Below are 121,896 nucleotides of genomic sequence, written 5' to 3'. Positions count from 1 at the left end.
GTAAGAGAATGGTGATTATTCTATTTCTAAAGGGTTGCTAAAGCCCGTTCAAAACCTTCTCTTTTCCTTTCTAACAGCCACTGACATAATCAAGAGACCCAGTAGTAACAGAACCACTAGATTATATAACTAGACCAAGGAACTTGACAAATAAAAAATATAAAAAACATTAAAATATATTAAAAACATGAACAACTTTGCCACTTGAAATTTAAGAAAATTTGGCCTTGTGTAAATCATTTTATCTACTTTTCAATCTAGACCACTTAGTGGAAGGTAAGGAACACCTAAAGGAATGGTTAGCTATTGTCTTGTTACGATCCTAACATAACAGTTCCAAATCCAGGATTTATAAATTTCCATGGTAAAATAGCTCCTGTCTACAAAATCAAGCTATTTACAATCTTAGTTGGCAAAAAGTAGATGAGATATTAGAAGCACAAATTTAACAAATGCTATTTTATTATTTACTAAAATACATAGTGATTATAAGGGTACACATCACAAGTTACAAAAAAGAAAAAAGTACAGGGAAAAGTAGAAACAAATGCATTAAACAACAAGGTACCCATTCACATAGAGTCCATTTAGAATAAAACAGTTCTTTAATAAAGCTAGACAAGAACAAGAGTAGGTACATTGCTGTATAAAATAATGCCAGTTACCTAGAAGTATACCACCACCAAAAAGTAAAAATGTGCTGGCAGTGCATCTAAATGTGCCCTACAGTAGGATATAGCATTTACAGGTCCAGTGTTCCACAACAGAACCATTGGTTCTAGGCAGGAATCTGGGAGAGACTTGACTGCCTGTCTTGCTGGAAGAGCAAAGCCCCAGGACCAATTAGCTTCCCTACCTTCCATAAAGCTTTGTTCAGGTGACTTTGGAATGTGGTGTCAAATACCACACTGATTTCTGCTGCAAGTTCCCTCAGAACAGACACTGTGGACTCATCATTGGCATTCAGAATCCGCACAAAGAATTTATTCCACAATTCACCATCTTTTAGCCTAAAAATATATAAAACCATTTCCATCAAGATTAGGCATATAAAAGTTAAAATTCTTTCTGTGTTTAACTCAGAGGTACATTTATGCATCAAAATGATTTAAGGTAATATCTAGAACTTTAGGGTTAGAGATCACTCAAGCAGTCCTTTTAAAGTCCAAGGTGAAATTAAAAAAAAAAAAAAAAAGGCCATAGTAGGAAAAGATATAATACAATGCACATAAAGGGAAAAAAGTCTCTCATCTAAATCTATACATTTCCTGTGTACTAAGATGCAGCACTTCTTTTCTACAAATAGGACAAAAATGAATTTTGTCTCCTTTACTCTAACTTTCCTAAAATAAAGTCTAGGTCATTAGAAAGACTACGGCACCTCTGCCCCTGCCCAGTGGTTTATTATCTTCACAGTCCTCTGAGAATCCTAGGCTTGACTAAAGTAACTACTGCTTAAGTCTATGATATTTGTACTTAAAAAAAAAAAAAAAAAATCAGGGATGCTTCAATTACTGTATAAGGCCAAACTATTACAAAACCCCAGTTGACCCCACCTGCTTGTTTGTGTTAGACCCACCTAGGATCAGAAACTGGAGATACTTGAATCTAGCCTACCTTATATTACGTGTCTTACATTATATTTCAAGCCTATTTTTAAAGTACATGTTAGAGACAAATAAGACTGGCCAAATTCTGAATCAAATTAAAAAAAAAAAACAATGCTATTCAATCGTTGGGACGGGGAAATGGAGGAGAAGCAGTGTTAAATCTTCAACACAATTTTTTTTTTTCTTTTTAAACCAAAGAACAGTGCTGGTTGGTGTGGCTCAGTGGATTCAGAGCCGGCCTGCAAACTGAAAAGTTGCTGGTTCAATTCCCGTACATGCCTGGATTGCGGGCCAGGTCCCCAGTTGGGGGCATGCAAGAGGCAACCGAATGGTATGTTGCACATCGATGTTGCTCTCCTTCCCTTTCTCCCTCCCTTCCCCCGCCTAAAATAAATAAATAAATAAATAAAATCTTAAAAAAAAACCCAAGAGATAGATTGGTAAACTTGTTCTGGAAAGTTATGAACTCTGATAAACTAAAGTGGAACATGGGATATTTAATAAATTGAATGAGCAGGCTTGAGGGAGTACTAAAGTTCTGAGACCAAGCACTCTTATTAAGAGAGCATTTCCTTCTTCACCAAGGAAATTCAGTTCTCTGCTTTGGTTCTACCCAGTCATTAAATAAATAATTCCCTACAATTAGTATATAATTTAGAAATTTAACTCTCTTCAAGAGACGCTTAACCTTTGACAATAGCTATGAAAAAGGGGTATAAGACTATGACCGGTGCTGGCTGCAATGGCTCACTGGACTGAGTGCCAGCCTATGAACTGGAAGGTCTCAGGTTCAATCCCCAGTCAGGGCACATGCCTGTGTTGTGGGCCGAGTCCCCGGTTGGAGCTATGTGTGTGGTGGCCAACTGATGTTTCTGCTGCACATGTTTCTCGCCTTGTCTTTCTCCCTCCCTTCTCATCTCTCTAGAAATAAATAAAATCTTAAAAAAAAAAAAAAAGACTAAGCCCTAATGGTTAAGACAATTATTCTCATGAAATAGTTCTACTAACACTTTTAAATTAAGAGGCTTGAGTACTACAATTGCAACCTGTATGATACATCTAGGTCCAGAATGATGACCTGAAGTCTGAATAGTTTCTTATTTTTAATTACCAATTCCTTTGTCTTGCACTAGGTGCTCCACTGATATTCTTAACTAGAACTGGTTGAAACTAATGGAATCATAGCACTGGGACTAAGAAAACTAAGGCTGCCAAAGCAGAGAGCACCCAAGAGAAAATTATTTGAGCAGGCAGACCCTAAAATCTCTAATACTTACTCAGAAATATTTTGGCTAAGTTTCCAGAGGGACCCATCCCAGAAGACCTGTAGGTGTTCCTTGAACAACAGTAAATGTGCTAAATCTGCTATACCAAACAGATCTACCTGAAATCACAAAAAGCACCATCAGCTAAAATAATTCTCTGCTACTATTACAGCAATTTATTTATGTAGGGAGTTAAACGATACTATAGTGATTAAGTTTATTTATGACATATTATTTTAGGAGACTGTTCCTTACCCTTACAGTAGTGATCAGTGGAGCCAACTCTAGGAATCATCCTTAAGAACAAAAGGTTAACAAAGATATCTGGACTGTCAAAATAAAATTTGTGGATCTACTGAATTTGTGTGGACTCCAGCTGTGATCTAAATGTGGTCCATATGATTAATTCAGGTTCATCATGCTACACATTCAATCAGCAAATTCCATATGTCAGAAAGGATTTGTGCATATAACAAAACACTTTATATTTGTCCTAATGTTCTTTTTGTATCACATTATTTGACTTAACATTCACACCAATTCTGATGTATACAGAGCAGACTGTATTTTACCGAGAGGATCACAGAAAATGACTTATAAAAGACTACACTTAGGTTACTGAGTTAGTCATGGGTCTGCACGTGTATGTGTATATTCTTTAACGTTGAAACCAAAAACGGTACATTTTGCTTGACTTGATGATATCTGAAAACTAGGCCATCTATTCCAGGAGAGACAATATCAGTAAACAGTAGCTTTCATAGCATATCTAGAAAAGAAAGAGATTAATATACCCTCTCCATATTTGCTCAGTCTTGTTGTACACTTACCTGGTAGGGAGAAGAACAGTTAGCCAGGATCTTTTGTCCTTCCAGGATCTGTACAGTCCGAAAGCCGCTAAGGGTAAAAACATCTAGCTGTGCTCTAAGGTCAATGCTGTAGGAAAAGTCCACTATGTTCAAAGCTTGATTGTTCTTTTCACAATCATAGGGATCGTAGATTCTAAGCCCAGATTGAAGAGAAAGAGATAATAAAAATAGGCCATGAAAGAAGCTGCATAGCTGGTCTTTAAAAAAAAAAAGAAAAGAGGCTCTGCAGGTGTGTCTTAGCTATGACAACAGCTCCCTCCTGTGGTTAGTTTTTAAAATGCACCTGTAAGAGTAGTGGCAGTGTCCATCCACACAAGTGCGGAATTTCAAGATTATAGTCTAGTGACACAAAGTACTTACTGTATAACTAAACCATAGTGCATAATCACCACAGAATATTTATCAAGTTCCCATACTGGAAGTACAGTGCAGACTTCTGCCTTACACCGTACATATTAATACATGTAAAAGCAATGATTATATACACTGATAAGAATAATGATAGAGGAAATTAAGCTTTTATAGGTGTCATAGCCTTTCCTGTTTACTATTATAGATTAGGCTTTCCACGTTTGTTTTCATTCAGATTCTTCCCTCCCAGTGTTTAACAGAAAACCACATAATGCTGTTTTTTGGTAAAGTGCTACCTATATTGTAAAACTATCCTGTTTGTAATATCAAATTCTACCTTGCTCTTATTTCCTAAACAAAAACAAAAAAATATATACAGCTTTGTAACACTAATTCACTAGTAATTAATTTTATTTTCCCTGGGTTTATCTATTCCATGCAATAAAGCTATTATACTCAAAAGAGATGTAGGAACTATTTATGTGAGAGAAAATAACGGATTATTTTTGTGTTCCTTTCTCTCTCTGTTCTTCTCAGTTCCCTCAAATCCGTGATTGACATTGGTGGCAGGTCCTCTATTCCTAAATACAGGCTTTGACTAATCCAATCATATACTTCTACAGAATAGAATGATCTATTTTACTTTAAAATTGACATTTGTCCCATTTTTCCTTGGCATAAGTTGCAATTGACCATCACAAAACTATAATTCTCAGATATTTTTAAAATTTGGGAGAGGTAGAAAAAAATGTTCCTTAGGTTAATAAAAAGAAGCAGGAAAGTCTCTTTGCTCTTTAATTGGTCACTCACTGTTATCACAAGCAAGGCATTCCACTTTTTTGGATCTTATTTTCTTCACAGAAAATACATATAGAAACTGCATTAAATGACTTTGAAAGGTTCTTTTAATTCCTCTTGAATCTATATGAAATTTCCTATCAAATTTGGTAAGTTGTGACAAAAAGGCAATATCCCCTAAACACTATGTTATTTTTCTGGAGTCTTCTGGTGACTGACAGAAGGGATATCTAAATACATAGCACACAAATGCTCAAATCTTTAAAAGGCTTAGAATATCCCTTTGCTTAAAATTTCCATTGACCTGAGAACTCTAGCACTATCCTCTGAACCTTCAGTGGGTGAAACACAGTGAAACTAGAAACTGTACACAGTTGGAAACACACAGGAGGATTTCTGGTGGTCACAATGGTGGGGGAATGTAACTTGTATTTATTTGGGTGAGGTGGGAGCAGTTTTGTGGGAACAGAGATACAAAGCATCCCAAAATGCTTGGAACAGACCTGCACAAAGAATTATCTCATCTAAAACACCTCTGGGTGCCCTGGATGTGGGATGCCGCTGCACTACGCCTGGGGAAGACTGGAGGACTCTGCTGTCTCAGGAAAGAGGGTGGGTGCTTCAGTTCTTTTGGTTATGATTGCAGAAATACATTGAGGGTTCCTTTGAGTTTGAGTCAAAGTCAGTCTTCTCTTACAGATTAAGTAATCGGGAGAAATGTAAAAAATGACTGCAGCTTTGAGTTTACATCAAGGACCTCAGAGAAAGTTAACTGCATACCAAAAGGTTGGGGCAGATAAAGCATCTTTAAACCGGACTGCTTTACTCAAATGCCATGAGACCAGTAGTCACTACAGGAGTGTGCTGGTCCTCCAGTCCATTCCACAAAACAAAACCTGTGGTGCCTTCTCTGTCCATGCCTTAATTTATTCTTTTTAAAAATAATTATTTTATTGTTTTTTATTAAATCTATTGGGCTGACATGGGTTTGTAAAACCATACAGGTTTCAAGTGTGCAACTCTAAAACATCCTCTGCACACTGCATCGTGCGCCTGTCGCCCAGTCTCTTTCCACCCCCTCTCTCCCCATTTTGCCCAGCTTCATCCACTCCAGCCCCTTTCCCTCCGGCGATCACACTGTTGTCTGTGTCTATGTTACATATGTGTCTTTTCTTTTTTTTGCCTTAATCCCTTCACCTTCTTTCATCTAGCCCCTCAATCCCCACCCCCCTTTGACAGCTGTCAGTCTGCTTCTATTTTGTTCCTCAGTTTACTTTGTTTATTATATTCCATATATAAGTAAGATCATATGGTATTTGTTCTCTCTGATTATTTTACTTAGCATAATAATCCCCAGGTCCATCCATGCTGTTGCAAAAGGTAAAATTCCCTTCTTTGGGAATTTTATGGCCAAGTAGTATTCCACTGTGTAAATGTACATACCTTAGTGTGTTCTATACTTTCTCAGTTCTTAAGTATTTGGGCTTTATTTCTTATTTCCTGCTCTGTGCTTTCCTTTTGAACCTGATGACTAAGCTGGGTTTAATTTGAACACTAAGCCCCTTTTCTTGGTGTAGTCTGCATTTGCACTCTGGTTTTACCCATTCCTCTCAGCAATTACCTTACGTTGGTCCCACTTAAGCTTTGGTCTTTGAAACGAAGCAGTGCCTCAGTTTTGCTAGCATACTCACTAGATCTGTACTGGCCCCACTCAAAGACATTTCAGACAATCTACTTCACATTTCCCCAAACATTCATATTTTATATTCCTTCTTGACAAGAACCATCACAATACTGAGTGGCTAATTCTTTTTTTTTTTTTTTTAATTAATGTATTTCCAAAGTGTTTTTTCTTTGAATTCTTTTAAACTATTTAGTGACTATTGCCTTTTAGGTAGCAAATAATTATCTTAACATTCTGTGTTGGTCAATGTGCCATTTATCAAAAGGCAAAAGAAAATGGCAACTATCCATGTTTTAAGAGAAAGCTAACAGAAACATTAAAAGAATGTAAAGGACCAACCTGTTTCTAAAAATCAGACTCCTTGGACTCAAGTCACCATGGACTATTTCTGCTTTGTGTAGTTTCTCCACTATTGTCAAAAGGTTATAAACAATTAATACTGTTATTTCACGGGTAATAAATTCACTGTGTTGAAAAAGATCCTGGAGATAGAAAGACAAAAAAACTCAGTTTTTCGTAAGTTAAGAGTAACTGTACTTTTACTCCATACCTTGCTTACTGCTGCTTTATACTCTCCCTTGTTGTTCTCTACTAGGATGTAGGCTCCTTTGTAGGCTGACCCTTTGCCCCAGTTTTAACAACACTGCCCTTCTGTAAGATTGTGAGGATTTAATGAAATAATGGATGAAGAGCATCAAGGATGAACCTGGCCCATAAAAGGTGCTCAATCAATGGTAGTTTTAAACACTTTATTCCAACCATTGTAGGGAATTCATATTACAATCAAAACATGCAGCAAAACCTTCTTAAGACCATCCCAAAGAATAAAATGTTATATTGTGTTTGGGTTCTAAAAATAATCCAGTAGGGGGTTAGTATAGCTAAAACTAAGAGTGGCAAAAACAGACCTTTCAATCTCTGGTTCCCATTCATTACAAAAAAAAAAGGAGCTTGAAAGTTGCCATTCTGTCTTAACGGGTAAAAAGCTCAGTAACTCTTCTAGGACCCATAAGCACAGATCCACACTTTTGTAAGCTTTTACCCTATAGGAGCTTTTACCCAGGTTCTCACAGTAAGTATTGGAAAACATATCTTTTGAGCTCTAGCAGGAGAAGGAGAAAAGAAACCATTTTGAAATAGTCCAGGGCACTCTGTTCCTCAAGGGAAACTAGTTAACCAGGGCCTACCCACCCTGGGGAAGGGAAATCCCCAGCTCCAGCGTCACAGCTATTCCGGTCCACACCCAGGCACGCGGGGATGAGAAACACTTCCGAAGTTCCCAGGCCAGAGGCACTGGCTCACCAAAAACGAATATAAATCACAGACTCGACCATGCTTCCCTCCCCTCTTACCTCATCACTACATTACTAAGGGTCTATACAACTCTCTAATTTTGTATATGTTTGAACATTGACATAATAAAAAGTTAAAAGAGGTTCTTGGTCAAAATAACTTGGGAAAGGAAAATGATCGATGTTTTTCATTTATAATGAATTGGTCTAAATTCTTTTGCTAAATGAAGCACAAACCTCTCTACCTGACAACCTGAAATTATGTTCTTTTATTATTACAAACCTGAAGGGTGAAGCAGTTTGTATACTGGTGCCAAACAATACAGCCATCTTGGTACTGATAATAGCTGCACAAATAATCCCACTCGTCATTTAGACGTTCCTTTAACTTGAGGTTGATATAAAAGTCCCATGGGACAGCTTGAGACGATACCTGTAAGAAATTAAGTTCTAAAAATAAGAGCAATTAGAGCCTATGGTTATGATTAGCAGATTAAAAACATTCCCTCCAGCCTTTCCAATACCCCAACAGAAATAATAGTAAAGGGATGTTTTAAAAGGCATAACTCTATAATAAAGGACACAGCGGCAATAAATTCTGGAAGCTGGAAAGAGAACAATAAGAGATAACAATTCACCTGGCAGACTCAAGGAAAGCTGATTTTAGCAACAGAGAAAGCTGAGAGCAACCAAATCTATGGTATAAGACCATCTCTCTATGGTATAAAACTGGTGGCACCAATTAACCATAGAAGAGTGAAGGCAGAGCTAAAACAGGAGTGGTTGAACTCTGTTAAAGAGGAAGTTAGATCCCAGATGCTCCCTCCTCCTCTTGTAACCCAGCCTAGCAACTGCTTCTCCCCAATTCCAGAATACCAGAAGTTTATTCCTAGAGTATAAAACAGCAGGGCTCTGGACTAGAGAACACCAGGCACTCTTGAGGGCGGGGCTACCACATGGAAAAAGAAACAAGTTTATATATCAAACATAAAGATACACCTTCCTTCCCCTCCACTCTCCAGACTAATTTCCCCACTCATCTTTCAGGAAGCTAGCCGCCAGGGTTATATGCCCCAAGCAGGAAATTAGAGAAGTTTTCTCTGAAGGATCTGATCAGTTCAAGAGAAAAGATCTAAAGATTGGGGGTTTTCTAATAAAATGACCAAGCAAGACCATCCTAAAGTGAGCCCCACAGCTGTCAAGGTCCCTTCCAGATACACAGAGCATTCAATTAGCTTCCAGAGTTCTGCACTTAAGTATGAATATAGAGAGCCAAAGATGTGAAAACCAGAGATCAAAAGAGACAAAAGGAAACAGACAATAAGGGAAAATTAAAGCATCATTAACATACTCGGAAACATAAGGAATATTCCACCTTTGAAATTAAGAGAATGCCACAAAGAAGAAAAATCTGGAAATAAAAGAGCTCTTGCAAATTAAAAACATGACAAAGAAGTAAAACACCCAGAAAACAGACTGAAAATAAAGTTGACAAAACATTTCAAAAAGTAAAAGACAGAGATAGAAAATAGGAGAAAAAAAGATAAGATTTTTAAAGATCTGTCCAGGAGACTCCAAATCCTAATAAATGGAATTCTGAAATGAGAGAACGGAGAAGACCGAGGGGAAGAAAAATTTATTCTTTCAAGAAAATTTCTCAGAACTGAAGGAGTTCAGATTGAAATGGCCATCGAGTGCCTAGCATATGGGTAACAAAAGACTTACCAAAACATGTAATTGTGAAATTCTGGAAGACTGGGAACCAAAAATAAGATACTATAAGAATGCAGAGAGGGGAAAAATAATCTCACACAGAGAATGGCAAGACTTACTAATCAAGTAACGATGTGGAATACGGAATTTTCTGAATGAAAGGTTTCAAAAAACTTTATAGCTCATGCATCCCTTCTCAGGAAGCTACTAAAATATGAGGACTTAAACCAAGAAAGAATAAAAAAATGAAATACAAATATACCTGGGCATCCAATATAAGAAAGAGGCAATGTGGATCCCTAGGAGGTGGGGAGTGAAAATTTCAAAATAATACTCTGTGTGTGTGTGCAAGTAAAGGCTAGAATGTACTGGAGCAAGTCAGAAAATTTCAGATTTCCTCAAAAGGTAAAATTATAGAATAGTTAGTATGTATGGACACATTAAGAGACTTACACAATAGCTTCTTATTTTTGATATCTGAAACTGGCACGTAATGGTGAGTGATTTCCTGAAGCATCAGTATCTTTCCTATAAGAAGCTTATAGACTATTGGAAGGATTTGATGGTACCACGGGCCACAGTTACTGCTTCAATTCACATTATTGACAAGGTAGTTGTAATGACAAGAAATCAGTCCTACCTTTATTATGGTTAATTCTGCAGAGTTTCTTGGTGTCACCCAGAATAATTTGTAATCTTCACATACTAGGTATTCTTGTTTAATGCAATAATCCTCATTACCTGTTGGGAAGGTTTGATTTTATTTAAAAACCACTGGAATATGTATATGCCCCTAGTTTTTACTTCCTGGTTTAAGGGCTAACAGCACCTTATATTTGCCAATTAGTAGCAGCTAGAATACTTTTCAAAATCACTTGTTAAACACTGAAAGAAGACAGAATTCCTATTGTTACTGGGACAAGAACTTATCAATGTGCCAACTTCTATGATTCTGTTTCTTAAAACCTAGAAATATTTATTGGGCAAAAGCATTAAGCTCAAGTACAAGTAATTACTTTGGACACTGTCATATACAAAAGGACATGCATTCAATGGTACTTACCTAACTCAATTTCCTTCTCTATTTCCAATTTAGGCATTGATCTATCTTCTACAAAAAACTCTGCAGAAGCACTCAGCTCTGGCTGGGATTTTAGTAGTTGTCTGCGATACTGTGAACACCAGGGTGACTGAATGGGGTATTCTGTGGGGGGAGGGGAAGAGTTGTTTAAAAAAAGGAAATCACCCAGAAATGAGTATTATAACAGGGGGGAAAAAACAAGATTGCACGATTAATACTGCTAACCTAACAACACTCATCTATCTCAGGGTCTTTATGATATTATGTTCAGTTAATACTAATATTTTCTAGAAATTTCACAATTACGGGAAATTTTCTAGAAAAGCATAGCTCGGTTTGCTGAGATAATTAAGTGTTCACTAGACATGGATGCAGATGTTTGCTTACAAGTCAGTGGTATATATGTACTTACCTGAAGCCTCGTTAGTAAGCTCCAGTTTCTCAGGAATTTGAAGACCTTTGATGGAGGAGGTGCTTATAACTGAGGAAGAAGATCCAGAGAACCCAGAGGAGTGTGTGGCCTCACCGCTGTCTTCAATAATTGGGCTAAAATAATTATAAATGAGTCAATCCTCACAGGGAAAATATATGTCAACTTATCTGTTATAGTTTTATTTGATATTTAATAGTCTCATTGTCAAAGACCATTATTTTCCTGAAACAGAAATAGATTCATAATCAGAATCTAGGTAACTTTATCTACCCTGATTGATAAGCAATACCTAGCATTAAATTTCTAAATTTATGCTTTGTTTAACTAATCTATAGTAAATGCCTCTTCTATATCTTTTCTAAACTATTGAGAAAACTGACGAAGACACTAACTTTCTTCCTGTTTATCCCTTCTCTGGACTTTTTACTCTGCAGTAAGAAAGGGTCAAGAAAGAAAAAGGGACACACCAACATCACTCGAGGTGAACACATGCTAACAAATGCCACAAGAAGTTTGTTGGAGAAAAGTTTGAAAATGCAGTTTAAAAACACAAATGGGCAAACTTAAGAATATTCTTCAAGCTGGAATAAGTTTAAATTAACTGACTTAAATATGGCTAGATCAAAAGGCTTAGTCTCTGGCTCTCTATATGATTCCCTCAGACCTCTTTTTTGTTATCAAAAGATACTTTAAAAAAATACATCACTAGTTGCCTTATTGAAATTAGTATTAAGTTATTCTACCATTATTTTAAACTTATATTAAAGGAAAAATAAATGCCTCCTCTCTCCCCACCATAACCCTCCTGGGCCTCTTAATCTCATAAGGATCAAAATGTACTTTTCTAAGCCTCATATTCAAATCAATTACGATATTCCATTGACATTTTACCTGGGGGAGCCCTACTGACATGTAAGGCGCTTAGCACAGTACTTGGCAGGTAGTAAGAGCTTGATAATTAATTGCTATAACTGATAAGCACACACAATAAGAGAGCACTTCAACAATTTGGTTTGTGCAACTCATAATCACCAATCACCTCAGCTTCTTGATGCTGAGAGCTGGATTGTAGATAGTGCCACAGGCGGTCTGTTGGTCCTCAGAGGTCTTCCCATCTAGATCCTCTTCCTGCAACAGTCTCTCAGGATCAGAAGGGAGATCCTTCAAGGATATTATTTCATGAAAAGGAGTTGATACAAATTGAGCTGCTCTTGCAAAGTCACAAGTGTCTTCTGGATTAGGACAAATTGTTACATTCCTGAAACCTGTGATAATAGCATCCTCACTCAAGGGTTCAATTCCTGTAAATTCATCCTGAAATAAAAACCACGTAGTTTAGCTGAAATATTTCAATAAGCCTATGGATGCCCTATCTTTTTTACTTAGACATACATTAACTAAATGATTTTTAACACAGGGTACAGAAGTAGCATATCAAAATCTCTAAGAAACACAATTTTAAAAAGTACATCATAATATTTGAGGAAAAAGGTTTTTGAATCATGAAAACAGCAAATTACATTTCATCAAAAACGCACTGTGAGGATTCTCTATACAAAGGAAAAATACTGAACAATGTTTTTTTCCCAACCAATTTCACCTAAGCACTTGAGGACTAATACCATTTTTCCTTTGTTTTGGCCTAGAAAATGTTCTGATAATCTACTATCCTAGTTTTAAGTTATTTTATATGCCAAATATTTAAGTTTTATTTTATTTCTTAAAGGTAATTCACAATCACGGTAGAAAATATGGAAAATATATACATAAAGTATAAAAATAACATTTTAAATATCCTTTTTTCAGGCCTGGTACCTTGGATCGATGCGCGGTCCATGGCAATCTTTCCGGGGAAGGAATGAAGGTTGTTTTCCTGAAAGATGGCTAGATGGGACCTTAAGGCACAATGGAAAACCAGGACTTGGAAAAGACAGGTGTTTACAGGCAAGGCTGAATGCCAGGTATGTGGTTCTGCTTCTGGGCCTTGAAGGGCAGACTGAAGGTCACCCTAAATGTTCCTTGCGTAACTTCCAGCAAAGCAGAACTAAAGATCACAAGTGATCATTTGCTGCTCTTGTTGTGTTTATGCAAATGAACAGGATAAATTAAAAATGAACTTAATGCAGTCCCTTTAAGGACAAGGAGGGTTAATTCCAGGGAGAAAAATCGCAATTCAAGGAAAATCACAATGCTCAGTGGTGGACTGTAAAGTAGTACAGCTAACCATCTTTAAGGTTTCTTTTCGTTTTAAATTTGTTTTCATTTGAAAGTTAAACTATGTATGTGGCATTATCAAGGACGTTTAATTTACAGGCAAGAAGAATGTCAAGTGCCTTGCAACTGGATGTCTTTCCGATAAGACAGTCCTACAGATTTAGAGACTTGTCTGTGGGTTATGTTACATAAATTAACATGTGTTTTCTGTTTTCAAAGGGCATAAGTCTATGATCTCATTGCCTGAGTGATTGTCTGTACGTATAGGCCTCACTTAATCCTGTCTGCAGTGCTGCCTCCTGAGACTCAATGGCTTGGCTGAACTAAGTTGGCTGGGTTGGTGAAGAACGGGGTGGTCTGTGGGCTTCACTTTAAAACTGGTTTCTCTTTCCTGTCCTAAAGGCTTGGACAGAAAGAGCCCAGAGGCCTGAGAGGGGGGAAACCTAAAATATTTCCCTCAGCCCAAACTAAGTATAATAGGCAAAAGGGTTTTGGACAGGTGAGATGTACCTGGCATACCTTCCTCCAAAGAAGCCCTTCTTTTCCCTAATGTGGGACATTGAAAAATTAATACCTGCCTTTTGTCATCTAGTGGTTATGGATTGAATGATGTCCTTTAACCCTGTTGCCAAATCTGTTGCTCCCAGAATACAACAAGGATGCCAGCCTGTTAAATCAAGCATGCCATTGTCCGGGGACAGCCAGCTGACCTGGAGTCTGCACGATCCTTCCCCATGTGGGAAGGCCACCCTCCCCTCCACACCCCCACTCTTATTGGGGATTTTTGGACCCAAGGGTAGGTAGGACGACGACCATGTCCAGCTTGAAGCAGCTAGAGGAGCTCGAGACCTTCGTCCATTGTCCTTTATAAGATTATAAAGGGTCTTAAGTCTGAGAGGGAGGGATTGTTATTTTTTATTGTTAAAATAATTAATTAATTAATTTTAGAAAGAAGAAGAAGAAGAATATATGAAAGGGTGAGGCAGGAGAGCTTGTATGTACGACCCATGGGCATGGACTGGGGGGGAATTGTTGGGGGAGGTGGGGTGCTGGGCGGAGGGGAGCAAAGGGGAAAAAATTGGAACTATTGTAACAATATAATCAATAAAATATACTTAAAAAAATAAATATCCTTTTTTCTTTAAAAGTAGTACATATAGTCCTGGCTAGGTAGCTCAGTTGGTTAGAGCATCACCCTGATATGCCAAGGTTGCAGATTCGATCCCTAGTCAGAACACATGCAAGAGTCAGCCAATGAGTACATAAATAAGTGGAACAGCAAACTGATGTTTTTTCCTTTCTCCCTTCCTTTCCCCTTCTTTCTAAAATCAATAAATAAAAATTAAAAAAAAAAATATATATACATGGTTAAAAAAATCAACTAATTTAAAAGGATTATAGTAAAATGTCTCCCTCCTGCACTTGACTCCATCTCCACTTCAATTACCCCTCCCAGAAGCGACTACTGTTTGCCAGATATCTATCTGGTACAATACATGAACAAGCATATTCTATTCATTTAAAAAAGGGTATTTTAAAACAAGTGACATACTTGCTAGTACAGTTGACTCTTGAACAACACAGGAGTTAAGGGAGCCAACTCCCTCTCCCTCCACAGTCAAAACTCTTTAGATAACCTTTGACTCCCCCAAAACTTATAAGTCATCCTTTGGTATTGTGAGGGATTGGATTCAGGAGTCCCCCGCTGGAAGCTCAAGTCCCTTACGTAAAATGGCATAGTACAATGCATATACTTGACTCTCCTCATTCGCAGATTCCCAACCACAGATGAAACTTACTATTGGGTTGGTTGAATCCGTGGATGTAAAACATGGGAATGTGGCAGATGAACTGTACATTGGAAAAAAATCCAGGTATAAGTAGACCCGTGCAGTTCAGACCCATGTTGTTAAAGGGTCAATTGTATATATTATTCTTTCTCATTATATTTTTAGCATATTTTCTGTGCTATTAAAAATTATTTTAAAATAATATGATTCATCAGAAGTGAACCAACTTTTTTATGTCATTCCCTGTTTTTTATTATTATAAAACTATTTTAAACATGCTTGTACATTTAAATCTTTAGGACTATCTTAATTTCTTAGGAATAATTCCTAAAAGTAGAATTATCAGGTCAAAAGGTTATGAAAGCTAAGGATCTTTATACATATTGCCTGGCTGCCCTCAGAGAGATTTGTACTGTGTTAAACACTTCGCTGCAGTACACAGAAGTGCCTACTTCCTTTAACCCTTGTGGATACTAGATATTAATTTTCTAGATTACCAATTTGACAATACTTTAAATTTCTGACAACATTAAGTAGAGGTAAGAGGTACATCTAGGAGAAACACTAATGTGGCTAAAAATTATAAAATTAAAGTAAAATAATTTCTATAGTCTAAGAATACATTTTATGCAAATACTACTTACGGCACTTTAGACATTTGAAATATGATTTTTTTAGGAGGAAAATTCTGATAGGTACCTATTAACAAAATTAAAGTAAAAGGTTTAAAACCAAAAAACTAGATTGACTCGACTAATAATTCAGCACATCCATGAACAGTTGAACATAGAACCACTATCTCCAAATCCAGCCTATCATTATGTTCTCTGGTTGTATTCTCGAAACACAGCATACAATTAATTATTCTTCTACAATGTTACCTTTTCATAGCAGTCAGTGGACTATCAGAATTATCTGGGAAAGTATTCAAAACAAAAAAACATGTTTTTTTAAAATTAACCAATGTCACTCCAATAAATTCAATAAAAATTATTTTTTAAAAATGCTTGTTTGGACATCATCCCTGGAAATGCCAATTCAGTATAGCTAGAATGCGGCCTGAGCACCTATAGTCTTAAATGGCTTCCTAGGCTCTTCTGGGTTGCTGTAAGTTTTCTAACCTTGATCTAGCTGGAGGTTGCATTGATATTCACACCCGTAAAAACTCATCTAGCTGTACAATTAACATTTGTACAGTTTACTGGATGTAAAATACAATGCCTGTCCAGAAAAAGTTTAGCCATTGTTAATAGAACAAGAACAGTTTACATGACAGCGATGTAACCTGGCAGTCAAGGAGAGTGGACAGGAATGCACATGCATGAACAATGACGACCTCACTGTGCTAGTTAGTGGGGGTGGTAGATGATGTTGAGTGAGCATGTGTGCTGTGTGGGCATCGCGTTAAAAATGACTAAGTAGAGCAACGAATCTGCATCAAATTTTGCATAACGCTTGAACATTCCTCCGCAGAAACTATTTGGATGATTCAGAAGGTCACAGCTATGGGCAACTGGTGATTGGCAGCTTCATCACGACAGCATGCCCACTCCTGCACCGTGTCTTATGTGGAGTTTTTGGTGAAACATCAAATCACACCCTGCCCCCGACAGCCCGAATTTGGCACCCTGCAACTTCTAGCTTTTCCCAAAACTAAAATCACCTTTGAAAGGGATGAGACTCAGGAAAATATGACAGAGCAGCTGAGGGTGACTGGGAGAACTGTGTGAGGTCCCAAGGTGCCTATTTTGAAGGGCACTGAGGTGTCATTGTGATATGTATAATGTTTCTTGAATCTTCTTCAATTAATGTCTCTATTTTTCATATTTCATGGCTGGAAACCTTCTGGAGAGACCTCGCATTCTATTTTCTTTCACCTCACAACAGGTTTCCAGATGCTGGTTTGAAGAGAGGGATGATGTCTTCCTTAAAACTTCAAGACTTTAATGTTTATGCGAGGCCCTTTTTCCCTAAGTATTATCATGTCACTACTCCATAGTGGTTAAAACAGAACATTACTAAAGTCAAATGGTTGGTCCATATAACTCTTCCACTACCACAAAAAAGCAGTGTATATAAAAAGAACAAAGATTCTTTGCTATGTTAAAAAAAAGTGCTACGAGTTTTTAACACAGTGACTTTTTTCCCCACTGAAAAAAACTGATAAAACTCATATACCAAAAAATTTACCTTTTTAAAGTGAACATTTCAGTGGTTTTTAGTATATTAACAAGGTTGAAAATCATCACCACTATCTAACTTCAGAAACATGTTCACCCCTCCAACCCCCCAAAACCCCATACTCATTAGCAGGAAATCCCTAGTCTAGTTTTGTGTCTTTATCGATTTGCCTATTCTGGACATTTCATATACCTGTAAATGGAGTCATTATAATATGTGGTTTTGTTGTTTAGTTTCATTCACTTAACAAAGTGTTTTCAAGGTTCATCCAAGTTGTAAGATGTATCAGTACCTCTTTCACTTTTATGCCTGAATAATATTCCACTGTATTGATAAACAATACTTTATTTATCTGTGCATCAGTTGATGGAGATTGGGTTGTTCCCACTTTTTGGCTATTATAAATAATGCTATGCATATTCATGTACAAGTTTTTTATGTGAACATATGTTTTTAATTCTCTTGGATATAAACCTATGAGGAAATTTCTGGTCATATGGACATCTATGTTTAACATTTTGAGGAACTGCCACTGTTTCCCAAAGTGGCTGCACCATTTTACACTCCCACCAGCAATGCATAAGGGTTCTAATTTCTCAACATCCTCACCAACACTTGTTATTTTGTCTTTTTTAACATAGTCATCCTAGTGTCTGTGAAGCGGTATTTCACTGTCCTTTTGATTTGCATTCTGAGATGACTACTTATGTTGAGCATCTTTCCATGTGCTTATTTCAAGTCAATAATTTTCATTTGAACCCTAAACTATTTCGAGAATTGAATGAAACAATCCACTAGCACATTTATATTAACTTAGGAATACTGCTCCTCCTTACGCAAACATCTGGAGATACATCCTCATTTGAGGCGATGCTATCTGAAGTTTTGAGAACTGCAAGGGGTCTTCGTTGGACTGAAAATCGCGAGGGATCGGCAGGAGGACTGGAAAAAGACACATTCCATTTAGCAATTTTTTTTTCTGTTGACATGGATAACAGTAACCTCTCATTTATAAAAATAGAAAACTATTAAGTGTCAAAACAAATCATAAAACCTCAAACCTGATATTCTTTTTTTCTGAAAGAAGAAACTCATCAAAAATGGAGAAAGGTATACTGGGACCTATAGAAAAAGAAGACTAGATTTAAACTCTTATGAGTAAGTGCTCTATTTTTCAAGACAGCTAAATCAATGAATATTTTGCATTGTTTGAAAGCAGAAAGGCAACCCATTTGCTTTTTATAATGAATAATTTCAAATGTATAAAAGTAAAGACCATTTAATGATAATTATCTAAACATGGATGGTCTTGCTTATCTTAATTCCCCATCACTGCTCTCCAAACTCAACCCAACTCCAGATTATTTTGATGTAAATTCAAGACATTATATAATTTCATCAATAAATATTTCAGTATGTATTTCTATAGAGAGGCTCTTTTTAAAAAGCGTAATCTCAAAACGTGATCATACCTATAGGATTAACAATTTTTGAATATTAAATATCCAGTCAGCCAAGTTTCACATTTTACCAGAATTTTTATAAAGTTTGAACTGGGAATGTAGAGTAAGATTCATGTACCGTGACTGGTTAAATGTCTCATAAATTGCTTTTATTCCAATAGAATTCCTTTAAAGTAATTTTTTGTTGAAGAAACTGGGTTGTTTACCCTATAAAGCTGAAATTTTTTTTTCCAATTACACCCTTCTGTGTTGTTTAACCTGTTTCTCCATGCTTTTGTTTCCTGTAATTTGGTGGTTAGAGTTGGAGGTTTAATCAGATTCAATTTAATGTTTTTTAAAACTACTTATGGTGGATATTCATATTTTTATCACTTTTAACATGTTTCTAAGTGGAAAAGAGAACAAATTTAAATATAAAATAACCTTAGTTTTAAACTTTTTTTTTTGTTCCAAAAATCACTTTCCAGTCTAAGCTGCTGGATACTATAGATATACTTAGCTTAGTGTACACAAAAGATTATTTGGTAGTTAGTATAAATTTAAATTTACTTTTAAACCAAATATTTCAATACACTGAGGAATCTTATAAAAATACTCTTTGAAATGGTCTATCTGTACCTTGACTCCTATGCTTATAACTGAATTCCATGATTCAAAGATACAGTAATAACCTTAGCCCCCCTCTCCGCCTTCTTTCAACTCCCTTTACAGTAACTAAGAAACATATTTACCACTTGTTACGTGATGCATGGGTTACCAGCAAGTTCTTCATGACATTGTCAAATACAACTTACCTTTAGAATGAGGTTGTTCTTGCCAAATGTTTTCTGCAAGTGAAGTTTCCCTATAAAGAAACTTGTTTTAAAAGATGTGCTTAGTACCCGCAGAATTATTTAATTCTTATGAGTCCATGAGGTTTTTTTATTAAATATAATCTTCACTCTAAGATAAAGAAATTATTCTAGCCCTGGCTGGTGTGGCTCAGTGGATTGAGTGCTGGCTTGTAAACTGAAAGGTCACCAATTCAATTCCTGATCAGGGAACATGCCTGGGTTGCAGGCTGGGTCCCTGGTTGGGGGTGTGTGAGGGGCAACTGATCAATGTTTCTCTCTATCTCTGTCTCCCTCCTTTCCCCTCTCTCTAAAAATAAATCCATAAAATCTTAAAAAAAGAAAAAGAAAATATTCTAGTATTGTAAATCCAAATTCTTTAATAAGATGGAACCTTCGGTCATTGTTGTAGAAGAATGTTTGATAATAGCTGTTAAGTTAAATTAACATATAAGTAGATTACAAAATGGTAAATTCTTATTTTATAAAGCAAAACAAAAATAGAGGGCATAAGCAGAGATACTGTATACCAATGCTAATAGTGATTATATCTTGGTGGCAGAAATGTGTGGTTTTCCCTTTAAAAAAATTTTATTTATTTATTTATTTTTAGAGAGAGGAGGAGGGAAGGAGAAACAGAGGGAGAGAAACACCAATGTGGAAGAAAAACATTGACTGGTTGCCTCTTGCATGCGCGCAACTGGGGACCTGGCCTGCAGCCCAGGCCTGTGCCCTGACTGGGAAGGGAACTGGTGACCCCTTGACTTGTGGGACGACACTCAACCCACTGAGCCACCTCAGTCAAGGCTGGTTTTGCCTTTTAAATAATTATTTATGTTTGATTGCTTCTATAAAAAACATGTATTTTTTTAATGGAAATAAGTCAGTACCCTGCCCTCCCTCATCAGCATCAAAGTTTCTATTGTGATAGAGACTTGCAAAAATCATGTCTTGATACTATAGAAGTAAACGAGAGTTCAACCTATTAGAGAGTCAAAGGATGGTTCTAAATGCCCTCCCACAAGCATCATCCTTTCCACTAATGTGGTCCTACCTGGCACAAGAATTCACTGGACAAACAGAATTGGACAGAGTCATTCCTGGTATTTCCCGAGCCTCAGAAGCAATATGCAGGTCAGCTGTGTCCTCTATAGGCATCTTTTCTTCTTGCTATGTGCATTAAATAAACAAAATCAATTTATCCCCCCTATCTAGAAAACGTTACCTATTTTCAATCTTTAGTTCCAAAATTAACTTTTTCATACTTTTCCCCTGGATACTTACTAGCAAGATAAAATGTCTGTTCCCCAAAAGTTCTTGCCAATAATTTATGTTCCTAGTATAAACTGGTACTATTGTAACCAACTGAGCAGTGCCAACCATATACTGATTTTCTTTAGTTAGCCTCATTTTAATGGAAAATGGCTAGAATAAAGAGCTAAAGTTAGAGGTAACAAAACAATGGTTTAGAATATAACTAAGAAGTCAATAAATTATGCTGCAAATTCCATTTGAAGTTACCTGTTATATTACTTTCCTGTTCAATTTTGCTGCTATTAATGAATAGTTAAGAAACTATAGAAAACTCAAAAAGGGGGATGAGAGAGCTTTTACCTTCTATCTTTTACATTGCTTAAATTAGTTTCAATAAGCTTTAATTTTATGTATTAAAAAGAAAGAGAAATAACCTGATCACCCGTTCTTTCTTGCTGAGTAGTTTGAATTTCTTTTAGCTTCTTCTCCATCTCTTCAATTTGTTTCTGCATTTCTGCTCTCTTCTCTGCACTGGTTAATAGCTCAGCTAGAAACAATAAAGTTGGCTGAGGCATTTACTTCTCACGGCAATTTATTCTGTCAAAAACTGTCTTTGGGACTCCTGTCCTCAACATATATGTGAATACTGCAGATGAGAATTGTTTAAGTGGTACAGAATCCCCAACTTGAGGTCTCTTATTTATTCAGTCAATAAAAAATAGAATATGTACTACATGCCAAGCACAACTCTGAGCATTTAAGTTTCAGTGATGCAGAATACAAAATCCTTGGTCATGTGATGCTAACATTCAATTTGGGGTAGGCAAACATATACACACAAATTAGCAAGAAAAATCGGTGTTAAAAATAGGTGATGTAAGCATGTGTGACTGGGTAGGGAGATGGAGGTCAGGGGCTATATAAGATCAGTGATGAGTGAAAATCACTCTAAGAAAGAGATTATAAAGCTGCATTCTGAATGAAGAGGGGTCAGTCATATACAGAGCTAAGGAAAGATCACAGGCCAAGGGACTAGCTGGCACAAAGGCCCTAATGTAGGAACAAGATCATCGTAGTCAAGGATCCAAATGAAGGCCAGCATGGTATGTAACATAGTAAGAGGGAGAAAAGTAACAGATGAAGTTGGAGAGGTAGGCAGAGGCCAGGTCATGTGGGGGTAAGGAGTTTACATTACATTCTAAGACCATGAAAAACACTGGAGAATTTGAAGTAAAGAAGTGATATGATCTGATTTTTTAAAAAGATCACTTACTGTAAGCAAAAGAGACTGTGATAATGCCAAAAAGTGTTGAAAGTCTAGTTGCAGTAGTCTAGCTAAAAGATTGATTTGGATTAAGGCAGTAATGAGAATGGTGATAAAGGAAAGATCTGTAAAAATTTGGGGAGGTAAAGTTGATGGGCTTATTCACTAGCTGTGGGGAACAGTAAGAAAATAGTGATGAAACATGACTTCCGTGTTTTTGTGGCTTAAACAACCAGGGTGCCTAGTGATACCTTTTATTGAGATGGGGAAGCCTGCTGGAACATGTGTGTATGTTGGGGTGTAATTTGTGACAGAAATGAATAAGTCAATTTTGGCTACGTCGAGTTTGAAATTTTTATTAGGATAGCCAATAGATATGAGTCTGGAGTTCAGGTGAAATGTCAGGGGTGAAGATATAAATTTGGGAGTCCACAGCTTATAAACAGTCTTTAATTAATTACCTAGATAGCTGTAGAAAGAAAAGATAATTGGAATATTCCTGAGCTCTATCCAGGGCCTCAGGAAGAGGTCCTAAATGAGAACAGCAGTAAAGGAAACTGAGAAGTAATATACATCAACAAGGAAGCCAAGAGAAGGATTTCATAAAGGAGTGTTTCATCAACTATGTCAAATGAAGCCAAGATCAGGACTGAGAAAAAACCAGTGAATTTGGCTAAAAGGAGTTTTCTGGTGACCATGATCAGACTATTTCACTTGGACAGAGTGATGCTTGAGGAGATAATAGGCAGTGAAGATGATTACAATTCTCAAGAAATTTTGCTGTGAAGGGAGAAAAATGGGACAGTAGCTGGAGAAGAATGAGGATAATGGACGACATTAAAAAATAAAAAGAAATAGAGACATTAAAAGTATCTTTGTATTAATAGTAAGAATGATTTAGAAAAAAATGCTGGAGGGGGGAGAAAAAAGAGCCACTCCTTTGATAGGAACAGAAAAATGTTAACTTTAACAGACAGAATGTTAAGAGTGCATAGATACAGATTATACATATGTTAGATGTAGTGAAAAAAATGGAGTTACCATTATAGTCCTTCTACTTTCCCAGTGAAGCATGAAGCAAGATCATAGCTAAGGAGAGGAAGGGATGTAGAAGATTTGAAAATAAGAAAAAAATTAAATTAGTTGTTTAGCAGAAAGAAGAAACTCACCTACCAGGAAACTGCAGTAAGACTGCTAGGCACTGGTGAATACCAACTTGATATCTGTGGTCATGACTTTAAAGTGGGACCAGTGCATACAGCTGCATTTTCTCTAGCTATATTTCAGCTACTTGGATGCAGATACAAACTGTGAGCAGAGAGGTTAATTTAACCAGGGTTTAGGTTTTGCCAGGTGAATACAATATAGCGATAGAGGGATAAACAGGTGAAGAATGTTTACAAGGGAGTGAACATAATCACAAATCACTGACTCTGAGCAGGGATGAAAGGAAATCAGGACATAAGGATGATAACGAATAGTAAAAAATAAAATTGGCAGGGATTGGATCAGTGATCTCAATAAGGCTAAAGAATTCCAGGAGTGGAGTCCTAAAGCAAGTAAGCTAGAAGAGAAAGTGGTAGTGAAAGAAAAGAAACTTCAAGAGTTATTAGGTGATAAGGTCAGCAGTAAGACCATGGGAGGAGGCAGTGAGTAGGGCTGAGGAAGAGATCACAGAACTGGATGGTGTAGGGGTGGAAAGGAAGATACAGAGCTAGGTGCTGAGTCAATTAATGAATGATGGGAAGTGAAAAAAACTCTGAGGTGACGACACTGAGGCTCAGGAGGTAGAAAAAAAATTGAAGGACATAAATGTGAAAGAAACTAGGTTTTGAAGGAGAGAAAAGATGATATGGAAGTAGCAATGGAAAGAACAACAACCTTGTTTCTCTCTAGGCCCTGCCCATGGCTTCCTCATTTCTAGTATCCCTACCTGACAGTAAGTAACGAGCGACAGTCTTTGAAGCCAGTTTTTAATAGTAACAAGAAACCACTTCATTATAGGCATGAGGATTTATAAGAATGCAAACTATACACAACAGGGAAATTACATGTTCATGAACTAGATTCAGAGACCAGCTTAGGAAATGAGTATTAAAAAATCCAGAGGTCTTTTTATCTATTCAAATTCCATCTAACCCTAACACAGGTCCTTCTTTGGCTAGCTGAGAATAAAAAGTACTTTCATCTTACTTCCATATACCTGATGTAAGCTAGATCTTTCCCTTAAGGAAACAGTAGTTCCTTCTTTTTTGTTTTTAATGCTGTTTTCTTGTCTTTATATAAAATTTTTGAGGTATAATTGATATATAATGTTAAGTTTCAGCTGTACAACATAATTATTCTATATTTATATATATTGCAAAATGATCACCACAATAAGTCTAGGTACCATCTGACACCATATACAGTTGCAAAAAATTTTTCTTGTGATGAGAACTTTAAAGATTATTCGTCTTAGCAACTTTCAAATACTCAATACAGCATTATATAGTCACCAGGCTGTTCATTACATCCCATGACTTACTGTATAACTGGAAGTTTGTACCTTTTGACTCCTTTCACTCATTTTGCCTACCTTCCATCCTCCAATTCTGACAACCCCCAAGATGTTCTCTGTATCTGAGTTTGCTTGTTTTAAGATTCCACATGTGAGATCATATAGTATTTGTCTGTCTCTATCTTATTTCACTTAGTGTAATACTCTCAGGGTCCAGCCATGTTGTCACAAATGGCAAGATTTCAATGGCTGAATAATATTCCATTTTCTTTATCCATTCATCAATCAATGGACACTCAGGTTGAAGGAAACACTAGTTTTTTATGGAAGTACCTAGTTCCTTTCCCAGCTCAATTTGGCTACTCTCCTAGCCTACTTCCTTGTTATGGTAATTCCCATTTTAAAATTTTATTTGATTGATTTTAGAGAAAGACAGATGGAGGGAGAGGAGTGGAGACAGAAAGAGACAGAAAAAGACATCAATTTGTTGTTCCAGTTATTTATGCATTCATTCATTGATTCTTGCATGGGTCCTGACTGGAGGTTGAACCTGCAACCTTGGCATATGGGGACGACACTTGAACCTACTGAGTCACCCAGTCAGGGACCTGGGTAGCCATTTCCTAAAAGCTTTACTCAACTGTCTCCTTCTTTCTAAACATTCCTCTTCTCCTATCTAGATACAGAGGTTCCGTTTTTCAATACCTTATTTGAGCCCAGAGCACCTTTGTCAGTCTTGGAAGGCACTAGTTGATATAACAAATGAAGGCAGTTCCAAACTTACTAGTAACGGTTTGCTTTATAGAAGTTTGCTTCTAACTTGTCACCTGGAACTCAGAAATAATTTTTCCTTAAGTAAGTTATAAGTAATGGTTAAGTTTCCCAGCTAGCCTTATATACAAGGTCTGTCCTGAAAAACCCTAGCCATTGTTAATAGAACAAGAATGATTTGCATGACATTGATGTAACCTGGCAGCCATGAAGGGTGGACTAGAATGTGCATGAATGAACAATGATGACTTCACTGTACTCGTCAGTGGGGGCAGCAGATGCTGTTGAGTGAGCATGTGTACTGTGTGGCTGTCTCCTTAAAAATAACTGAGCAAGTAGAGCAACAAATCTGCATCAAATTTTGTATTAGGCTTCAACATTCCTTGGGAGAAACTATCTGGATGACTCAGAAGGCTGCAGTTATGGGAAACTGGTGATTGGCAGCTTCATCACAAACACATGCCCACTCCCGCACCGTGTCTCATGCAGAGTTCTTTGCCAAAATATCACCCAGGTAGGTAACTCAGCCCTGCTATAGCCCAGATTTTGCGCTCTGTGACTTCTGGCTTTTTTCAAAACTAAAATCACCTTTGAAAGGGAAGAGAAGTCAGACCGTTGATAAGATTCAGGAAAATACAATGGAACAGCTGGTGGTGAATGGGAGAACTGTGTTAGGTCCCAAGGTGCCTACTTTGAAGGGAACTGAGGTGTCATTGTCTTACGTATAATTTGTACCTTGTATCTTGTATCTTCTTCAATAAATGTCTTTATTTTTCATATGACATGACTGGATACCTTCTGGACAAACCTTATATGCCATATCCTGTTAAGTGAGCTGAGCTACATTAGTAGGTTATTCTGGATATCTGTATGGAAACATTTCTTTACTCATTCTTGGTATAGATCCTAGTCAAAATACATAGATGGATGAAATTTATTTTTGGACCCTGCCCCACCTCCTTTTCTGTACTGTCCTTCATCTCCTAATGCCTTAAGCTCCAAATACTATTCTTCAACAATTTTCAGCCCATTCTGTACTCAAAACTCCAAAATTCTCAATTTATAGTGTAATTATCCTTAATTAAGAAAGAAGATAATGTCTATTAAAAAACCAATACAAATAAGTATCATCTAAGTGATTGCATTGTGACTGGGTATGTTAACCTAAATAAGCCCTGGGAGAAATTCCAGGTAGAGTATCAAAAGTCAAGTGAAATATTTCATACAATATGAGGGAAGTACTTAATGGGGGGGGAGCATGGCATGCAGATGTATGCATGTCAGGGATCATAGCTGTCTACCTACTGCACTGGTAAACAGGAATTGTTCCTACAGTTCAGAGCTTCTCCTTAACTTTTGAACAGACTTAGTTGCTTAGGTTTTCCACCCAGGGGTCCCATGGAAAGCAGCAAGGAGAGTTCAGCTTAAAAAGAGAGAAACAGCAGAAATCATAGAAGCATCACATAAATATACAAGCAATTTTCCACAGAGTTAATCTATTAACTCAGCCTTCCTACAACTAAGCTATTTTGGCAAATTTGAACTAGATCAATACCCATACCTTCCCTTTTCTCTTTTAATTTCTTGCGGAAAACTTCAGCCCGTATCTCTTCAAACGAGAACTCTCCCACTCCTGCATAAATCTTCTCCTTGCAGTACATCATCTTCTCTTTCTTCTCCTCAGATACTTGCTGATGGCTTTGAACTCTTTGCAGGAGATCACCTTCTTCCTTTCCAGGCTTTCTTGTGCTTAGAATATGGTTTATACTGGGTTCAATTTTACATGGAGTCCTAAAAAAAGCAAAATAATCATTATTCACCATACAAGCCAAATGAGTTGTTTTTGACACATTTTAATAACACACAGGGACAATGTCAGCAGCAAGACTATATATGACTGATTTCAAAAAGCAAAAACAAATAACGTTAAGAAGAGAGCCTAAAACTAATTTACATGAGTCATTGACAATTATGTTCTAAGCACTATTTGGTTATGATGAGGAAGGAAATTAACCATAATACAATTTCTTAATCAAGTTGAGTATGTAAGTGGGAATTAACCTATGCAATATAGCCCATTTCCCATGTTTTAGCACCCAAAAGAATTAGTCAGGAATATAGCAATTAGGGAACTGATGGTATGAAGTTCAAGGTTTCAGCTAAAGGACAATGAGTGGTAATATAGGTTTGATAAGAATGAAGCATTAAGTACCTCAATCAGGATAGGGCAGAGGCTCTGAATCCTGGCTATGGATGAGAATGACTTATATACCTTTTTACAACTAAAGATACTTGGTCCTTACCCCAGGTCTATCGAATCAGAGCCTTTAATGGTAGGGTCCAAGCACCTACCATTAAAGTTAAAAAGGCTTCCTCAGACTTGCTTAACCTGACAAAGGACATCTATGAAAAACCTACACAAACATCAAACTTAATGGTAAAAGATGAAATGCTTCCCCAGTTAAGACCAGGAACAATAAAAGGATGTCCATTCTTGTCATTTCTATTTAACAATGTATTAGAAGTTCTAGCCAAGGCAATGAGGCAAGAAAAATAAATAAAAGCCATCCAGATGGGAAAGGGAAAAAGTAAAGTGACTTCTATTTGCTAATGACTTAATCTTATATATAGAAAATCCTAAGAATCCACTTAAAAACGATTGGAACTAATTAGTGAGTTCATCAAATAAGCAATATATAAAAATCAACTGTATTTCATATACCTTCAATGAACAATATGAAAATGACATTAAGGAAACAATTCTATTTATAACAACATCAAAAAGAATAAAATACTTTAGAATAATTTTTTTAAAAGGCAAAACTATAACGACAATATAAAAAGACCAGTGATTGCAGGGATTCAGGAGAGGGATGGATAAGTAAGGTAGATGGGATTTTTAGGTCAGTGAAACTATTCTGTATGATGTGGTAATAATGGATGTATGGCACTCATTTGTCAAAACCCAGAGAAAGGTAGAACACATTAGAGTGAATCCTAGTGTAAACTATGAACTTTGATTAATAATAACTTACCAATACTGGATTGTTAATTCATAAAATATATCACACTAATATAAGATGTTAATAAGAGAGACAGTTGAATGCATGTAGGGGTGGAGGAAGTACGTGGGAACTCTCTGTACTTTCTGTACAATTTTTCTGTAAACCTAAAACTGCTCTAAAAAATAAAATCTAGTGATTTTTAAAAAGAATGCAAAACTTCTATCCTGAAATCTATAAAGTACCGTTGAAAAAAGTGAAAGAACATATAACTAGGCCCTGGCTGGGTAGCTTAATTGACTAGAGCATTGTCCCAATATGCCAGTATTGTGGGTTGACTCCCTAGTCAGGACTCATACAAGAATCAACCTATGAATGCATAAATAAATAGAAGAAAATTGATGTTTCTCTCTCTATCTCCCTTCCCCTTTTTCTTTAAAATCAATAAATTAAAAAATTTTGTTTAATAAAAAAATATATATAACTAAATGGAAAGATATCCCATGTTCATGGATCAGATTTGATATTGATAAGATAGCAATATTCACTAAATTGATCTACAGATTCAACACAATCTGTATCAAAATTCCAGCTGGCTATTTTGCAGACATTGACAAGCTGATGCTAAAATTCATATGGAATTTCAAGGGGACTACATACATGGTTAAAACAATCTTTAAAAAGAAAAAAGATGGAGGACTCACACTTTTAGATTTCAAAAGTTACCATAAATCTACAGCAATCAAGACTACTTGGTATTGGCATAAGGACAGACATAGATCAATGGAATAGAATTAAGAGTCCAGAAATAAACCCATACATTATGGTCAATTGATTTTCAACAGGATACCACGGCTATTCAATGGGGAAAGAAGTGTTTTCAACAAATAGTATTGAAACAACTAGTATCTACATGCAGAAGAATGAGGTTGGACTTCTTCCTTATACCACACACAAACATTAGCTAAAAATGTATCACATACATGTAAGAGCTAAAACTATAAAACTCTTGGAAGAAAACATAGGAGTAAATCTTCATGACTTTGGATTAGGCAAAGCCTTCATAGATACAATACCAAAAGCACAAGAAACAAAAGAAGGGACTTTTATCCAGAATCTATAAACTCTTACAGCTCAACAATAAGAAGAGAAATAATCCAAATGAAAAACAGAGAAAGGATTTGGCCCTGGCCAGTGTGGCTCAGTTGGTTGGAGTGGTCATCCCATAAACGGAAAGGATGCAGGTACAATTATTGATCAGGGCAGATGCCTGGGTTGCAGGTTCAGTCCCTGGTCAGGGCGCATATGACACGTGAGTGATCAATGTTTCTCTTCCTCTCTCTCTCCCTTCTTCTCTCTCTAAAATCAATAAACATATCCTCTGGTGAGGATTAAAAAAAAAAAAAAAATCACACTGTTAAGAGAACAAAAAAGAAAAATAGACAAAGGATTTGACTAGGTATTCCTCCAAATAAGATACAGAAATGGCCAATAAGCCCATGAAAAAATGCTCAACATCCCTAGTCATTAGGAAAATGCAAATCAAAATCCCTAATGAGATACCACTTCACAATGGCAAAACAACAAAACAAAAACATAATAAGAAGTGTTGGTAAGAATGTGGAGAAATCGGAATCCTCATTATGGCATTGTAGAAATATAAAATGGAGCAGCCTCTTTGGAAAACAGTTTAACAGTTCCTCAAAATGTTAAACATGAAGTTACTAAAGAACTCTGTAACTCCCTTGTTACTCCCTTGTGTGGGTGTACTTGTACACCCAAAAGAAATGAAAACATATGTCTACGCAAAAACATATACACAAATGTTCACAAAAGCATTATTCATAATAGCCAAAAAGTAGAAAGAAAGAAGCCAAATGACCAAAGAGTGGCTACTTTAGACAAGCTCAGTAACTTGCAAACAGTATAGTGTAAGAGAACGAGATATTAGCAGAGACCAAATCATAAATGAGCTTATAATTTATGTTAAGGACCTTGGGTTTCATCCCATAGGTTCTGGGGAGCAAGCAAGGGACTATGATCAGGAAATGACATGACCAGATTTGTATTGCAGCTGTGATAGCATAAGGAATAAATGGGATGACTAAAAGTGGAGGCAGAGAGTTTAGTTAGGCTGCAGTAATCCCAGCAAAAAATGACAGAGACACAGAAACCATAAAGAGGCACTGGATCCATGATACTCCAGAGGTGGCCAAGTGTGATTTGGTATATACCTTCTTCCACTTCTTGCCCCGGGATGAAAAGGCTGCGAGCACCAGCCCGGCCACACTGGGAAGGTGGGAGGGAGGGGAGGTGAAGCTGTTCACCTCCTACAAAAATAACAAACTCTTCATTGTGCTGATGCAAATTCAGGGTTTGCTCTTTTGGAAGGAGTTTTTCCTCTCATCTTCCCCTCCTTTGCCAGGACTCACCCTACATATGTCTTCCACCCCTCCATTCTCTTGCCCTGGGGGCCATCTGGTCCCTGTGAATATGCTGAGTGTGGCTGCACCCCCATAGGCCTCATCCTTTATTTTCTTCTGTGAGATAAAATGCTACTCCAGCCTTTGTCTTCTTTCACCCAAGGGCATCTGGGCCCTGAGATATTATGTGCTTTATTATTTCAAGAAAGGTAAAAATGCAACTGAAATGCAAAAAGGATTTGTGCTGTGTATGGAGAAGGTGCTGTGACTGACTGAATGTGTCAAACGTGGTTTGAGTTTTGTGCTAGAGATTTTTTGCAGGATGATGCTCTACGGTCAGGTAGACCAGTTGAAGTTGATAGCAATCAAATAAAAATATTAATTGAGAACAATGAACATTATACCATGCTGGAGATAGCTGACATATTCAAATTACCCAAATCAATAAAGTTATTGGTGTAAATGAAAAAACGTGTGCTTTATTTGATGAGAAAACACCATACATACTTTTTGGCCAACCCAATATAATGGTTGCTGCTATGTGTTGTTAAAAGATAATTGGTCAGCCTGGCTGGTGTGGCTCAATGGATTGAGTGTTGGCCTGTGAACCGAAAGGTTACCGGTTCAAGTCCCTGTCCGGACACATGCCTGGGTTGCAGGCTAGGTCCCCAGTTGGGGGCATGCAAGAGTCAAAAGATTGATGTGTCTCTCCAATATCAATGTTTCTCTCCCTCTCTTTCTCCCTCCCTCTCTGAAAGTAAATAAATAAAATCTTGGAAAAAAATTAAAAAAGAAAAACACATAAGGGGCAAAATAGGGGAAAGTATTTGCAACTCCTATAATGAATTTTAGCTGGTTTTCTTAATCTATGAAAAGTCCCTGGGACACACTAAGAAAAAAACAAACTAAAGAAAAATGTTACATACAGGTCAAATAAGACAGCCATGGAAAAGAGTTGAAATAAAAATAAAGTTGAACATTTTCTATACCATATTTATTCTCAAATAATTGTTTCTACAAAGTCATTTGAAACGTTAAGAAAATCTAACATCCATAAGTGTGCACTGCCAATTTCTTCAGGTAATCCTTTGTAAGGGTTCTTATGATTCTCTTAAAAATAACCACCCTTAATTCCAGCCAAGATGGAGGCCTAGACGGACATGCTGTGTCTCCTACCACAACTAAGAGGAATACAACTACCTCAAAATTAGAGACAACCATAAGTTCCAGAAAACTGAGCTGCATGGAAGTCCAACAAAGATATAAAGAAGAACTACTCATCCAGACAGGTAGGAGGGGCAGAGAGGACCCGGTGTGGCGGCGGCAGCAGCAGCAGCAGCAGCAGCAGCAGCAGCAGCAGCAGCATCAGGCCAACGGAAAGTGCAGTCACACTTTAAAAAAAAATCGGGAGGGACACCTGGGGAGCGCTCCCAGCTCCTCACTGGCCCTCGAAGCTCAGGGTTCCAGCGCCGGGGAAAATCAAGCCTCATTGCTTCTGACTGTGCAAACCACTGGGGGTTGGGGCAGAGGAAGAAACTGCCAGTCTCTCAGCAGAGTCTGCTTGTTTAAAGGGTCCCCATGGTCCTAGAATATCCGCAGACCTACCCACTCTGGGAATGACGGCCAGGGCAAAAGCAAGAGGGGCACCAGTCCCATACAAAAGTGGGAGAAGTGCCTGGAAAAAGGGCAAGTGCTGAGCAAGCAGCACTATTCCCTCTCAGACCCCTCCTCCACATATAGCGCCACAACATGGTGAAACAGGTCGCCAGTACTGACACATACCTAAGGCTCTGCCCCTTACAACATAACACACGTGACAGCTCTACCTAAGACACAAAAGCAAACAAACACAGGAGCCTGTCAAAATGAGGAGACAGAGAAGTATGGCCCAAAAGAGGGAACGGATCAAGGTTCCAGTGGGAGAACTGAGCGACGAGGAGATAGCCAACCTAATAGACGTAGAGTTCAAAACACTGGTGATAAAGATGCTCACAGCTTGACAGATATACTTAAGTATGGCACACGCATTAGGGAAGAATGAAGGCTATGCTAAGTGAACTAAGGAAAATCCACACAAAATCAATTGTGAAGGGAAAGAAATTGGTGTTCAAATCAATCATTTGGAACATAAGGAAGCAAAAAACAGTCAACCATACAGAATGAGGAAACAAGAACTGGAAAAATGAGGAGGCTTAGGAACCTCTGGGACAACTTTAAGTGTACCAACATCTGATTTTAGGGGTGCCAGAAGAAGAGAAAGAGCAAGAAATTGAATGCTTATGTGAAAAAATAATGAAGGAAAACTTCCCTAATTTGGTGAAGAAAATAGACATACAAGTCCAGGAAGCAGAGTCCTAAACAAGCTAGACCCAAAGAGGACCACACCAAGACACATCATAATCAAAATGCCAAAGTTTAAAGATAAAGAGAGAATCTTAAAAACAGCAAGAGAAAAGCAGAGAGTTACCTACAAAGGGGTTCCTATAAGACTATCAGCTGATTTCTCAAAAGAAACTTTGCAGGCAAGAAGGGACTGGCAAGAAGTATTCAATGTGATGAAAAGCAAGGACCTACAACCAAGATTACTCTATCCAGTAAAGCTATCATTTAGAATGGAAGGGCAGATAAGTGCTTCTCAGACAAAGTAAAGCTAAAGGAGTTCATCATCACCAAGCCATTATTATATCAAATGTCAAAGGGATTTATTTAAGAAAAAGGTCAAAATTATAAACATTTAAATGACAACAAATCTACAACTATCAATAACAGAAATCTAAAAAATAAAAACAAAATCCAACTAAGCAAACCAGAATAGGAGCAGAATCATAGGTATGGTGATCATCTGGAGGGTTATCAACTGGGAGGGGGAAGGGGGAGAAATGGGAAAAAGGTGCAGGGATTAGGAAGCATAATTGGTTGGTACAAAATAGATAGGGGGAAGTTAAGAATAATATAGGAAAGGGTGAAGCCAAAGAACTTATATGCATGACCCATGGACATGAACTAAGGGAGGTGGAATTGCTGGAGGGAAGGGGAGTACTGGGCAGAGGGGAGCAAAGGGAAAAATAAATTGGTACTGTCATAATCAATAAAATACAGTAGTCGCTCTCTATACTGCGGTTCACTTATCGCAGCCTCTCTGTACTGCAGGATTTTTAAAATTATTATATTTAATTATTTATCGTGGATTTTCCACTATATTGCAGGATTTTGCGGTACTGTATACGTATTTATATGCGTAGTATTTATGATTTTAATGATTTTTGCCTAAAAATTTTTAAAAAATATAATAAATGATTCTAACATTAAAAGAATATAAAATCGAAATAAAATACTGCACACTGTTTACAGTATGTATTTTTTTTGTAGATGAACACATACATTATGCTGAAAATGAGATGTACGCTCGAGCTCGTTTGCCTACGTGAGATTGTACACAGCACACGAGTGGCTGATTGATGGAAGGCGACCAACCAGAGTACTGTCTTGTGTATCCTGGGCGCTGATTGGCTCAGTAACCGTAGCATCAGTCTGTCTGCTATGCCGCACTGTGCGCATACGTTCAGCATCTCGCTTTGTCCACTTCACTCCTACCTCCGGTCGCTGTGCATAGTTTTGCTCTGCGGTGTTGTGTTTTGTGAAATTTTCCTTAAAGACTGAATTTATTGCAAGCCCTACGATGCCACCCAAACGTTCTGCATCTTCTAAGGATTCTGGCAGTGAACCCAAGCACCAGAGGAAGATGCTTACCATAAAAGAGAAGGTGGAACTTCTCAACATGTTGAAGGAAGGGAGAAGCTATGCGTCTGTTGGCCACCATTACGGGATCAATGAGTCTACGGTTTACTATATAAAGAAGCACGAGAAGAATATCGGGTCTACGGCATCAGTGACTTTCAACAAAACAGCAAAGAGGGTGGTTACTTCCTGCAATAAGATCATTGTGAAGATGGAGTCTGCGTTAGCTGTGTGGATAAACGATTGCAGAAAAAAGAATATCTTGCTGGATACAAACACCATCCGGATGAAGGCCAAGCAACTGTATGATCGTTTAGCAGCAAAAAGGGATGATCATGACGGTGATGAGAATGAAGAAGAGGATGACAATGATGACACGGAAGCAGGACCTTCGAGAGCTTCTCCAACCAGACCACCCCCATTCAGTGCTAGCAAGGGCTGGTTTGACAAAGTTCAGAAATGTTTTGGACTCAAGAGAATTTCTCTGCATGGAGAGGCTGCCTCTGCGGATAAAGCTGGAGCCAAGGGGTATGTGAACAACACGTTCAAAGACATCATCAAGGAAGGAGGCTACAAGCCTGAACAAGTTTTCAACATGGATGAAATGGGCTTATTCTGGAAACGGATGCCATCTCGCACTTTCATTATGAAGGAAGAAGCAAAAGCCCCTGGTTTTAAGGCCCCAAAAGATAACTTTAATCATGTGTGGGAATACTGTGGGCTTTATGATAAAGCCAGGGCTTATTTATAAGTCCAAGTACCCAAGGGCCCTAAAAAACAAAAATAAGAATGTGTTGCCTGTGTATTGGATGCACAACCCTAAGGCTTGGATCACGAAACTCCTCACAACTGACTGGTTTCATCAATATTTTATCCCGGAGGTTAAGGTTTATCTGGCAGAGAAAGGCCTTGATTTCAAAGTGCTCCTGATAATGGGCGATGCTGGAGGCCATGCTGTCGACCTGACGTATGATGGCGTCCAGATAAGACTTCTTGCCGCCGAACACCACATCGCTCATTCAGCCGATGGATCAAGGCATTATTCATGCTTTTAAGGTGCTCTACACCCGAAACGCCCTGCAAGACCTCGTTGAAGCTATGGACTTGGATGAAGACCTCTCACTAAAGGCGTACTGGGGTGAGTACACAATTGCATCGTGCCTCCAAAATATTCAAAAGGCCATAAAGGAGATGAAGAGTGAGACTTTGAATGCCAGCTAGAAAAAACTGTGGCCAGAAGTGGTCCATGATTACAAGGGATTCTCTCCTGATGAAATCCATCACTCTGTGGTGGATAAGGCCGTGAAGCTGGCAAAAATACTGGGAGGAGAGGGCTCCAGTGACATGACTACTGAAGACGTAAATACCCTGATCGATGTGCACTCTCAGCTGTTGACGGATGAAGACCTTGAGGAGCTAAGTCAGCAAGTGAAGAAGAGGATGAGGAACAAGACGAACAATGGGTTGAAGAAGAGGAGGAGGTTGGCCTAACACTTGATCGTCTTGCAACCGTGGTCAGAATGGCCAAAGAACTTCAACGAGTGGCTGAAGAATGGGACCCTCATATGGTTCATTCGTTGCAGTTTGCAAATTCAATCGACAGTGCCATGTCAGTTTACAAAAACATTCTCAATCAGGAGAAGAAGCAGAGCCAGTAACTTCTCATAACTATGTTCATCACTCGAATGAAGAGTTTGGTTATGCCTACGCCTTTAGCGGAAGTAGAAGTTACGGACGAGGCTGAAGATACTACTGTACCACCTGAAGAAGCGCCTGATGAAGTGGTGCCTTCAGAAGAGTTGTAATGCTCTTCTTTGTTGTGCAGTACATTCATCTCATCTTCATCACCTTCATCATCATCAGTACTGCACAGCTAATTCATCAACTTTATCATTCAAGTAGTATATTTCACTGATGAGTACCCATATAAAATTTTACAGTACTATATACGTACGTTGTTAAAGTTATGTAGGTTTAAGAGTGTAGACTATGTTTAAGAACATAAGTAGTGTTTATAAAAGTGTGGAAAAGGTTAATAAGGGACTGGGAAAGGTTAATAAGGGACTGGGAACTGTTTATAAGTGTGTCGGAAGGGTTTATAAAGCCTTAAAATATAATAAATACTAAAATAAATATAAGGTTCCAACTTTGCGGATTTTCACCTATCATGAGGGGGGGTCTAGAACGTAATACTCATGATAAGTGAGGGAACACTGTATACTTAAAAATAAAAAATAACTAAAATGCCATACATGTACATAACCACCATTGCAATAAGTAAAGCTAATACCAAAAGAGACGTTAAATGCTTTTAGTTGCCATTCATGTTGCTCTTGTCACACAAAAATCACAGCGTGGAATATTATGAGCCAATAAATTATATTAATTCATAAAAAAAGAAAGAAAGAAAGAAAAGAATAACCTCCCTTATGTTGAGTTCTTATCAGACAGAAGTTTTTCTTTAAGTCTTATCCATTTTTACATTGCTATACTACCTAGCATATAGTGGAGGGTTATAAATTAGTTATAAGGAAACTTGCACTGGGATACAGAACATGATCTAATATTAGAATTCCACAATGTTACGTACTAGACTAAATCTCAGACTGCCTGATTATCTAGTCATCACCTATCATACTCTAACAAACAGAAATGCTAAGGACTAGGAAGAAAAAGACATCTGGAAGGAAAGAGCAGGATCAGAGGAAAAACTATCGTAATTTCGAATTCCTGTCAATAACAAAGATAGAACATCTCATCTAAATCACAGTGATTATCTTTGACTTACAGAAATGTACATATAAACCTATTAAGTTTATTTCCCAATTAGAATATTACCGAATTGTCTTTTAGCCCTAACATACTCAAAGGAATACAGACATAGGCAAACACAAAACTCTGTCTGGTTACTTTCATACCCACAAAGAAGAAAATGCCTTTGGGAACCAGGATAGGTGCCTCTACCCACACTTAATAATTCCCACCTGGGAAAATGTGGAAATCAAACTCACATAACAGGCTGTTGTGCAGTCTCCTCCACATACGGAGTAAAACTGGGAAGTGTAGAGGGTACGGCTGTCATGGAAGCAGTATTGCCATGAGGCTGGTGATGAAGAAGAAAACTAAAATTACCATAGTTTTACATTCTGAAACAATAAATGTACATCATGCCTACTTATTAAAAAAGAATAATATTAAAATACTAAAAATACTCCTCTTACTTTAAATCTGAAGTTTTTGTTATGTTGGCACATACAATAGATTAAGAGTCCTTACCCTGTATTCCAAAGGCCTGCCTGTGTTCCAAGGGCCTGCTTGGAGCTCATTTTCTTTGGCCCTGGGCACAGGGGGTGCTATCCATGGCTGGACTGTAGTCTTAGACAGCTCTGCTATAGCAGCCTCATCAGCGTTTTCATCAAAAATACTAATTCTAGAATTACTTTGTACTGGTTGAGGAAATGGATTTTGGAGTCCTCTGTTCTGGTTTGGAACTAGGAGACAAATATTAAAACCATGTTAAGTCTTGAATTATCCAACTTAGATGCCAGATAAAGTTACTTCTACTACTATGGAATCAAAGAGATTTTTAAAAATAATTAGTAACTTTTAATCCAATTCTGTGTTACTTATACTCTCCCTTCTTTCCCTCATCTGCAATCTTTTATTCATAGATATAAAAAACCCCAAATAATACATCTTCCTTCAGTCATCATTCTAAGAATGTCTAGTTTTATCTGAGCCTAACCTAACCTAAATCTTCATTTTTCAGTTTAAAATTTTGTCAATGGAACCAGCTGAGAGGTACAGAATCTAGAGAAGACAAACTAAAATTAGCCCATTTATTAGGGCTGTCCTCTGTTGTGGGGCTGCTTATCACAATCAAACTTCATCATTACCTAAATGAAATGTTCTTTAGGACCATATACTCCCTTATACTCTAATTCTAGGATCTCCAAGGAACATTATAAATATTGATAAGTTGAAACCAAGGAAGGGATAAGATTTAAAAATATATATTTTCATTTACATGCCTAACTGCTATAAATTTAGTTAGTAAAAGTTTATTGTTCTCTGTACCTTTTGCTGAATATTGCTGTGAACCTAAAATGTCCCTCAAAAATAGTGAATTAAAAAAAGCTTACTGTTGTTTATCTTTAGGTGTACAAAGAAAGCCTAACTTTTGGCCCCAAAAGGCTGAAGACTATGTCAATACATTGTCTGAGGCTTTGGTAGGTATAAACTTTACTTTCACAATACAGATCTTTTTTCAACTAACAACATTTAAACAGAAATTCTTGATGATTCCTATATTTGGTTTTTCTTAATTAAGACACAAAATTGCTGACACGTTTTGGTTTTTGTACACACTGTGATCTCAGCTCTCCTTTTTGCTACCTAGTACTCAGAAAACTAGGATAATGTCTACATATATATTTATACATTATCTCTTTCCATAATTTGCCTATCACTTGAGACTAAGAGTTTCCCATAGTAACATTTAACAAACTTACCCTTGAGAGCACCTCCTATACGGCTGATTGGGGCTCTTGCAGTCTTTTTCCCTTTGCTTTTTAGTTCTGCCAGTGTACTTCGTTGTGGTACAGAGGATCCAAAAACTTCCTCTTCTTCTTCTTTCTCAAGTGCCAACAGTGTTTGCCGAGTCACTCGAGCTTGGAATTGTCTAAAGGAAAAGAATGAGCAATTAACTTTTGATGAGATGAACATTACTCACCAGATTCAATTTGTTAAAACAGGGAAAAGGGTATGATGGGGTAAGAAATAAATAGAAATAGCCCAAAGACACCCCCCCCTCCCAACTGGTGTGGCTCAGTGGATTGAGTGCTGGCCTGAGAACTAGAAGGTTGCTGGATTGATTCCCAGTCAGAGCACATGCCTGGGTTGGGGGCTGGGTCTCCAACTGGGGGTGTGCAAGGGGCAATCAATCAATGTATCTTTCACACATTGATGTTTCTCTCCCTTTCTTGCCCTCTCTCTGAAAAGGAATAAAATCTTTTAAAAAAGAAAGAAATAGCCCAAATAAACTATTTATTTTCTCAGGAACAAAGAAAGCCACCTTGGGATCAGAGAAGGTTTTAGCTAGAATGCTTAAGCTCCCCCCTTTAAATGCCCAAGTCTGACCAATTAAAAATACTCTGAAGATCACCATTAGGTTGGACTGAGGATAAGATCAGGGTGACCAATATTACAGAATTTATGAACATCAGAGTTTTATTATAAAACTTTTTAAACTTATAAAATAGTTGATAAAGAGTAAATAAGCACCCAAATACCCTTCATGTAGATTTATCAGTTGTTAACTTCCTGCCATATTATTTTATCACTGTCTTTATGTGTCTTTCTCTCTCCATACACTGCCCCCCAACTTACCATTCTTCCTGAATCATGTGAAATAAAGGTGCATCCAACATAACATTTTACTTTAGCAAAGCTGGCAGAAATTTGAAGACTAAACTTGTCCTACTGCCCAAGTTTTAAGTATTAACAAAAGGGTAAAAACAAACAAACAAATAAAAACAAAAAATAAACTGCAAGTGCTGGCCAACATGGAGTAAGCCTATGACAGCATCCCCCGGAAACCCCACCCAACTCTCATTAGAATTAAAATCTCTAGAGATAATACAAAAAAGCAACTAGGCCTTGGAAAAGTAAACAAAAGCAAGTGGGCTGTGGAGAGGAGTCAAACTTGAAAAAACAACCCAAAGAGGGTTGTTTCCTCCCTCCCCCACTTCTATTTTTTTCCCTTCTTCTATTTTCTCTTGTGGCTTTTTTCTTTTCTTTTTTAATCCCCACCTGAGGACATTTTTTCATTTCTTTTAGAGAAAGTGGAAGGGAGAGAGATGCATCAGTTAGTTGCCTCCTGAATGCACCCGGATTGAGGATCAAACCCACAACCTAGTTATGTGTCCTGACCAGGAATCAAATCTGCAACCTTTCAGTTACAGGACGATGCTCAAACCATCTGAGACCACCAGCCAGGGCTCTCCTGTGGGTTTGAATTGTTGCAACAGTGGTGTGGAAAACTAAAACTCCTAGAGAAATGTCACCTTTCTGGCCAAAGGACTGGGAAAGCAGGATTCTGAGGGCCAGTGGGAATGGGAGAAATATGGGAGAGGGTGAGCTGAAGAAGAGAATCTCCTAATTCTGTACATGAATTGGCACAAACCCTGGACTCTTTCCTCAGCTATTCATGCTTAGGGCAGCACCAAGGCAGCACAAAAAAAGGCTGTGAGGACTGAACTGTAATAGAAACCACTGCCCAAGTCCTAGAAAAACCCGTGAACAACACACACAGGCTAAACCCAAAGGTCTTGAAAATTGAACTGACACTAAAAGCACTACCCACATAAGATGAGAAAGAACTTAACATATAAATATTGGTTACCTACTGAGACAAAATCATCAATCAAGTCTCCACAGAATATCAACCAACAAGAACCAGAGGCTAATAACATACTATCAGTATAAATGTCCAAGATATAATCCAAAATACCTGACACACAAAGAACCAGGAGAATGTAATTCTCAAAGGAAAAGATAACCAAGAGATAGCAACATCAAGATGACCCAGGTGTGGGAGTTTTCAGAGATTTTAAAGCAGCTATTATAACTACGCTCCATGAGATAAAGGTAGAAACATTTGAAATGAGTAGAAAGATAAAAGTTCTTAGCAGAGACAGATACTATATATGAATAAAATGGAAATTTTAAACCTGAAAAACACAGAATCTAAAATAAAAAATTTACTGGATGGACTTAATATCAAAACAAAGAGAGATGGTGGTGGAAGAGTAAACAAATCTGAAGACAAATCAGTAACAACTGGCCTCTCTGAAGAACAGAAAGAAAGAAGGCTTAAAAAATTTTAAAACAGGAAGGGAACTTCAGGGACCTGTATGTAGAGCAGTATCAAAAATATAGGTGCAAAAAAAATTTTTTTTAAAATCACAGCTGAAAACTTCAAATTTTGTGAAAGGTATGCACTTACAAATTCAAAAAGCCCATTAAACCCCAAATGGATTAAATGCAAAGGTAATCACATCTCGACACCACAATCAAATTGCTAAAAACCAATGTTAAAGAAAAATTAATACCTGCCTTTTGTCATCTAGTGGTTATGGATTGAATGATGTCCTTTAACCCTGTTGCCAAATCTGTTGCCCCCAGAATACAACAAGGATGCCAGCCTGTTAAATCAAGCACGCCGTTGTCCGGGGACAGCCAACTGACCTGGAGTCTGCACGACCCCTCCCCATGCGGGAAGGCCACCCTCCCCTCCACACCCCCACTCTTTATTAGGGATTTCTGGACCCAAGGGTAGGTAGGACGATGACCATGTCCAGCTTGAAGCAGCTAGAGGAGCTCAAGATCTTCGCCCATTGTCCTTTATAAGATTACAAAGGGTCTTAAGTCTGAGAGGGAGGGATTGTTATTTTTTATTGTTAAAATAATTAATCATTTATTTATTTAAAAAAAAAGAAGAAGAATATATGAAAGGGTGAAGCGGGAGAGCTTGTATGTATAACCCATGGGCATGGACTTGGGGGGGGGTGGTTGCTGACGGAGGGGGCGGGTGCTGGGTAGAGGGGAGCAAAGGGGAAAAATTGGAACTATTGTAACAATATAATCAATAAAACATACTTAAAAAAAAAAAAAGAAAAATCTTACATAAAGCCAGAGAAAAATCAAGACAGTATAGTCAAAGGAATTAGAAGAGATTAAAAGAACAAAGTTAGAGAATTCGTATTACCTGATTTCCAGACTTACTATAAAGCTACAGTAATTAGATAGTGTAGCATACACTAATGACTACACAGGTCAATAGAACAAAAGAGAGTAACAGAAATACACCTACACAAAAATGATCAAACTGAAACTGATTTCTGACAAACGTGCAAAAGCAATTTAATGGAGAAAGTCTTGTCAACAAGTGGTACAGGAACAGAGGCTCATACACAAAAAAAAGAACCTTGGCCCAAACCCTCTACAAAAACTAACCCAAAATGGATCACAGCTCTATATGTAAAAAAGTGAAACTACAAAAATTCAAGATGAAAACAATGGAGAAAATCTTTGTGACCTTTGGCTAGACAAAATACTCAGATATACCAAAAGCACAACCACAAGAAATAATTGTTAAACTTCTTCAAAATTAAAAACTTTTACTTATTTCCAGACTTCTGGCCAAGATGGAGGCCCAGACAGACATGCTGCATCTTCCTCCACAACTAAGAAGGAATACATACAACTACCTCAAAATTAGAGACAACCAGAAGTTCTAGAAAATCAAGCTTCATGGAAGTCCAACAAACAAAGATATAAAGAAGAAACACTCATCCAGACAGGTAGGAGGGGCAGAGCTAGGGCAGAGAGGACACGGTGTGGTGGTGGCAGTGGCGGTGGCAGCAGTGTTGGCAGCGGCAGTAGCAGGTCAATGGAAAATGCAGTCACATTTTTAAAAAAATCAGGAGGGACACCTGGGGAGCACTCCCAGCCTCAGACCAGACCGCACAGTTCACAGTCCCAGCACTGGGGAAAATCAAGCCTCATTGCTTCTGACTGTGCAAACAAGTGGGGGTTGGGGCAGAGGAAGAAACTGCCAGTCTCTCAGCAGAGTCTGCTTGTTTAAAGTGCCCCCACGGTCCTAGAACATCAGCAAACCCACCCACTCTGGGAATGACGGCCAGGGCAACAGCTAGAGAGCACCAGTCCCATATGGAAGTGGGAGAAATGCCTGAAAAAGAGGCGAGTGCTGAGCAAGCAGCATTATTCCCTCTCAGATCCCTCCTCCACATACAGCGTCATGGCATGGTGTAACGGATCGCCCATACTGACAAATACCTAAGGCTCTGCTCCTTACATCGTAACAGGTGTAACAGCTCTACCTAAGACACAAAAGCAAACAAACACAGGAGCCTGTCAAGATGAGGAGACAGAGAAGTATGGCCCAAAAGAGGGAACGAATCAAGGTTCCAGTGGAAGAACTGAGCAACGAGGAGAGAGCCAACCTAACAGATGTAGAGTTCAAAACACTGGTGATAAAGATGCTCACAGCTTGACAGATGTGCTTAAGTACGGCAAATGCATAAGGAAAGAAATGAAGGCTATGCTAAATGAAATGAAGGAAAATCCACACAAAACCAATGGTAAAGGAAAGGAAACCAGGGTTCAATTCAATGATTTGGAACATAAGGAAGAAAAAAACAGTCAATCAGTGCAGAATGAGGAAACAAGAACTGAAAAAAATAAGGAGGCTTAGGAACCTCTGGGACAACTTTAAACATGCCAACATCCAAATCATAGGAGTGCCAGAAGGAGAAGAGGAAGAACAAGAAATTGAAAGCTTCTGTGAAAAAACAGTGAAGGAAAGCTTTCTAAATTTGACTAAGGAAATAGACATACAAGTCCAGGAAACACAGAGAGTCCCAAACAAGCTAGACCCAAAGAGGACCACAACAAGACACATCATCACTAAAATGCCAAAGGTTAAAAATAAAGAGAATCTTAAAAGCAGGAAGAGAAAAGCAGAGAGTTACCTACAAAGGGGTTCCTATAAGACTGTCAGCTGATTTCTCAAAAGAAACTTTGCAGGCAAGAAGGGAATGGCAAGAAGTATTCAATGTGATGACAAGCAAGGACCTACAACCAAGATTATTCTGTCCAGCAAAGCTATCATTTAGAATGGAAGGGCAGATAAGTGCTTCCCAGACAAGGTAAAGCTAAAGGAGTTCATCATCACCAAGCCATTATTATATCAAATGTCAAAGGGACTTATTTAAGAAAAAGAAGATCAAAATTATGAACATTAAAATGACAACAAACACACAACTATCAAAAACTGAATCTAAAAAACAAAAACAAACTAAGCAAACAACCAGAACAAGAGCAGAATCATAGATATAGAGATCATTTGGAGGGTTATCAGCTGGGAGGGGCAAGGGGAAGGATGGGGGAAAAGGTGCAGGGATTAAGAAGCATAATTGGTAGGTACAAAAAAAGACAGGAGAATATTAAGAATAGTAATGGAAATGGAGAGGCCAAAGTACTTATATGCACAACCCAATGACATGAACTAAGGAGAGGAATTGGTGGAGGGAAGGGGGTTGCCGGGTGGAGTGGCGGTAAAAGGGGAAAAATTGGGACAACTATCATAGAATAATCAGTAAAATATACTTAAAAAACAAAACAAAACTGAATAGCAACTGAGTAAACCAGCCAATCCATGGCGAGCAGTTTATTAGATGCAAAAATGACCATTTATAGCCACAGTTTTAAAGAGTTTAAACAAGCTTCAGAGAAGCAGCTTACCGGTGCTGGGACTGCAGTCTTTCCAGTGGTTCGGCCTTCTGTTGAATCCCTTCCTGAAATATCATATCTGCTTTCTTAAAGTTTTCTCTGGCTTCAAATTCTTCAGCCCATGAAATATAGAACTGAGCAAGTGAAATGCCAATCCCTTGGTTGTGTAAGTAACTGTACATATCCAAAGGCTCATTGCATAAATTCCCCTGTAACAAATTAAAAGCACTGACAGTTAACCAATTTCTATTTACTTACTATCTATTGTAAGCCAGACAATCAACTAGAGATACACTATCTGTAGTTCCTGCATTGAAAAAAATATATCTATTATAATATAATGTTGTAAGGACTATACTGAGAGGACATAAGAAGCAGACAAAAGAGAAGAAAAATAAGATTAATTTGTGAGCAAAAGGAGGGGGGAGGAAACACTTCAAGAAGGAATGATATTTGAGTGTGGCCTTGAAGGAGGAATAGACTTACAAGAGATACAGAATGGGAAAGGAAGGGCGCTCTAGACAAAGACAATAGTTTGCAGGGGTGTAGGCAAGATAGGAGTTTGGGAAAAAGGTGTGACAGGTCTTGAATGTCAAGCTTATCAACTTTGAATTTACCTGATAGTCAATGTATGTGATGGGGTGGGAGAGCTATAAGAATAAAAACAAAAATAAGAACAAAAAATTTTTTTAAATAAAATAAAAAGACATAGTCAAATCTGTATTTTAGAAGGGACCTTATAAAACCAGATATAATGTGGATGAATCTCTTAGCAAGAAGGAGTGGGGGGGTGGGGAGGCGATGCAGGTGGAAATCACTAAAATCCCACACCGCTAACAGTTTGATGTGCTTTCTTCAGTCTTATACAGGATAAGATGATTTTTATAATTTTATAAAGTTTTAATAATAAAAATTGTTTTTATGCCAATTAGTGCATCACTCATTTTTCCATGCTGCTGCTTACTCTTCACTATTATTTTTAAATAGATCAATGTTCCATGTGTAGATCTTACATCAATTAACTATTCCCCTGTTTTTGGATTAAGAACTTTTAATTTTGCCCAATTATAAATAATTCTATAATAAATATCTTCATGCATACAACCATTCACATTTTACATTACCCTTTTAAGAAAAATTTCTAGAACTATGTTAAAAAGTTAAAAATTGCTTTTAAGAGTTATGCAAATTAAAATGTTAGTAGTAATTCCCAAATACTAACTTCACAGAAAATACTTAACTTTAAAACTTCCTAATTTCATATAAAATTGGCATTTCAGTATTCTAATTAGTTCGTCTACTATCTGGTAGGCTAACATTTTCACCTATTTATTCATTAGATGTATTTTCTCTCACACCTACCTTTTCCTAATTGTCTAGCCTAAGTAAGTTCTTTTTGCATGTATAACCACACGAATCAACACTTTCCCTCTTTCTTTTTTGTTCATTTACAATTAATTGCTTAACACCTGTCTTCCCCAATAAAGTAAGCTCTGAAAATGCAGAAAACATGGCTATTTACTATATCCCAGTCCCTAGCCAGGGTCTGGTAGAAAAAGGCTGAATAAATGAAATGCTCCATTTATTTCTCTCACAAAAACAGTATTTTATGGTGTAATTTTGAAATAATTCAGTAAATGGCTCTTTTCTGGTTACCCAAATTAGTGATGTTTTCCCATATGTGAGAGTGTTTCAAGCAAAGTTATAACTCTGAATGTGTTATCGGTATAAGATCCAGTCCTAACATTAATTTCACTTTAACAACCTTCTCAATAGCTCTAGTGCAGCATGGAGCAGCCAATAAAGGTTGGCTCTCCTATAGTTATTCCAGAGTGCTAAATGAGATCACTTAAGAAAACATAAATAAAGGGACAACATGGTTAGAGTAATAGATCCAAAAGTTAAACAAATCTTTTTGGTAACCACTAAAAAGCCAAACTAAAACAATCTTACCCTTTTAACTAAAAATACTGGATATTTATAAGAACAAACATTTCCTTAGCTAGACTGTAATTATCCTTTATAAAAATAACTGACTGAAGACATCTCGGTGTAAATCAAAATAGTGAGAAAACCATCTGTTACTTCTCCTGACTACGATTTAAAAAAAACCAGCAAAATAGTTTAATATGCACTTTATTACCATGTACAAAGTTAAGATTACCACTGATCATTTTAGGGCTGACCACTTGAATTTGAGGGTTGTCTGTATCAGTGCTTTTCAGATAACCTCAGGGGCCAGTTTTGGGGGTGTGTGTGTGTATATAAAAATCCCCATTCCATTGTGGACTGATATTTTTTAAAAAGACAATAAAAACAGAAGTTACTAGATAAATGATAATGCAGTTGGATGCTGTGACAATGTCAAATGGTTAACAAAATTTCTAAGTGGTTATTCTAAATTTTTATGCTTATCTTGAATGGTCTACAGACCATTCTTTCAGGAACACTAGTCTAGACTATGATTTTTTACTTTACGAAAATGTCATTGCTCTTCAGTAGCAACACCAGGTTAGCATAAATGAACAAAAAATTTATTCCAATTAATTATTTCTCTTAATAGCTCAAACAAAATATAACCATAGAATCCTGGAATAAAGTCATTTTAGATGTTTACCTAGTCTAACCTTTTAATAAATCACATATAAGAGGAGTACATAAGACACTTCTGCTCAAGATGGCAGGGTAGGTAAATACAGTACATACTCATCTCCTCCAACAACCACATCAAAATTACAGCTAAATGACCATAGACATGGACAATGGGATGAGGACTGACTGTGGGGGGGCAGTGGAGAGCAACGGGAAAATATAGGACAACTGTAATAGAATAACTATTTAAAAAAAAAAAACGATAAAATTACAACGAAACTACAGAACAACCATCATTCAAACCACCTGAAATCTGGCTGAATGGAAGTCCTACAACTAGGAAATTAGAGAAGAAGCAACACAGAGACTGGTAGGAGCAGCAAAAACATGGAACCGGCTAGTCCCACACCCATATGTGGCAGATAAAAATTGGGAGGGAGAGTGACATCAGAGGAATGGCAGCGTGAGAGACCTCTTTGGTCTCTCCCCTTGAAGTTTCAACAATCTGAACAGCTATAACTCAACAATGGAGTCACTGCACAAATACACCTAAGAGATCTGCGCATTGAAACACCTAAAGGTGGGCTAGTGGAGCAAAGAGGGGATGAGAAAAGGAAGAGGAGCTGATATGAGGCAGGGATGTAGCCTGGCAGCTGAGAGCTCACCCTGGGGTTCTGCTCAGAGAAGGGAGGAAGCTGGTTATGGCAGACAACCCCTTCTGCCAGGAGGAGCAAAGAGACACGGTGGGCACTCCTGCAAGAGTAAGGACCTAGTTACCTCAATCCAAAGAGGTCTTCTCCAAGGTACATCGTATTAAAACTGTCAAAAATGAATGACAAAGAAAGAATTCTCAAGGCAGTCAGGGAAACAAAGAAAGTAAACTATAAAGGACACATCATTAAGTTATCATCGAACTTCTCAGCAGGAACTCTACAAGCCAGAAGAGAGTAGAAACAGAAATTCAAATCACTACCCTGGCCAGGTGGTTCAGTTAGTTGGAGTGTTGACTTGTACACTAAAAGGTTGCTGGTTTTATCCCCAGCCAGGGTGCATACAGGAGGCATCGATATTTCTCGCTCTCTTTCTCCCTTGCTCTCGCTCTAAAATCAATAAAAAAACAGCCCTGGTTGTTATGGCTCAGTGGATTGAGCACCGGACTGCAAACCAAAGGGTCACCAGTTTGATTCCCAGTCAGGGCACATGCCTGGGTTGTAGACCAGGCCCCCAGTTGGGGGTGTGTGAGAGGCAACCAATCAGTGCATCTCTCACACACACCTGTTTCTCTCCCTCTCTTTCTCCCTCCCTTCCCATCTCTCTAGAAATAAATAAAAAAAATTTTTTAAAAAAACAAAAACACCTTTTAAATTGTGAATCCTTTAAAAAAATAAATAAAATAAAATATATCCCCAGTGAGGATTAAAAAAGAAAAAATATTCAAAATACTGAAAAGGAGAAATTATCAGCCAAGAATAATATATCCAGCAGTTATCCTTTAAATATAAAGGAGACATAAAGGCTTTTTCAGACATACAGAAGCCAAGGGAATTTAGCACCAGAAAACCTCCATCGCAGGAAATACTCATGGAGGTTATTCTACCTGAAGCAAAGAGCAAAATGGCACAAATCCACAAGTAAGATCACAAACTTACAGCATCAACAGGGATAATTTGTGACAACAAAAACATAAAAGATGGAGAAAAGGTCTAAATTTGCAAAGGAGGACGGAAATCAGACGCATTCACAAGAAAAAGGACTACTGTGTATATGAAACTTTCTTTTTCATAAGTCTAATGGTAATCACACAAAATACCCCAAAACTGAGACACATAGCATATAAAGAGTAAACAAGTATGGAATACCACCAATAAATAAATAAATAAATAAATAACAACAGACAGAAACACAAAGGAAAAAAACCAATGGAAGCTTCCTGGTACACATCCGACTCGGGATTGATGTTTCTCCCCCATCCTCCCTTCCCTTCTCTCTAAAATCAAATCATGTCCTTGGGTGAGGATTAAAAAAAAATCACCATACATTGAAGCTGAGGGAAACGGAGGGCTTCTGGAGTCCCAGGTAGCTCCTCCTAGAGGGCCCACACACAGACTTACTCAGACTCACTCCCTCTGAGCTCCAGCACTGAAGCAGCAGCTTGAAAGGCACTAGAAACGTACAGGGAATTGAACTGTAAGGCATCAAGGCGAGACCTGGGAGGTGCAGCTTTCTCCAAGACAGAAGTGCTGACAGAGGCCATTGCTTCTTTGATGAGCCCATCCCACACAAAGCGGGCAGCAGGCACCATATCTGAGTCTCCATCAGCCTGGCTCACACTGTTTGCCCCGCCCTGGTGATTCCTTAACACCCTGCTGCACCCAACTTTTGGGTCTACCCAAGCTGTTTCCAGTGGCTTTTCCATAATATTTGCCCCTCTTGGCTCATGCCTTAGATTTTCCTAAAAGCTCTCAAACAAGCAGCATCAGGCCTCAGCGTGCTCTATACCTCTTGCTAGTGGCCCTAGGCCCAGCACTAGCAGCAGCCTGCCTAGGTTCATAGCTTGACCTCGCCTGGGCATCTCCAAGCCCAGCACAAGTAGTACCATCTGCAGATGGCTTTGTGGCTCATGCTGGTGGCCACAGGCAAAACATAGTTGGCAGCTGACCTTGGCCTATACCTCCCAGGAGGCCCCAGAGCCTGCACATCTAATAGGCAGCTTCATACTATGTCAAAGCAAGAACACCCAACCACCTCCACAAGAACACACTCAAGGGAAGACTCAGTGGGCACCAGAGCTGTGCTGAAGTAAGTCCTACTTTGTGGGGTGGACCCCCACACAGTTAATCTTCCACAGTGATTAGAGGTCAGCAAAAAGAATTTTAAAAGCAGCAAGGGAAAGCAGTTAGTTATCTACAAAGGAGCTCCCATAAGACTGTCAATTGATTTCTCAACAGAAACTTTGCAGGCCAGGGGGAACTGGCATGAAATATTCAAAGTGATAAAAACCAAGGATACACAACCAAGATTACTCTATCCAGCAAAGCTATTATTTAGAATCGAAGGACAGCTAAAGACCTTCCCAGACAAGAAGAAGCGAAAGCAGTTCATTACTACCAAACAAGCATTTTAAGAAATGTTAATGGGACTTCTTTACAAAGAAAAAGACGAAAAATATGAATAATAAAAAGGAATACATATCAATCAACAATTATTTTAAATGCAAATGGATTCAATGCTCCAATCAAAAGATACAGAGTGGGGCCCTGACAAGTGTGGCTGAGTTGGGTGGATATTGTTCCACCAAGTGAAGGGTCACTGGTTCAATTCCCAGTTTGGGCACATGCCTAGGGTCAGAATGTTTCTCCTAGTCAGGGCATGTGCGAGAGGCAACTGATCAATGATTGTCTCTCTCAGTTCTTCCTCTCTTTCTCCCTCTTTTCCCCTCTAAAAATAAATAAATAAAATTTTTTTTAAAAAAAGAAGACATACAGTGGGTGAAAGCATAAGAAAACAACAGCCTTACCTATGCTGTCTAAAAGAGACTCACTTCATATTTAAAGACACACATAGACTGAAAGTAAATAGCTGGAAAAACTTATTTCATGCAGAAGAAAATGATAAAAAAAACACACCAAAAAAAAAAAAAAAAATGGGGTAGCGATACTTATATCAGACAAAATCGTCGGCAGCCGTCCGTCTCGAGAGACGATGGTGTAGCTTCTTAAGAGTCTATCTGCACCGCCGAGAATGGTTGTGCAGTCCGACTCGGGAGTGACACGGTATCTGTCTCCTCCCGTGTTGAATCGACCTCTTACGATGACGCTGGAGTGTCCTCTCCAGCGAAGCTGAAGCTACAGAGCCCGGGCAGGGTGATATGGAGGGTCTGCTGTTGCCCATGCAGCAGACCCCCCCTCTCTTCGCAGCTGAAGGGTCCAAGGGAAAGACGGAGTCAATACAGCTTGGCTTCAGGTGCGCCGCAGGAGTTGCCGGTGTTGACTACAACGTCAAACCGCCTTAGGGACTCCGGCTCCGGATTTTCTGTCGGGGTTTACTCCCTTAGCCTTTCCCCTGAAGAGGTATGCCGCAAGGCAGCGGAGGTTTTTTGGAGTCAGAGTTTTCCTTCTCTGATGTGCCCTGACTGGAAGATCGAACCAGCGACACTTAGCTCTCAGGCCGACGCTCAATCCACTGAGCCAAACCAGCCAGGGTAGTCAGACAAAATCAACTTTAAAATAAAGACTATTAGACCCTTTAAACACGCTGTTTGATCTGTTTGTAATGCCATCGCTGTCCTTGTCTGCCTGACTAGCTCCTCTTCTAAGAATCAGCTTAAAAGTCATTTTCTTTTGTCTTGTCCTGTGCCTGATGGGAATTACAGGTGACCTTGTGTGTGTGTCTTCCTTACCATCTGGGCTTTAGTGTATAGTCACAGAAGTAACAGTGAACACTTACAGAGTGCTCTTCCAAGTGCTTCACATGTACTAGCTCACTTTGATCCTCTATTTACTCCCATTCTACAGATGAGAAAACTGAGAGACAGAGTGTTAAGTAAATAATAAGTGTCACAGAAGACCTATGGAGTATGGCTCCAGAGCCCACCATGCTGGGTCCTTATCCTATTTCACGCTCATGTCATAATAGTGCCATCATTGTATAGCTCAGAGATTTCTACATGTATCCAACTGATGGAGATTTTGTTCTATGTATCTTTAAATTCCAGGACTGTACACAATGTCTGCCATGATATATGCTCAATAAAAATGTGAAAAATAAAATAAAATAAAGACTATCATAAGAAACAATGGACATTACATAATAACAAAGGAACCAAGACAAGAAAAGGATATACTTGTAAACATTTATGTCTTCTAGACATAAAATCAACAAGGAAGCAACACTTAATATGACACACCAGTTAAGATATTTTCAGAGCATTTCTCTCCAAGGCAGCAGAATATACATTCTTCTCAACTGTACATGGAACAATTTCTATGATAGACCACATGTTAGGACACAAAACAAGTCTCAAAAAATAATTTAAGATTAAAATCATATGAAGCATCTTTTCTGTCCACAATGGTATGAAACTAGAAATCAACTACAAGAAAAAAAAATGAAACACACACAAACACACGGAGGCTAAATAACGTGTTACTAGACAAAGCATGTGTTAAAAATGAGATCAAGGATGAAACCAAAAGGTACTTTGAGACTTCTGGTCAAGATGGAGGCATAGGTAGACATGCTTCACCTCCTCATGCAATCACAGAAAGAATTGCAACTAGATGTTAAAACAAATTAACACCCAGAACTGTCAGAAAATCGAGCTGTATGAAAGTTCGACAATCAAGGATTTAAAGAAGCCACATTCATCCAGATGGGTAGTATGGGCAGAGCTATGGAGACGGGCAGACGGGCACTGAGACGCAGTATGGCACAGAGAGGTGGCAGTGGAATGGTTGGTCCTACATTCACATATAGTGGATAAAAATTGGGAGGGATACCCTTCGGAGCAAGCAATCCCAGGCCCAGACCAGAATACATAGTCCAGGGTTCCAGAGCTAGGAAGATAAATCCCCATAACTTTTGGCCTTAAAAACCAGTGGTGGTTGGGTGGCAGAGGAAACTGGGATTTTGAAGAGACTTCATTTAAAAGGGCCTGCACGAATTTGGAACATACACAAACCCACCCAATCTAGGATTCAGCACCAGGTCAACAGCTGGAAGGGTGCCAGTTGCATACAGGACATGTGTGAAGTAACTGGAAACTGGGAATGCTGGACAAATCACCAGAAGCCAGACAGCGTCATTGTCCCCGCTCTGGGCCCTCTCCCAATAGAGCCACCTGGGCAATTACCTAAGGCTCTGCCCCACACTATTTACAGCTGCCTTTTCTACACAGACCACACTACTAAGACAGGGAGTCAAAGCGGCTCTACCTAATACACAGAAACAAACACAAGGCGGCTGCCAAATTGAGGAGACAGAGAAATATGATCCAAATGAAAAAAACAGAACAAAACCACAGAAAAGAACTAAATGAAATGGAGATAACTAACCTATCAGATGTGGAGTTCAAAACACTGGTGATTGGGAAGCTCAAAGAACTCAATGAGTACGGCAACAATATAAAGGAAGAAATGAAGGTTACATTAAGTGAAATAAACAAAAATCCACAGAGAGCCGTCAGTGGAGGGGAGGAAGCTAGGATTTGAATCAATAATTTGGAACATAAGGAAGAAGTAAACATTCAACCAGAACAGCAAGAAGAAAAAAGAATTAAAAAAAAAAAAAAATGAAGACAGTATAAGGACTCTCTGGGAGATGTCCAAACGTACCAACATCTGAATCACAGCGATGCCAGAAGAGGAAGAGCAAGAATTTGAAAACTTATTTGAAAAAAATAACGTAAGAAAACTTCCCTAATTTGGCAAAGAAAATAGACCTACAAGTCCAAGAAGCACAGATAAAGTGCTTCCCAGACAAGGTAAAGCTAAAGGAATTCATCAATCATCATTGAGCCATTATTACATGAAATGTTAAAGGGACTTGTTTAAGAAAAAGAAGATCAAAACTATGAATATTAAAATGGCAACAAATTCACAACTATCAACAACTGATTCTAAAAAAACAAACTAAGCAAATAACCAGAACAGGAGCAGAATCATAGATATAGAGATCATTTGGAGGATAATCAGCTGGAAGGGGGAAAATGGAGGAAAAGATTCAGAGGCTAAGAAGCATAATTGGTAAGTACAAAATAGACAGGGGATATTAAGAATAGTATAGGAAATGGAGAAGCCAAAGAACATATTTGCACAACCCCTGGACATAAACTAAGGGGGTGGGGAGTGTTGCTTGGGGGAAGCCGGGTACTCGGGGGGGAGGGGGCAAAGGGGGTAAATTGGGACAACTGTAATAGCATAATCAATAAAATATATTTTTAAAAAGATGCTTTGAAACAAATGAAAATGAAATCACTATCACACAAAATCTATGGCACACAGCAAATGCATTCCTAAGAGGGAAATTCATAACATTAGAGGATACCTCAAGAAATAAGAAATATCTCAACCAATCAAAACTTACAACTAAAGGAACCAGAAAAAGAACAACAAAGCCCAAAGTGAAGAGAAGGAAGGAAATAAAGATAAGAGTAGAAATAAACAAAGTAGAGTAAAAAAACAACAACACAAAAGATCAATGAAACCAATAGCTGGTTCTTTGAAAAGAGAGGACCAAAACAAATAAAATCAGAAATGAAAGAGAAATAATAACAGCATCACAGAAATACAAAGGATTATAAGAAAATATTATGAACAACTATATGTCCACTAATTGGACAATCTGAACAAAATGAATAAATTCCTACAAACATACAATCTTCTAAAACCAAAACAAAAAGAGACAGAAAACCTGAACAGACCTATTACAACTAATGAAATCAAAGCAATAAGCAAAAAAACTCCCAACATAAGGAAGTCCTGGACTGGATGGCTTCACAGGTGAATTTTACCAAACATTCAAAGAAGTAACACCTATTCTTCTCAGACCATTCCAAAAATTCAAGAGGAGGAAAGATTCCCAAGCTCTTTTTAGGAGGACAGCATTATCCTAATTCCAAAACCAGATAAAGACACTACAAAGAAACAAAAGTATAGGTCAATATTCCTGATGAACATAGATGCAAAAATGCTCAATAAAATATTAGGAAACAGAGTTCAGCAACACATTAAATCATTAACCATAATCAAGTGGAATTTATTCCTGGGATTAAAGGATGGTACAATATCTGCAAATCAGTAACAGTATAAACCACATAAACAAAATCAAGAATAATAATCATATGCTCATATCAATAGATGTAGAAAAAGGACTTGACAAAATCCAGCACCCATTTATGATAAAAACTCAGCAAAGTGAAAATAGAGGGAACATATCTAAACATAATTAAGGCCATATATGATAAACTCACAGTTAACATCATATTCAACAGGGAAAAACTGAAAGCGTTTCCTTTAAGATAGGAAAAAAGACAGGGATGTCCCCTTTCACCACTGTTATTCAACATAGTACTAGAAGTCCTAGACACAGCAATCAAACAAGTAGAAGAAATAAAGGCATCCAAATTGGAAGGAAGAAGTAAAACTCCCTATGTGCAGATGACATGACATTGTATTTAGAGAACTCTAAAAATTCCACCAAAAACTACTAGAACTGATAAAATTTTATTAATCAATTTCAAATGTCAATATTTCATATTATAAGAGTTGTAAATATTGTATTATTTAGAATTATCTAATACCTAATTACTTATATTTTATAATTTTTTATTTTTTTAATTTATTTTAATTTATTTTAATTTTTTAGTCTCTAATAATCTATTACCTAATACCCTATTCAAAATATTTATCATTTACTTTTTTCTAATCACTTTTAGGATAAAAGCAATGAAATTAATGTCTAAGAAACCCTGGTCATTATTTGTTTTAAGAAGGAAATGTTTTCATAAAAAATCCTCAAGAATGTTCTAGAAATAGAAACTACATGTCAAGTAAGACAGTATAGTGTAGTCAGCAGACGTTTTTGGATGTAGCAATAAACTAGATAAAACAAGCCTAAACACAGGTGAAGAATTATAAATCATTTTTTATGATGATTCTCAGAAAAAGGGAGAAAGGGATACCAGAATCATCTATGAAGCTGTTTTCCAACTTTACTAACACCATGTGTTTGCTCCTATACATCTTCCTCCCATACAGTTTCATGACCCAATTATGTTTAAAATAAAGAAACAAACAAACAAACAAACAAACCATTCTCATGGAGAGGTATACCAGCCTTGTGATCACTTTAAAGGGGTATAAAACTTTATATTAAAATCCATCTTTAAAGTAGAACAAATTTACTAAATATATATTTAGTAAATGTTTAATATCTACAAAATTGCTCAGGTTTTGCGATTTTTTTGTGTACCAGGTATTTCTAGAGAAAATCTCTTGGTTTAACGTTTTAAATTCAGATGGCATTTGAGACTTACCAATTTAAGCCAGAGACTGAGAAATCGAGGATCATTATAATATCTTTTTTCTCCTTGTAGTGCTTCTACAGCTCTTTCTAATAATGTTGACATATTACTCTCCTTCCCTCCCTGAGGATAGTTCTGCTCTGTCCAGTTAATATACCTGAATAGAAAAAAAAGGAAAAGAATATTTTAGAAGTACATTACACTTTTGTTCTTGCTCCAAGACCCATTCTAGATTTTTTTAAAGCAGAAATATCTAATATATTGAAAGTATGTTTATTTAGAGGTCCTCAATGACATGCTCTAAGCCTGTACCCCTCAAATTTTCCAAGAATCTCTAATAAGTACTTTTTGGAAATAATGGGGGTGGGGACAGAAGGGTATAACTCACAGCTACGTGCCACAAACTTGAAATTTCTTTAGTCATGAATACATTAGGAAAAGACATTATGGTTATTCTGTCTCTCCGTGTTCCCAAGATACCACTTCATACTCTGGCATACTGCTTTGTACACCGCAATTTGAGAAGTATGACTCATACGCTAAGTTTCTACTGCCCTTGTAAATAAAAAGACCTACCTATCCCAAACATCCAGAGGGTCATTTCCAGTGTAAAATCGAATTTCAGATTCAAACGCCCTAAAATTTAAACAGAAAATGTTAGCATAAGAAATAGTGAAAATAGCCAAATGAACAAGAATCACCTCCATTTTTATTCATTTATTAAATGTGTAATGTCAATCTAGATAACTGCACTGGAGTTTGAGGGTTTGTTAAACAGAAAGAACAAGAATAGAAATAATTAGGATTCTGCCTGGTAACAGAACAAGAGGGACAAAACATATACAAATTATAGAAACACATTCCAAGACAACAGATAGGAAAGCAGTATTACACAGCAATTTAAAGCCCTGGAACAACTCCCTAGTTCAAATGAAGCTCTAGTAATCACTAACTGAGTGACACTGGACAAGCTGTTTTCAGTTTCCTTTCCTGAAAAATGGGGATAATAGTACCAATCTTATTAGGTTGATTAGTCTTAAAGTGTTTAGACATAGCAAGTACTCAATAAATGATAGCTATTATCTTATATAATAGTATTAAACAAATGAAACAGACACACACACACACATCTTAGAGGAAAAGAAAAATTCCATGGGCAACATTGGTCAGAGAAGAGTAACACCATATAAAATTTGGGAAGTGCCTTAAGAAAGTATAAAACATGACTTTGTAAAGACCTGGGGAAGACAGAGGGCTAAGACTTAAGTTAAGATTGACCAGTTAGAATAGAGGGGAAGTACTGGGTAATAAACTACAATTTGGATAAATTTATAAAAACTGTATAAGGGGTAATGCTTGATATAAAGAATAATAAAATAGTTCTTGACACGAATTTATATTCTAATAAGAAAGACAAAGTACAAAATGAAAAATTAACTAAAAATACAAAGCAGTATAGTATATTACAATTGCCAAGAATGGATCGTTAAGGTTTTAAGAAGTCAAAGAAGCAGCCTCAGAAAGTGGGACTCTGAAGGGACCACAATATTTGAAAGAAAAAGGGTATTTTCCAAGAAGGAAATCCATATTATATAAAGTTATTTAGGTGGGAAAGTTTATCCAAAGGAAACTGAGCTATAATATAAAGTCGATGTCGGGAATAAATGGAGATACCTGGGCAGATAAAAGGGGAATGAGCCACTATTAGTTCTTTAATTCTTTAACTGGATAGTATATTGAATATGATAAGATTTTAAAAAGATTAACCAAGTATCAAGATAAGAACAGGCCCATTAGAAAAGAGGCCACAATTATGAAGCTAATATGGTGATTTAAGTATGAGATAATGAAAGACTGTAGAAATGGTGAAAAAAAAAAATATCCAAGACACTACTTGGAAAAAATCAGCCATCCTTCAAATTAATCTATAGATTCAATGTACAGTAGTAATCCAACCAAAAATCCCAGCAGGCTCTTTTCTAGAAATTAACAAGATGGTTTTTAAAAATTGTTTGGGAGTGCAAAGGACCAAAGTTAGGAAAAACAATTAAAAAAAAAAACACAATAAAACTTGGAGAATAAACTCTACCTGACTTCAAGACTCACATATAAAGCTAATCAAGACAATGTATAATTGATGAAAGAATAGAGAATCAGAGCAATGAGACAGAATAGAGTCCATAAATAATCCACACAATCAAATGACTTTTTAAAAAATCCTCACCTAAGGACATGCTTATTGATTTTAGAGAGAGCAGAAGGGAGGGAGAGAGAGAGGAAGAAACACAGATGTGAGAAAGAAACATTGCTGGGTAGCCTCTCATAAGTGCCTTGACCAGGACCACCCGCAACCTAGGCGCATGCCCTGACCGGAAATGGAACTCAAAACCTTTCAGTTTATGGGAGAATGCTCCAACTAACTGAGCCACACTGGCCAGGGTTTTGACAAAAGCCCCTAAGCAATTCAATGGAGTAAGTTAAAAAAAAAGAAAGAAAACCTCTTCAATAAATAGAGGCAGAACAATTGGATATCCATATTGGGGCAGGCAAGAGGGAAAAGGGAGGAAGAACTTTTACTCCAACCTTACACAAGGATAATTTCTTTTTAATTTTACAGAGTGGAAGGGAGAAAAAGAGGGAGCGAAACATCTATTGGTTGCCTCTTCCACTTCCATGCTGCCAACCAGGGATCTGCCCTGCAATCCACGCATATGCCCTACCACAAATCCAGCCAGGGCAGTGATCTTTCAGTCTGTAGGACAACGCTCAACCCACTGAGCCACACCAGTCAGGGCAAGAATAAATTTAAGATGAATCGTAGACCTAAACATAAAAGCTAAAACAATAAAGCTACTAGAAGAAAACACAGAATATCTTTGCATCTTTGGAGTAGCAACAATCTCCTACAGAAGACGCAAAAGCACTAACCATAAAAGAAAAACACTAATGATTTAAACATCATGAAAATTAAAAACGTTTTTCTTATCAAAAAATACCACCAAAAAAATAGACAGCCATAGACTGGGAGAAAATATTTGCAACCCATATACTTGATAAAGGACTTGTATACAGTACAGACTATAAAAACTGGGCAAACCATCTAACACCCACAAAAGAAGTTATATAAAAGGCCATATAAAAGTGTTCACTATCATTATTCACCAGGGAAATGGGAAGTAAAACCATGAGATACTATTACACATCTACCAGAATGGCTAAAACAAAAAAGACTGACATCACCAAATACTGGAGTGGACTTGGAGCAAATAGACTCTCATACATTGGTGGTAGGACTGTAAAACTTCACAACCTCTTTGAAATACTGGTAGTTTCTTTAGAAGTCAAACATACATTTATTATATGACTCAGCAATTCCTTTCCAAGAGAAGTAAAAATTTATGTCCACAAAAAGCCTTGTACAAGAATGTCCATAGCAGCTTTGTTCATAAAGCACACAAAACTGGAAAAAATCTAAACGTCCACCAATTGATGAATGGATAAACAAATGGACTACTACTCAGTAATAAAAAGGAATGATCTACTTATACATGCAACATGAAAAAGCCTAAAAAACATGCTGAGTAAAAAACAGTATGATTCCATTTATACAAAATTCTAGCATAAGCAAAAGTAACCTATGTTGATAGAAATCTGATCACTGGTTGCATTGATTGGAAAGGGGCATGAAAAAACTTTGAGGTGTTGAAAACGTTGTGTGTCTTGAAATGCATGTCAAAACTGATTAAACAGTACTAGCCCTGGCCAGGTAGCTTAGTTGGTTAGGGCATCATCCTGCCAAGGTTGTGGGTTTGATCTCTGATCAGGGCACATACAAGCAGCAATCAATGAATGCATAAATAAGTGGAACAACAAATCAATGTTTCTCTCTCTTTCCCTTTCTCTCTCTAAAATAAAATTTTTTAATGCTGATGAAACAGTACACATAAAAATCTGACCACTTCACCAGACATAAATCATATTGTAAAAAAAAAAAAATCACCAGTCCTTACTAACCAACTAAATAAAATTAAGTAAGAGAGGAAGGTCATTCAGGTGAGTTTTGGTACCATTAACCAAAATGGAATAGAGAAAGGAAGATCATTTATGAGAGAAGAGATTCAATATTTAACACATTAATGAAACATTTATCTAATTATATGTTACAGGTAGATAAAAAGACATTTAGAAGACAGGGAAGATATGTACACAGTTATTAAATAATCCTGGGAAACTTAAATATGGAAGAACAAAGAGCAAAGAACAGAGACTTAAGTAAAATACAGCAGGGAGTCAACAGGAAAAGGAGTAATTGGAGAAATGGAAAAAACTAGTACAATGTCACAGACGCCAGGAAGAATAGGTAAGAACAGAATACAGAACCACCAGCTCTGAAACAAAACCATAAAACCCAATGCTTTTAAAGATTCAATGAGATGAACAAAAACATTCATTATGATATAACACAAAATTATAATTTGCCTATGATGGAACAATTTTGTCAGAGATAGAGGGTAGAAACCAACACTTTTCTGAAAAAAGCATATTTATCAAAACATGTATTAGTCAAAGGAAAGCAAGTTTCATAGGTCCATTTGAATAATTTAGTTGTATTTTTCAGCTTTTGTTTATCCAGTTTGTTAAATTATTATTGAGATACTTTTTAGTATAAATTCAGTTTCTTTGAGGATTACATTTTCTTCAGAGATCACTCTTTTTGGCACATTATCAAAAAATACTTTCCTTGAAAATAATTGAATACACATAAAAGATAGCAGATTCACTCTCCCTCAGTACTCAGAATCCAAGAAAGAAATATCTCTAATTGATTACTATCAAAGAAAAGAGTTAACTCTGTTAAGGGATTCAGAATGACATAATATTTCTGGGAAATATTGTAATATGATACTTGCTTTGCTTTGCTTCTCATTGTCCCCTGTATAAAATGTATTTCTATTCATACAAGAGTTTGGCTGCTCTACAATGAAATGAAATCCTAGAGCTCTTGTTTTTCATTATATTTGAGATCTTGAGGTAGCTGTCATGTGATGAGAAAGCAGGAGAGCAACAGATTCTTGGACTATTAATTTCTGAAGAATACTTCTTATACCCTTGTGCACGGATCCACACACATTATCTACCACAGCTGGGGATGCATAAGGACAGGCGGAGCCCCAACTGTTCTACACACCGTTTCTGCTGCTGTAGAGTAGTGTTACGGGCAAATTCTTGTTGTGCCAATACTCCTTGAAGTGTGGATATGCTCCGTCCTTGCCTTAAGGGTTGTACATTTTCTTTACTCAGCTCCCATTCATCTCCCTCCAGGGACATGGCCTCACTGTGAAGAGAGAAACAAAATTAAGTTTTATACTAACCTTGAGTTATTATATCACTAGATTGCTGAAAATGTTCTCAGATAAGTGACTATTCATGATTTCTGGGTTGAATATCATGACCCTTTCTGTGACCTGTTTCCAAGTTTATGGCTGTAGCATTTGCCTAATGGAAGAGAGAATGTAGCAGGGTAACGTAAACAGTACTATAAGAATAAAGTTCAGTCCTGGCCAAGTAGCTCAGTCGGTTAGAGCATATTCCCCATACACCAAGGTTGTCAATTCAACTGCCGGTCAAGGCACATACAAGAATCAACCAATGAATGCATAAATAAGTGGAATAGCAAATCAATGCTTCTCTCTCTCAAATCAATAAATTTAAAAAATTTAAATTTAAGAATAAAGTTTAAGGAAAGAAGGGGAAAAGGTATTATAAATTTGGCAAAGTAGACAAAAAGCAGTTCTATGCTACCACTGAATGCACCATCTAGTTTAACTTAACATTAGCAAAGTGTTGTCAGAATAACACCCCATCTTTCAACTGATGACTTAAAACTAAAGTTTACATATATAGGTAGCCCAGAGCAGAAGCAGACAAAAATAGTTTACTGGTCTCAGTTGCAACCCACTTCCCAATTCTATCCAGCCTTTGGGGGGAATCCCCACAAGTGTTTTGGAGGCAATCACCATATGGGGTATTCACTCTAAACTTCAGAGCTCTGTCATGGTCAGGTAAAAGCCTACTTCTGGACGACAGGCATTACTTCTGAGTTTAAAACAAGAGGCAGATTAGACACTAATCTTCAAAACAGAGTGAAAGTTATCTGTAACCTCCGTCTAGATGAGAGTGAAAACTCTTCAAGAAAATGTTATTAATAATTTAGGTCATAACTACTCATATCCTTTTAATATTGTGTGAATCCTATAACAGCCATGTCATTTACATTTGTATCCCCCATGGTCTAATAACAGGATCTGACACTAGTAAGCACTGAATAAATACTTGAGTTCATCTGAATTTCTTCTCTTGCTCTTAAACTAGCAATTAAATGATCTCAGTTAAATGTCCTAAACTGAGTTGGAACTTCTCCCTTGCTTTGTCCTCCTTCTGCCTCCTCCCAGACTTGTTCCTCCCAGTCTTCCCTCATCTCAATTTCATTTTTCCAGCTGCTCAAGGCAAAAGTCTTAGTACCAACCTTGTCACCTCTCTCATTTCTCCCCAGTCACTCAGCAAATCCTGTTGACTTTACCTTCAAAATATATCCAGACATCAACCTCTTCTCACCATCTCTACTGTTTCCAGTTTGGCTCAAGGACCATTTTTCTTGCCTGGATTATTTCAATAACCTCTTAACTGATTTCCTTGCTCCCAATCCTTTACTGCCTTTAGTCTTTTCAACACTGCAGCCAAAGTGATCCCGTTTAAACCCATGTCGGATCAGGTCTTTCTTCTGCTGAAAACTCTCCAATGACTTTTGACTACAACCAGAGTAAAAGCCAAGTTTTTACAATGACTTCATTGCCTTTTACTCTTCGGGTTTATTCTGCTCCAGCTAGCTCCTCCCCAAACCCTCATCCTCCAGGCTTGTACTTTCCCCGTATACAGTACAGACATGACTAGCTCTTGAGCTGCCTTCAAGTCTTGACCTAAATGACACCTTCTCAGTGAGAACCCCTGTTGAAAACTACCTAAAATTGTACCATCCCCCTTCACCTAACCGTTTTTTTAAAGTAGTAATTACCATCTAACGTTTAGCTTATTTATCTTTATTGTCTGTTGTCCCTACCCTCTTCCCACCCCAGAACCTAAACTTCAGGAGGGTAGGGATTTGTCTTTTTATTTGCTGCACCTAGCATTTACTACGTTGTCAATAAATATTTGTTGCAGGGATTAAAGAGCTCATGATATGACATTTATCTAGGTATTGTGTACCCCGAAATGAAAACACATTGAGAATGTCAACCTAGAAAAGCCGATATACATTTATATATGGAAAAGCAGCAAGCATGCCGAGAAGGGCTTTTTAGATTGCTAACTATGCTACTGGCATAATTATAGCACTCATAATTTTTTGAGCACTTATTTGGAGGCCCTTGCTTTACAAATACTTTCAATTCTCTCAGAACCTGGTAAGGCAAGATTAATACCGGTATTTTCCATATTAAGACGTATCCAAGGTCAAAAAGCTAGCAAATGGCTGAGCTGAGATACAAACGCAGACCCCACTACAAATTCCAAGTTCTTTGTAACACCGGGGTCCCAAAGCCTCCTTTGTTTGAAGCTGCATGGAGCGGGATTCTCAGCGCCCCACTGAGGTCAGCGCTTACCCTAAGTCTTCACCTCCACCCCTTGCGTCCGACTCGAACAGGTAGGAGGCTGCGGCCTGGCCGGCTCTTCAGCTGACCGTCCGTTCCTTTCCTTGACTGTTCTGAGCGGGGCCTCTGTCACCTTTTAGGCACCATCGGGTGTCGCAAGCCCAGCTTTCAGCTCCTGTACCTACCTCAGAGCACCCCCTTCCTTCTTCGCCTCCATCCTGCATTCCCGGCTCAGGTCCGCGTCCTGCTGCGGGCCTTTCCTCGGGGCCGCAGACTGTCTGGGTTTTCTTCGGCAACCTACCCTTAGAGGTACCGAAGCGACCAGAGAGTGCTCCGGGACAAAAGAAGAGCATGCACCTAACTCCCTCACAAACCAGCCACCTCCAGACCAGCCGCCAACTTTCAAATTTAACGGTCCCGCACGACGTAGTCACGCCCCTCCTCTCGTAACCGCGCCTTTTGTTTAAAGCGTTCTGGATCTTGTAGTTTATCCCGGATTTAGCCCACGCCGTCGCGATGCATAATGGGAGTTGTAGTTTCCACGATGGGTGGTGGCCCAAGTGCCACAGGCCTAGGCGGTATATATTCTCTGCAGGTGTTCTCTGCAACGAAGGCCAGTCTCTGAGCCAAGCCAGAGACACTTCATGCACCAGAATTTCTTCAATGTTTTGCGTGTAGGGAGATATTTTTGACTGCTTGCACTTGGCTTGACTTTTTCTCCTGCGGCTGGGAAAGCTATATGATCACCCTCTGCTGTTTGCCCCAAGTCTCACATGTGTCTAGAGTTCTTAGGCTTCTTTGTCCCAGCTGTTTCCTGTCCCTCTCTTGAATTTAGAAAGTCTGGATTCTCCCCTGGTGGAGTAACTCAGTTGGTTAGAGCACTGTACTAATATGCCAAGGTTGCAGGTTTCGTCTTTGGTCAACCAATGAATGCATAAATAAGTGGAACAATAAATTCTCTCTCTCTCTCTCTCCTCTCCAATAAAGTAAAAAAAAAATAAAAAATAAAAAAAGAAAGAAAGAAAAAGAAAAAAGAAGAAGAGATGCCTGATTGGAGTTACTCAGTTGTAGTAGCATTGTTCTGCAAAGCCACAGATCGTCAGTTCGATCAGGGCACATGCCTAGATTGCTGGCCTGGTTTCCAGTTGGGGCACATGCAAGAGGCTATTGATTGGTGTTTCTCTCGAACATTGATGTTTCTTTCCCTCTCTTTCTCCCTACATTGCCTGCTCTCTAAAATAAATAAATAAAACCTTGAAAAATAAAAGAAAAGCTGAGTTCTAGTTCTGTAATCAATACCAAAGTTGTAACTTTAGGTAAGCTATGTAATTTCTCTTACCTCCAAATTTCTTTAGCTATAATGTCATGATGATATTGTCTTGCTTTCTCTACTGCACAGTCCTCAGGGAAAAATGAGCACAGCTATACCACAGGTCCCAAGATCTTCACTCTTTTCCCCTTCAGGAGATCACCTCCACTGACACTGGACTCTTAGGTCCTGTTCCAATTTCTTGAGGAAGTAACTATGGTGGGCTCAGTTGTGGCCAAGCAAGAAGTCTTTTGAACAAGTCCAGGTACATGGGAGTCCTCTATGATTGTGGGGATTGTGGGAGAGGTGGTACTTCCCAGACTGGAGAGCTGGGAGTAGGTGCCCACTATCCCTTGGATCTTGGTTCCCAGCTTTTTCTGTCTTGATTCTTACCATGTAAGCTTTTATTTCCTCTGTATTTTCAAGATTCTTTTCATTGCAATGGAATGGAAATTCAATTCAAATTGGCTTACTCAGAAAAGATAATTTACTGATTGATGCTTAAGCCTACATTCAAGTGGTGTCATCAGGACCGGGCCTCTCCATTTCACACCTCTATTCTTCTTGTGGTGGTATACTGTCATTCTCCACTGAGTAACAGTTTTCAGACCTTATCTTTCCAGGTTCAAATTCAGACTCAGGAGTCGCTCTGATTAACTCCTTCCCCCCACACAATCCCTGGGGTTAGTGGATTCAGGGCTCTAGTTGTTCAGGCCCAAATTATGTGTTTCCCCTTGAGACTGAGAGAGGGGAGGACGTGATTCCCCATAGAAATGTTGGTTACTCTTTACGTCCAAGTCCTCTACACTGAGGAAGCCTTCCTGGATTTTGGGAGATGTGGTATATAGGATCCTCTCTCTGGCTCATTCTATCTTACCTTACATCAGTACTGACCTAGCTGCTCATTTCCTTTCCCCAGGGTGTTCTATTCACATCTACAATTCCTCAATTTCAATTGCTTTCTACAAACTGTATTGGAAGTATAATATTTACTCCTTTGATCTCAGTCTTTCTTGTAGCCTAGTCAGATACCCCATAAACTGTGGTATAATATGAACATATTTAGTCTAAATCCTTTGCTTGTTTCACTAGAGAAAACACACAAAATGTATAGCAGTGGTGCTCTGTGGTCTTATTTGGAACATGAGTTCTTGTTAGGCCAGACTATGGCTGTGTGGCCAGGAAAGGGCCAGATGTGATACAGACTTCAACAGCACCCACCAATTGTGAGGAAAGTCAGTATTCAGCTCTTTTGGACTCTGGTCCAAAGAGGATGAGACGAAGGCTCAGGCTGAATACTTTAATGTGCCAAGCATGGATGGGACACAGAAGACGTGAAGAGTGAACTGAACACAGCTTTGTCTTCTAGAAACTTCAGTCTAGTGGAGAGACAGGCAACAACAACAACAACAACAAAACAGGCAATTTCAGTACATTGCTGCCCCAGCCAGAGATAAACACAGGAGGCCATGGAAGCACATAAGAAGAGCTTCTAACTTAGGCCTGAGGGTGAGGAGATGGTCAGGGAAATTTTCCAAGATAAGACGGTGAACCTGAAGGGCAAGGAGGATTTGGCATAAACTATTCAGCACAAGCAAACAAGTGATGTAGTTATTGACATTTCTCTGTAGCATGTGCCCACCTACCCTCTATTCCCACCCTCTCCATTGAATTCTCACACCCAAACCTCCCTTTTTTAGACCTCCATGCTGGCCCATCAAAACTTACCTGTCCTTCATCCTATTCTATCTCTTACCTAGTTATCACATTGAAAACATATGAACTAAATCACACTAAGATGTTAATAATAGTTAATGTTTGAATGCAGTATTTTCCACATCATTTTCTCAGATGCTACTATTTTACAGGGGAATAAATTTTTGGTGTTCAAATAAGTTTCTAAAATTTTGGATTAAATGAGCATCTTTACTGAAAGTTTCCCTAGAGCCCCTAATATTCCAAAGTACACCATGAATCTCTGAAGGGGTGTATTAGTTTTCTATTGCTGCTATAACAAACTATCATAAACTTAGTAGCTTAAAACCACACCAGTTTGTCATCTTACAGTCTGGTATGTCAAGTTTGACTTGAGCCCTGGCTGGTGAGGTTCAGTGGGTTGAGTGCCAGCCTGTGAACAAAAACATCACTGTTTAATTCCTGGTAAGGGCACATGGCTGGGTTGTGGCCCAGGTTGGGGGCCTGCAAGAAGCAGCTGAAGGGTGTTTCTCTCTCACATGGATGTTTCTCTCGCTTCCCCTCTCTAAAAATAAAAAATAAAATAAAATCCTTAAAATTTTTAAAAAATAAAGTTTGACTTAATCTCATTGGGCTAAGTAAGGTATTGGCAGCACTGTGTTTCTGGAGGCCCTTTGGGAGAATTTGTTTCATTTTTCCTGGTTTTTAAAGCCATTCGGTGGTATTCCTTGGCTTGTGGTCCCCTCCTTCCATCTTTAAAGCCAGAAATATCCCTGGCTGGTGTGGCTCAGTGGATTGAGCAACAACCTATGAATCAAAGGTTCACTGGTTTGATTCCCAGTCAGGGCACATGCCAGGGTTGCAGGCCAGGTCCCCAGTGGGGTTTGCGAGAGGCAACCACTCATTGATGTTTCTCTCCCTTTCTCTCTCCTTTCCCCTCTCTCTAAAAATAAATAAATAAAATAAAATAAAATAAAATAAAAAGCCAGGAACACAGCATCTTTCTGGCTTCTGTCACCACATCTTTCTCTGACCACAGTCAAGTAATGTCCCTGCTTCTAAGAGCTCATGTGATTAGATTGGGCCCATCCAGATGATCTACGATAACCTTTCTATCTCAAGGTCCTGAATCTTCAATCAGATCTGCCAAGCCCCTTTTGTTACATAAGGTTACATATCCACAGGTTCCATGGCTTAGAATATGAACATCTTTGGGAGCCATTATTCTACCTGTCACTGGGGGTGTTGAAATACGTTGGTATCTCAACTTATTTGATGCTAAAGAAACCTTCTCAAACATCTTTCAGGATGGAGTTGAGCCTCTTTGTATTTTAACAGTAGGTCCAGGAAAAGAAAATGCATAAAGAAATAAATCTTAATGGTGAAGGCCCTAGTCAGGTAGCTCAGTTGGTTAGAGTGTTGTCCTGATACACCAAGGTTGCAGGTTTGAACTCCATCAGGACACATACAAGAATCAACCAACGATTGCATGAATATGTGGAACAATGAATCAAATAAAAAATATTAATGGTGGACTTTCAGGCACAGCAGCAACTGGTAGCAGTTGGGGACTAGCAAGCCCCTTATTTTCACCCATTTACTTTACATGCAAAGCCATACCTATCTGCACCACTGGCTTTTAGAGGAATTTAGTTGTTAGAAAATCTACGATCTCTTCTTTGTGAAGATGTGTGTGTTCTTGATTGTGAAAGGCTGATCTCCCCCAACTTTGCCTTCATGTGTTATACAAAATCCAGCTTTAGTAGGCTAAACTGCAAAGATAAAAACCTCTGGGTCTCCAGGGAACCCTTGGATGGACTGTTTGTTTACTGTGCAACCACAGAAGGAGGGAGGGACTGTCCCAGGGGTGGGAGGAAGGTCAAGAGAGACGGAATGGGGGTGTGTGTGTTCAGGGCCTGAAGGAAACCACATCTGGGAAAGCAGCATCACTGGCCTTTACCCCAGCAACACATCAACCAATCAGAGCAGCATCTGCATCTTGTGTTTACCAGTGATGAAGTGTCTTGAGGTAGAAGAACCAATGAGAAAGAGGCATAATAATCCAAACCATCTTGGGTTGCCAGGGAGGTGAAGGGTGAAGATACATTAGCCCAGGGCTGGGGGCTACCGGCTGCTGCCCACTTGCATCTTGCAGTTAGTTGCTCATGCTGACAAGGTATTAGGGTATTATTCAAGAAGCTAAGTTTCTCTCATTAATGTCTTGGAAACTCATTTCTGGACTATGCTTCTAGTTTTCTGCAGAACTACCTTACTTTTCATGGATCTTCTCAAACCATTGGAAATTACCTGACCCAGAATTTCCACACTGATTTCCACATTGATATATGCAAAAATATACATACCGAACAAAGAGATACCAGTTATCAACTTCCCTACATCTGACAAAAGAAGCAAAAGGTCAGAATGGACAACAAGGGCAGAACAGAATCAGGGTCATTAAGAAACAAAGTAAGATGTGGAGCTAAGTAAGCTATTTCACTAAGAGGAAGTGCAAAATTAGGCTGTTTTGCCCTGGCATTAATCTGACCAGAGTTTTGTGCTCCAGGAAGGTCTTGGAGAATCTAGAGAATTTCCAGGTATTCATGACTGTGCTTAATTTACACATGAGTAAGGTGACTACGAGACTTCCCATTGAGGAAGAGCAGAGTAGGATCTGAATGCTGCCAGCTTCTTACCTCAAGTCCAATACTCTGAGTCCACACACCCCAGTTGTAAATAAAGGGATTCAACCAGTTTTTTTTTTTAAGTATATTTTATTGATTATATTGTTATAGTTGTCCCCATTTCTTTTCCCTTTGCTTCCCTCTGTCCTATACACCCCTTCCCTCCAGCAATCCCACCCTCCTTAGTTCATGTCCATGGGACATACACATAAGTTCTTTGGCTTCACCCTTTCCTATATTTTCCTTAACTTCCCTCTGTCTATTTTGTACCAACCAAGTATGTTGCTTAATCCCTGCACCATTTCCCCATACCTATGATTCTGTTCCTATTCTGGTTTGCTTAGTTGGATTTCATATTTATTTTTTAGATTCAGTTTTTGATAGTTGTAAGTTTGTTGTCATTTTAATGTTCATAGTTTTGATCTTCTTTTTCTTAAATAAGTCCCTTTGACATTTGATATAATAATGGCTTGGTGATGATGAACTCCTTCAGCTTTACCTTGTCTGGGAAGCACTTTATCTGCCCTTCCATTCTAAATGATAGCTTTGCTGAATAGAGTAATCTTGGTTGTAAGTCCTTGCTTTTCATCACATTGAATACTTCTTGTCAGTCCCCTCTTGCCTGCAGAGTTTCTTTTGAGAAATGAGCTGATAGTCTTATAGACACCCCTTTGTAGGAAACTCTCTGCTTCTCTCTTGCTGCTTTTAAGATTCTCTCTTTATTTTTAACTTTTGGCATTTTGATTACGATGTGTCTTGTTGTAGTCCTCTTTGGGTCTAGCTTGTTTGGGACTCTCTGTGTTTCCTGGACTTGTATATCTATTTCCTTCACCAAATTTGGGAAGTTTTCCTTAATTATTTTTTCACAGAAGCTTTCAATTTCTTGCTCTTCCTCTTCTCCTTCTGGCACCCATATGATTCGGATGTTGGGACACTTAAAGTTGTCCCAGAGGTTCTTAAGCCTCTCCTCATTTTTTTCTGTTCTTGTTTCCTCATTCTGTATTGGTTGACTTTTTTCTTCCTTATCTTCCAAATCATTGATTTGAACCTTGGTTTCCTTCCCTTCACCATTGGTTTTGTGTGGATTTTCCTTCGTTTCATTTATCATAGCCTTCATTTCTTCCTTTATGCATTTGCCATACTTAAGCATATCTGTCAAGTCTGTGAGCATCTTTAACACCCTTGTTTTGAACTCTATATCTGTTAGGTTGGCTATCTCCTTGTTGCTTAGTCCTCCCACTGGAACTTTGATTTGCTCTCTCTTTTGGGCCATACTTCTCTGTCTCCTCATCTTGACAGGCTCCCTTGTTTGTTTGCCTCTGCCTTAGGTAGGGTTGTCGCTCCTGTTATGTTGTAAGAGGCAGAGCCTTAGGTAATTGTCAGTATAGCGTGACCTGTTTCACCACCTTGTGGCGCTGTATGTGGGGGAGGGGTCTGAGAGGGAACAATGCCGCTTGCTCAGCACTCATCCCTTTTCCAGGCACTTCTCTTGCTTCCTGTATGGGACTAGTGCCCCTCTAGCTGTTGCCCTGGCTGTCATTCCCAGAGTGGGTGGGTTTGCGGACGTTTTAGGACCATGGGGGCCCTTTGAACAAGTGGACCCTGCTGAAAGACCAGCAGTTTCTTCCTCCAGCCCAACTCCCACTGGTGCACAGTCAAAAGCGATGAGGCTTTACTTTCCCCGGTGCTGGGACTGTGAGCTGTGTGGTGTGGTCTGGGGCTGGGGACGCTTCCCAGGGGGCCCGCCCGACTTTTTAAAACATGTGACTGCACTTTCCGACCCGCTGCTGCCGCCACTACCACCACTGCTGCCACCACACCATGTCCTCTCCATCCTGGCTTCGGCCCTCCTACCTGTCTGAGTGAGTATTTCTTCTTTATATCCTTGTTTGCTGGACTTTCATGCACTTTTATTTTCTGGAACTTCTGGTTGTTTCTAGTTCTGAGGTAGTTGTATTCCTTCTTAGTTGTGGAGGAAGATGCAGCGTGTCTGTCTAGGCCTCCACCTTGGCCCGATATCCTGGGGATTCAACCAGTTGTAATGTTTAACAAACTTCAGCTTCTGGGTGCCACATTCTCTGGGAAAAGTGAATTCAGGGTCAGCATCATGTGTAGAGGGAGCCTTCATTCACTCCAATACGTTAGATATTTCCCAAAAACTGATGGGTGTGCCTCCTGGGGCAATATTTTGCCTTTGAGGAGGACGAATGGTGGAAGCAGGGTTTTGCCCAGGGGCTTAAGGAGAATGGGAATGGAGAAGACCACATTTTATCCACCCTGGAGAGTGACCCTCCTCAGCCTGGCCATGAGGACTCCTCACCTTGTGAAGAGAGGGCCTGTGGCAGGGGCTGCAGGAGTCAGTTCTGTGTGAGGCTGGTCTCCAGCAGTACCGCCCTCACGCCCGGGTGCAGAGGGCACACCCAGCTCCAGCATATCAAAGATTGGCCACTGGGAGAGCACTTCAAGGCCACGCCTGGACATGGACATCAGCACCTGCACAGCCAGATCCAGTCGAGGCAAGATATCCTCCAGTGGCCTCAGAGACAGAGCAGGAAAGGAGGAGCAGGGCAAATGCTGGGAGGGAACTACAGCGACTAGATTGGTTGGTGAGCATAAGAGCTCTGGAAAACACCCAGGGGGAGACTTTGCAAAGGGGGTTGACTCAGAGCTGGGTATACATTACAGTTGTACAAATTATGCTGTGCCTAAATGTGCTTGGCCAGAGGCACAAATGGGGACACTTTTCCCTGCTTTGTTCACTCAGAGAAGGAGGCACTTTTAAAAGTTTATCTGTCCAGAGGACCCCCTTTTTCTAATTCATACAAAACACTGTGTGTGCTAACTGTGGAGATTCTATGGAAGAGCCAGTGGAATTTTTCATACTCTGTTCCTGTGGCTCCGTAACGGTGAAGCCTGAGGAAATGAGTTACACACTGGCCTGTCCTTGTTTAAAGAGGTGGTGATCCCATGATAACTGAACAGCAATTGGGATGGCTCTTGAAAGAGCCAACCAATGTGGGAAAGCGGACAGGAGGCTGGAGTATCTAGGGGGTGGGTATGTCTGGGCTCCCATTATTCCCTTGCTCAGATATCGCCTCCTGGGATCTGGTGCAGACTGTGGAAAGTTTGCTTCTGACATTCTGAGGGGCCCAGCCGTGGGAGGTATTCCTGCAGATCTGCACTCTGCATTGCTTTTCCAAGGGAAGGCCAGAGGCCAGAGGCCCCCAGGCTGGGAGAGGGTGAGACGATTGGAAACGACTTAGTTTGGCTTAGTGTAGGAGCCAAGCATGGAGATGTTTGCATCACACAGTGAGAAGCTGACCATGCCTATGTGTGAGGTGATTCAGAGAAGAATTAGGTGACAAGCTATTTAGTCTCTGTTCCCATCTCTACCTTTTACCCTATAGGTTCTTCCTTTTTGGTCTTGTCTGGAGGTACGGATCTTCCCCAGGATTAGTCAATATTCTTCCTTTCTTAAAACAATTCTGAGACTGAGGGCTGGGGGAAAACCTGAATTTGGGACCCTTCTAGAGAAATGTTAGAGGAACTCTTCACATTTCAGAATCCCAGGGCTCACTCCTGGGTTTGAACAGGCCAGTGATGGGAAGTCCAGTCTCTTGAGCCAGGGCAAACACCACACAACCTTCCCTTCTTCTTCACAGAGGTCTTCAGGACACATTGTCTCTGCGAAGTTTCCGTGCCCTTCTTCCAACACAGGCTCCAAAACTGAAGCAGGGAGGAGAGAACCCAGAGGCAGGCAGTTAGGCAGTTAGAAAACATCATCTCTGAACAGCCAAAGACAGAAATGAATCAGCTTGATCCTGTTTCTGAATTTCCATCCATGCCCCTAGTAATGAGTTAGGGAAGGCAGTGGGCATTCTAAGAGGAGGCAAGGAGGTTTTCACCAGGGGAGCTGTGGTGTTGGTGTAATAGAACCCAAGGGCTGCGCCAATTGAAACAGAACCCATGGGCTGTTTAGTTATTAGGGGGCTGATTGCCCGCTGCCAGAAGCATAACTCTCAATACCAGAGTTTGGTGAAAAGAAATAGAATTGTTTATTTAATAATGATATAGATTTAGATTATTTGAGGATTTCTGCCATTAAGTCTTATTTTCTTTAAAACACGCACAAACACATAGTTCTGCCTCATGCTACCAAACCAGGCTAGTTTTAGAAAAGTCAGAGATACAGTCTTCCTACTTCCCAGACACAGTTTAGTTTTACCAGCAGCTTCCAATCATTCGATCCTGATTGGGGAGGTTCTGCCTGTATTGCAGTACCCTCTAGCTCTCAATGCAGAACCACATGGAGTTCCCAGCCTCCTTGTAAACCGCATGGAGTTCTCCCTTTCCTTTCCAGCCGCATGGAGTTCCCCTCTTCCCTAAGCCACATGGTGTTCTCCTTTTCTCAAAGCCCCATGGTGTTCCCCTATCCAAAATGTCTGCTGCCTATTTTTAAATCCCTGACTGCGTCCTGTGACACAGTGGATGTGGTACTCAGTTCTGACCATTCACAGAACCTTGCATAGGCTCTATGTGCTCTTTCTGCACAAATCCCATGGTCAAAACCCCTCCCATCTTCTTGGGGCCTTGGAAGAACCAAAGCCATTTGCATAGCTTAAGACACTAGCTACTAGCCATAGTCATGCAAAGGCATCTCAAAATTTGTTCCCTTTTCCCCATCCCCCAATCTGCAGGCTCTGGGGATTTTTGGAGACCCCCACTCTAACATTGGGAGGCTGGCTTCTGATGTGTGCCTAGACAGATTACCTAAGGCACTGTCCTGGGGAAGACCCTGCCACACAGACAGCATGAGAGAGGCTCATCCCTCCCATCCATGGGCTGCAGTTTCCTCCTCAGCTGCAAAGAAATTGGACCTGCAGTCTTCACCCAAGCAGTCAAAGGCTTTGAGTTTCATAGTTCTACCCTATATCCCTCACTGGAGTGTAGAGCCATGAGGCAGGGCGTGGCAGTTCTTACTCCTTTGAATTTCAAGACCTAGCCCAAGGCAGGTACTCATTCGTCGGCAGCCGTCCATCTCGAGAGAGGATGGTGTAGCTTTTTAAGAGTCTATCTGCACCGCCGAGAATGGCTGTGCAGTCCGACTCGGGAGTGACACGGTATCTGTCTCCTCCCGTGTTGAATCGACATCTTGCGATGTCGCTGGAGTGTTCTCTCCAGTGAAGCTGAATCTACAGAGCCTGGGCAGGGTGATATGGAGGGTCTGCTGTTGCCCATGCAGCAGACCCCCCCTCTCTTCGCAGCCGAAGGGTCCAAGGGAAAGACGGAGTCAATACAGCTTGGCTTCAGGTGCGCCGCAGGAGTTGCCGGTGTTGACTACAATGTCAAACCGCCTTAGGGACTCCGGCTCCGGATTTTCTGTCGGGGTTTACTCCCTTAGCCTTTCCCCTGAAGAGGTATGCCGCAAGGCAGCGGAGGTTTTTTGGAGTCAGAGTTTTCCTTCTCTGATGTGCCCTGACTGGAAGATCAAACCAGCGACACTTAGCTCGCAGGCCGACGCTCAATCCACTGAGCCAAACCAGCCAGGGTACTCATTAAACACCAGTTAATTGACTAACCGACAGCTTAAGAGCAATAACCCAATGTATCCCTAGAGTTTGGGGAGCTGAAAAGAAAATGCAGGCCCTCCCCCACCTGAGCCTGGGGACTGAGAGAAGGGAGATCAGAAAGTGCTTCCAAGAGGGGTCTTGAAAAATGATTAGGAGTTACCAGAAAGAGAGAAGTGGGTCTCCAGGCAGAAGGAACAGCACGGGTAATACACAGAGGCAAGAGAGTGAGTGTACTGGGTATCTAGGGAACTGTGAGCAGGAGCTGTGTCTGGACCTGGCTGGAGATGCCCCTGACTCACTGCACCTGGCAAACAGCAAGGCTGGAGGGCAAAGCCAGCCCCTTCTGTTCCCAGTCGAGGGTGGGCATCCAGCGGTAGCCTGAGCTGGATCTTTTGCAACTGAGCTCAAGTTTCCCAGCCACAGATCCTCCTATTCCTCTTGCTCAGGCCCTTCCCAGGTGAGAAGGGGGCAGGGCAGGGCACAGAATGGGCACCTCACTCACTTGGATGGATTCCCTTCCTCACCTCAGACACAGTTCTCAGATGCCAGGCTTTTTTCATCTATAGGCTCTATCCTGACTGAGCCATTGAGGCTGCCCTGACCAAGGGGAACTGCCCCAGCTGGTCTGACTGGTTGGGCTGCAGATCGAAGCTTCTGTCCCTCGCAGAGGGCTTCTGTATCTCCCCTGTTCCCCTTGTTGCTGCCCCCAGCCCTGACATGTTCCCATTAACTGGTGTAGATCCTCCTTGGCCAGTACTCATCACTTGACATCTTGTCCCTCCCTACTTGAGGATGGAGGGCACTGTGAAGTTTTAACATCTGAATCTTGCCTCACCTTCTGGACCCATCTGCAGACTGAGGCAGCCCTGCTGTTGGGCACACTGTCCACACTGCAAGAACACTCCTGCCCAGAGGTTTGCACCCCAGGTGTTTCTGCTTTTCAACAGGCACCTGGAGGGTGAGGGTATTTCTGGTTGATGTGGGGACCAGGGAGCACTGTAGACATTTAATAAGGATGGGGCAAGGATGCTCTGCAAAGTGAGGACAACCGCACAAAATAACCAATTGTCCCACTGAAAATGGTCATAACCTCCCCCATTGAGAAACACTGCATCTGGGCCCACTTTGTTTACAGAAGTGCAATTTGTGTAAATCTCTATATCAGGGCTTCTCAAACTTTACTGTGCACATGAATCACCTGGGGGACTTGGTAAAATGCAGATCTAATTCCGTAGGGCTGGGGCGGGGCCTGAGCTTCTGTATTTTTAAAGAGCTCCCAGGTGTTGTTCAGGCTGCTGGTTCAGGACCATACTTTGTAAGGCAAGGTTTTACAGCACAAATGTACATACAGCATTCCCTCACTTATTGCGGGTATTACGTTCCAGACCCCCCTGCGAAGTAGGAATCTTACATTTATTCTACACTCTTAAACCTATGTAACTTCAACAATATACGTATACAGTACCGCAAAATCCTGTAATATAGCAAAAAATCCACGATAAATAATTAAATATAATGTTTTTTAAAAACCCCGCGATACAGTGAGGCCGCGATAAGTGAACTGCAATATAGCGAGGGACTACTGTATTTCTTTACCCCTGGCTGGTTTGGCTCAGTGGATTGAGCGTCGGCCTGCGAGCTAAGTGTCGCTGGTTCGATCTTCCAGTCAGGGCACATCAGAGAAGGAAAACTCTGATTCCAAAAAACCTCCGCTGCCTTGCGGCATACCTCTTCAGGGGAAAGGCTAGGGGAGTAAACCCCGACAGAAAATCCGGAGCCGGAGTCCCTAAGGCGGTTTGACATTGTAGTCAACACCGGCAACTCCTGCGGCGCACCTGAAGCCAAGCTGTATTGACTCCGTCTTTCCCTTGGACCCTTCAGCTGCGAAGAGAGGGGGGGTCTGCTGCATGGGCAAGAGCAGACCCTCCATATCACCCTGCCCAGGCTCTGTAGCTTCAGCTTCACTGGAGAGGATACTCCAGCGTCATCGCAAGATGTCGATTCAACACGGGAGGAGACAGATACCGTGTCACTCCCGAGTCGGACTGCACAACCATTCTCGGCGGTGCAGATAGACTCTTAAGAAGCTACACCATCGTCTCTTGAGACGGACGGCTGCCGACGACGACTGTATTTCTTTTAGTAGAGGCATGTATTTGGGGGCATTTTGTCAAAATTTGTTGAACTGGATATTGCCAAATATCTGCTTAGATCAGTGGTTTAGACCAGGAGTGGTTTTGCGATTTCCCCAGGGGACATTTCTGACTGTCACAACTAGGAAGGCAGAGGCAGGGGTGCTACTGGCATCTAGTGGGTAGCGGCAGATATACCACTGAACATGGTACAAAGGACAAGACGACCCTTCACAGCAAACCATTATCCAGCCCAAATGTCAGTAGCGCCAAGGTTAAGAAACCCTGGGTTAGATAAAATTTTAAAACAATGCGGAATATATTTGGAGGCAGTCTGACTTCACTGCAAGTTGGTGACTGTAGCCACCATGCTGCAAACACATGTCACTGCCTGAGACTTGGGCCCCTCTGAGCAGGAGCATGTTAGCGAGTTAGAAATCAGAAGCACTGGGTTGTGGTCTGGGTACCAAACTCTAGTAGTAGGTGTTAGACTTTCACAAGTGTTGGAGATCAAATTAAAAAAAAAAAAAAGATTTTATTCATCTATTTTTAGAGAGAGGGGTAGGGAGGGAGAAAGAAGAGAAAAACATCAACTGACTGCCTCTTGCACATGCCCAAACCAGGGACTGATCTGCAATCCAGACACGTGCCCTGACTGGGAATTGAACTGGCAACCTTTCACTCTGCAGAACAATGCCAAATCCACTGAGCCACACTGGTCAGGGATTGGAGATCAAAACTTTTTAAAATCTACGGATGGGAGGAGGTACCAGAGTGCTGGGGAGAGGGATAGGATGTAGGAGAAGCATGTAGGTAGATGTGGGCATGGCCCATATTTTAGTTCTGCCAATGGATTTTCAATGTTTCTTATCTTCTTTTGAAATAAGTAAACATAAATAAACACAAAGGTGGGCCATCCCTGGGTCAATGAAGAAAGAGGGTTATAGACCAAAGATCATGATTAAGCCAATGTTCCTGGGGTTAAAAAACAGAATTACCCACATAAGTGGCAAATAATAAAGTAATACTGTTAGAGTTTGGCAAAAAAAAATCTGTGAGTGAAGAGAACATGACAGGCTCTGCAAAAAGACAAAAGTAGGCACCTGGGGAAGAAAGCCACTTGCTTGGATCTCTTTCGTAGTGCTTGCAGAGTGCAGGGGGGATCTAGAGGCACGTAAGACAGGCTCTTCCCTCTTGTGTTCAGTTTCAGCCGTGCAGGGACCCTGAGGACTGTCCTGTAGATATCACAGTCCCAATGTCTACAGGTCACATCTTGACAACTGCTGCCCAGAGGGGCCTCCCATCTGGTCGTCAGACCAGCCCTCCTGAACAAGTTGCTGGCCTTTGCCCCACCCCGTCCACTGCCCCTCTGTGGTCCACAGCCTGGCTCATCATGCTTAGCTACTCTGCTAGACAGATGTGGACAATTGATGGCATTTTCTTTGGCAACTTTCTGTGTCCCCCAAATTTCTCACTGTCCTTATGTCCCTTATTTTCCAGTTACCCAGGCTTATTGCCTGCTCTCTATTTCCTCCAAAATCTCAACTAGAACCATAGTACCTGGGCAGTACACCTTGATTCAGACTCTTTTCTATCCATAGCGAAACTTACTGTCCTATGCCTATGCCTTCCTCAAGATGATTCTCTCTGAGGCCAGCTACTTACAAACATCAGAGAATTTTCCTTAGTGAGGCTGATGGATTTTTTATTATGCTAACCTCCCCGTGTGCTATGTGTGTGTATTTTAACAGAGGATATTTGGATAGCTAATGTCCCAACTCAAAGAAATAGCTCCAGAGGTGGGAGTTAAAAATCACCAAATGTCAGAACGAGAAGAGGTCTTGCAGATCTTCTAGTGCAACTCTCTCAAGTGACAGACACAGAACCGAGGTTCAGAGAAGTTATTTGCCCAAGGTCACACAGCATATCAGGGGTAAAATTGAGAGCACAACCCAACTCCCATTCCTTTATTCAGTCAGTCACTCAATCAGCAAATCTTTTTTGAGCACTTGCTATTATTACATGCCAGCTGCTACTGGGCAATGGGGCACACATCAGATGAGAGTCTTGTCCCAAGTCACTGATAAAGAGAGGTACATTAAGTCAGCAGGTGCCCTTTACTTGACTTGGCTGCCAGGAAGTTAGATGTGAAATGTTGCATGCAGTTACAATAATTGCCCTTAATGCACATTTTTCTGGAAAAACTCACCCCATTTTTATTATATGCCTTTTACTCATTTATCCTTGTTTGCACGATTCATTTTTTTGTCATTTACTATAAAGTTATCTCAAATCATTTTTGGATATAAGTGGAGTGTGAACAATAAGTCTTAACATACATACAGTAGGGATTAGGTTTAGCTGTGGGTAATGGTTACTCAAAATGACCATGGCTTCGACAAGACAGAGGCTGTTTCTCTTTATGTGACTGTCAAGGGCCGGCAGGCCATGCCCAGCATGGTGGCTGTACTCCACACCCCCCCCAGGAGAACAGGGGTCCTCAGGGTGCGTGGCTGCCAGCTGCAACTCAGCCCTCTTGTTAATTACCTGTCAAGGATAATATAATTATTTGCCAGTAGCTAAATGAGGGACCGTTCAGCTGAGCAGAGGAACCAGCCCCAGGTCTCATGCAGGACAATTCCCCATAGCCCCTTACTTAGCTCCAGCTTCATCCCACGTGCTGTAGTGAGGGCACTCGCTGAGGCCCCCAGACCCTCTGGACATCTGAGTCCCAGGAACATTTTGGGCTTAGATGAAGTTTGCCTCCCACCTTGGGGAGCAGGATGTAATAGTGGAGAAAGGGAGGAGTTGAGTTGGGCCCCAGTCAGCTGCCATAAGAGGAGGAAAATGTGGCTTCTTTAGAGGCAAAGGCCCAGACTTGGGCCCCATGGGAAAGCAAGTCTGGCATGTAATTCCTTACAGTGTGACCTCCTGAGAGGACTGTAGCTGAACTGTACTAGAGCCAGTCCTTGGGTGTAGGAGAACAACCTGCAGTGGTATAAGTAGTTGATGAATAGTATGATTGTAGTTTTAATTGTAATTGATTACCTTGTCTTGGCATAGTGTCCTGGCTTCCCAGTTCCTGTTGTCTCCCTGGCATCCCCCCTCCCTTCCCAGGACTAACACCATGATGCAAATATCCAGGAAGAGTGTGCCCTATCCCAGGCCTTGCTCCTCTTGGGTGGGGGGCTTTGAGTCAGCTTTAGAACAAGACTGGCTGGGGCTTGGTGCAGTCAAGGGCCCATCTCCAATCTTGGGCCAGCCCCAGAGTACTTCCTGGCCTCCACTCTACCCTTCCAGGGCTGCCCCAAGGCCAGGCTGAGCCTCCCAGTCTCCCCACAGAGGCCTGAGCCCAGACCTCCACTCCTTGTTGTGCTGGATCCCGGGGGTGCATCCGGAATCATCAGAGTAAAGCAGTAGCAGAGAAGGAAGACCCTGTGAGGCCAGGCACGAGCTCAGCCACCCCACCCCTCAGCTTTGCAGGCAGAGACTGGGAGCTATGCCAGAGTGACCATAGAAATAATTGTGTAAAACAATAGTAGTGACAAGTAGTGAAAGAGGGAACTTTAAATAATTATTCTTGGGTAACATATACTATATGCTGGGACTGTTGTAGGCTAACCTGGACACATGGTCTTCCCAACTCTAAGGGCATTAGGTACCCATTGGGCCCCACTCCCACTGGCCCTCCCTCACACCTGGGGTTACAATCCAAGTTAACTTTACTGTCCTCAGAAGCCAAGTGGTGGGCCCTCCTTCTGGTTTTACTTCTTGGGGCTGTCACCTGGCATACAGCCCTGCTTACTGGTTGTGGAGAATGGTCCCAAAGCTGATAAACCAGTCCTACTCCCTCACCTCCGACCCTCCACCTTAGGCAAGGGTTGTGCATCTCTTCTCTTCGTTCCTCATGCCTTGTTGAGGGGCACAGGCAGGATTGTCTGAGGACTGTGGAGCCATCCTTGTCTATGGGGGATCTCAGCTCCAGGAAACAGGGGGTATGGTGGGCTGCTCCAGAGAGTCCTGGGTCCAGGTTTGAGTTTGTTATTATTATTATTTTTACCTTAAAGAGAAGATGTTGGGCCCCAAAACTGAACTTCCAGCTCTAAAATCTCATGATTCTGTGATGGTTCCTGCCCTGTACAGATACTGAGTGACAAGCCTGACGTTGATCAGCCTTAGTCCTCAGGGCCAGTGTTAGATTTCAGGTTGTACCAAATCTGTACCTCTTCAAAGCAGGCCTGATTCAAAAGAAGCAAGCAGGGCTCCCTGCTTAGAAATGACAAGAACTCACAACTAACGTACAGTGAGCTATACTCTTTCTGAATGCTCGGTCCTCTTGGTTTCATTCTCCCTTTACAAGAATCATCCAAACCTGGATCCTCCTGTGCCTCCCTTCGATGAACTTATTTTAGATCATTTCTCAGAGGCTCCCCGCAGCCAATCCTGGGCCTCCTTTGCCCACAAGAAAACATCTACACTGTCCAGGCCAAGACGGAGGTCTCTTCCCTTCCAGCAGTTTCCATCAGAATGAGAGAGGAAGAGTGAGGACCGCAATAATGTATTTATAGACGTTGGTTTCATCCACGCCTCTGCCCCAGCTCATTCTTTTGTCAAATACTCTTAGACATTAAATTTGGCAAGGGGTTTGGTGTTTGAAATCTACCAAAATCGGGCACTTTCTGATTGAAACCAATGAAATCCTCTCTCTGCTGTGCTCTCTTCTGTGCCTCTATTATGGGCACTTCTCCTCCTTTCATGCTATGTTGTCTGGACTTAAAGCAATGTGAGGGCAGGGACCTTTTCTTTTTCATCATTGAATCCTCTACAACAGCAGTCCCCAACCTTTTTGGCACCAGGGGCCAGTTTCATGGAAGACAACTTTTCCATGGACAGGGGTGGGTGTCGGGGTGGGGGTGGGGGATGGTTTCGGGATGATTCAAGCACATTACATTCAACCTCACCTCCTGCTGTGAGGCCCGGTTCCTAACAGGCCACTGACCAATAGTGGTCCGTGGCCCCAGGGCTTGGGGACTCCAGCTCTACAGCCTTGCAATTCAAAGTGTGGTTCACGTTGTAATAAGACCTCCAAGTGATTTATTAAGACTTAAGCGGCATTGGCAATTAGCACAGGACTCTTTCAATGTTGGCTTGAGCCAGGAAGTGGGCACGCTATATGGGTGGTTAGAGGCAAGACACTTCTGAAATGGCAGGTTTTGTGGGTCTGTTTTACTGTTCCCGTTAAACCACAGCAAGGAAAAACCCATCGGGAGGAGGTTTTAGCTGAATGTTACCACAGAGAAGCTGGAGCACCCCCTGCAGGGGAAGCTTCAGCCCCTTTCTGCCAGGCTTTCTTCTAGCAACAGCAGCATTTAACATGGCCTTCTGGATATTCCAAAAGAGGGATTACAACTGTGGCATCTGGAGGCCTCAGGGAAAGCTGTGGGCACCCAGAAGTCAGGGGACCCTTCTCACACCATTCCATATTGGCAGCTGTCATCCTGGCCTGAGTGTGGACAATCTTATGAAGAAAGAAGGTAGCTGTAGCAATGCCATGTGTGTGGCTCTGACCTGAGGGTCATGCTGGATCTGAGACCTTGCTTAAGGGCACAGAGCTCCTTGAGAGTGGAATTTGGGGCCAGAGGTCAGGGCAATCCAGACTTCCCTCTAACCCGGGGTGGCTCCGGCCCAGCTGTGGACACTGCCGTACATGCCGTCCTCTCCTACCTCCTTTGGGCACTGCCTGGTCTCTAGGGCAGAGTTCTGAGTGACAGCTCATTAGATGTAGAGAGCCAGTAAAATTCAAACTTTAGAACAATCTGTCTGGCTTTGTCCCGGAGCCGGGCTGGTCAGCAATGACCAGAGAACAAAGGGTTCCACAGATATGGGAAGAAAACAGCATGAAGTTTTAATGGTGTATTTTAAAGGCGTAATGGATCCGGGCCAAATTCCCCCACACTCCCAGGTCTGCTCCTTGCCTGCTTTCCTGGAGAGTTCCTTACAAGTCTCTGTGCTGCCAGCATGCTCTTGTTTGTCTGCTCCACTGTAGCTACTATGCAGTCTCTCTTGAGGGGTGGGCACTGCCGAAGTGTATGTGCCCCGCAGGCCCCTATTCCCAAACTGGGAGCTCTCTGCAGTCTGAGGATATCGTGGGGCTCAGGCCTGTCCTAACTTGGTGCTTTCAGGAGAGAGTCACTGAGCCATGGCCTCCCCATGATCTGGAGGGAGAAGGGAGAGCAGTTGGAGCTGCATCTGGAGGGGGGAGAAAGAGGAAGTTGGGAGGGCAGAGAGATCGAGGGAGAACACTTGATCTCCCTGACACTGGGTTTCTGGCCCTCACTCCAAGGGGGCCCTGGAGTAGTAGCTGCTTCTGGGCTGCAGCACTGTCCTGCCCTGCCCTGTGGTCATGCTGCCTGTTTCCCACAGGCCAGCTTGTCATATAGGGGTTGACTGCAATCACCACTGGGAGTCCTAGTTAATTCACTTTATGCAAATAAGCACAACATTTTGGCTATCCCAAGAGGTCTGCTGCTATTTTTGTTCAGATTTTCAGACTGGGATTGTGGGGTTCATGTGGGCATTCCAGAAGGCTGGGGTCATTTAAAGGTTGGGACCATTTCCTTTTTAAAGAAAACAACCCGTTTTTCCTCTACTTCCTTTTCTTCTTACTTTTAGAAATTCAGCCGTAGACTCTGAGAGAATGAAGAAATGTGAACCCAAAGCCAAAAATGAAAGCCGGGAAGAAAGCTCCAAGCCCTCACAGGAATGAATACGGCCTGTGAAGAACTGTCTCCCCTGCGAAGAAACAGTCTCAAGATTGTCTTATTGTTTTTTTACAATAATAATTTTAGAATTAAAATAAACTTTACGTTTGGCTATTTGAGTTTTTAAGTTATGTCCTGGGAATGTAGATTGTAACTGGAAGTGGATTAAATCACAAATTTGCTGTAGCCCCAGCTGAGGAATTATTAGAGAAATATTTAACACATGTCTTACCCTGTTCTTAATTAACAATAGCTCTGAAAGACACAGACACTGAGTAGCAAAAACCCGGGTGGTTCAGAGGCAGGGGTCACAGAGAAGGCTTGGACAGCTGACCCAGCATACTCTGGCCACTCCTTCCCTTTCCCAGAAAAGGGAAGGGAAACTACTATTTCCTGAGAATCTGTGTGGTTGGCACTGTGCTAAGGATTTACATGTTCTGTCATCTGGTTTAATCTGCATTTTTTAGAAACAGGTGAAGAGACTGGGACTCAAAGAAGTTAAGTAATTTGTAAGGGACACAGCAGGATTTCTGTCCGTCTTTGAGGATCCTAAACCCCACCCTTCTTTCACTGCTAGCTACTTCCCTAAAACAGCCTGGGGCTGAGGAAGCTCCTGCTTCACTGGCTAACACAACCAAAGAGCCTGCTCGCTATTCTCCCTAACTGCAGGCCAAAATCCACTGCTCCTAAAGGTGTCATTTTGTACAACCACTTATACAGAAAGGCATGTGGCCTTCTGGCTCATTTCGCTTGTATACTCTGCTAAGCTCCACACTAAGTTCTCTTTCTGTCTGAGAAGTCATCCTGGACTTTGAAGGCACCAAAGATAAGCCAGGCTGGGCAGGATGTAGCCAGAGTGCATGTGGGTGACAGGCTGCATCTTGGGACAGTCTGGATCAATGCATGGTTGGGGCTGATAAAGGATCTTCCTTGTTTCATGAATAAGTAAAGTATTTGGGTGACATGGGCCTCTTGTGTTGAAGGCAGACACCTCCTTGTCCTCCAGAGGGAATTTAACACTGAGCAATTAAAAATGAGCGTCAGGCTCAAGCTTTCAACGTCTGTTCCCTGGGATGGCAGTTCACCTAAGGGGAGGGGGCAGGATGCGCCCAGCAACCACAGCTCCACCTCAGGTTAGCAAAGGGGCTCGATTTTCTCCCATGTCTCTCTTCCTAGAGGGCAGATTTGGGAGAAGGGGCATAAGATGGAAAAGGGGTATTTTAGGGCCTCTTTCATAACCTGCATTAGTTAATTTATTAATTTTAAAGTTTGAATCTTCTTCTCTTCTTCTTGTTAATGTAAAGTTCTACCTAGAGGTATAGTCCTAAACCCTAGATGTACATTTGAATGACCTGGGGAGATTTAACAAATTCTAAGGCCTATATCCCATCCCTAGAGATTCTATAGGTCTTGGGAGCATGGGCACCAGGGTTTTTTTTATTAAAGATCTTATTTATTTATTTTTAGAGAGAGGCGAAGGGAGGGAGGGAAAGAAAGAAAGATTGATGTGAGAGAGAAACATTGATTGGTTGCCTCTTGCACACACCCCAACCAGGAACTGAACCCACAACCCAAGTATGTGTCCTGACCGGGAATTGAACTGTCAGCCTTTCACTTTACAAGACAATGCCCAACCAGTTGAGCCACACCACTCGGGACAGCATCAGGATTTTTTAAGCTCCCCAGGTAATTCTAATGTGCATCCAATGTTTGGAACCACTACATGGAAATCACCTGACAGGCTTATTAAAACAGATTGCTGGGCACCACCCTCTGAGATTCTGAGTCAGTAGGTCTGGCAAAGAGAGCAAGAATATTATTTCTAATAAGTTCCAGGAGATGCTGATACTGCTGGACCAGGCACTACACTTTGAAAACCACTGTTCTAGAGTGATCCTTGAGGTAAAGGCAGCCGTTGATTATTACTAGTCGTCGTCGTTGTCGTCGGCAGCCGTCCGTCTCGAGAGACGATGGTGTAGCTTCTTAAGAGTCTATCTGCACCGCCGAGAATGGCTGTGCAGTCCGACTCGGGAGTGACACGGTATCTGTCTCCTCCCGTGTTGAATCGACATCTTGCGATGACGCTGGAGTGTCCTCTCCAGTGAAGCTGAAGCTACAGAGCCTGGGCAGGGTGATATGGAGGGTCTGCTGTTGCCCATGCAGCAGACCCCCCCTCTCTTTGCAGCTGAAGGGTCCAAGGGAAAGACGGAGTCAATACAGCTTGGTTTCAGGTGCGCCGCAGGAGTTGCCGGTGTTGACTACAACGTCAAACCGCCTTAGGGACTCCGGCTCCGGATTTTCTGTCGGGGTTTACTCCCCTAGCCTTTCCCCTGAAGAGGTATGCCGCAAGGCAGCGGAGGTTTTTTGGGATCAGAGTTTTCCTTCTCTGATGTGCCCTGACTGGAAGATCGAACCAGCGACACTTAGCTCACAGGCCGACGCTCAATCCACTGAGCCAAACCAGCCAGGATTATTACTAGTATAATACAAATATTTACTATATGTCAGGCATTTTGGTGTCAAAGATTTTACATATTGTAGTTTCATTTATTCCTATCATACCCTGTATAATTTGATATTTCAAATAAAATATATGCTGTTTTTATAATGTTACATTTATTTTGTATGTGCTACATTTGACTCTCCAACTAGAACAAGTACCTTCTGAAAAAAGGGCCAGTGATTCTTCCATTCTTCTTCTGGACTTTCATTCCCTATCCTGTAGTTGTCACACAGTACTGAACATATAGTAGTAACTACAATCCACTGAGCATCTGCTACGTACCAAAGCAGTGTACTAGGTGCTTTGCTTTAGTTTATTATAATTTTGCCTTCCCAGCAACCACATCAGGAGAGTGCTATAATTACTTCCATTTGACAGGTGATGAAACTAAGTTCAGAGAGGTTAATTTATTATTCCCATATCACCAGTAAGTGCCAATGCTGGGATTTTAATCCTCATTCGTCTAACTCCAAGGCCTGTTTTTACTGTTTTCTGGCTTCTTAACTGTGCCATGCTATTATCTCTGGCCACCTAATTGGATCCTCAAGGAGTCTTGGCTCTTGTTTCAATGGCCCCTGGGCATGACTGAAGTGGAAAAGGGGTGGGTAGAGCTTCATGACTTTGGGGATACTGGCTCCCAAGGGTCCTTGGTTCCTGCAGCTTTTATCTTCCCAAACCGCAATACTTGGCACATAGTTGATGCACAATAAATATTTACAGGCATACTTGGAAATATTGTGGGTTGGGTTCCAGACCACCGCAATAAAGTGAGGTGTAATCTTTTTGTTGGTAGATATTCTTGCCTTAAATTTGTAAAAAACGCATCGATGAAGGGCAATAAAGCAAAGCACAATAAAACGAGGTATGCCTGTATTTACTAGACTAGAACTGATTGTACCTTATAGTATAACACTTGGCTATATACTGTTTTGCATTAAATGTCCTCTATTCCTTCATTTGTGTAAATTGTACTTTCTCAAAAGATGACGACAGCGAAAGACTGGCAAACTGATATCAGAAACACATAAAAAGCATTATACACAAAGTACAATTTGTCCCAAGATTGCAAGGTTGGTTTAATATATAAAATCAATCGATATATATACCCAATATCAATAAAATAAAGGACGAAACCACATGATCATCTCAATAGACACTGAGTAAACATTTGACAAAATCCAACATGTTTTCAAGATAAAAACACTCAATAAACTAGGAATAGAAGGAAATTTCCTCAACCTGAAAAGGGCATGTACCAAAACCCCACAGCTAGCATTATACTTAACAGTGAAGGTCTGAAAGCTTTTTCCCTAAGATCAGAAACAAGACAAGGATGTTTACTCTTGTCACTCTGTACAGCATTGCACTGGAGGTTCTAGCTAGGGCAGTTAGGCAAGAAAAAGTAATAAAATGTATGCAGACTGCCTTGGCTGGGTGACTCAGTTGGTTGGAGCATCATCCTGTACACCAAAAGGTTGGGAGTTTGATCCTTGGTTAGGGCACATACCTAGGTTGTGGGTTTGATCTCCACTTGGGGCACATGGGGAGGCAACAGATTGATGTTTCTTTCTCACATCAATGGTCCTCTCTCTCTCTTAAAAATAAATAAATAAATAAATAAATAAATAAATAAATCGTCAGGTGAGGATTAAAAAAAACACAGGTATGCAGACTGGAAAGTAAGAAGTAAGACTTTATTTGCAGGTAACCTGATCTTATACATAGAAAAGCCTTAGGAATTCTCAAAAAAGAAAAAAATAAAACAAAACTATTTGACTAGTAAATGAATTCAGCAAGATTGCAGAATAACAGGTCAATATACAAAGATTAATTGTATTTAAATATACCAGCAATGAGCAATCTGAAAATAAAATCAAGAAAACAATTATATTTACAGTAGCATCAAAAAGAATAAAATACTTAGGAATACATTTTTAAAAGAGGTGCAAGATGTATACACTGATAACTATGAGACATTGTTGAGAGAAATTAAAGAAGATATAAATACATGGAAAGACATGTCCATAAATTAGAAGCTGGCTTCATTTTTTTTTTTTTTTTTTTTTTTTGCAGATTGAAAGCGAATCCTAAAATTCACATGGAAATGCAAGGGGCCAATAATATCCAAATGATCTTGAGAAACAGAAACAATGTTGGAAGACTTACATGTTCCGATTTCCAAGATTACTATATAGCTATAATGATCAAGACAGCATGGTACTGGCATGAAGAATAGACATGTAGATTAAATGAACAGGACTGAGACTCCAGAAATAAACCCTCACATGTATGATAAATTGATTTTAACAAGGCTTCCAAGACCATTCAATTAAGCAAAGAATAGTTTTTTTAACAAATGTTGCTGTGACTACTAGATACCCATACACAAAATAATAAACTTGAATCCCTTTATACCATACACAAAAATAAGCTAAAAACAGAACATAGGCCTAAGTGTAAGAGCCAAAACTATGAAACTTTTAGAAGAAAACATATGAGTAAATCTTTGTGACCCTGGGTTAGATAATGATTTCTTAGGTAAGACACCGAAAGCATAAACAACATAAGAAAGAATAGGCAAAATGAACTACATTAAAATTATAAACTTTTGTGCTGCAAATGACATCATCAAGACAACAGGTAAAACGACAACTAATAGAAAATAGGGCCCTGGCTCTTGTGGCTCAGGAATTGAGCACTGGCCTGTGAACCAAAGGGTCGCAGGTTTGATTCCCAGTCAGGGCACGTGCTTGGGTTGCAGGCCAGGTCCCCAGATGGGATGCACGAGAGGCAACCATACAGTGATGTTTTTTTCCCTTTCTTTCTCTCCCCGTTCCCCCCTCTAAAAATGAATAAATGAATAAATAAATAAATAAGTAAAATATTTTTTAAAAATAGGAGAAAATATTTGCAAATCATGTATCTGATAAGAAACTTGTATCCAAAATATATAAAGAATTCTTACAACTCAACAATAAAAAGGCATATAATCCAATTTTAAAATGGGCAAAGGATTTTAAAAATATATTTATTGATTTGAGAGACAGAAGAAGGGAGAGAGAGAGAGAAACATCAATTTGAGAGAGAGAAACATCAATTTGAGAGAGAGAAATATTGATTGGTTGCCTTCCAAATGCACCCCGACATGGGACTGAACACACAACTTAGATATATTCCCTGACTAGGAATCGACCCCCTAAACTTTTGGTGTACAGGATGATGCTCCAACCAACTGAACCACCTGGGCAAGGACAGGGCAAAGGGTTTTAATAGACATTGTCCAAAGTAGATATAAAAATGGGCAATAAGCCCATGAAAAGATACGTAACAACATTAGTCATTAGGTAAATGCAAATCAAACCCACACGATTCTTCAAAAGATTAAACACAGAGTTACCATTTGACCCTGCAATGTCACTCCTAGGCATATACTCATGAGAATAAAAAAGCAGGTGTTTTAATGAAAAGCTGTACACAAATGTTCATAGCAGCACTATTCACACTAGCCAAGAAGTAGAAACAACCTGAATGTCCATCAACTGTTGAACAGATAAACAAAATATGGCATATTCATATAATGGGACATTATTCAGCCATAAAAAGGAATGAAGCACTGATACATGCTATCACATAGATGAATCTTGAAAACATTAAGTGAAAGAAGTCAGCTACAAAATACAACATACTGTATGATTCCTTTTATATGATATGTACAAATAGGCAAATCTACAGAGACAGAAAGTCATTTAATGGTTACTTGGGCTGGGCGGGGCTGGGGAAAATGAAGAGTGATTGCGAAGAGATATGGGATTTCTTTTGGGGGGGATGAAAATGTTCTAAAATTGTGATGGTGGTTACAAAATCCTGGAAATATTTTAAAGCCATTAGATTTACACTCTAAATGGGTGAATTTTATGGTAGGTGAATTATATCTCAATTATATCTCAATAAAGACTATAAAGGCAAGCAGTGGGAAGGCAGGCAGGAGATGTGTCTTATACCTCATGGCTTCCCTAACATTGCTACTATGGCTTGGGGCACATAGTACGTGCTCAATAAATACTTAGTTAAAGGAAATGGTTTTGTTTTCAGAGAAGAAGTAATAAAATACATAAGATAAATTAAACCTATTAGGGATGTATAGAAATAGGAATGGACCACCCCCTCCATTGCCAAAGAACCAAAAGAGATAAAGAACCAAGATGAAACAAGCTTCCCAAAACATAAGACTAACTTATTTCTTAAAATAACATTTCAAAGACAATGACACAAATTTTGTTTTCAGTACCAAAGAAATGGAATACAGAAGCTCTGTCTACAGGGTATATTTGAGAATAAACATTTAAGCAAAACTTCCTTCCTGCAGACAAGGACTCTTGTAATGCTTTCTGAAGAACTGCATTCTAAACCAAAGCCACATCAAGATTTTTCCCCCCTCCCCTCTGAGGGTTTACCTAGTCCAAGGGCACAGTGAAGGTCATAGTCTATGATCTGTCTTAGAGCTAAAGTAAGCTGGGAAAGTAATTTCTCCTTAAGGTCAATAAGAACTTATGCCAGGGGCTTATACAGAGGTCAGTGTTGTATATTTTATACTCTCATTGAAAAAATGATTCCATTCCGAAGCATCCAGGAATTTTTTATATTTTTCTCCAGTTGTGAAATGCAGGATTGATCCCAATATTTGGTTTCTTCATCATGGGTTCACATAGCCTCTGGGGATGCTTAGGAGGCCATGAAGCCTGGAATAGGCTCCTTATCCTGGTCTGATTTGGGGGAAGAGCTCAGAGTCCTTGGGGTCACCCTTTATTCCTTAGAGATTTATTACATCTCAAACAGGTTTGATGACCCTGAAGCCTTAGGAGAGGGCCTGAAATAACCTAGTTACAGGTTGCATTTTGACATTTTTTACAACAAAGTAACCAGTATTGTTAAGTTAAGGCTGGGCTGGTCCTAAAAGAACAACTTGATTATTTATTCAAATGGTTGATTCAGGTGCCCTAATCCCTGCCAAGGAATAAGTTAGCTTAGTAGTGCAAAGGAAGTAGGCAGAGAGAGAAAAGAAGCCCAGGGTTGGCGGAAGAGGAACTACAGGGGCAAGGATCTATCCTGTTTCAGAAGATTCCATGGTGATGTAGGAAGAGAAGCGAAGCCCGGTGCAGTGTGTCTGCCAATCTAATGGGCTCCAGACGCCACAGCAGAGATATTGGTGCTGTGTTGGCAGGCTCTTCAGCACCTTCCTCTTGCTGGCCTGCCTTACAGCCGGACATGGCCCAGACATGTGGGTACTCATCCTTGAAAGGCAGATGTGAAGTAATGGTGGCTTCTGGGGACTTGTCTCCTGCATCCAAGAGGACTGTTCCTCTGAACCCAGAGGATCTCTGATTGGTCCTCAGCTGGGAAAGCCCCTTCAGCCTGACCTCCCCTCCTCCATAAGGCAGTGTTCAGAAAAGGGACAAGAGGCCCCTGTTGGTCCTGTACACATCCCATCCAAGTGACAGACCACAGTCCCTTGTCCAGTCATGCACGCTAGCCTAAACCCACAGGGCCGGGCAGGGGTAGAAGATAAGGCAGTGTGCTCATCGCAGGCAAGGATAGAAGTAGGAACTGAAAACATGCCCCAGAGCTGATGCTGGGCTGCTGGACCGCTTCCTGCGGGGTGATGCAATCGCTTCTGCCACAGGTGGTGGTAGCTGTGGGAGTGTTTGCAACTGAGAGAGACTGGAATTTACCTCGCTAGGCTGCCTCAGGCTTGGCCTTCCTGTTCTGGGGGCACAGGGGACATTGTGTTATTGATGGGGGAAGGGGAGTGAATTCTGTCTGTGGGAAAGGACTGGGTGTGCCTTTAAGGCAGTGGATGTAGGGGATGTAGCACCAGCTTTCATGCCAGACAGATGTGCTCTCAAATCGTAGTTATGTTGCTGCTTGCCTGTCTAGAAATATGACCTTAGTTTCCTTGAGTGTAAAATGGCACTGATAGCGATGGCTCTGTCCTGGGGTTGTTTAGGATTAAATGAGACACCTTTTGTCACATGTCTGGCATTTAGTATGTGCTTAGCGGGTGGGAGTTTGGATTGTAGCCCAGGGACCTCAGGCAGGATTGGGATAAGAGGCTGGTGTTGCCCCAAGTGCTAACCCCTGCTGAGCCAGTTTACCCAAGTTATTGCAATCTCTGAATCTGGTGGAGCAGACATATGTATGAGTATTAGAAGGTCACCTGTTGATGGCACAGCTGGGAACTGAACCCAGATCTCCTAACATCTAGTCTCTAGTCCAGGGTTCTTTCTTTTTGACCTGATGATGGGTGGGGTTTGGGAACAGGAAAGAAGTGGGGCATAAGGCAATTTTAAGAGAAAGGCAAGACCACCTTGGGGAGGTCCAGCCCCCCTGGAAAGGCTGTTTGCCCTTAGCTTGTCCAGTTGCAGCTTCTGCCATACCCTCCTCCTGTCCCATGTTTCTCTTAGCTTGTGCACCCAAAGATTCGTGTTGGTGAAGAAAGGGTGTGGATATGTTCAAGGATTCCCTCCCAGGGTCTGCATCTGCACCTCAGACCCTTGGGGAGGAACCTAGCATATGGCAGGTGCTTAGTTAACGTTTAACTCACATGTAGGTGATTGAGCTGCTCCCTCACTACCAGATAGGGACCCTCTTCTACTCCTGGAAAGTGCGGGCTGAAGGGTTGGCTGGGAAAGAGCTGATTCAACTTATCTTCTCTGTTCAGGTCCTCTTGAACACCAGATTCAAAACGTGGGAGGCTCTAGGCCCAGAAGGGACCAGTCCCCCAGCTCCTCCAGAGTGGCAGGTTTCCTTGATAACAATTGGTCATTCTCCGGCTGGAAATTTCTTATGTTTTCCTGACAATCCCAAGGAAAATGTGTACTGATGTATTGATGTACCTTTCCCCAGGAAAGAGGCTGCATCTTGAGGGAAAGTAGGTTTAAAGGAATTGGATTTCTTCATCTCTTAGCAGGATAAAGACATTTTTTTCCCCATGGGCTGGGCATACTGAACCCTGGGCTGGGCAAGAGGTGGGGGAAGCGGAGCTGAGGCATGTTGCCAAGGGCCATGCTTGTAGCTATTCTGTAAATTTGTGTCCATAGACATAGTTCCATCATGTGCCAATCCTGGAGAAGGGTGGTCTGAGGGTACCAAAGCAATGATGGCATCACCTGTGCCTTCTAAGGCTTTGCTGGTGAGAAGAAACTCAGGTAAGACCAACCATTCCAAGTGGCAAACACAATGTAAGACAGGACATTCCTAGAAAATCCTCCACTGAAGTTTTTTTCCATTCTCTAATATTCATATTTTTTAAATGTGGAAATGTACATTCATCCATTTGCTCACTTAGGAAATATTTATTGCATGTCCCTCAAAACAAAATTGAATATGAGCTGAATGTCATAATTCATGGACTCCACCTTACCTTTTAGCTTTCCACTGGGCTTTAGCATGGCAGCCTCAGTCTCTGCATCTCCCTTTATATACAGGATTCTGAATTCCCAAATGTTTTCTCTTTAGTACCTGCTTTTTCTATTTTAGTCCCACTGAAATAGTGATTGGCATGCGGTGAGCCCATTGACTGGGAAATCAAGCCTCTCCACTTGTTTATGCAATTAGCAGAAGTCAATCTGTCTGCTGTCTGTTCTGCTGTTCTCTCCCACTTTTCTCTCTCGCTCTCTCTCTCTCTCTCACACACACACACACACGCATGCACGCACGCACGCACACTCTGCAACTCAGAAGAGAGGAACTAATTCCTGTGCAGGCAGATGGAATCGTGCACAGAGAGATAAATTCACTCTGTTAGAGTAAGTCCAGAGAGGGAAGGGACACCAAGCCTTCCAGGTTCTTGGTCTTTCTTACATTCAGGATCCCTCCTCTGGGGAGTTAAGAGGCAAGGGGGTCAAGCATTATCGGATCCCCCACCAAGACCCCCACCTTACCCATAAATCAGTTTCCAATCTAACCCCTCCCTGGGGATTGAGTTACAAACCTCAGTAACCCCAGGGCGGACTGCCTGGTAATTCCTATTATTCAGCTGTCAGCTGGTTTTTAAAAAACCTCCCTTCCCAGTGATCCAGTTACCGGAGTTTTAGAGCCCATTCCTTGTCTCAGAGAGAAATCCTATAGCCAGGTGAAACAATGGAGAGGGCTCCTGCCTGCTGTCTACAGGGAGCTGGGTTTTCTCTTCTGTTGAAAGCGCTCCCCTTAACTCTTCGCATCCCTCCCAAATTGTGGGGGAAGGTCTGTCTCCCTCTCAGGCCTGCACACTGATGCTGTTCAGAGCTTTCTCTGGGGACCTTTCTTCCAGAGCCAGGATCAGTCAGCAGAAGAGAAAACAAATTAGGGCAAGGGGTAGGAAGAGAAAGAGAGAAGGGAAATTCTCTGAAATAAAGGCTGCATGTGCATTTGCTCTGAGCCCAGTCAAAAGCCCAGGGTTGTCTGTTGCTAGTGCACTGCTCTTGGACAGGAGGCTCAGAGCCCAGATCTCTAGCCCAGCAGGTCCTAACTCTGTTGAGTCTGCCCTGTCTGCCAGGGGAGAAAGGGCGGGGGGTGGGGTGGGGTGGGGTCTGCTTTGACAGTGATGAGAGGTGGGGAGTGAGGCTCCTGACCTCTCTGACCCCTTTATCCCTGACAGTCTTTTCTCGTCCCTCTGGCTCAGAAGGCTGGGCCCCTGCTGCTTGACCTTAGAGGCTGAGAGCACAGGAGGCCAAGTCACCAGGTGTCCTTTAGAATTAGCCTGAGGGAGCAGCCTGGGAAAGCCTGGGAGAGAGGACTTAGAAGAGATGTCACTAGAGGGTGTGGCCCTCCCTTCATCTTGCAAACTGCCCAGACCCACTAAGGTGATCCCCTCTGCTCCCCTACAGTGGTGATTTTAAATCTTTTCTAGGGTCACAGATCCCTTTGGGAAACTGTTATAAGCTATGGAGCCACCCCTCCAAAAATGTGTGTGTGAACCCACATAGAATTTAGCTAGATTCAGGGGTTCACAGACCCTAAAGCTGAGGAGACCCTGTGAGTCTGGCAAATACATGGATCTCAGGTAAACACCCTGCACTAGCAGCTTCCTTGCCCCAGCAGCTTCCTTGCCCCATGGACCCAATTCCACCTTACAGGACTGTGATAAAGCAGACAAAGCTCAGGTGGGTCGGGAGAATTTGGATGCCCCCCTGCCCCCTGGGGCCTATGCTGCCCCAGAGGACAGATTCAGAGCTGCTTTATCCTTCAGTTTCACTCTTTAGCCTCAGTAATTCCTATAGTCATTACTGGCCAGCCTGAAACACTGGCCCAGGAGGAAAGCCAACAAGAAGGATGGAAGGAAGGAGGGGAAGATCTGTGCATGGTGAATGTGGTGAGGGCTCCTGAGGACCCTGCAGAGACGCTGGGTTTGGTCTCCTCATCTCCCCACATGTGACATGAGTGCACTGTCACCTTAATGGCTTCTGATACTCCCTCTTGGCCCAGCCTCCAGGTAAAATAATATACCTCCTTTTGGCTCCAGCATCTCTTTTTGGATGTCCTTCAGCTCCTGGGGGGACTGGGCTACTAGCCAACATTGACTCTTCCCTCTTTCTCTTTTCCCTCTTCTCCATCCTTTTGGAGCAGAGTTTTCTTACTTTAGCAACCACAGCCCTCAATATGCCTGGGTTTGCTCTCTTTTAGGTAACTTTGGGGGAGCTAGGGAAAGAATGGATAGGAAAAAAGGTATAAGATGACTTCAGGCTCCTCTGAGCTAGGGGTCCCATCTCCACTTAAATCTGTCCATGTTTATAACCCAGAGAGAGCAGCTTGGTAGTCCCCCACTGCCACTGGGATCAGGCACCAGCATCGATCTTCTAGTCTGTTGCAAGGACTGGCTCCCCCTCACTCATTTCTGACCTCTTCATTTACTGTTCCTAAAATTCAGGCTTTGCCAAGTCACTCATCTTCTATAAAATCTTTGCTGCTTTCCTTTTGCCTCCAGAATAAAGTACAGATTCCCCAGCCTGGCAATCTGGGGACACCAATGTACTCTGACTTGAATCTACTTGTTCATGCCCACCCTTCCTAAGTCCCAGTGTGCACCCAAGGATCCCATCCTCTAGCCTGCTCCCAGGACAGATTCCCCAGTTCACTTTATTCTGCTGCCCCTAGACCTGGGCTGTTTTATATGGTTTCCTTATTGGAAAATGCCCCCATCCATCAAGGCCCAACTCGAAAGCCATCTGCCTGAAACCTCTGCCAGTCTTTGCATTCTGAATCTTTGTACCTCTCCCAGCAGTCATTAGCCTTGAAATTAACACATTTCATACTGCTTTCCATTTTTTGCAGGTCTATCTGAGTAGATTGTAAGCGCCCTGAAGGCAGACACCAGGTTTTTGGCACCTAGTGCAGCACCTGGCACAATGCAGGTACTCAATAAATGTTTGAAATAGTCCACAGGCTCCCTTACCCAGTACCTGTATGCGATCTGCAGGACACATTGCTCTCCTGGCAGCACCAGCACCACCTCTGGATGCTACCATCAACAGGATGTGTGTCAACTATGCAAGCAGTCCCTGCATTCTTGATCCCTCCTCTCCTCAGCCAGATGCTTATTTTGTAAGTATCCACGCCCAGTCAAGAAGAGGGCCTGGGGGTCCCTTTGGATGAGTTTAATCTGAAAGTCATTCAGTAACAGCACTAGACACATGTTCTCAGGATTCCTACAGATTTGAGGCTGGAGTTTCCCTCTGATTTGCTCCGTAAGTGGGAGGGTGCTTTGCCACCAGGCCGGAATCCACAGGGACCCGCACTTGCACCCACTGGACGTCCCCAGCACTTCGCCTCCTCCCCTCACTTCCCTGTCTGAATGACGTATTTATTCAGTTCATTCCCGAGAAGGAAGACACTTTGGCGCCCCCTCGCTCGTTCCTAATAGAAAGGACTCTGGGACCCTCCCCTGCTTCCCGCGGTTGCGTTCGGAACGCAATCTGCAAGGAGAGCTACACACCTATTGCGTTTCTGGCGCGGGTCAGAATTTTGCTCGGCCCCTTGCAATATTTCCAAGGGAAGGTTCGTACATTCTTGACCGTCCCTGGCAGCCGCCCAGCCCGGGACTTGGGGCTCCACTCAGCATTGGCCAGTTGTCGGTGTGACGCGCTGGAGGCGGGGCCTCATCAGCTGTTTGCGGGATACCCGGAGCGGGCGTATTTTGGAAACAATACCGCGCGGTGCGGAGTGGCCTCTTCCCGCGCCCGCTCGCCCGCTGACGCTGCCGTCCCCACTCGCGCCTCCCGCCTCCCGCAACAGCCCGGTGAGCGCCCGGGCCGCCGGGAGCCGGGCGGAGTTGGATCGCACCTCCTCGGGGAAGTGGCAGAGGAGTCGCGCTGCGCGTGGGGGCCCGGGGAAGGGTTGGGCTGCGGGTGTCTGGGGTGACCATGAAGGACTGGGGCGCTGGGCTGCGGGAACAGGGTGCAGAACCCACATCTAGGTGCGCTGCTCCACGAGGCATCTTGGGGGTAGCAGCATTTGAGAGTGCAAGGAGTTGGGTCCAGGTGGGCATTGGAACCTGCCGTACACTGCTGAGTCCACCTGGGCGCCAGAGAACCGCCCGGCCTCAGGATCTTATTTTGGGGTAGGGCAGAGAGTTGTGGGGCGTCCTGCCTCCTTGCGGAGTCTGAAGGCCCCTCTCCTTAACAGCTGGGCTTTTCCCTCCTTCCCAATTGAGTCTGGGCGCCAAGCCCCCGAGTGCTCGTCACGCTGGACCCTGGCGCGGAGCCCTGGCATCACGACTCGGAGGCTGAGACTCTCTCCTGGAGTCACCCAGGTCTGCTGTGTGTTGTGTGAGTGTGAGTGTGTTTGTGTGTGCGTGAGAGAGAGTGTGTGTGAGCGTTCTCAGCATTTTAGCCCCTGTCGAGGTTCAGAGTGTCTGTGTACTGCCTTCTCCTAGGAGGAGGAGTCTAAGTTCAGCATCCGTGTTAGAAACTGTAGGGGCTGGGATGGCTACAGAGGCTTTGGTTCCCCTTGCTAGGAATAAAGCCTTCCATAGCAATGCCCTCAGGAGGTGCTTCCCCTACCAGTTTGGACATTGCCTCTTCAGGTCTGGGGAGGGGGAGAAGAGGGCCTCCCTACTGTATCCCAGTTTACACTTGACCTTGCCCAACACCCCTGCGGAGGCTCCCACCTTCATTTTCTGTCGAGAGTGGGAAGGGCCCCCCACCCCCACCCCCAACCTCCCGCTGGCAGAGCCACACCCTCAGGCTGTACCTCCCCCACTATCCAGGCCAAGCAGGGGTTGAACTTTGGGGTTTTGCTGGGAGGGGTAAGGGGAGGGGGAGGTAATGGGCTTCAAAGGAAGAACCAAGACAATGAGTCCTGCTTGTGATTGGCTTTGGAGGGCCCCTTCGTAGGTTGGGATTGCCAGCTTGCCAAGAGGAGGTTGAAGGGCAGGAGGGGAGCCTTTGCCAGGTGACTGGCAGGACAGCCTTTGGTCTTTTCAGCAGGAAACTTTGTTTCCTGGTGCTGATAAGCTGGAGTTCTCCCACCCCCACTTTGGGAAACACTATTCAAAGAACACCAGACACTTATTTTGCCCTCCAAGGGGACATCTCTTCACTCTCCAGGGAAGAGGGCAGAGAAGACCATAGCTTCAGGACTAGATGGGATGGAGGGAGGCTTGCAGCAGGCATCTCAGACAGCTTGCATTTGGGAAAGCCAGGATTTTTAAATTTAATTGAGATTTCTTTAAGTACTTTACCAACCGACAGACCATTTGGCTTGTTCTTCAAAGCAGGAGACTGGGAGGCAGAATTCCCAGGGGATCTCTAATTGAATCTGGCAGTGACAAACATTGTCTCTCTGTATCCTTAACCATTCAGGTGGTTGTTGCTTCTGGCTGCTCCAGGGGCTCTGGGGGGTTCCTAGTGTGTGTGTAGGGGGCTGGGTCGGAACTCAAGATGCTAGGTGGCTCCAAGGTCAGACTGCCAAGAGTCTTTAGATGAAGCAAGAGGAACTTTATTACCAAGAAACTCACATCAACAACCTGAGTCGTATAGGCAGTGAGTGAGGTCACAGAGAAAGGGCCAAATTTCACTTCCTCCTGTGAGGCAGGATGTACCTACCAATCTCAGGTTCAGTACTGGCAGGAATGGTAGGCTGTGGGGAAAGATTTGAAGTCATAGAGGCCAGTGAGAGGACTGAGTTGAGGAAAGCTGGCCACTTTGCTGGATGCTGGACCTACCCTCTAGGCCAAGCTGTGGTGGGCAGACAGCTCTCCTGTGCTGAGGGCAGCTGCAATGACTAATTTGGGTTTTTCTTCCCCCTCTCTCCCAGGACACACTCTTACCACACCAGGGAGCCTGTTTGTTGTGTTGAGCAAGCTGTGGGTGGAGACTAGCGTAGATGGGCAGCTGGGCGGGGCTTAGCAGGTTTGGAGGGAACCTGGCTGCCCTAGGGTTGCTGGCTGGCTTTTGTTTTTATTGCTGAACCTGGAGCTCAGCTCAGACTTGGTGGTTGGTTACTCCTCAGCACAGTGAGAGAGAGAGAGAGAGATGTTGTGAGCACTATGTGTACAGCCAGTCACAGCACCCTTATGCCCTCCCACAGCCACTCACAGAGGCTAGTCTTGTTGACATTTCCCCAGGTGCCCTGAGTGCTTGTAGCTGATCATACCCCTGCTATTGCTCCGAGTCGGTAGCAAACTTCATGACTGACCAGCTGGGTCAGAAGAAGAGACTGAGAGGAGGTTGGCTCTGGGTGGGCTCAGGAAAGAGGTGTGGAGAGTCCCTGAACAGTGAGGCAGTCCACATTTGGGGAGAGTGTCACCCTTGGCAGTACTAGTATCATCACCAGGGTTATCAGTCATCAGTACCTGGCCCCACTTCCCGAGATAAGAAGGGAGAAGAGGGAAGAAGGAAGGGGAGGGGAGGATGCCTCTCTAGGACTCCCACTCCAGGGTTGGCCTGGAAGGGGCTAGCATCCTGGATGCCTTATTACGCCCTAACAGGGGAGATGGATCCACCTCAGTGTGTGGAGGAGCTGGAGGATGATGTGTTTCAGCCAGAGGATGAGCTGGGGACCCAGCCCGGGAGCTTGCCCTCTGCTGACCTGTTTGCCCAGAGCCAGCTGGACTGCCCCCTCAGCCGTCTGCAGCTCTTCCCCCTCACCCACTGCTGTGGCCCTGGGCTTCGACCCATCAGCCAGGAAGACAAGGCCACCCAGACCCTCAGTCCAGCCTCCCCGAGCCAGGGTGTCATGCTGCCTTGTGGGGTGACCGAGGAACCCCAGCGACTCTTTTATGGTGAGTGCTCGTAGCCTCAGGACTCCTCCCACAGAGACTTGGGGAAAAGAGGGGACTTTCCCTCCCCTAACCTGCCATTTGTTATTTCCTTCCCCAAAGTGAGCAGCAGGGGCTATTGATTTCCTCAGCTCTCACCTGCTGCCTTTCTGCTTGTCTTTGCTCCTTACCTGTGCTCCTTGGGCACCAAGAAGGACAAATTGCCCTGCCATTACTTTTGTTCTTTTGTCCCTTTCTGGATGGATCCTTGGGGTCCATGGTGTCTTGCTGGGCTGGAGAGAGGGTACCTAAGCCTCAGTTTTTACATCCTGTGGCCCTTGGAGTGGCCCCGCCTTTGTGTCCAGCCAGTGATGTCCCTTCCATAAAATAGCTAACATTGCTCTGGAGAAGGTTGGGGGTTCTGTGACTCGCTGTTGACACGAAAGGGAAAAACCCAGCTGGTTCTGGGACAGAAGGTTCCTGAAGGCAGAAGGTAGCCCCCAATGGTCACTTGGGACTTTCTGTGCTTGGAAGGGGAACTGGAAAAAGAGGTTGGGACTGCCGAGGCTCTATGCCAGCAGAGGGGCTGTTTCCAAGGCTCAGTAGGACAAGACCCCTTCATTTGTGGACTTAAATGGTTTGTTTTCTGAGCAGTATGCCCTCCTCTGGCAAAAGGGCAAGGTTTTCTTCTTTTAGCACAATAGCTTATGGAGGGAGGGGCAAGATTCAGAGGCTGTCCTGCTGGGTCTGATGGACAGATTGGGGAGACGCTGCAGCTATTCCCAGAGGGAGCTCACCGGTAGGGTGATTCTGGCACAGCAGTTCTGGCAGGACGAGGGAAAGGAGGGAGGAGGCAGGCGGGTGCCCCTAGCGGCAGCTCGATTGCCAGCACTCAGTGTGGATCGCTGGTCTCCAGTCTTGCCCTAGGGCTGCCTCCAGAGAGGAACTTGGCTATTATGTGGGTTTGAGGAGTTTTTTCTCCCTAGTTTTTGTACCATTGTCCAGAGTCCAGAGCTTTAAGACCTCAGACCAGCCTTCCTGCTGCACTAAGCAGTGAAGACACATTTTGGTTTTCTCTTTCTGTGTGCCTTGCTTTGCTCAACCCAGGGACTCTGGGGAGCTGCCTCCAGTGCTTTTCCAGAGAAGAGCTTCAACCTGCTGCTACATGAATAATAAATTGTGGTCAAGCCTAGCTTGGTAAATAAGGACAGAAGGTTGGCATGTTCACCCACACATGTTATCTTTGCAATGGCACTGCCGGCGAATGAACTGAAGGGAAGGCTGGGACCATTCTCTTCTGTTCTCCCAGCATCAACTTTTATACATTTAGGCAGCAAGCAAGTCAGGCTGTCCAAATTTGGCAGACTGCCCTGATAAGGCCTCAGCCCCAGGGCTCTGCCAGGAGTGTTAGGCATGGGGAGGACTGGGCAGTTGTGGAGAATACTGAGATGTGGGCCCTCTGTCTTTGCAGGCAATGCTGGCTACCGGCTCCCTCTCCCTGCCAGTTTCCCTGCAGGCTTGCCCCTTGGTGAGCAGCCCCCTGAAGGACAGTGGCAACATCGAGCAGAGATACAGATTGCCAGAAAGCTTCAGTGTATTGCAGACCAATTTCATCGGCTTCATATGCAGCAAGTAGGCATGGGGCCTTGGGGTGGGGGAGGCGGGGGCGAGATTTCAGTCTGCTGGGGCTGGGGGGCTGGGGCCTGCCTCTGCAACTCTGTCTTGCCTGATGTCAAGGATATGGTCCCAGAATTTTGACTTTGACTCTTGTGATTTCTGAGGACTGGGTTGGTCCTACTGGTTGAGCATGCTTGCTCCATCTCTGAGCTCCAAGTTCGTCATCTGCCCACTCTCAGCTCAGGTTCTGTAAGAGTGGTTTGTTGGGAGATGCTGCTGTCCCTCCTTCCTGGAAAATGGGATGGCTTTTTGCAGCCTTGCTTGACAAACTGTGTCCTCTTGAGGCCAGGGTTGGGAGGTTGTCCCTTACCTAAGGGGAAGATTTTCGGGGTGCTGCAGTGAAAAGAGACAGTTGGGGGTGCCTGGCTGAGACGCAATGGGAACTGAATAACCAAGGCTGAGGGATGGGCCTGAGTGGGGGAAAGTGGTGGAACCGGTTGTAACCTGATACTTTCCAGCTGGGGAGGCTGCTCCTCATTGTCTCTGTCTGGGAACTGGGGCTCTGGAGAGTGTACCTCTATAGAGTCTCTCCAGACCCGAGGCCGGGCGCTTGGCCGGGCGCTTGGCCGGCAGCCTGGCACCAGCCCCGCCAGGGCGGGGCAACCCGTGTCAGTCGAGCATGTGGCAGAGTCCGTCAACAAAGGCGGCGGCTGGCAGGCTCGTGCTGGAGGAGCAATGATGCCACGGGCTGGAGGCTGCCCCGCTCTGCAGCCCTGTCTGGGCGCCCCCCAGGCGCTGAACCCTTCCTCTCTGGGCCGACTTTCTGGAGGGCTGCCAAGGCGGGGAGAGGAGCCCGAGGCTGATCTGTGCTAGTATAACCACTGCTAAAGCAAAGGCACGACACCTGGAAATGAACACATTCCCCGCCTCAGGGACAGAGTCCCTGGCCAGTGTGCGCGCGCGCGCGCGCGCGCGCGCGCGCACGCGCGCGCGCGAGAGAGAGAGAGAGAGAGAGAGAGAGAGAGAGAGAGAGAGTGAGTGAGAGAGAGAGAGAGTGTGTGTGTGTGTGTGTCTGTGTATCTCTAGAAATCTGGAAAATAACACCACTATTGGGCAAGACCCTGAGGTTAGGTGGGTCACTTCAGGTGACCAGAGGAGAGCTGTAGTAGTAGGTTTGACTCAAGGACCAAACCATTGCCAGCACCAGGAGAGAAATTGACTTTGAGTCTCCTAAGAAGAGGTCATTGAGAGTTAGATATGGTTAGTGCCTTCTGCCAAGGAGTTCTGAAGGAAATTGGGGTCTAGAACTGGCCCTGGTAGGCTTTCCCAGTCCCTTAGTGATCAGGAAGGGAGGGTGGCCCTATACTTAGATAATAAGGCAGCTTGGCCTCCTCTTCTGGCCCCAAACTCCAGTCTCTAGTCTGTCCTTTGATTTTTCTGTGGAAACTTGGCTTAGATTTTCCCCCTCAGTCCATGTGTGGACTCACTCTGATTCTTGATTTCTTTCTCTTGGCCTCCTTCCTGCCCATTCACTCTGCCCTGGTTGTACAGGCCTGTGGCTGAGTCCAGCTCATAGCTTCCAGTCCTGGTGGTGGAGCTGATGGAGGACACAGTGCCTGTGGGACCCCTAGACTTGTCTAGAGGACTGTCTGGAAGGCAGCTCTTAAAAAATTTCCAACAGACCTTGTCTCTCTCAACTGGTGTTTCCCAGAATATTCCCCCATCCATTGGTGAGCTCCTATAGGCTTGGGAGCAGTCTGGAGGATAGGGCTACACCACAGCCCAGGGCCCTTTCTTCCTGCCACGGTCCTGAATTGGAGGAGGCAACCCTTAGCCCAAGGTCTGACCCTGCTTTTTGCTACTTGGCATCATTTCCCCCAGCCCAGGGGTGCCTCTGTGAGGTCATGGTCCAGCCCTAGACAGGATGCTGCCCTCTGAGCCAGAGCCACCCCAACCAGGTAGAAGGAGCGGGTAGAGCAGAAGATCTAACTATTAAAGAATCTTCTGCCCTGGCTGGTGTGGCTCAAAGGATTGAGCTCCAGCCTGTGAGCCAAAGTGTCGCTGGTTCAGTTCCCAGTCAGGGCACATACCTGGGTTGCGGGCCAGGTTCCCGGTTGGGGGCAAGCTAGAGGCAACCCCACATTGATATTTCTCTCCCTCTCTTTCTCCCTCCCTTCCACTCTCTAAAAATAAATAAGTAAAATCTTTAAAAAAAAAAAAAAGAAAAATAAGAAAGTCTTCCCTGCTCTGCACCTTACCCCATATTGGCTCTTGAGTTCTCTGTGCTCCTTATCTACCTGCCAACTACCTACTTCTATCTTACAGTGTCTGCCAGCTACCCGCTTCTGTCTTGCAGTGTCAGGAGGCTGGCCAGGGAAGCCTCTAGTCCAGAGCTGGTTTTCCCCAGTTTTCCATTACAAAGAACCAGGCTTTTTGTCTGTGGATTCCTCTCGCTTTCCACCCCTTCCTCTCCACTAACCCTGTTCACAGACGCTTCACCAGGAGCTCACCCTGGGGGAAGAGCTAGGATAATGGCACACATAGGACCTTTTAGTGGCTAGTGTTAAGAAGTGAGTCATTTTCTGAACTTGATTACATAAACTACAATCTAATATTTCATATCTAAAAAGTACTCTGGGCATTCCTACATTCTTATCCTTTATCTTTTTCCCCTATTCCCCTCCTTCATCATTATAGGCAGGGAAACCGATGTCCTAGGAAGGAAGTGGTTTAGGATTAAGTCTTTAGGCTTTGAGTATAAAGTCAGAAATCCCAGGTTTAAACACCAGTTTGGCTGCCTACTAGCCATCAGGAAGTCACTTGACCTTGCAAAGCCTATTTCCTCTTCTGTAAATTTGAACTAACACCACAGAATTTTACTGTGAAGGTTAAATGAGATAATGCCTGTGAAACTTCCAGGCACACACTAGGTATTCTTTAATGCTTGTTTCCTTCTGTCTCTTTATAATCCTGATCAGCCCTCACATTTCCCACCCATACCATCACGCTGCTCCCTGGGCTCACCTCTACCTGCCCTGTCCAGACAAATCCGTGTCCAAGCTGTTCAGCTGTGGGTTTTTGGCTTTGTACATTCTCCTCAGAGAATGATGGTCATTCCTCATCATTGTAGGCTGAGTTTAGGGAGCCACGAAAAATAACCCAAGAGATAGCCAAAAGTTGAGGGGGCCTGGCCATCCTCTTTCTCCTTGGATCTGGGCTATTGATCCCTGCGTCCTGTAGGGAGTATGAGTTCTGCCTTTGGTCCCTGGTTTGAACCTCAGTTATTCCTTTTCTGTACCAGGGGAAACTTTCTCCATAGGAGATTTGGAGCCGAGGGAGGGGGCATGATGATGGGCAGTGCGTTATAGGAGGGTATTGTGGCAAATTGAGTGATCAGCGTGACCCCAGATTGAAAAGGTGTCAGTTTATGCTGGCTGTAAGCTCCCCCGGCGTATTTCCCAAAGAGCATGCAGGTCTAGCCTGGTTACCCAAGTGGTCAGTTCACGGTGGCGTCTCTGGACCGACCAGCAAGGAATCGGAGGCAGGCCAGTGTCAGTGAGGTGCTTGCTGTTGGATCTTTGGGTCTCCAAAGCAACAAGAGAGTTGAAGGCAGAGTGAGCCTTTTCAAACCTAGTCACACATTCTACCTTCCTTTGGCTGGGTCTGCAGTGGAAGGGTCCCCTCTTTGCTCCTCTGTATGCAGGTAACCTCTTGTGGTCTGTTGACTGGCTGACCTTGACTCAGGCTCTATGAGGGTGTCCTCTGTCCAGCTCCTGCAGGGAAGAGGAGGTGCAGGTTTGCGCCCTCACTGAGCTCATGGCTGCTCTGGTCAGAAGTGAGTCCCAGCTTTCTTCCATTCCCCCGTCAGGGTCTCGTCTAGCATGGGCCTAAGAATGGACAGTAGTTGGTGTCCCCTCCCCTGGAGAAAGTCTCCTGTCCTGTGGCACCGTCTTTAAATTTGTGGGGGTATTTTTGGATAATGTTAAGAAGTCAAGAATCCTTAAGAAAAAGGAGCTACTGTAGACTGTTGAGTAAAGCTAAAGGAAGGTTAGAGTTTTTCGTGCTGGAGATGGCTTTTTCACTTGCACAAGAAGTGGCTCCATTCAGAGCAGTCAGATTTGAAAATTCCCCGAACAGTAATTAGACTTTCTGGAAAATGAAATCAGAGAAAAGTTTCAACCACTCAGTTAAAACCACCTTTAGTTGTAATATCACAGAAAGAATCCTGGACTTAAAGGCAGATCCCGGTTCGAATCCCATCTCTGTTACTTATGGGTACTGTGTTCATAGGCAGATCATTTATCTTCTCTGAGCCTTGGTTTCTAATACTTGCAGAGTTGATGTGAAAGCCCTTTGGAAATTGTTAAGACATATAACTATTAAGCAATGGACAGTTTAACACTTTTGAAATGTGTTAAAAGTTGGTTTTACCTGGTTTGAGGACAGCATCTAGGAGGTTTGGGAAAAGGGAGTTTAAGGGGTGAAATAACCAACCACTCTCCCTTAGACTTTTCCAGCCCACTGTTCTGCCCTAGATCCCGAACGGGAGCTGAGCCACCAGCCAGGCTTTTAGCCTCTGATCGGTCAGTCCTGAGATTCGCTCTCAAGGTAATCTATTCCATGGCTGGTATTTGTCCTGATTAAAAAATCGCGATTGTTGACAACCAAGGACCAGTTCAGTCTTGGATGGGTTTTTCCGACAATTGCAGCTGAGTTTTCCTCCAGTCCCTAGTTTACTCATGTCCCTAAATGTATAGAAAAACCCTAATTGCTTACAGCTCCTCCATTCCAGAACTGGACATAAAGAGACCAGAATTACTTAACTTATTTAATGATGATTTTGAAATACAATAAAGCATAAAATTGTTCATGCTGTGAAAAAGTAAAAAGATTTTAGGATTTCACTTGGACCTGCCTTTCTAGTTCTTGGGGAGTTCTTTGGGCAGTTCTACTCAAGGTGCTGTTGGCATGGTTTATTAACTAGCAGCTTCTCTGCCAGCAGCCTGGATCCTTTGTTCAGGGAGCCTCTGGTTGCTTCCTGACCCTTAGGGATGCTTTCCTTGTTATCCAGTGATTCTCTGGAGCTCAGACTGTGGTTAGTGAGGTTGTTCAGGTTTTAGATGGGACAGTCCTGGGCAGGAGCCCCAGAGATTTGCCTTAAAGTGAGAAGGGCCCCAACAAAACCAGCCTCTGGTCCACCTAGGACAGTGCCTGGAAGTGTGAGGCTGGGGGAGGGGCTGTGGAAAGCTGCTGTGCGTGAGAGCCAGTGCAAGGGCTTGGAGGCCCTGTGTTTGCTCTGCGGCTGGCTCTGTTTATATCGTTCACTATATTTAGCTTCTGAGTCATCAGCGTGGCTGACTAGAGGCCGAGTTCCCCACACAACTCTGCACCTGACTACTCTCTTCTAGGAGAAGGGCCTTGCAGTTAGGGACAGTTCACTCCCTCCCCACCAAGGCAAGCCATGGGGATGGGAATTGGCTTTTGTTCTTTTTTTTTTTTTTCTTTCTTGGAGGTGGGGGATGATGAGGGGAGGGGTTTGGGGGGAGGTACTAAAAAAGAAGGACAAAAATAACGAAGTCTAGTTTGCCTTTTGATCCGCATCTGGCAACCAAGAGGGCATGTTCCATGACCAGAATGAGAACAGTCAACTGTGTAATTGTGAGGAGGGGGGTCCGGACATCTTCCATGCTCAGCTGGCCTTATCCTGTCCCGGGAATCAATCCCAGGTGGGGACAAGAACAGTCAGCTGCAAAGGCCCCACGTTGGGAGTCAGAGCCTTGCGGTTCCTTCTACACAGCCTTGTGGACCCACAACAGACCTGCCCCCTCCTCAATCGCCCTCTCCCTTGCCTTTGACCAGAGCATACACGCCACAGTTCCTTTTGAGTTTGCCTGGTAGTCTGATGGAGCTGTTCTCAGATTGAGAGAAACTGAAGGACAGAACCATCCCCAGGGGGAAGCTAGGCAGGCGCCTCAGCAGTTCCCACCTCCAGGCCATGGAAGTGCAAAGCAGGGCTCTGGGGATCTGGATGGTTCTCAAAGCTTGTTCCTCCTCCCTAGCCCCCAGTAGCTGAAGACCGTGGCCTCCAGTTGCATTAGAGGAAGACCTGTCTTTGACTGAGAACCTGCTGGCCCCTGGCTGCCCTTTGCCATGGTGGCAGCCTGTGGCTTCAACGTCCTGGTAGCACTGCTGGCTGAGCCGAGAAAGCTCTGGCAAGAAGTATTACTTCCTTTTCCATTTTGCCATTCCATTGCTTGTTCCTTGGGTATCTGGGTCAGAAGCATTCTGGGACAGTAGGCCCACTGGGCCCGAGGGGCTGCATCCTGGGGTTCAGTATCCCTGGCTCAGCCTGGAATTCTGAGCCCACTTGCCTCTGGTTGCTGAGGCCTGTCTCAGAGTGAAAAGTCAGGGATTTCCCCAGGACTTGCTGAGTCTGCTCAGAAGGTAGTGCTCCTGGATGGGCACGTTGAACAGAGTGTTGAGGGAAGAACTCAGCAAAGCCAAGTGGGCCCAGGTTTCCTTTGTGCTCACCAGCGGAGGTGGGTTTGCTCAGTGTAGCACCAGGCCCCATGCTTTGCATGGGTTTTATGCATTTGATCACTATAGCCACCTTGTACTTCTAGACCCCAGTAGTCCCGTCCCGTCTTATAGGAAAGTGAGGTTCAGAGAAGTAAGATAACGTGCCCAGGTTGCACGAAGTGGCTGAGCTGGAAGTCATGCTGATCTGATTGATCCTAAAACCATGGTCTTCCCCCCGACCCATCCCTGCTCTGCCAAGAACATGATGGAGTGCCCACTTCCTGGCCTGGCCCTGCTCTGCCTCCTTCACACTTAGTCTGCGTTCTTGTTTTTCTCCCGCTCAGATTGTAAAATAGTTAAGGACAGAGTTGACATTGCTCATCTCTGTATCCTTCATAACCCTTAGTTGGGTGCTTGATAACAGCTTGCTGAATTGAACAAATGTATCTTCCTGACTTCTTTCAAGTGGAATTTTCCTGAAGTCTCCCGTATCTCTGTTCCTGTTTCTCAACAGCAAGCTCTTTCCTTCAGCCCTGCCAGGGTGGGGTGCGAATATGATGGTGGAAAGGGAAAAGGTGGGAAAATGTCACTTTTTAGAGTGTGTGTGTCTCCTCATAAAGCAAAGTATATACAGTTCTGCCTTTTAAAGAAACCGAGCATGGTTTCAGAACATGATCTGAAGTTATAATTTCAGACCAGTTGCAGCTTTATTTCTGTTTGATCTTCATTTAGCTCTGCTTCTGAAAGGTTTGTTTTTTCTGGTCCACAGCATCCTTACTAAATACTTAATGATCTGGAAACAATGTCTTTAAACATACTAGGCAAGCAGTTCAGTTGTGATTCGCTTTGAAAAGTGAATATTATTTCCATAATGTGCATAAACACACTAATATTTTAATGAAAGAACATAGCTCTGGAATGAGAAATCAGTGGTCTGAATAACCCCCTGTCTCAACTAATTGGCTTGGGGTAACTTTTCTGAGCCTCTGTTTCCCTGTCTGTGACTGATAATACCTGTCCTTCTATGTCTCAGATCTTTGGGAGGAGCAAATGGGAAGATAAGAAAGTACTCTGTTCTAAGTATGAAATATAATAAATTGCCATCTGTCTGGTAATTCTGCAGTGTTCTTTTAAAGCAGGGCCACGGTGTAGCCTTGCTCCTTCCTCTCATTCTTTGGGGTGAATTAGCTCTTGCTGGAGCATCTGGACACTGGTGACATACAGCGCTGCCCCCACCCCCTCTTCTACCCCTCCCCACCCCACGCCAGGCCTGGTGTGAATTGGATTCTGGATCCGAAGGGGAGAGGCAGAGGGAGATTCTTATCTGGGTAGGGCATGGAACACTCTTTGTGCTTAAGGGCAGAGGCCAAGTGGGCTGAAACAGAGTTTGATCTGTTTAATGCATCTGCGTCAGACACTACAGCTAGCTTAAAAAAAATGGGCTTTTACTAGTTGGGCCTGTCCCCAAGCAAAAGGCGGATACTATCACATCAAGTACATCATTAGACCTGGCCAGACATCAGTTGTTCCTTGCCTCAGACAACTAGGTTATCTTGCAAGGCTGACTTTTGTGTAGTCAGTCCAGGGTGGACTTGTGGAGGACCTACTGTGTGTCCCCTACAAGTCCCCTGTTCTACAGGGTAAACATCCATTCCGTCACAGTGCCTTGCACACAGTTGGGGTGACTGGAACACTTGTCATCTGACTGCCTTCATCTCCTGACCACAGCAAAAAAGTAGGCCTCCGTCAAAGGAGAACCTTAGGCCTCTAATGCCTGGTTGTGCTCTCCTAACGGAGGAGAATATTTTTTACAGCCCATGTTTGAACCCCTTCCCTTGGACATTCATTCACCTCTATTCTTTCCCTCCATACCTTGGTCCTACCCTCTCTAGACTCTGAATTTCAGTGCTTCTGGTGTGAGCTTAGATTCCCCCTGGCTTCCCAGGCCCTGTAGCCCAGCCCCTAGTCCCGAGGGCACCCTGACTAAGCATTCTGGGAACGCCCACTCCTTGCAGGTTCCTATACTTTGAGGAATGCTCACACTGAGTGTGAGAGAGCTGGGCCTTGGTCCAGGGTTTGCACTCGTTGATCTGAGATTTAAGTGCTGGCTGCTGTGCTAAGTACAGAGAGTCAGAGACCAAGCACACTCTTTCCTGGTTCAGTCTTTCTTCTCCCCTTCTTCACACCCTCTCCCGAAAGGATCCATGTTCTCCGGTGTTCTGGTGTCTTTGTGTGTGTACTACTTCATCCTGTCGGGTGAATGTTCATTTCCTTCCTCCTTACTGTTTCTCACTGGCCTCTTTTCAATTCCTTTTTCTTTCCTTTCTAGTCAGGCCCTTTTGTTAATTTTTTAAAAAATATTTTTTGTTGCTTCTCAAAGTCAGGGTATTCTTTTATTCTCTCGATATGAGGCGGCTTGGTTTCCTTTCAGAAAAAGGCCTTGTGGGGGCTGCCTTGTGGTAGGACAGGGCTACATGGAATATGTGTGGCACCTGCTTATGCTGGGCAGTAGGCGGCTTCCCAAGCCTGCTCTCGCTGGTCTCATGGCTGCTGCCGCAGCCAACTTAACTCTGTATAAGGCAGCCTACTCCCAGGCCCACCCAGACCCTCTACCAGGCTAACCGGATTCAGTTGTTGGAGCTCTGAGTTGTACTCTTGAAGATAATTGTGGATGACAAACTCCGGATCACCAAACCTTAGGGTTGGAAAGCACCTCAGTGGTTTCCAAATGCCTGTCTGTGGCCTGGCTGCTATAGAACCACCTGGACAGGATTTACCTCTGACTTGGCTAAGTCATTACTCTGGTGGGAAGAGGTTGAAAGAGAGTGAAGAAAACGTGAAATCATGACGTGATCCTAGGCTATAGGATCATGAATGATTTTATTTTCTCCTCTGTAATTTCTTGTATTTTCCAATTTTCTGTCATTAACATGTATTACTTTTTTGACTAAAGTATACAATAAATGTTTCTTCTGATTTAAAAAATGTCGCCTGGGAGGTTCAATATACAAATTCTTGGGTCCCTTCCCTGGAGGTTATGACCCGGGGACTCTGGGTGAGACCCGGGGACTCTGTATTTATAGGAGGACCTCTGTGGATTCTGGACACAGTCAGATTTGGGAACCTGCATTTCACTTACAAGGAAAGTGAGGACTGCCAGACAGGCTGGTGGGAGACCCTAGCCTACAGTCAGGTCCTCTTATTCCTGGCCCAGAGCTTTCTTTGCCAATTCATGAGCCCTGACAGATGTGCAGAATGTGGATCCTTCCGGAGAGGGGACCCTCCTGTGCATAGGCCTGCCTGTGTTTCCCAGCAAGACCTCAGCCTTCCTGTCTGACACCACTGTCTGGCCCAGAGCTGTTTCTGCATTCCCCAACACCGCCAGTGGTGGTAATGAGGGTGCTACCTTGCCTTATTCCCGAGACCTCAAGGCTCAGGAGGTTACCCAGGCAGCAGGTAGCCTCTGTTAAGGGAATTTGGGGAGAAACGGAGGCATACAGAGATGGGATTGGGCCAGGCCCCAAATCGTAGAATTGTGATCTCCCTTTCCTGGATGTTGTGCTGTTCTGAGGTGATTTAGAGAAGGGGAGAGTAGAGGGTTAGACTTGGTAGAAAGAAATGTATATATGGTGGCACTTGGAATCATAAAGGGTAAGGACATTGCTCTAGGGTCAAATAGTGTGGATTTAGTCCAGTCCCTGGCACTTAACAGCTATGTGGCCAAGTTACCTAACTCTTTCAATGATCTCACCTGTGAAATGGGGATGATAATATATCCCTCCCTTGTAGGGTTTTTGAGGGGACCAAAGGAGTTTCATGTACAGGTTATATAAAGCAGTGCTTCTAATACTATAATGTGTCTCGAAGTCACCTGGAGATCTTGTTACAGGTTCACATTCTGAGTCAGTAGGTCTGCATTTCTAATAAGCTCCCAGATGATGCTAGTCCGTGGACCACACTCTTGAGAGGAAAAGATATAAAACACTCAAAACAAAGCCTTGCACACTCAATGTTACTATTATGGCTGTTATTGTTACTTGGCCTTTTCAAACAGGCACCTGAGGAGACTGGGAATTCCAGCAGACTGGCCTCTCCCGGGACCAGCCTTTTCCCTGGAATCTCCTCCTGTTCCACCACATGACCTTTGCACCTGTCCTAGGCAGCAGCTGGGGCGGGGAAGGGGAGGGTGCTCTGCCCAGCTGCTGCAGGCCTGAGTCTTCAGGTTTTCAGGCGAGTCCATTTTCACGCTGCTTTACTGTAACCAGATTTTGTTAAGCCGGGTGTGTTTCCTCTTTTTACTCATATTTGTTTACAAAACATGAGGAAGCCATCAGTCTCCTCGGCCGCAGTCTGCCAGGCCGCCTCTGTGGCACAGCCCTGTGTTCCTGCCCCTCCCAGCAGTAGCTGCGCCTCCACCTTTCTGGGTTTTCCAGTCCCCCTTCCACAGGGGAGAGAGGAATACTGTTGCCACAGGCATGGGGTTGTCAGGGCTCTGAGGTCAGCCTGAGCTGACACCTCACCTGTCTCTTTGTGGCCTAAGGCAGTGAAAGGGAACCCAGCAACCTGCATGCTTGTCCTGGATCCCATGTACTTGCGAAGCTCTGGGAGTCAGGAGACCTGGGCTCACTTCCCAGTTCTGCCACTGACTTGTCCTGTCCTCTTCCTATCTGACTGGGAGTGTCCTGGTGATGGCCAGGGCAGTGGTTACAGACGGCCCCAGAGAGGGCTGCAGGCCCCCGACCCTCGATGTCAATGCACTTGCCGCCTGGGCCAGTGCAGTAATCCAAGTCCAGCGTGTGCTGGCTTCTTTCTACACACTAGCTTTTTATTCCCCTGTCCACTGAGAACCCTGTGGAGAGGGCCCCAACCCAGTCCTCCTGCCCTGGCAGATAACAGGAGAACAAAGACCACTTCTTCCAGCACCCTCAGTCCCCTCCTGGCCTCTTCTGGCCCAAAGGAAGTGGTACCTGTTTGGGTGGGGCACTGGCCACAATCCTCTGAGCCATTGACCTCTGACCTTTGCCCTCAGCTTCCCTGCCTGACAGTAGGACCTGGGATAACCTCCAGAGAGCAGTGTGCATTCTTTGTTTTTGTTTTGTTTTCAAGTATGTTCTTGCTTAACGTTTAATTGGCTCCAGTCAGTAGGAAAGAGCTCCAAGAGGGGTTATTTATGGCTTACTGTCAAGAGCAGCTATAAAAAGGGCACTGCTGAGCTGGAGATGCTGGGAAGGGAGAGAGGGCGGGCGCACAAGTGTGTGTGTGTGTGCGTGTATGTCTGTCTGTGTGCGTGTTTGCACTGGATGAAATCAGATTTTTGCTGCCTCAGCAGTGTGGTTTAAATTGAAGATTAACCCTTTGACCTTCACAGTGTCAAATCACTTGCAGATGGAGGCTCCCCCCTTTTCCCCCTTGTTCTCTATGTTACTATGGAGTGGGGGGAGGGAGGGGGGCACTTCTCTTTCTTTCTGAAGAAAGTTTGTTGTTCATGCAGCTGAGGTCTGAGGGGCTCAGGAGCCAATCTGATTAAAAGCAGCACTTGGCTAAACTCTGGAAAATCCTGCAAGCAGGGGAAAAAGTTTAATCCTCTTGTGCACAGTGCATAAAGAGCTTGGTCTTGTCTTTTTAATGTTAAAACTGCAGTTGTTTTAGGATAACTCAACTCTCCATCTCCCCCTCATCACCACTTCTCTTGTCCCAGCACAGCCCCTCCCCACCAGTTTGCTGTACTGATAGGATTAAAGTGCTGCCCCCAGACATGTTGATCTGAACTTTTATTGGAAATGATAAGGAGTCATCTAAGGCTGCGTTTAGGAGTCACGTCGGTTTTTGTTTCCTTTCAGCACCAGCAGAACCGAAATCGCGTGTGGTGGCAGATCCTCCTCTTCCTACACAACCTTGCCCTGAATGGAGATGAGAACAGGAACGGCGCAGGTCCCAGGTGAGGCTGGGCTGCCCTCTTCGAATGGGGCACCACAGGAAGGACACCGGCGAGGACTGACACTGTGTCTTGTGAAGTTGATTTGTGTTGTTTTTATCTTAAAAAATTTATCTCTGTGTGTACATAAGACATACCCAAGTGGGACCTTTTTCCCTGTTCAGGGCCTTGACCAGGAATGGGGCCTTTGTCAAACACTGTTGAAGTAGAGGCTGATGTGTCTCTGATGGTGGTTCCTCCCAAGGGCTCCAGCAAGTAGATTCTTCCGTCAGAAGTTGTTCTCTGACGACTGGACTGTAGTTTACCCACAGGAACGCTGTTAAGCAATAGGAGACTGGATTGCCCTCCTGGTTCCACCAAACCTGTCAGCTGTCCACCATGGATGGGGCTGAGATCTGGACAGTCACACTGCTTTAACCCGCCAGGGCCTTGGCCAGGGGCTTTCCAGCGGAGCATGGCAACTTCGCTAAGCCAGTCTGCCTATATCTGGGTCCTCATGTGGCCCAGCCAGTGCCTGCCCCAAGGGCTCAGGGATTCTTGCCCAGCCCCTGTCATCTCCAGCAGACCTCAGGGAGGGTTGGGTTTCTCCAAGGACCCTTCAAAGATGCCACAAAATGAACCAAACTTCTCCATAGGCCTCAAATCTGACTTGGTCCCACTTGGAGGCCCCAGGATTTGGTCCTGAGGTACAGAACCACTGCCACCTCTGGCTTTCTGGAACTGGCTGGGTGTCAGCCATGGATGAGCCAAATAGCCAAACAACGTGCTGTCACCAGCAGCTTGTGCCTTTGTCAGCTCTTTTTTCCTAAGATCCAGCAACAGACTGCATTCCACCCCCAGTATCAGCGCTCTAGGGCATGAAGGGGCAGGATTGCAATGGGACTGGGAAATGGGACCATCCCACCTGTAAGAGTCATCAGCCCTAGAGGAACCCAGAGCCCTTGGTTTCCTTGGAAACTACATACCTCCTCCTCCTTATCCCCATTCCTTTTTCACACCTAGTATGACACAGGAAGAAGCCTGCACAGTGACTTTGTCAGCTGAAGTGTGTCTTTTAGAACTATAGATAATGATTAGAGTGCAGAATCGTCAAAGCTGGGTAAACGTTGCCTGCCTGCCTTCAGCTTCCAGCTAGGCCCAAAGGACATGCTCTGGAACTCAGCAGGATCACAGCTGCCTCTGAACTTCCCTTCTCTCCCTGCTGCGGTGCTAATGGAGAGAATTTAAAGCAGCTAGTCTGCCAGCTCTGATAGCAGACACAGGGAATCTGAAAAAAATAAAATAAAACAGTGAATCTGGTTAACAGACCCTGTTAACCAGACTCTTAGAAATTAAATGATAATTTTTGCATATGGAAGAAAAGATAACATTGGTGCTAAAGAAGGAAGCAGGCCCAAAGAAAAGATGGTTTTCCTAGGCAGAGAAGACCCCAGGCTACCAAGGAAATTGGAGAAGTCCAGAGTAGACTCTCAAATCTAAACAAGTCCAAGTGCCTCTAATTTTGCAAAGAGGAGGTCTTCAGTACTGTTGAAGGAAGAAGCATTGATCTGGATGTCAGTCAAGTTTTTCACTGCACAAGGGCATCTGCAGAGGAAGGTAATAGAGGCTAAAATCCAGCCCGTGCACTGCTCCCAAAGTTGTATGCCCTTGTATAGGCCTACGTCTGCCCAGAAAAACTGGTACCTTTCCTAATTCGCATGAAGGTGCCATATGGGCTCATAGTGGCCCTGAAGAGAAGGACCTCAAACTGCAAAAGCCTTTGCTTCATTCTACTTAGATGTTCTGGAGGTATTACCTCTTCTTGGCCAGAATTATATTCTCAGGGTGTGTACCATGGTTTGTCTGCTAAGAAGATGCATTCTTGCTACAAGAAGGAACCCAGAGAACAGGCATGAGCACTGGCTCTGGAACACACTGACCGTTGTGAAATCCAGCCTTCTCTGTGTGTCTCCGTACCAGTTATGATGTGCAGAGGACGTGTGGTGTTTTCCCTTCTCCTGGACCAAGGCTGTGACAGGCAGGCTGCTGGTATATGCGTGACTGGAACACACAAGAAAACCAGGATCATTTCTGCCAACCAGTTTTAACCCCTCTTGGCAGACTTTCAACCTGAGCTGAGTGAGAGAGCAAATAAATGCTCTATACTTTGGTGCTGAGGCAAAGCCATCCACTTCAGGGACCCCACCAGGCCCAGGAGGGCCTGTCCTGAGAACTGAGCCCAGAGTTCGACAAGCCCATCTGAATATGGAGCCTGGGGCCAGGTGGAAGATGGTGTGACTGCACTGTCTCCATCTCTTGTGAAGCCAAGAACTAACTCAACTATCCTAAGCAAGGTAGGGCAAATGTAAAACCTCCCTGCTTTCCCTTCCCCCAGCAAACCCAGGAGGTAACTCACAGAAGCAGAATAGCCCCAGGAGGGAGAGAGGTTCCTCCTGGCTGGCTGTTTTTAATTGGCCTAGTGATCTAGACCCCGGCCCTTCCCCCTGTGCCTGGTGAGCTGGTCTGAACATTCCTCAAGCCCAGCCTCAGGAGACATGTCCCTCCCCCCGGGCCCCCTCTTCCCACCCCCCACCCCCAGAGGCTTGGCTGTCTCCAGTGAGGGGGTGGAGAATCAGATTTAGAGGGAGGGAGAGTCTGACCTGGGTCCTGACCTGTAACCAGCTGAAGACTTGTGGAGCTTTTGTGGTTTGCTGACAGTTGGGGGTGGGAGAGGGACTGGAAACCAACCTCCCTCCCCATTGTAGAAGTGCCCTGGAGGAAGGAGAGCCTGCTATTCAGGGTTAAAACAGCCTTTCCAATTCAGAACCCCAGAGTAGGGGTATCTGGAAGCCTGTGGACAGAACTGGGGAGGGAACACCGAGGCCAGACATCTGACTTCCCCCGCCAGTTGGAGGACCTGGCCTGGCCTCTGCCTTTGCCTGCTTCAAAGTCTGGGCTGCTGGAGAGCTGTCCCCATGGCCTTCTCTTGCTCAATCTGAGGCAGAAAAAGATCACCTCCCGGTGACCTCCCCAACCCCCTAGAGGAGTAGGTCTGTTTCCAGAGCTTATGTGGCAGACATGTTCACAGTGTCTGAGGGGCCCAGCTGTATTGTCTCATGTCCCCAGTGGCCAAGCCCTGTCCCAGGGTGGCTCCTGACTGGGTATGGCAGGGAGGGTGTTGATTGGGATGGTCCATCTAGGGCTTCCATCTGCCTGAAGTCTTCTGGGAATGGGGCTGGGGAGCCACTTAACTGTCCTAGTCAGCAAGGACTACATTGCCCCAGGAAAGCTTGTCTTTTGGGGGGGACTTGATGAAGAGGAGGGTGGGAGAGTAGAGAACAGCAGAAGCAGGAAGACTTAAATTGCCACTGCTCCCAGGGCTTCTGTGAATCAGTGCTGCAGCCCAGGCTGTAGGAAGCCTAGGACCCCTCTGTGTATAGGCAGGGACCCTTGGTGGCAGGCCACCTAAGCCAGAATTGTCCCAGGAAAAGATTAACTTATCAGTCCATGAAACCTCTTGGGGACACTGGGCAGTGGGCAGGCACCTTAGGGCTAGTGAGGACTTAGAGCCGTGAGGGGATGGAAGGGAAAGCCCAGCGCTTCCAGAGAACAGCAGCTGAAGGTGTTCGGAGCCCGTGCAGGCTCCCAGGTTCACATGGCCCCTCTCTGCAGAGGTGGCCAGCACCTCTCCCTGCTCTGCGAGGATTGCCCAGCAGGGCCCCATCCCTGCGTCCACAGGGCTGTCAAGGGAGACCCAGTGAGAATGTAGCATTTTGTTCACCCCAGAGCAGTTTCCCTGGGTTCTAGGCACCCTGCCTCTGGGAGAGAGACAGGGAAAGAGGGAGGGGAATTGGGACCTATTGTTTTTTAATCTGTACAGAATATATTTGGCTTTCTGTTCTTCACATGCGTGCATGCGTGCGTGCGTGCGTGTGTGTTCCCTTCATCAATTGGTACAGTTTTTAATAAAACCATTTAAAGCAAAGCTGGTCTGTTTCAAGGTGTGGTAAAAATGCAAGGGGACCCATTAGGGAATTTGAGACTCCTAACTTGTGTCTCAGCTGCCATCCTGAGTTACCCCTGAGGGTCCCGGCTTGTCAGGACTTCCCTTTCCTGTTGGAATGGAGAAGAGCCTTCTGAACACGGTAAGCAGCACAGCAGAAGCCTCACGAGGTGGAAAGACACGGGCTTTGAATCCGGACCTGGATTTGGATCCAGTTTCAGCCTCCGTCAGCCGAATGATCTTAGGCAAGTTATGTAACCTCTCTGAGCTGTCAAGTTCTTCCATGTGTAAAATACAGCTGTGCTAAGGACCTGCCCATATCCCACTACCCCCACCCCTGTCAACTGGATGGAGCATCTTAGGAGATAGGCTAGTTGCAGGGGGACTTCCTGGCTTGCATTTCTTTGTGGATTAACAATGTGTCTGACTCAAGAGGGTAATTTAAAGCTCTTGACAGAGTTCTGAAAATCCTTGGGGAAAACCACCCCTGGCCCTGTCAGCAGTAAGCTGGGAGCCAAAGGGCCAAGTTGCCGGGCCCGTGATTTAGGAAGCTGTCGGCTCTCTGAGGACCAGCTTCGGACTCCAGTTCCTCCCCTCCTAGACAGCGGGAGCTCGAAGTGATGCTGAACCATCTTGTCTAAGCTCTTCGTTTTATGGGTGAGTAAACTGAGACCCAGAAAAGGAAGGCAGTTTTCTATTGGGCTTTTTAAATAGCTGAGTCAGTTTGAGGGGGGCCTACCCCATCCATCTGGGTTTCCACTTGGAAACTGCAGTGCTCTTGCCCAGATCTGCAGGGAAGCCAAAACTTGTCTATTTTTAATGCCAAATAACTGCCTCTTCTCCTGTAAAACATGGCACTTCTAACCACTCTATATTTGGACAGAGAGGTTTATTTTTACTGGAGTGTGGTAGAAGTGCGGCCTGGTGCCACGTCCGGATGTTATTCTACATTTCACGTGCTGGATTGTAGTTGAGCCCATTAGCAGCTTCTATGAGGTACACAGGGAATTAGTAGGTGATTGGTGATGTACTGTCTTTCTTTCAAGTCAAGTCATCTGCTCCTACTTTGGGTAAGGCTGCATTCAGTTGCCCAGACTAGAAACCTGAGAGCTCACCCCTGTCCCACCCTGCCCCTCCTTTCTCTCTCTCTGATCCCTCCCCAGGAAGTCCTGTAAGAAGTTAAAGGCGCAGCTGCCCAGGTTTGAGCCCAGGCTTTTGCTGCTCACCAGCTGAATGGCATTGGGCAGGTCACATGCCTTTCTGTGCCTCAGTTTCCTCATCTGTAAAATGAGATGACAATAGTATCTATCTTAAGGTTGTTGTGAACATTAATTGTGTGAAGATGTGTAAGGCACTTAGAACAGTGCTTGGCACATATTAAGTTGTCCATAAATGTTAACTGATATTATTACTTTTTAAAAATTATTCGTAGGCAGCTGATCAATGAGGTCTGACCATTCTTACTGGGAACTGTCCCTTGCACCTGTCTTCTGTCTCCGCTGTGTTGTCTTAACGTGAGTCTTTTTCTTTTCTTTCTTTCTTTCTTTTTTTTTTTTCTGCCTAGACAACTATAGAGCCTCCTAACTGGCCTCTTTGCTAGCCATGCCCCTTCCACGGTGACCTCTCTGCAGCCAGGGACCTTTATAAAAGACACACTGATTCCATCACTCTCTGCTGGAAAACTTGTCTTCCTGAATCAAGTTCACACTCCTTAGCTTGCCTCTCCAGCTATCTCCTTGTATTAGAATTCTGCATTCGTATTCTATGTAACAAAATGTCCCAAATTTAGCAGCTTAAAACCACGAACACTTATTATCTCACAGTTTCTGTGGGTCAGGAATTCAGGGGTGGCAGCCCAAGGTGGTAGGCAGCATGTTGACAGACTGGTGTTAAGGTGGAGATTCCTGGAGCACCCATTTAATTTATACAAAATCAACTGTGCCGGCTCAGTCTGGGGGCGTGTACAGGGAGAGAGAGAAGAAATGTGTATCACCACTCAGTGAGCATGTGGTGCCTGTAGTGAGACGTGGGAACATGCACGACAGCCCTTTCCTGGCCTCCTATCGCACCAGCGCTGTATCACACTCAAAGATAAGGTTTTCTGGCCCAGTGTGGCCCTGACTGCCACTGGTTTTCTTTGCTTCTCAACTGAGGCCACAGAGCTCTCTTCCAAGCTGAAGGAAAAGCTGGCTGGCTGGGATTTCCTGAGAAGTGATATGTCTGCTTGTTGTATTTCATGGGTGTCTGAAAGGATGTTTAAGGGCAACATTCACGTGATGTGATTTTTGCCTTACAGGAGGTCTTGGAACCAGTTCCTATGGAAAGTGAGACTCCATTGGACCACTAAACTCAGTCACTTTGTCCTTAATCCCCTGCTTCCTCGGGAGAAGTGCTTGTCTTCCTGATGGGAAGGCTCAGAGTGGAATTAGAATTGGAATTGTCCTGAAGGGAGGGTAAGAGCAAGTGACGTCCATTCTGGCCAGTGCTTTTGCTGCCATCCTAGGGTCCCCTGGCTTACCGCTACCTTTGCAGGTAGATTTGGCACTAGCATTTGAATTAACGCCAGTCTCTGCCCAGGAGAGGAGACAAGGTCCATCGAATGAGTCAGCAGCACTGGCTCATGAACTCCTTACCACGAGCAAGACATCACCCTGTGCCCATGCACGGATTTTAAAGAAAGGCCATAGGATCCCTGCCCTCAAATTTATGTCCTAAAAGAAATGCAGTTGGTATGAAGCACCTGACTAGGATTAAGGAGACTGGGTTTTTAGGCTGACTCTGTCCCTAACTGCCTGAAGGACTTGGGGCAAAGTAGTGACTTCACCTCTGTAAAATAGGGCAGGACCAGACTGCATA

General features: G+C 42.6%; 2 protein-coding genes across 3 annotated transcripts; one reads left to right on the top strand and one right to left on the bottom strand.

Moving 5' to 3' along the window:
- Positions 1 to 463: 463 nt before the first annotated feature.
- BUB1B (BUB1 mitotic checkpoint serine/threonine kinase B) lies at positions 464 to 64,489 on the bottom strand. Its single transcript, XM_090270400.1, has 23 exons — positions 64,286 to 64,489; positions 61,643 to 61,789; positions 57,031 to 57,090; positions 56,467 to 56,611; positions 44,853 to 45,049; positions 39,038 to 39,207; positions 37,803 to 38,017; positions 37,538 to 37,629; positions 26,925 to 27,154; positions 21,263 to 21,375; positions 20,629 to 20,744; positions 19,539 to 19,588; positions 18,343 to 18,403; positions 18,118 to 18,223; positions 12,136 to 12,410; positions 11,076 to 11,209; positions 10,646 to 10,786; positions 10,223 to 10,323; positions 8,153 to 8,302; positions 6,917 to 7,059; positions 3,706 to 3,877; positions 2,888 to 2,994; positions 464 to 1,010 (listed from the first exon to the last, which is right to left on the bottom strand). The coding sequence occupies exons 1-23, from the start codon at positions 64,315 to 64,317 to the stop codon at positions 779 to 781; spliced, it is 3,189 nt and encodes a 1,062-aa protein (XP_090126526.1). The 5' UTR covers positions 64,318 to 64,489; the 3' UTR covers positions 464 to 778.
- Positions 64,490 to 97,907: 33,418 nt separating this feature from the next.
- BMF (Bcl2 modifying factor) lies at positions 97,908 to 115,331 on the top strand. 2 transcript variants are annotated; one of them, XM_090270399.1, is made up of 5 exons: positions 97,908 to 98,026; positions 98,413 to 98,539; positions 100,718 to 101,011; positions 102,459 to 102,619; positions 114,964 to 115,331. In XM_090270399.1, the coding sequence occupies exons 3-5, from the start codon at positions 100,723 to 100,725 to the stop codon at positions 115,063 to 115,065; spliced, it is 552 nt and encodes a 183-aa protein (XP_090126525.1). In that variant the 5' UTR covers positions 97,908 to 98,026; positions 98,413 to 98,539; positions 100,718 to 100,722; the 3' UTR covers positions 115,066 to 115,331. The 2 variants fall into 2 exon arrangements, with proteins under 2 accessions (XP_090126525.1, XP_090126524.1); XM_090270398.1 differs by lacking the exons at positions 97,908 to 98,026; positions 98,413 to 98,539 and having other exon boundaries at positions 100,258 to 101,011.
- Positions 115,332 to 121,896: the final 6,565 nt, after the last annotated feature.

This window comes from Furipterus horrens, unplaced genomic scaffold (genome assembly GCF_987537825.1).
Source record: "Furipterus horrens unplaced genomic scaffold, mFurHor1.1.pri manual_scaffold_3, whole genome shotgun sequence".
Classification (NCBI taxonomy): Eukaryota; Metazoa; Chordata; class Mammalia; order Chiroptera; family Furipteridae; genus Furipterus; species Furipterus horrens.
This window is presented reverse-complemented; position numbering and strand designations above follow the sequence as displayed.

Bases quoted from the DNA above. Each gene is read 5' to 3' on its own strand.
- BMF (XM_090270398.1), top strand. From the start codon at position 100,696: ATGCCTTATTACGCCCTAACAGGGGAGATGGATCCACCTCAGTGTGTG. The intron at 101,012-102,458 runs GTGAGTGCTCGT...CTGTCTTTGCAG, and splicing joins ACCCCAGCGACTCTTTTATG to GCAATGCTGGCTACCGGCTC. The intron at 102,620-114,963 runs GTAGGCATGGGG...GTTTCCTTTCAG, and splicing joins ATCGGCTTCATATGCAGCAA to CACCAGCAGAACCGAAATCG.
- BUB1B (XM_090270400.1), bottom strand. From the start codon at position 64,317: ATGGAGGCGAAGAAGGAAGGGGGTGCTCTGAG. The intron at 56,612-57,030 runs GTAGGTCTTTTT...TTTTCTATTCAG, and splicing joins CCTCTGGATGTTTGGGATAG to GTATATTAACTGGACAGAGC. The intron at 20,745-21,262 runs GTTATTTCTCTT...TAATGCACATAG, and splicing joins AAGAAAGAACGGGTGATCAG to CAAGAAGAAAAGATGCCTAT.